The 144,179-nt window shown below is 40.4% G+C and overlaps 1 protein-coding gene across 2 annotated transcripts; it reads left to right on the top strand.

Annotated features, from left to right (window-relative positions):
* Positions 1-53,248: 53,248 nt before the first annotated feature.
* On the top strand, positions 53,249-143,051 carry LTK (leukocyte receptor tyrosine kinase). Of its 2 annotated transcripts, XM_030950305.1 has the most exons (29): positions 53,249-53,393; positions 91,520-91,633; positions 95,541-95,696; positions 96,313-96,535; positions 103,336-103,475; positions 105,204-105,338; positions 106,210-106,362; positions 107,247-107,347; positions 108,763-108,929; positions 114,205-114,299; positions 119,031-119,132; positions 120,756-120,933; positions 121,434-121,584; positions 123,698-123,829; positions 124,367-124,523; positions 125,408-125,590; positions 126,100-126,198; positions 126,702-126,854; positions 127,599-127,709; positions 128,365-128,551; positions 129,258-129,348; positions 130,601-130,665; positions 133,130-133,259; positions 134,475-134,572; positions 136,856-136,948; positions 137,548-137,649; positions 139,573-139,707; positions 140,043-140,133; positions 140,767-143,051. In XM_030950305.1, exons 1-29 carry the CDS (start codon positions 53,351-53,353, stop codon positions 141,538-141,540), a joined length of 4,359 nt encoding a protein of 1,452 aa, XP_030806165.1. In that variant the 5' UTR covers positions 53,249-53,350; the 3' UTR covers positions 141,541-143,051. The 2 variants fall into 2 exon arrangements, with proteins under 2 accessions (XP_030806165.1, XP_030806167.1); XM_030950307.1 differs by lacking the exon at positions 95,541-95,696.
* The last annotated feature ends 1,128 nt before the right edge of the window (positions 143,052-144,179 follow it).

The raw sequence follows: 144,179 nt of genomic DNA, 5'->3' as shown, positions 1-144,179 counted from the left end.
GCAGGTGCCCACCTGCATTTTGCAGAGCTCCTCTAGAGTTAGTATATTATTGCCAACATTGCTTTAGGGAAAGCAAATTTTCTTCTTGTACAAGTATCTTCTGCCACCAAGATGTGATTATGCAACCTCTCAATTTTGCAACTTAACTTTCCCTTCAAAAAAACAACTTTTGCTTACTGCTTTCTGTAGCTACTTATTTTAGTGATTCCTATGCTTGCTGCAAATGGAAGAAAGAAGCAATAAGTCTACAGCTAGCATGGGATTCTTGGCCTCTATTTAAACAGAAAATGTGATTTTATAGTCAGACTAAACCCTTGCCATGAACAGGTCCTCCTGGGAACAATGTTAAGGTGCATGGGATGTAAGTAGATGGTGTCTGATGAATTTGGAGGTCTACCATGGAGTTATGGCATTGGTGGATTAAAAGAAGAACACTGACATAACCCACTTGGGCTTGTGCAAAGCATTTGACACTGTCGCAGACGACATCCTTGTGTCTAAACTGGAGAGACATGGATTTGGTGGATAAGGAATTGCCTGGATGGTCACGGAGAAAATATGATACACTCCAGAAAGACAAATAGCCTGAGGTTAAGGTAATTTTTCATTATCTGGGAGACCCCAATCACTGTGTTAACAGATCTAATGTGAAAGCTTTTCCAGATTTTCTGAAGTTTCCACTTTTCATGTCACTGACAAAATTGTATCCAAAATGGAATTCTTATTTTCTGGTTCATCCTCACCAGACTGTTTATGAAAAATTAATTGTTATAGGAAGAATGTTCTCAGAGTGTGATAAATGTATTTTGTGGCTTAGTTCAGGCTTCTTTTTTATTAACCACATACTCTTCCAACAAACTGTACTAAATCAGTAACTGGAGAATATTCCCACAGTCTCATTACAGCATGCTATAAGCTAAACTTTACCAGTGCCTTTTTGGCTTATGAGCCTTTTCCCAGGGTGAGAGGAACAAGAAAGAGTGAGCATGAGAGTCCTGTTGGGGTGGTGCTCTCTTGATTTTGGTGGGGTTGTGTTCTCTTGACTCCAGTGCACAACTGTTTTACCAGAAAAATATTGCATGCATTAAAAAAGCTGCTGTGTGCTCCTGTTCTGTAGGCTTATCAAAGAACCAAGTGTCACTGTGAGTAATGACTTGTTCTTGAATCCTTTTGCATAAATTGGGCTTGGCTTTTTGTTACATAGTCAGACTGCTGAGGAAAATAGATAGTGAAGATCAGGAAAATGGTAACCTAGTACACTTTTTTGGGGAGGAAACCTTAGATGTTTTTCTTTGACAAGATGGAGGTGAGAGCATCTCTGTAATCATCTGCATATAAGCCTTGATCTTTTTCCCAGGGAATCCAGTCTTAGTTCTTAGTGGGAGTGGAATCATGGCCTCTGTTTAGTAAACCAAAGGATTGTGCAAGGTACCTGCTGTAAGTTCAGGTAACTGTAATTGAGTGATGCTTTGATAACAAGCTTTCATTTTCATTTGCAAAATAATAACATAGTTGCCTTGACAGATAGGTGGGAACAGATAGCTCAATTCAAAATAAACCTTGACTGAGGCACCGTGACACAGGCACTCTTATGTGTGTGCAGGTGTGCTTGTGTTAAAACACCATGTCTCTCAAAGCTTAATCTTTCTGGTGACAGACGTCATTGTCCTCTTACATTTTTTATTACAGTAAAAATCCACACTATTTTACTACATCCATATTTCAAGTCTTCTGTAGCTTGAGCTGTGTGCCTTCAGGATTTTATTGCTGCTTTATTGCTCTAAGAGATAATTATTGACTGTTATGGCTAATTCCTTACTGAATAGCAGAGTTGATGTATGTGAGCTTGGTTTTGTCTGATCTCTCATTCACTCTTATGGATTTCCATATGGAATGCACCCTGAGAAGTTTGGGGCATCTTGTGGTGCTACTTGTAAAGGACTTTTGAGAACAGGGCATGTTATGAATCCTCCTGGGTGGAAGCTGAAAGCTCTACTTGGAAAGGACTTGTGTTTCCCTTAAATGCCTATCAAAGAGCCCTGTCTTTATGTTCTGAAAATTTAGTGGTTTGGACCTCCTATAGTTTTACCTGCTGCCCATTGATGTGTTCAGTGGCCATAATTGAGGCAATATCCAACTCTCTCAGTCTTGCCCCTTTGAATCTTATTGCACAGGCTTATTCATTGGCATAGGTATATAAACATTTGGGTCTTCTGCTTTTTTCTTTTATTTGTTTGCTCTCACAACTTGGGAACACCTAATTTCTGGCTACTCTAGTGTGAAAAGGGTTTCATGGAAACTGAATTGGGCTGAACATGGTAATAAATGCCTTTTCCATTTGTCGTGGTTTAGGAATGGTACTCCAACATTTAGTGCTCCCACTGAGACTCTCTCAAACCAGATGCTGCTTGTTCCCCTTCCTCCCCACTCTGATTGAAAGCACAAAAGGCAGAGATCATGGTTTGAGATAAGAGCAATGCTGGAAACAGCCATGAGATAAGAAAACAAACAGGAGCATCAGCAATATTAATTACAAGAGGTATAGGACAAAGAAATGACAAATACCAACTGGCTCTTCCCTGCTACTCAGAGTCCCTTTCTCCACCCCCACTAATGATGTAAGGTGGTATCAAATAATATTAGGGTCTGGCCACACCACGCTCCTGGCAACTGTAAAAAATTAACCCTGTTCTGGCTGAAACTAGGACACCAGGGCACTTTGCATGTCCAAGTTCCTTGACACATACTGGGGTTCATAACCCCCATGTAGGAGTGGCAGTGAGTGCATATAAAAATATCATTTTATCTAATGCTGAGATAGGGAGGACTCTTTTAGTATATTGAAGCACACAGAAATGCCACAAACTATTTTAGCCTGGAGAACAGAGTGCTGTATTTAGATAAATCTGTAAGATTGATTTAGGTAGTTACCTAAATTGGATTGTCTCCAGGCCAGTGGGATTAAGAACCCACTTGTTGCAGAAAGTGTTATGAGGCCTTTAATGATCATACAAGGCCAGGACCTGGTTTTATGTCTCATCTGAAAGACCATGAACTTAAAACTACTGATCTGTCACTGTCTGGTCTGACTATCTGTTCTAGAGACTGCTTTATTTTAGAAGAGATTTGTGTAGCCAGGAGTCTAAATGCCATCAAAGCTTTTAGTCTTTGCTCTGTTTCTTGCCTGAGGAGGTTTCTAACTAGTTTTTATTATGAAATATTGTCTTGGTTTGTTTTTCCTTTTCACGGCAGGCCAAAATGAGGCTGCAAATAATATTTTGCAGTTTGTATGTCTGTCGTTTGCTGTACTGTGCACAGAACTGCTTACTGATCTGTGCCTGAAAATTAGTTAATTTCTGGGTTGTTCAGGAGGGTATGCAGCTCTCAGTACTTTTTCTGGGTAAGTTCATCTTTCTGCCTACCTGGCCACCACTCTGTGAGGCCCCTCATTCCCCCTTACTATAAAACTGCAGCCACAGCAAACCACATAAATGTAGCAGGAATGTGTAGACTATGCCAGTCCTGCTTTCAGCATGTCACAGGTAACTGGATTCTGTATGTTTCTGTCCCATGTTAAAAAACCCTCTACTTATCATATAAGCAAAATCTTTCAGCACAGTAGCTGCACTCCGAAAAGGCATGTGTGAGCAGGTTAAAGAAGCTCTCCTTCCCCACTATGCTCATCATATTATATGTAACTTAACCAGTTTGTTCCTTTATGTCAGCACCCAGCTCATAACCTGATTGTTTATGTGGTGTGGCCATCTGATTCCCACCCTCTCCCATACACTTTTGCATGTGCCCATACAATTTCCATGTTGCCCTCAAAGGCACGCTCGCTGTAGTGCTTCTTGAGAGCACAGTGTGTGTTCCTGTGGTTCCTGTCAAGAGCCCGTTTGGCCTGCAGCAGGGAAATGTGTCTGTGCCAGATGTTATCTGAGATGGGAGAAAACGGACAGAAGAAAATGCTCTCCTCTTTCAGAGTGTCCAACGAATGAGCTGTGCCAAGTTTTTCCATCGATACATTACAAAGTTTTGCCTAGGCCAAAAAAGACATTGCTTCGCATCATCTTTGCTTTTAGCAGCTTCATTTTAGCAGCAGCAGAGGAGATGAAATTGAAATCAGAAGGTCTTAATTTCAGAGAGAAGTAAATCTGTTCAGAAACAAAAGGCTTTTCTCTCTTGAGTCACCAATATATTACAACTCTTGATTGGATTTGGAAGCTAATTAGGATACCTCAGTTATATGGCTGGTTGGCAGTCTGGGTAACCTCATCACTGATGTGCCCATGAATGGCAGACTGTGAGTTGGTCACACCATACTGTTTGACTCATGGATTCTGAAGGTCAAATGCAACAGCCTTGTTTGAGGGACTTGGTTGGCACCAGCAGTGAAAAGGAACACAGGAGTTCATAGTGAAATGTAGCAGCAAATCAGTCCTTTCTGAAGAGGTGGGTGGAGAAGGAAGCCAAGTACACAAAATGAAAATATAACTGGTGGTATTGTATATTAGTCAGAGTTTCTGAATCATCTGGGAAAGTTATGCCAGCCAAGCCTACTAGTCTAGAGGAAACTTCTTGTCTCAGAGCTGAGGTAGCAGAGCAAACCTGAAGGGCTTGTTCGAGCTTTTGTGACCTGTGCATTCTGCTCTTTAGAACAGAACAGAGTAATCAAATTTCCTGACCAATTCTGGGCTGACCAAAGTAAAGCAGTTTATTAAGGGCACTGTCCAAAGGCTTTTTGAACACTCTCAGGCTGTGGAATTGAACACCTCTCTAGGAAGCTTGTTCCAGGGGTTGACCAAATTCTCTTGGTAAATCAGTGTTTTCTAATGTCCAGTCTAGACCTCCTCTGGTGCAGTTTTGAGCCATTCCCACATGTCCCTGTCTCTGCATTGCAGGGAGAAGAGCTCAGCACCTCCCCCCTGTCCCTTCCTCAGGAAGCTGTAGAGAGCACTGCTGTCATCCTTTGGCCTCTTTTCTCCAAACCAGATAAACCCAAACTCCTCAGCTGCTCCTCAGGACACTCCAGCCCCTTCACCAACTTTGCTGCCATGCCCTGGACATGTTCAAGGACCTTCACTTTCTTCTTAAATTATGAAGCCTAAACTATGCACAGTATTTCAAGGTGAGGCTGCACCAGGGCTGAATACAGCAGGGTATTTATGTATATTCCCCTGCAAGGCCTCTTGTCCTTCAGGAGTCAACAGCATCTCTCAGTTTGGTACCATTAGCAAACTTTTTAATGGTGCATTCAACTCCTGAATCCACATTCTTGATAAATATATTGAGCAAAAGGGGGCCTGGAATGAACCCTGAGAAACACCTTTAAAGCTGATGCCTCAAAATTTGATCCTTGACTTGCCCACCCTCCCCAAGTTTTTGTTTCCCCTTGTGCACAGCATATCTTGAGGCAGACTATAAACACTAATGCACTGCAGTAACTTGTTACCTCTTTGGAATGGTTTGTTTCTTTCTCTTTTTTGACAGATGAGAAAATACAGCACAAACTGCAGGGACTGCTCTTGCTCAGTCTTTAGGATCCTGATGAGGTGCATCTGCTACCATGACTGACTCCCAAGTCACTGCTGCTGCAAGTGCACACAAGTGCATTCTAGCTCAAGTATGTTGATAGACTAGTTCCTTCAAGAAGGAGTTCTGGGGAATCCTGCAATCCAGTCAAATTGAAACTGTGTGACAGAACAGAAAGCAAATGAGAAAGCAAATGTATGGAGTGCTTGTGTGTTCCATGGGAACTGGGGAGTGAGTAGAAGAGAAGTGGACCTCTATTTATGTCTCTACTGAGACAATAGCTCTGCTATTTCTGCCATGTCTGCTCAGTCTGGTTGGAGCCAGCTGGCTAGTTACACATCCCTACTGGCCACAGAGCATCCTGCTCTTCTGGTGCGCCCCTCCATAAAACAGGGAAAGGCATGGGAGCCTGAAATTGACAGGTGGGGGATGTCTGTGTAGGGAAATGGTAAATAGCAGCAATGAGGCTGAGTAGCAGAGTCCTGGACAGGCACAAGTGTTGCTGAAGGGCTTGTTCTGCGCAAGGCCTTGACTAATGACTGGGGAAACAACGAATAGCCCATTAGTTCACTGATGCTGCTAATGTGGAAAGTGGTGTTGAATACCACATAAATACAAAGGCAACTAAAATGTTGAGGTCTGGACAGAAGTCAATACAACAGGATCCAAACAGGGGAGATCATATGAAACATGGCTTAACTAAAACAAACTGTTCCAAAGGGCGTTGATAGTGGTCAGCCTGGTCTCCTTAGGAACAAAGTGCCAGCTGAAGCCATTGGGCTTGGGTGTGCACGCTGGCCTCTTCCCAGGGATTGAGGTAACAATAAGATGTGTTATTTTACGCAATTTGGAGCTGCCATCCAAATGACATTCCATGACAAAACTCCCCTGAGCAAAATTGCTCTCTGAATGAGTAGAGAGAGTTTCAAGTACAGAGTCCAGTGCAATATTTCAAATGCGATGATGTGGTCTTTTGGGTAGAGTTCAGAAAAGAGTCAGAGAGACTGTAAAACAGTGAGGATCAATTTTGGAATGCTGAAAGGAACAAAGTAGGTAAGTGCTAGGCTGTACACAAAAAATGAAAATAAAATGAGCAATTTTATAATAGCTTGTAGCCAAAAGAAGAGGAGAAATAATAAAGACAAACTGTTTAGATAGAAGTGTTCCCAGAAGAGTAGTGGGGATTAGTGGGAGCAAAATTTGCACAGAAATCATCCCTACTGTTTGTTGTTTTGTTTTGAATAAAGGACTTGTACAGACAAGGCCTAAGGCATCTTATGCTACAGTAGTCAAAGTTCCAGAAATTCTCTGATTGGCTAGAGAGACTAGAAGTAAAAGTGAAGAGGCAATTTCCTTGTGTGGAATGTGCTTGGAGGCATTCTTCTCTTCTGCTTGAGAATAAAAAACTCTTAAAGAGCAGTGACTCCTCTTGGATCCTTCCCATTTCCACTTTGATTATATTGGTTTTCAAACTTTTTTGGCTGGAATGATACCTCCCCTTCAGTGTATATTTTGATGAGGTGTTCATGTACAAATGTATTTTCTCAGAAAATCTCAGGCAGGTCAAGCTGCAGCAAAGGGACATGTTGTGGTACCAGACTGTGTGGCACTGCGAATCCTCTCTGGACTGAAGTGCACATTTCATGCTGATTTGCCTGAGTGGTTCCTGGAGGCAGTCCATACACTTCAGAGGCTGTGCTGGTAAATAACACCACTTCATCTCTTCAAAGGATCATGGACATATTTGTTTTCTTAACAAGTTATTTTCTCTGACTAGGAAGGGCAATGCTTTCTTTCCTTTCAAATGTCCCTGAGCTTTTGGTTGATTTTTTGGCCATCTGTTTTTCCAGAGGTGATCTTATAGCACTTGGCCTCTCCCATTTTTCTCTGTTCTCTGTAACCTGCTCTGTGGAGTGCCAGGGTGGAGGGGTTGTGTCCTTGTGCCCCAAACACCTTTATGTCAGTCTATTCCACCTAATTGGTGCAGTTGGTTTTGTTTGATGGAATAATTGCAAACTCACTTACTATGCCTAGGGCAGGGGCAGGAAGAAATCCATCTTTTATGTCATTAGAAGTACAGACAAAAAAAAACCCAATCCAAACCAGATTCCCTTGAGGGTATCTGTGGCTTTTAATGTCATTTACATGTAGCTTGATTTTTGCTAATCAACAAACTGTTTGTTTAGGGCTCTTAAATGAACCTTCAGCTTCAAAGGCTGCTGCTGAAAGAAGGGAGAAAGGAAAAGGGCAGAAGAAGAATGTGTAATGCCATGAGGATATTCATGTGAATTGTTCTTTTTCTTTTTTAGCTAGAGGAGCTGCTCTACTTTGTAATCCCCAAGCAGCTCCTCTGTCATTTGCAAGGTCATGATTTTCTGGCTCACTTGGAGAGGATGCTCTCTGACCAATGAGGCATGAAATAGCAGTTGGAGAAGGGCTTGATAAATATTGATTCAGAAATTGCCATGGCTGCTGACTTTGCAATTGGCTTGTTTACCCAGCAAAAGGAAGAGGAATGGAAAGAAGTTGTCCGTTTCTCAGTGATGGTGGCACATGCATTTTTAACACCACCCTAGATATTTGAGGGGAAATGGTTTGAAAGCTCAGCCCAGTAAGTTTTTTAGGACGGCATTAATCCATCACAGCAGATTAGACTTTGGAATCCTTCCTGCTGCCAGGAGCCTTCCCTTCTTAGTTTCATTAGACTCTGTGTAGATGGCTATGCTGTCCCTCCAGGAGGAGGAAAGTTTTCCAATGCAAGCAGGATAGGTATTTTGCTGCTTTGGGGAATGTCTGTACAGTGTTCAGACCAAAATGAGTACACACTATCTGTACTCCAAGAAGAATGAATTATGTCTCTCTTGGCCAGCTCTGAGCCTGAATCTGCGGTTCCCCTTCGAGTGGTTTATGTCTCTTACCCTGCTGGGTCTCAGCAGTATGAAATGTGAACCAACAGAGTGTTATCAGTCCATTTCAGTATTCTGCATTTTGCTGTTGTGCCACTGCTAACCTGGTATGAGGGACCCAATATTCAGGTTTCCTGTATGGCCAACCAAAACCTGAACTGAAAGCCAGAATTATGATAATTAATTCAAGCTCAGTGCTATGCCAATGCTGTTGCCAGGTTGTTGGAATGTCTCAGAGTACAGGTGAATATGAACTCAACATCTGATAGCTGTACTCAGCTGAGGCATCCCCAGGGTGAGCTGTTTCTAAATGCCACCTGAGCTTATGGCAGCCCTGGCCAGTGTTACTGGGTAGCCCCTTTCCCACACACTTGAAAGGAATCCTATGCTTCTGCAGTGCTTCCTATCCATACTTTTCCCGTTAAATATTAAACTCATACACAAATTGTAAGAGGCTATCACTGAGTCTCTTCTGCCATAGGAATTTTAACAGCTTCTGCCATAGGAATTTTAACAGCCTCTTATCCCTCTGGTCTATACTTTCGGTGTGTTCAAACCTCTGCAAGATTAATGGGTATGACTTTGTTTCCATTTAATTTCTGCCTCTTGATAAAGATGCTTCTATTAGAGAGGTGTCTGGGGACTTTTGTCAGAATCAGGAGTTCCCCAGATTAAGTGTGTTGAATGCATGTAGTGGTACAGAGAAGGCTGGAAAAAGAAAACTTTTGTTCTGAGGTGCTTGTGGTCTAGGCAAACAAAAATGAAAAGGAATGGGAGAAACCAAGCACTGAGTTCAACTGTGTGGAATCTTTTTGTGAATAATGAGCCAATCGAAAAAAAAAAGAAAGCATTTTTTGTAATATTTTCATTAGTCAGTTTGAATTTTCTGATGTGTTTTGACTAGATGAATTGTTTGAAAGTCCTAAATTCACAAATAACTTACAGTGATGAGATGGAGATCTTGTTCCTCAGCACTTTCCTGTCTGGTAGCTCAGTTGTCCTATGGCAGCATTAGGTTCTGCTTCCCAGCTCTTCATATTTGTGTTCTCAACACCAGAGCTCAGGACCCAGAGGAAAAGCTCATCACTAGGATCTGTGTAGCCTGTCCTATGACAACTCCCAGGCCCAGAATCACCATCCTTTGACACACCAATCCACTAGTGTCCTCCTAAGCCAGCCCTGCCCCTTCCCACTGGGACAGCCCTGCCCCACAGGGACAGAACTGAGGTCAGTTCCTTTCAGCACGGGGATATCTCAGTGGTCTGGTCCCAGAGCTCTCTTTGCTTAGCCCCTCTCACCTGGCACACATGTGTTCCCTACTGCTCCTGTATCCTTGATGTTGTCAGCAAGGGCTGTCAGTCTTTCTGGCCATGCACCTTGCCTTTTGCTGCCTGTGGGGAATTAACCCTTTTGTACCCTGCTGCTGTGTGCTGGGGGACACCCCTCACAGGCCAGGAGGTAACTGCATCCTGGCCCTCTGGAGAAGGAAGGGAATTGAGGAACAAAAGTATATGAAAGCTGGTATAGGCTGCATAGTGACAGGGCTCTGCTCTGCCACAGGCACCTCCTCATGCACTCGCTCCTCATGACTGCTTTTCTTGGATTAATAACCTTCACAGGTCGCTGTGCAGCAATACCTAAATCCTGATAACCTCCTTCAACCTGCTTGGGTAGTGAGCTGCTTCTAGAGAGGGACTCCTTTTTATTAACATCCAGCTATAAAGAAATATGGCTGTAGGTTGGAGCAGGGCTGAGAGGGAGTGGGGCAATGGCGTATGGTGAAAACATTTCGGAGGTTCATGGATGTATCTTTAAAGAAGGACAGGGCATACAATATTATCACTGGAATAAATGACACTGATACATTTTTGGAAACTTAAGCTGTTAAAACATTGATACAGTGACACTGCCTGTCTTTTTCTTGCTAAGAGAATTGGTTTAGAAAAAAAAAGTCTATTTAGCATTGCCCAGAGGTCAGAGCATGAAGATTTTCAAACTGAGTTATCAGTTTTATTTGAGCTTCATATTTAAGAAGGAATGATTCTAGCCAACATATTGTACTCAGCTGTGAGAAAAATGCATACAATACTGTCCTCTAACATGACTTGTCAGTGCAGTCTGAGTTTTCAGGTAGTTTGAAAATACTTTGTGTTTTTAAAAAGAGAAAGTCTAATGTAAAAACAAAACTTACTTTCAGTGAAGCAGCAATAATGTAGTGGTGTATTGCTTTTGAAATTGCATAGCTGCTTTTTTTTTTTTTTTTTAATAGTTGCATTAATGCAGGTTTTCCACAGTTGGTGGGTTTTGTACACCAGCCTGTTATTACAGGAGAGACATCTCTTTACTGGATATTTCTGCAAACCAGCCTGGTGCTGGTTTACAGCTTTGTAACATTGCTTATCAGATACTGTAATATTAAGAAACCACTTCTTATCCAAAAACTAATTCTCTGAAATTGAAAAGAGGGGTTTGTCAGGCTGGCTGATACGATGTTATGATCATGCAAGAGTGATAGGAATGGATTAGTCTATTTAAGACTTTCTGTTGCAAGGCTTTGAAACTACAGACTAAGCAGTAAAAAACTGAAGAAATGGCCTCTGTCAGAAAGATGGTATGGGTGAAATGTAAGACTGTAAGATAAATATGGTAACACAAGAAGTGAGAGAACTTTTCTAATATTTTAAAACAGGGGACTAGGTGGTTCTTGTCTTCATAGCTCTGACATTGACAGATTTGTTCTCAGAATCTTCATTTTTTCCCATAGAAATCCCTGTCCCTTAGGCTAAAGATTCACTGGAGTTAGGAAGTCCTGGCTACTGCCTTTCATTCCCATCTTTGGAGTTGTTAGTTCATTATGAACAATGTGCTGCTGTTTCCTTGGTAGATGAGAAGTGGCCACAAGCTGGTTTGTCCCAGAGGACTCTCAGTATTGGGACCTTGCTCAGGTTTCTGGTATTAGCAAAGATCAGCAATGCAAGGCTGAAATGGTCACCTCCAAGCAAGACATGCTACAGGAGAGTGAGTGGGTCTCTCTTCTCTCAGTTCTGGCTCAAAATCTCATAAACAATCAAGGCACTTGATTGTTCCACATTTTGAGCTCATTTAAAACCTGGTATTGCTTGTCTGGCCTTAGGGCAGTTTGAAATACCAGGTTTCCCACCACTTCCAAAGCAGCACCGCTGTGGTGTATGCTCAGTGCCAGTTTTGCATCCACAGTGAGTGCTGTATGAAGTGTCTCAGCAACTGCACTGGCTCTGAATGCATAATGTGCTGAGTGGATGCAGCTACTGTGTGATCCTCATTTGCTGCTGTGCATACCTGAACACTACCTACCTTACACCTTTAGTATAAACACATGAAGAACACTATACATCTGAAGGGAGACTGTCCTGGATGTATTTCCCAGGAGTACTGTTATTGGCCCTTTATTATAAAATACTGGTTTTGAATGTAATTCAAAGCATTTTACAGAGAAGGTCAGTTTCATCATCTTTCTTTTACAAATGTCAATTTCCAAAGGTAGGTGTAGGAAAAAGACCTACCTATGGTTACAGAGGTAGAGGCCTAGATTTCCAGTTTTCCACATGCAAGAATGCCACTTGATCCAGCAGGCCTTGCTGCAATGGATGGTGTTTCTATAGATCAGCTTTTTGGGGATCATTTGATTGTTGTGATGAAGATGTTACATTAGAAGGAAATTCTTATTAGTACAGATCCAAGTTCTAGAGGTTGTTCTCATCAATGTTGTTCACATAATGTTGTCCACATGCCAAAATTTCTGATGCAGCTGTGACATGTGCCTGCACAGTCCTTCTGTCTGTACTTTGAGAGACTAAAAAAACAAGGCAGGGAATAACCAAGTGACTTCCAGAAGTCAGGTGTGGAGGAAGTAACAAGTCAGTGGATTTGTTGGGAATGGTTTGTAGGTGTAGCACGATGATGTGCTTTTTCAAGCCCTGAATACACACACATCTCTATGCACCAGAGAGCTAAAAGTGGCAGATAGTAATGGAGAACACATGGTTCCAGGCTGTGAGGGTGTTTCCCAATTGTTCTTAACACATAGTGAAGAGGAAGTGGTGGAAGGACAATGAGAACAAAGGCAAAAGACCTGACCCATGTGTGTATCAAAATAACCCTCTCCACGTGTCCAGTGGGATGCTGACTGCTTGTGGCTGTAGTTTGGGACAAGATGGGGTGGAGGTTCCTAGTGCTCATCAATAGTGTGCAGCAGCTGGTTCAATTTGGATCTTTGATTGCCTGGAGCCCTGGAGCCCTTCAAGCATGTGTATGTTTGCATGCAGCCTAATTAGCGCCATTATCGTTGTCATTAATGGTTTTTAATGAAGAACAGATGGTCCTGTCAAGGTTTCAAGCTGTGAAGTTCACTGACCCATTTGTGCTAAAAGGAGAGGAAAGAAAACAAAAAATCCCTCTGGTTCCAAACTGATGGTGGTAGACTGAAAATGAAGATCGCCCAAACATAAACCTTATGTTTTCCTATACAGCACGATTTGAAGGCATATGCAGATACTGACCAAAGCCCTGCTTTCTCTGGGGAAAACAGGATTTCCTGGGACCTATCTTCATAAGGCTCTGACACATCAGTTATCTTTGTAATGTTTGAACTGAGACTTCTGCATAAAAAAATGGAAGAAGGAAAGGATTGAAATTATACACTCAGGCCTTGGAAAGGGTCATTGGGCTAGGTCAGTACTATGGAGTTAAGGAAACAGAGAAAGGGAACATAAATTTGGGATGATTCTCACTAGTGTTCAAGTAACCTAAGTGAAGATTCCTAAAGAATTTTCACTTACCCTCTTATTCTCTTTCACTTTTTCTAAGGCTTGATTATCACTGTCTGTGAATGACATTTCTCTTCAGGGCTATAGTTAGAAGGTTTTCTTCCAGAAGATGGAATGCTACTGTTCTTCATTAGGAACTCAGATGGTCAGCAGTAAGTAGGGGATCTTGGTGGAGAAAAATTGGAAAAGATGAATCCCAAGTGCAGATCATTTGCTAGGATGTAACTGTCTACCCAGGTAGTAGCTTTTCTTGTCTTCTAATTTGCTTAATAATTATTGAGCAGAAGGGGATGTGCAAATTATAAGCTCCTATTGATCAGTGCAAGGTCTGGCCTAATGAAAAGAAACTCCTTTTCTCTTTTAATTGTGAAGGAAGTTTTTAGTCTGCCTATGATTCAGGATTAGCTATCTGCTTTTGGCCTGGTGCTCTCCATCTGAATGAACAACATACAGATAATATGGAGTATGCTCTTGGTGTTCACTTTTGTCTTCTGTTACTGGATCCACCCCATTTATATGGATCATTCAAGAGTATCTGCAGAGCATAGGAAGGGCCTGATCAAAAATCTAATCATTATCCTGATCATGTTCAAAATCTTTCCTATCATAATTCCAGTTAGAATTGCCAATGTGTTGAGTGCAAGTTGTGTTATCACTTTGTAAAGGAGTTTCACACAGGACCAGGTGTTTATCACTTCAGATCCATGTAGGTCCTACTCTTCAGTGTGGACAGGTGAGATTTGGAGCTTGAAATAATTATTGTCTCAATTGCAATGTCCTCAAGTTGAACTTTCAATGAGCCCGTTTCTTAAAAAAATTAGAAGAATTTAAAGACATTGGTGAAAAGTATTGTAAGTAAGAGTAATAAATAATTTTATCCTGGTGTTGGAGGAACACACCAGAGGAGTAAACAGTAGATGTAAATTCATCTTCTCCCCTGCCATCCCTTTCTTCTTTCCCTTCCCCTGGCTTCTTGTTTTTACTTCATACTTTCATTTGGAAAAAGGAAGACATTAAATCCATTAGCACTGATCCAGTGCCATATTTAATTAGCTGCACTATGGGGCACTTCTGTAATCTTGTATACTGAGATCTGTGAGTTAAGAAGTTTTGTTTAGTTTGGGTTTTTTTTTCTCTTTCCCCTGCACTAGCATCTATTAAGGATTAAGTAGTGATATATCTGATTAATTTACATTGCCTTTATCGGGCTGCGTAAATAATTATCTCTCACTGTGAGAGTTTTCAAACAAACACAGTCATATCCATGAAGTAATTTCCCAAGGAGTCTGTCTGGAGCTGCAAAAGGAGACTTAGAGCATTAACAATCAAAATTTCTACTGTTCTTCCATGAGTCCTCCCCAGCTGTTTTACAAAGCTTCACCTGCCTTCCTGCCTGGTTCGTGCCTATCAGGAAGAGGTTAGGCTCATAGAAATGAAGACCCCTTATTTCATGAGATAATTTCAAGAGCTGTCTTGCCACAATCCCTTAAGCTGTGTTTCAGATGTGTGCTTGGGAGTAATGCACTCTTTGTTATACTCTGTCCTCTGGAAGTTTAGAGAGAAGGGATTGGGAAGGCCTATGGAAACGGCTCCAGCAGAGCATCCATATGCAATGGCTTTAGGTGCTTAAGCTTTCCTACATAACCTGCAGAGGATAGGTTTTTTTATTAGCTCCAATACCAGGCAGCAGCTGAAGACCAAGGGTGAAGAGGAAACATGGCAAGCTTGATTAGATTGAGTGGAAACATTTTCACAGGGATTTATGGGGAGTGAGAATGTCACACTGGCAATCAGTAGAAAGTTTAAAAGCTGCAAATGTCTGCCCTCATTCCATCTCAAGCCAGGCTGGAGGATCCTTTCTTTCCTTCCTTTTCTTTAGTTAATACTTCATTACTTACATATACAGCAAAGCTCTTTAAGGCTTCTTTTTAGTGTTTCTTTTATCTTAATTTCAGTTTTCCTGGGTTTTGAGGTGGTCAGGTGTGTGTGTGATTTTTTTTTCAAGGTGTCTAACCCATATGGGAAAGTGAGACATTTTCCAGGTAGTAGCCTGCAGGAGAGACAGGGATGAGGAGAGCTTGACTGGCTGTTGCAGCATCCAGCTGTTGAAAACAGCACTGTCTGCCAATAGCAGGTAGAAGCCTGGCAGAAGGAAGGGTGCAAGTCCAAAGAGAAGGTCTTGTCTATGCAGACAGGAAAATACTCCAGAGGCTGGTAAGAGACAAAGTAGAAAAACACTCAGGTATGTGCCAGTTTTGAGAATCATCTACTTGAATGCTTTGGACAGCTCAAAGAGATGAAAAGAAGGAGCAATCTCTGAGTAAGACAGCAAAAGGTGTGGAGGCTTTGGAAAGCACAAGAGGGTGGCTTGGAAAGCACAAGAGTGAGAGAGAGATATGGCTGAAAAGGAAATTTAAGGAAGGGAAATTTACATCCCTGAAAAGGGATTTAAGGAAAGAAATTTGGGGAGAGTCAGGACAGGGAAGGCTCTTGCATGGGGCAGTCTAGTGCTTGGAAACCAAAGTGTTTCCTGAACAGGTTTGGATGTATCAGGGTAGGACTCTGAACACTTTTATTTTGAGAAATAGGGTAGCTGTATTCACTGGCATCGATGTGCTTCTTTATTTCCATCTTGGATGTTTCTGCCAGGCCTTTTAATGTATGAACAACTTTCTTTTGGAAGGCTTTCTCACTCCTGATTAATACCTGTATAAAAAAAGCACAGTTTTAGTACACTCAGATTTGGTTGAAAATGTGATTTTCAGGTTTAATGTTAATTAGTGCATCAACACCTGTTGCAGTCTTAATTGGTTTCTATCTGTCCTTTAGTACATAAACATTTAGACAAGGGTGTAAATACAGGATCTTCACAACTTGCTCTTCCAAGAATTAGTCATTTTCCATTGCTGGCAAATAGCTGTTCCAAAGTATATCCTGGGGCAACATTTGTCAGTTAAGATCTAGCTAAGTTAAGCAATTTATTATTTTAGATCTTTGATTTCTTTCAAAACTACTGTTTTCCACACTTCAAAAAGTATTCAAATACATAATTGCCTGAATGAAATCTCTCACTTGTATTTTTCTCCTGTTCTGAAATGCACCACACCATTAATTTTAAAGGGGAAAAAAATTGATGAAAAATTTGTGGCTTTATAGCAGTTTCCATGGGAACCAAGCGTGAGATACAAAGGCTGGGCACATGGCTCATCCGCAAGTACTGCCCAGGGAACCTGTGCAGGTGACAATGAACAGCCAATGTCACATGACTGTCCTCACATCATGATTTAAGTTATAACAGGACGCGTGCAATATTTACAGAGAAATTTGAACCCTGCACCGGTTTAGCTGGCTTTGTATTCCGTTACAATTTAAATTACCAGTTTAAACTAGCCAGTGCAAAAATGTCAGGTTACAGCCATGTTTGCAGAATTGCACTAGGAAATGGCACAAATAGAGCAGACACTGAGGGTGTGTAAATGCAAATATTACTTGATATGTTTAAGACACTTGACATTTTTTTAAGCCATCTGTAAAGTGCATCTGAATGTTCACTTAAATTTCAGTAATCTCTGGAGAGTCCTAGACTCAGTTTTCAATGCAGTCCTATTTTAGGGTGTTGTACCATAATTTACATGCAAATAGTATCCGCATACTATTTTGAAGCAAAACCCAGGGAGAATCTGGTAGAGGTCAGAAAGGTTGAGCATATGGCTTGTATTTAGAAATCACTGAAGTTCCATTTAGCTGTACTTGGTGCCTTATATGACTGTGAAGTGGGTAAATACAAATGTATATGTAAAAGTGATACTTAAGGTTATGATTTTAAGGGTATTCCACAGTGAGGTACATGGTGTACAATGAAAGAAATTTCCTTTTTTTCTCTTTCAAGAGAGAATATATTTATGTGTGTGGAGAGTCTTGTTTGCCAACCCCCTAAATATCCTTGTTTTCAGCTGCTCTTCTTTGGAGTGCTGTGAGTATTTGTTGAAAATCACCTGCAAGGCAGGTGATATTCAGCAACCCTACAGCAAACAAGCTTTGTGGGCACCTAACTCCAAATTCCCATGTTTCAAAGTGGGAGCCTAGAGTTTGCCCATTACTAGAAAATTGAAGTATGGTTTCCCCAACAACTAGTGAGTGTCCAGCATAGGGAGGAGGAAAACAGGTCTGAGGCAGGATTCCTCCCTGCTGGGCACAGGCTGAAATTATGGCAGAAATGTTGCAGGGCGTTATGTTGAGCAGCTGAACTCATGGGTACCTGTGTGACTGATGATTTCTGATCAACTTGATATTCAAACTGATTTCTGTTACAACTTAATTACTACCAAAGCTTTGAACCAGCAGTGTTCATGCTGTCAGCCTACAGGACAAGTAGACATGACAGCTGTTATGTCCTGATTTTAAGTAAGGCTTGGCACAGTGCTGCGTGGCACTCTTGTACGCAAACTCAGGAAGCAAAACCCACACAAGATTGGCACAACCAGTGGAAAAACTAGACTGAGTAATCTATCAATAGTTCCTTGTCAAACTGAGAGAACATTCAAGTGTGGTCATCAGAAATCTGTCCTGAGTCCAGAACTATTCAATATTTTAATTTATTATTTTGACAATGGGAGGACAAGCATGCTTATGGGATTTGCACATAATATGAAGCCAAAAAGGATTGTCAGCCTTTTGGAGGACAGAATTAAAATTCATAATGACCTTTGTAGGCTGAAGAAACTATGTAATATTCAATGAGATTAAATTCAATAAAGACAAGTGGTTAGAAAAAGGAAAAATCAAATATACAAATACAGAATTATCCAGTTTTGGCACCATGCTTTGAGAGTGATAGACAAATGTGAGAGAGATCAGAGATCAGCAGAAAATATAGAAAGATGAAAGGAAACTGTGTGAAAAAGAAAGGAATATGATATATGTGTATATATATACACATAGCATTTAATATATTTAATATAATAAATAACACATAATAATGTATTATCTAATAATATAGTAATAAATATAATTAATAGATATATATTATTATGATTGTTGATATATGCCAGGTAGTTGCAGTGAAGATTAGATATTCTCAGTATCTAACAAGTAAGAATATGATGGGCTTTATTTGCAAGGAGAGTTTAGGATTAGATTTTAAGCTAAAGCTGTTTGTACCTTTAGGAAGATAGCAGTGTAAGAAGAGTTGCCTTGAGAGGTTGTGAAATCTGAAGTTTTCAAGTATTGGTGAGATGAAAATCTGTTTATGGCAGTTTTTGCATACCAGTTCTACCTCATGTGAGGGAATGTATTAGGTGGAAGCTCTTCAATGAATCTGTGCTAGACAAGGATGTAAAGGAGAATAATGTGTAGGCATGAATGTGTGAAAAATTGAAATATCCGTCTTTTTGTTCTGTAGTATAGCTTCACCTTTGCATTCTTGCTGGTCCTCATGGGAGACTGTCTTATGTCTGTGGTCTTCAAATAATATGGGCAAAATCCTGTGCAATTTTATTTAGCTTCAGAGTTATTTCTGCTTTGAGAAGACTGGCAGAGTTGACTCCAGAATTGTCTTTCACCTTCAGTTAATCTGTGAATCTGTTTTATATGGCCCAAGATTATCAAAGCTCTTGCTGCAAAAATTTTAAGGAAAAAGGTTGGACAATTTCTACTGCCAAATAGATAGGAACTTCTGAAAATGTTGGTCTTTCTTGGGGTTGATAGAACAGCAAAAGAGAGATTAATAGATGCTTAGTGTTTATCTCCTTTGTTTTGTATGCTAAATTGATACATTTTAAAATATGTAACTAACTCCATTAGGAAATGATAACAAACATTCTCTAAATATCATGATCCAGAAGCTGTATACAATATTTGCATAAAAATGGGCAGGTTCAAATTGATTCAAAGACCTTTAAAATATTTGGTAACTTTACCAGTATAGAGAGAGCATGGCAGTGGAAACTATGAATAAAGCATGTCTATTTGCAGGTGTAAGAAATGTGATGGCATTCACTTGCTTTTATGTGCAGCAGGTCAGGCAACTATGACAACTCTATGATAATCATTGTACTCTGCAGCAACTTTTTCCATTTAATTACTTGAAGGTGATCCCAGAACAAGAGGATGTATATTGCTGTGTTGGTGGACAGCTAAGTGCCTCCCATTCAAATGTAAATACAGAGATTAAATTTATAGCAGGATATGGCACAGTAGACTGTGTCATGAGTCAGAGTGAGATAATGTATGAATAGGTGCAAGGTCAAGAGACAAAATGTGATGGGCTGATCTTCGTGTTTAGCTTATAGATAGAGAAACTTGAAACATTTGTGAAAATGACTTTTGTTTCTAAAAAGCTGTTTCATGGAGCTGGTTGAATGCCGGCTTTGCTTGTTGCTTCAGAAAGAGAATTGAATTGCCTGGTGACCTGTGTGTTGTGCATTCTTGCACTGGTTTTCTGGCCTGTCTCTGGTGTGGCAACTGGCGGATTCCTGGACAGCCTCATGACTTCTGTGATTGTCTGGTTCCTTCTTACCAAAGTACAGCCACTGAAGGTTTACTAGCATGTTGATCTAGTTGCTTAAGATTTTGAAGTTCTGAACAACGACCAACTGAGTGATTGTCTCGCAGTACAGAATGGCCGCCTTCTTATGCTTCCATTGGGGAAGCTCCACTGTAGTTTCCTGGGGAAGTTCAGATATTGGATAACAATATGATCCTTATGAAGGCTGGAATGAACACATCAGTTAGTGGACTACACACCCAGGTGCATAGGCTGGGCAAAGGAGACACTTCATGAATTCTGTTGTCTCCAGCATTTGCACACTGGTAGACAGCACAGCCTGAAAGAGCAGTGGAGCTGGAAATGCAAGGCAGACTGTGAGGTAGAGAGAACATGGACCACAGGAGCACTGAAAAGCTATGTTTGCCTTATCATATACAACCACACACTAGTTTCCTCTCCCCACCCCTCCTCTCTTTTTTCCTTCAAGGCAGATTGTAGGTTCTCAAAGACCTTTTCAAGCAGGATATGACTGAACTTCAAATCTTTTCTTTATTGTGCATTGTGAGAAGGGAAACTGATGGTAACCTCCCTACATGTGTTTGTTCAAGCAATACTTTTCTCTGGCTCTGTGTGATATTTCCTGCTCTAGTTCTCTATATGAGCTTTAATTAAGCTGTAGCAAGTGGGACAAGGCATGGGTCCTTTATTTTCTTGAATGAATGACTGGCCTCTAAGACAGTCTTCACTGCCCTTTAGCTGTGCTGGTGTATATGTCTGTTAAATGTGGAAGAGGCATGCACAGTGTACATTGAAGTTAATTTATTAAAAAGGTAAGAGGACTGTATTTATTTAGTCTGCTGGTCCACTTTCAAAAACTTGCAGTGGTTCCTTCACCCTGACATACGCATGCATCTCACATGAGCATTAGGACTGTTAATCAGTCCAGACTGACTTTTTGAAGTTACAGACAGCTTCTTTGCATTGTTTTTGCAGGCAGTGACAAGCATCTCTTTATTGATGTCACAAATACTATGTACAGTATCCAACATAAAGACAAGAATAAATTGGTGAGGGATTTGCCCCAGCTTAAGGGCTCAAAGTTATGAGGAGGACATTGCCTTGACAGTCTGCCCTACGCATGCTGTGGTCTACTGCCTGCTAGTAAGTTTGCCAAATCTCTGTATCCCAGTTACCATTGCTATTGTTTTCCTGTGGGAAGTTGGTGATTTCAATGGCTGACCTGTGAACTGCGGTGATTAGAATCATAAAAATATAGAATGGCCTGGATGGAAAGGGACCTTATATAGATCATCTAGTTCTAACTGCCCTGCCCTGGGCAGGGACACCTTTCATTAGGCCAGATTGCTCGGAGCCCCATCCAGTTTGGCCTTAAACACCTCCAGGATTGAGGCATCTCCAACTTCTCTGGGCAACCTGTTCCAGTGCCTCACCACCCTCAAAGTAAAAAATTCCATTCTAATATCTAATCTAAACACACCCTTCAGTTTAAAGCCATTCCCCCTCATCCTGTCACTATATGCTCTTGTAAAAGTCTCTCACCATCTTTCTTGTAGATTCCTTTCAGGCACTGGAAGGCTGCAATATGGATAGCTTGAGGTCTTGTCTTCTCCGGGATGAACAATTCAATTTCTCTTCACCTTTTCTTGTAGGAGAGCTGCTCTGCCCCTCTAAACACCTTAGTGGCTCTCCTTTGGACCCACTCCAACAGCTCCCTATCCTTCTTGTGCTGAGGACCCCAGATCTGGATGCAGCACTGCAGGTGGGGTCTCATGAGGGAGGATTAGAGAGGTGGAATCCCCTCCCTCGCCCTGCTGGCCATGCGGCCTTCAATGCAGCCCAGAACATGGTTGGCTTTCTGGGCTGCAAGTGTAAGTTACCAGATCATTGCAAGGTAAATTGTTCAGCCCCTCATACCTCAGAACCCCCAAGTATTTCTTATAGCATTGCACTTGATCTGCTCACAAGTGAGAACAGAAGGATACACTAAACATTTTGTGGACTCTTGTGTGGGAAAGGTAATCTGGGTAGGAACCCAAGAACTGCTGTCTTTGTCCTCACAAGTGATCTCTAGATCAGTGAATCTTTGTGAATCAAAGCCCTATGCTACCTTAAAGGCAGTTCAGTTTTCTCACGTAGCAGAATCGGTAGGATTGCTTGCTTAAAGGCACTCATGACAGCTTTCAGTGGAAGGTGTTCATTGCAGGAAACTGAATCCACTCTTGGATTTGCTAATTCAGTGCTATTTACATGCCAGTCAGTCAGTCCAGCCTAAGTAATTCTCTACTACACAGCCTTAAGCCTGTGGGATACTTCAACTCATGAACTGTCTGTCCACTCTATACAGAACACATTATGTAGTGCTGATGGCATTCACTTGTTTGCATTGCTGTAATAAGACAATATGACTTCTCTCCAAGACTGTAGGTAAAGACATGCATTGTTAACAGCTCTGGAAATCAGCTAAAATAGGTTTGGTGGGGGGGTTTCCTTTTAATTCTTTTCATGTCTACCAAAGCTGAGATGTAATACTGCCCCTGTGTAACAGAATGAACTTGAGGGCACAGATTCCCGCTATGGCTTCTCTTGCATTTGCTATGTCAGATTTGAAACCCAGTTTCTGTGGGAAAGGTAAAAAGTGCTGAGGTGATATGCTGTCAGGATGCTGAGACTGGTACAGATACACAAATTCCCAGCCTTGCTGCTGCCTGTGCAGTCTCTGACATGTCATGCAAACTCCGTGTCTACTTCGTAAAGCTGCGCAACAAAGCTACTGTTTCCATGCCCCCCGTTGTGTGCTTGTTCTGCTTGTTTAGCTGTTGCCTTTTAAGATTTTTTCAGTTCAGCTGAAATGCAGTTCAACTTACTGTGTTCTTTCTGACTTTGCATCTCACTGACGTTGATTGGTCATCTTCTTTCCTCCTTTGCACGTCAATATGTATGTAGTATCGTATCACAAGAGGATTGGCTGCTCAAGGTAACAGCAAATGTTTTTCAAAATATGTAGCTAGGTAACAATTTTTTAATGCATCTCTGCTTCTATTATGCTTCACAAAGCAAGCTGAATTTCAAAATATGCATGCAGTTACTCTGATATTTTCTCGTGATAGTGAAAAGAAGTTTTTCTATCCTTCTGAGAGCAAGTGCTTCAATTTGTCAAATACTATATCATGGATAGACAAGTTGGGTGCTCAGCTTCTCCCAGGAAGAAACTAGTCTGGAAGAGGTTAATAGTTGTTGCCATAGATATCCCCCTCAGTGATTCCTCGCAATTGAACAGAGGTGTGTTTTTCCTTTGAAGCTCAGGTGAGGGTACATTTTACAAGTAAGGAAACAAAAGGACAAAGAGGGTTTTCTTTCAAAGATCACGTTACGATCAGGAAATGAAATTAAATCAGAAACCTGAAAGCAAGTAAAACTCCCAAACTCTCAGAGGTTTCAATTGATGCTAATTATAAACAATTTTTTTTTTATGTCTAAGGATATTTTAGGGATTAAAAGTTAAGACTTGGGGTCAGGAGGTAGGAGTTCTGCTCCTGCTTTGATCATCATTGAAGAAAGGGTTTTTGCATAACTCTGTCTAGAATTTGCATTAGAAATACTACTTGGGTTCTTCATGTGGAGAAAAGAACTGCCACTCATCCCATGTCTCAATTCCATGTAGAGGCCTTACATGTAACTACATATTTCTGTGGTTTTTCAGCATTGCTTTGTGATTGTCTTTGGGAAGTATTTTGAGATCATTGAAAGAAGAGAGACACCAAAGGGAGAAAGATGCAAAGCTGTGCATTTTAACTTTCACAAGGGTCAGGTTTTGTTTTGTCACTCTCCAGGGATGGCTGGATAGAACTCCTGTTGGGTTTAGTTCATAACAATCCACCTGAATCAGTAGTATGATGTTTCAGCACCTTTCCTTCCTCTGTCTCCAGAACAACATGGATGTGCCACTCAATTTAGTAGACTTATGCTTGTACCGGCTGGAGGATGGGACTGACCCAGGAGCAAAACATGGTTAGACAGAGGTTACAAAAGTTATTTTGAACAACTCTTAGTAATGTGTCTTGGTTGTAGGGGAAAATACACACATCACCATTGCTTGCTATTCAGGACAGCAGAAGTGAACCTTTTATTTAGGTTAGTTCAATGTGCAACTCTGAATGGGCTCTCTCATTAGAAATGAGTAACTCAGTAATGGCATTCTACAAATTAGGAAGAAGGATGGATCACAGGAGCTGGAGGCCAAGGCTGCTAGGAAGTGAGGGAGTGTGATTGGTGTGGAAAAGGTCAGGCTGTCAGCATCCTGGTGTCTGGCTTAATACCTTGCCTAACAGTAATTTCTGGCAGGCTGTCAGGTTTCAGTGAAAAGGAACATCAAGTTGGTGACTCATAGCCAGTGCCTTTCAAAGAGCCTGTTTGCTTCCAGATGGAGTATGAGTTGTGGTTTGTCCATGCTTCCCTACCTTGCTTGCAGTCATTCCTTCCTAACTTCTCTCTGCTGGTGCCCACTGACAGTGCAGTACTTCAGTCCCAGTTCTTTAAACTATTTACTGCCCCCTCTCTTCCTCTGCTCCTTCCTTAGCCAGCTCCCAAGCTGCAGGCAGTGCTTCCTGCAGAGATCTTGCTCTTTGAGTCCTGTGGCACCTCCAGGGTTCAGGTTCTGACTGTTTTTAACTTGTTTTGGAGAGGGACTCCCCAACTGGACAACACTTATCTTTCTTTCCTGCTCAGTTGGGGTGAGACGTGTTGTCTGGCAATGGACCAACAGATTACTAAGGGATGCATCCATCACACAGACAGAGAGAAAAGCTGCAGGTTTTCTTACAGGGCTGAAGATTTCAAAGGATGCTGAATGCGTCAATGCTAATTGTGCACAGGGCAGAATGCCAGAGTCTGCCTAATGCCTTTGCTGGTCTGACATTTGAGCCTCCATCCTAATGGATGCCAAAGCAGATCCCTCCACCTCATAGAGCCATTAATTAGAGCTTAATGACTTTCTGAGAGAAAGGCCTCGGAAATGAGATTCAGAGAATTTCCTACTGATAATGTGTGGCGTAAGTTCCAGGTTGGCCTGCTTTGGTCAGACTCAGGTCTTTTAAGTCGAATGGTCTGTGCTTCTGTTTACAGTATCCACCCTTTCTTTGTGTCACTGTCACACAAAACACAAAATCTACTCTGTGTAGATTCTTTTACTTCTGAAGCCACTTTAGGTCTTCTCTGGGCATTAAATGTGTTTTAAGCTCTGCTGATACTGACATGGCTCTTGGAATGACAACTCTGTTTACACCCAAAACTCTTTTCAGTCCCAGGTTCCTGCAATTGTGGTTTCTATGAATTTTTGCTTTATCTGAAGTTGGGTCTAATTGTAGAAAGATCCCATTTTTTATTTGTATTTATTTTTCTTTTTTTTAAGATAACATTACTGCTTTTTTTTCCCCTAGACATTGAATTCAGTGTCCATTTTCCATCAGTTTAACTTTGAAACTGCCATTTTCTTAACAGAACTAAAATGTGAGCCCTCCAAGCATAGAGAGCAGTTTCCCTTCCTAAATATTAATGCATTGAGGTTTTTTATGTCTATTCTAAGTTTCTTAGCTTTAACCTCTGGCTGTGAACTGTACTTGTGTGTTGATGGTGGAGTATATGAATATGAGGTGTCTGTTTTTTGAGAAGTCTGGTCACAATTATGAGGGTTGGACGTATCAATATTTTCTATCTGTCTCTTTGTAAGGTGACTGGAAGTTCTGAGAAGTTCAATTCATACCATATATTCCAGCAATCAAATATATTTTCCCAATAATTTTCTTAGAAGTAGTTGTGTAGTCTGTGCAATCTACACAATGCTTTTGTCAGATACTCATTTGGTGTTGCTACTGTGGGATTGTTGTGCAAGTATTGGCTTGCACAAGAGTTGGAAGAAAAAAGCTCTCTGAATTTTGACTTGAAGGCACAATCATGTAATTTTTCCAGTGTTACCGGCAGCTACCCTGACTTCAAAATGGCTTTCCAGGAATTTGGATTCAGTTAATGCAATCAAGTTTTAACAGAGGCTTGGTTCCGAAGGCAAGCCTCTTCCATTTTGTTTTTCTCTGTTGGATACATGTATCTAAGAGCTGGGACCCCTTCTAGAAGGTTATTTAGGATATATTACATGTCAACTGCTATACTTCCTATATAAGCCTTATACAAGAATTTTGAAGTATAAGGCTTTTTTTTTAGTATACTTCAGTGCTTCTACCTGTGTTATTTTTGCCAAGTCAGGATCTTCAATTTCATTATAAAGTGAACCAAAGCTGAAGAATATTTAAATGAGTATGGCTTTTTATTTCTTCATCATCGTATTTTTTAATGTGTAAATTAACTGTTTTCAGATTTTCGAACATATACTGAGAGTAAAATGTATATTTAGCTATATTTAAAATCCTAATATAATCTTACAGTTGAAAATGTTTGTAGGAGAAAAGAAAACCCAGAAAATATTGCCTTTCTACTGTGCACTTTACATTACAGGGGGGTGCTAAACTTCAACTCATAAAAAGGAGCAAAGCTGTGTGGGAGCCATGGGATGTGCATGTAGGTACCTGTGCAAGCATGAGGCAGGGGGCTGATTTAGCTAGGAGAAGGATGGGAGATATTAACTATGGATGGAAAAAGAGAGGGGTTCTGTGATGTTTCTGAGGAGATCTGCACACCAAATCCTCGTGGAAGGATATGGGATTTGTGCCTTCTGTAGCTGAATGGTTCACAGTGTGTAGTGCCAGGAGCACCCTTCTGTCCCAGCACTGCTTCATGATCACAAGGCTCAGTTTTACTGTCATCTTTGTTTCTCTCACCCATTTATTTCCTCTTTTTGCATGAATTACCTTTTCTCTTTTGAGATCAGGATGTCATAAATTTACCAGTGTGACTCACAGAATTAATGTCCCTCTCAATGCTCTAAGGAAGAGATTGGCACCCCCAGCTCCAAGGCAAAAGTCCAGTTGGACATGACTTCATGGTTTGACAGGACATTGTGACCAACCCACTGTGTGATGGCCCAGCACATGACGGGCTGGGTCAGAGAGGCCTTTGGCTCAGGCTTGGGAAGGAACATGGGATGTCCAGGCTGTGCTGGGATGTCCAGGCCGTGCTCGCTGGCTGCTTTAACCTTTTTGTTGGCTGCCACATTTGGTAGTGGTTGCATTCACTGTTTCTTTGGGTTCGGATAGCTTGGTGCTGGAACAAGAACACTGTTTGCTTTTTGGAGCCTGAACTGATCTCTAGGATGGGGAACTGTAAATTGTATTTTGATGTGTGCATTTGATAAGGACAGGGGACTGATTATTTGAGAGGGATGGTAGATTACCTCTTACTGTAGTACCTACAGACCTTTCAGATATGTAAGCATATCATACATAACAGTCTGAGTTCTCATCAGAATCTAAGAAATCACCAGGCTCACTTTTACTGTGTCTATCCAAAATGCAATCATAAGCTGTGTCTGACCTGTGGACTTTGAATTTCTCAGCCACACAGTGTGAAAGCAGGGAAACATTCAATTTTGATTTTTGAGGTCTCAGATCTATTTTGCTCCAGTGATATCAGTAGTGGCTGTTGCTGTGCAACATTTTGTTTGGACAGTCAGAAGTCAAAATCTTTAAATTATATCTTCTGGCAGAGGAGAGGGAAGAAGGAAGAACAGATTGCTTAAATGTATGATTTTAATCATGTAGGAAAGTGGCAGGAGAGGAGGTTTTGTAAAACCCCTAACTTTCACATGGCTTAATTTAAAGATTGTAGATTTGACCAGACTTCTCTTTCTTCTTTTTCTCTTATGTTCTGAAAAAAAAAAATTGCCTCCTTTTCATAGCTAATTTTATGAGGATTTCCCAGCAAGCTTTGAAAAATGCTCAGGTTTTGTTTAAAAATAATTGCCTAATATTTTCACTTTGCTGCATGATTACAAAACCACAGACAATGATCTAAGTCATATCTCTTGCAGGGATTGATGTCAGAGTGGAATTGTCTAGTACCTTGGATACAGCTGGGAGCCTGGGTCTGGCCTCAAAGCTGGTGCCTTGTAGGACTATGGCTGCAGCACAAAGGCTTTCTTTGGGTAACATAAAATTATTAGAACATGAATGAAATACATAGAACACATGTGTGTTTCTTTGGTGTGGGGTGGGAATGATGATAACAAATAACTACATACATACAAGGCCCTAATTCTTGGACTTCCAGATCCCTTAACCTTGGGGAAGCTAGGGTAGATATATTTTTGGAGGAGCATATAAGGGAGCATTCACCAAGGACAGCTTATACAAAAAATTCAAAGGAGACAGGTTGCTGGCTCCTCTTTTAACAGGAGGGGCTGGGGACAGAGAGAAAAGTTGAGAGTAGAGAATGACATGAGAATAAGGTGAAAGAGGGCAATTCAGCAGTCAGCACTTTCCCATCTCCGGAGGCTTGGATTTAAGCACATCCATCCAGTGCAGCTGCAGCTTCATTTTAGGAATCAGGAAATAAGCTGAGTGGCTAAGAAAGATAGGAGCTGACAGCTCTCAGCGTTCAGGCTCTCCCCTTCGCACTGGGAGAGCAAGTAGAGAAGAGCTTTTCTCCTGCGGAAGCGTGTACCATTCAGCAGCGGGATCATTGCTTAGTGGAGAAAATGGGATAGAGAGAGAAGGACTTGGGAAGTGTATGGTCCCAGCTGCCTGGGTGAATTAAGCACGGTGCCTGTGTGGGTTTTGCTGACTCTGTGCCTCCACGGGATCGGGATGGGGAGAAATGGGATGGGAGAGCAAATGACAGGCATGATTGTGCTGACATTTTGTTTCCAGTGGCTTCACCATTAACAGCTAAGCTCATGCTCTGTGCTTTAACAAAACCCTTTTAGAGCCCCATTAGCGCTGTCTTTGTTTCTTCTAGCCTGTTTCATATATAATTGTATCTTGTTTATGGAAAATCCTGAGGTGAAGTGGAAGCAATTTCTCTTCATTCCAGGTGGCAGCAGAGTGGAAGCCAAATCCTGCTGATGCCAAAGACCAGTGCATTCCTGAGCCTTAATGCTTCTTCCCTCCACCCCCCATTATATTTTTTCCAGGACCAAAAACCACCAGCTTGGTGAGCTGTTTTTCTTGGAATTATTGAAGATGGCCTATGGGCTTTTTCACACCATTTCGAATTTCACTGCCTTTTGTGGAGCCTGGGGTGAGAGGAGACACCTGTATGCAGGCAGATTGTGTCCTTGTCTGTATCACAGCAGGGTGCTTCCATCACATCTCTTATGGTAGTGCTTTTGGCAACTGTACTTTCCAATAACAGTGTCTCTCCCAGCAGCTTCTGGTGTTTCATGATTGTCTGCCAGAGGCTTTTAAAAAGTGCTTCTCCTATCAGAAACCAAGACTAATTATGAATTATGTCCCCGGTGGGTAGCAAGTAGAAGTTAGCAGTCAGTGGTATCTGCAAATGTGGTGGGTAGCACTAACTACCCATCCAGCTGTCAACTAGTCCATAAATAATACACATGAATGGGGCACTGAATGAGTGAGAGACTGAATAAGGAAGCTGTCTGAAGCGTAACCCCTGCCCTAAAAATGCTTGGTTACAGCAGTAGCAGAAGAAATACTATATTGAACATATTTTTTTCCTTGTGATACTTTTGATCACTTAGTTGGCTTCTTTTCAGGGGTGCCTGCATAACTTGCGAGTTAAAAGATCACAAGAGGCCAAAGTAGTGTAGCCTGCTCATCATTTCTGCAGTGCAGTGGGCTGTATGGGGTACTTTAACAACAAACCTACGTGAACTTGTAGTTTCTAAGTGGTATATAGAAATTGGCCTATTGATTTACACTTTTTCCAAATCCTAGGTCTCATTAAGCAAAACATTGGATTGAAATAGCTTTTATTTTTGGTTCTCTCCCTTCCCCCAAACTAGAACTAGAAAAAGTTTTAATTTAACGTTGGTTTAATGTTTCATTTAGAATGAAGTACTTTCATTTCCAGGTAAATTACAGTAAAAGCCAGTGAAAAGTAAACTAAACATGTCAAAGAATTGCCTGATACCCAATTATTTTATGTTTGGTACCTGAATTGTTCAGGTATTTTCAGAATATGAGAAAAAGAGAGAAGTTCAGCTTGCCCTTCTGGATCAAGACCTGGACTCTAGATTACATTCTCTCACTCTGTCACCAGTACCTGTTTTTAAGTTTGCTTGAATTACTATTGCAGTATTTTGTTTGTAAGTCTCATCTTCATTCAAATGTGATGTGTTCTGTGAAGAGGCTTGCTGAGCCCATCCTAGTGGCTGGTAAAAGCCACAGTACTCTGCCTTGCTTTTGTGCTGCTGTTCTTCTTTCTTATAGATAGTCAATCAAGAACATTTTCTCTTGTGACTTCAGTGAAGGTAAAATCAGAGGAATGATAATGGAAAGTGATTGAGGAAGAGTGATGGAATATGCTGCAGTTGTTAATCTACTTAAAAAAAATAGTCCTTCCATACAGCCTCACTGCAACTATACCAATATCTACTTATCACCAATTCTCTGCAGTTCCTTCAGTCCTGTTTGTTTCTTATTCTCTTAGACTTTAGGAGCACCTAAAGTCAAAGAAAATATCCTGGAAGGTGTGCCTTCTTTTTTTGCATCATTTACTCATACCTTGCCACCTCCTGTTGCTAATTGACTTAATACCTTCGCAGTAGATTTTGTTGGGGGGCAGCTTACCTTGAAAGGTGGTCTGATACCACATATCAAGTTGTTAAAACTACTTGAATGAGAAACAAGGAACCTTTCCTGTCTTCAAAGGAGAGCTCTGCAGGTGCTTCAAAGCGTGAACTGAATAAAAAACAATTTCCAGAGAGAAACCGTGTGTAAAGACTTAAACATTTTGACATATTGTGGAGGCTGCAATTCATAAAAAACTGTACATAGGATGCATAAATACATATGCAAGTATATGTAATTGCAGAGTACTTGAATAAGAGAAGAATTAACTTCCTTAGTCCAGGTGAAGCACTGGTGTGTGGGCAAGAGCACATTCCCACGTTCCTCACCAGAGACAGTAGCAGAAGAAAGCTGTCATGCAAGGATTTTAAATTTCTTTGTGTGGGAAAACTGTCTAAATTATTGATGTTTCACCTTGTCACCAGCAGCTTGTGTTATGGAGATGTAATAACAGCTTCTGCTATAGGTCACAGAGATCAAGTAACTTCATCCTCGAGAGATGACTTTACTGGTTCTTTCCTTTCCATGTTATGTATAGATTATTCAGTTAATGTGGATATCTGTTGTGTCCCTTTGATTGTGTGTCTGATTTTTGAGGGCTATCTTTACCTGAATTTTTTTTTTTTGAGGCACATACAAGAGTGTATGAATGAGAGTTGTGACTTTGCAATTGTGGATTTTCCTGGGCTGGTTTTCCAGTGCGTATATGTGCCTCTTTCTATAGCTTACAACTACATTGCTGTTTGGCTTGCAAATTTCTTTTACTGAGCTTTTCTTCAGTTTTACGTTTTTCATGTAACTTCTGGAGTAGTCCTTTCCTTGACCTCTCATCCCAGTTTGTATTCTTCCATGCCTATACCTGCTTTGCACAGTCTCCCATCAGTTTCATCTCCCATCACAGATTTCCCTACTCTTGAAAGATACAATTTCTAGCTCACATGTTTGCTCTTGTCCACTGATTTTAACTTAAAATTACTCTTCCCCCTCTGCCAATAATTTTTGTCCTGATTTATTGATTAGTATTTTTTATGACTTTACTTTGGATTTATGTTGTGCTTGCTTGGACTGTTTATTTTCAGTCTGTAATTGTATTTAAGGCAGAAAATACGTCTGCATTTAAACCCAATGTGTAAATCCATGGTGCAATGTATATATGACTTTGAGTTATACAAAATAATCCATAGTGTCAATAAAGGGAGGCAGCACAACCAGTGGGGTAAAGGTTGCAAAAGAAATATTCTACTTCCAAGGCATATGGGCCTAGGAAAGGGACAAACTCAGTACCTCTGTGCTTCTTTTTAATTTTAATTTATGTTCCTTAAAAGTTGTTCAGATTCATGGTACAGCTGGGTAAGAGAAGGATTCAGATATTAATATTGGTGGTAGAAAGGCAAAAGGTGGTTCTTGGAGACTTCTTTTGCTGTCTTCTTACCTTTACTAATTCATCATGTAGCATCCTGCAGATGGCAGCTAAGACCCTGCACATATACCCTGTGCATTGGGTAAACCTAGAGACAGACCTGTGCTTTGTTAGCGAGCAGAAATTTCTTCCTATCTAAGTTGAAGAGTACTGAGGTCAGCATGTACAAGGGGCAAATCAGACACCATCACAGGGCCAGACCACTTGATCTCATTTGGTGACTGATCCTCCTGCAATTGTAGTCCCTAGACTCCCTAAGAATCTCCTACAACTGGCAGTAAACAATTCATGACACAGGTTTTCATAGCTGAAAGTCTGGAGCGTGAGCTGGCTTATTTAGTATTTCGATTCTACTGCAGTTCCCATTTAAAGTGTCTTTTTTGTGTTGTGGCTCTTTGTACTTTGGGTAACTCATCAGCGCTGTTCCCCCAAGGCCAGATAGAGAGGGCTTTCGATTGTCATTAACCTATCCTAGATGTCAACTCAAAATGAAAAGTGAAAGTCTGATAGCCTGTTAATGGTCCCCTGGGATGTCCATTTATTCCATGTGTCATTTTCTAGTCCTTAAACACTTGGAGTATCACAGAACAAGTCTTGAATGTGTCACTGGCACCACTCAGAGAGGATGCAGCAAGAGAGGATTCTGACAAGAACTGTGGCATTTACAGCCCTGCTATTGTGACCTAATCCTGTGATAACATGAATCACTTTAATGGAGATGCCATCTGCAATTTGAGCCCTCACAATCCAATCTGACCCATCATTACATCCACCAAATACAGCAACACAACTCAAGGATGCTGCTCAATTTATACCAACAAAAAATGCAAGCATTCATCCTGCAGAACACACAGTTACAGGCAGAAGTGTTTAATTAAGACCTGATATTAAAAAGTTGAAAACTATTTAACACACCTTGTTTTGATCATCTTGGAATGAATTAAAGCTTCTGTCCCTGCATGCACCTTTTCTGGTTTATTTTCCTCATTGCAAATAAATCACTGGTTCTCTTAAATGCGTGGTCAGGAATGTCAGAAAAATATTTTCATGGCATTAAAGTAAAAAAAGAAGGCTTTTTCTAAAGCCTGCTTTCCTTTAGGGCAGCCATGTGTGAAGTCTTAAACAGCTATTTTATTACCATTAGCTGTTTTTTCTGTATGTTTAGCATAGAATAGCCTAAAAGTTATCTATTCAAAGGCAAAGCATGTGGCTTTTTGTTGAGGTGTTTTGCCTATACTAGTTTGTGTTGATAATGGAATTCATGTTTCTTTCCATTATCTTGAAATAAAATTCCCTCATTAATTCCAATAACCTAAAAGAGCAGACCGGGACTGCGTGGATGCTGTGCACTGGCACTGGTATTGCGTGAAGCATGGCTTTAGGCTGAGTTGGAGCTGGTGTAGGTCCCTCAGATGTCATTTTGGCCACTCTAACTTAATGCTAACTTGTATCCCAACTGTAGAAGAAACTGTTCTGTATCCTAAAGCAAAATCCACTTCAGGGTTCTGACAATGGCCTGAAATTTAGAGACGTTCTTTTCTTTGAATCAGGTTATTCTTATTTTGTGTCCTCAACTGCTGGTGAACTAAAGCATGGAAAACTTGAATCCTAGAGATCTTTGTGAAATGGGGTAACTTACTTTAATTTCTTCTAAATTCTTCTCCAACAGCTTGAAGGCAAGTATAACTGAGAGAGTATATTAGAGGGCTTTCAATTGTATTTGTGTTTTCCTTCTATTTGATGCAGTGTCAACAAAGAGGAAAGTAATAGAATTTGTTAATGTAAGTATTAAATTATTAGGAGATGTCCTTCAGTTTTCAGGAGTTAACTGTGCTCAGGTTGTTTCATTTATGTCAATGGGATTATTTAAATCAGTAATAGTTTCAGATTTAGATAAAGTCTTAGAAGGATAAAAAGAAGATGTTAGGAATAGAAGAGAGTGGTCTCACACTGTGATTAGCAGTGAATGGGCCAATCATCCTGAAATGTCGATGTAAAAGATCTGTTTCTTAGAATGTAGAAGAGAGGGCTTTTAGCACTCACACACAGACACACACAGGCAGGGAAGAAAGAATAATAAATACAGTGGAAGCAGCAGAAATGTGAGACAAAAAGTGAGAAAGGCAAGCTGGCTGTTCTGTATACTCCTTATGGCTCCTCCTGTCTGTGGATAGCCACGAGAGAATTGAACAAGTAGTGTAGCTGAAGACTTGGGGGAGCTGCCTGAGCATTGCAATGTGCAGTGCTTTGTAGGATTTACCTCTCCTTATGTATCCTTACCTGTTCATGCAGGACACTACTATGAGCTCTGGAGTCCTTTGGAGCAGTAGTGTGTTGAAAATGTCCCATTGTTAAATGTCATCTCTAAATCAGGGAAGATGGTTGATTTAACCCAAACTTCTTTGCCTGTGTGTTGCTTATTAGTGAACCTTTTAATGGAGATGTTAAGGAAAAATTAGGATCTTGAAATATGCTATTGAATTTTTAGATGACCTCTCTTTTTATGGCCCCTCTCTGGGGAGAGTAAGAGGATGAGAAGTTTTCATCAGTCTTAGTTTCTTTCTGTGATAAGAGGGTAAAATTCCGATGCTAACAGAGACAGAAACCTTTAGCTGACAATGAGGTTTATATTTACCTGTAGTCTTCCTCAGGTTCCTAAGGTATCTATCCTGAAGGCTATAGATGTTTGGCATACCTATTACTGAGTGCAGCCATGGTTTCAGATCTTACTGGAAAATGACAGATCAGTTTTAGCATCATAAAACTAAGGAGGAAAAAAAAGCTATCAATGTCTTTAGCTGTACCACTATCATCGTCCAGAAGGTGGCAAAAAGGTAATTTGGTTCAGCCCCTACAGGAGCTGACACTGGTATTTAAGCATTTCTGCACTTCTGTCTCTTGATACAAAGCTAGGTCTTGAGCAGCTTCTGTACAAACAAGATCATAAATTCAGCTCTAATACTGCTGGTGTAAATTAATTGAGACTGTGAGACTGTGCCAGCTATGGCTCAGGTACTGCTGGCATTGAAGTGGCTGTGTGGATGGATAGAATTTGAGGTTGATGTGCAGACTGCGTGCCTGAGTACATCCTGGACTTCCTGGACACAAGAAGGACCACCCAGGTTATCAGGGTGCATCGATTCACAGGCATTTTGGTCCTGTCTAGCCATATTTCTACAGTGATGCGCTCAGGACATGCATCTTTTCTTCCCATAGGCTGCCATGTGGACAATGCTGCACAAAAAGTCCAGCAATAAATGGGGTCTAACTTCCATTGATGCTGATAACAAAAGCTGATCAGGCAAGATTAGAGTCACTATAATAATATGAGGCAGTGTGGGACCATCCATCTCAGTTTAGGCTGAGAAGCTCTCTTTCATTAAACTCAAAGGCTGGCTCTGATCCTGATAATTTTTTTTCAAAACATTTATTATGAGCAAGCTTTCTCACAGATGTTTTCACTTGCATGGTAGGGAAAACAAGACAAAACAGGATGGTATTCTGCAAAAAAGAAAACGTCAGGAAGAGTAGCTCCCTATTATCTTTGCTAATTTACATGCTTATCAACATCCAGTTTGGGCTAACTTCTCAAACCAACCTAGTGAGAAGTGACACAGCATGTGGGAAGGCACAGCTGTTCACCTCAGCTGCTGGCTCCAATTTCTCTGTCAGCTGTTGTTATAGCTTGGATTAGGTGCTAAATATTTACCTTGACAGCCTGTCTGTTTTTCGTTCACTGAGCCTCTTGTTCTTGAGAATGAGTAGCAAGTGATGCTTGTGGTACTTGTGTGATTCAAGGCCAGTAGAAGAATTGCTCTTTACAAGATAAGATCCAACAACACAGGAAATACAGAAGCAGTGGAAGAGAGAGTGGAAACCATTCTCTATTTCCTGGATACATTAATCTCAGGGAAAGGAATCAAGAGAATAGCTGTTTCTACGTCTGTAGAAAATGGTCCACTGATTGCAGTGATGTTCTTTCAGCTGTCTGCTTCCTGCCTTGGACCTCTGGTGTCAGCAGAGTGGTCATGTTCTCTGCACTCCCACTTCAGCTCACAGATGGAGAAGAATCTGCCTCTGCTGTTACTGAGGCCATGTTTGGGCTGAGAGAGAGATTTGTACCTCCTACACCAGGAGCATGCTCTGCCTGGTCTAATGCACTGCTGCTTAGAAGATCTTGCTACTGGTTGTCATGCTTAACTTTGTTACTGGTACCATTGGAGGGATATTTGGAAAGCATTCCTGCCTTAATTACTTCGGATGTATGCAATTGGACAATTGCATCAAACACTAATATTCTTAAAATTATGTATATGCTAAATGCTAAAATCTGTAAGAGATACAAACATTGACTTTAGCATCAACATTGCTGTAATGTGATCATCAGAAACATTGCATGGTAAAAAAATCTCTCACAAAGTTTCACAGAGGTCACATCAGTTTTAATTTTTGTTTGATTTTTTGGAGGTCTTTAGATGCTCTGATTTCCTTCTAATTCACTAAGCTCAGCTGTGATTATTTGTGTGATTTAGCTTAATTGCTTTTTGCAGAGGGTGTCTATATTGACAGAATGCGGGTCAGTATGTAGTGTGAGCTGAGACTTGCTTCAGTATTTACATTTTCCACATTTCAGTTTCCTAATATTGTTCAGTTGCCAAGAAAACAAAGGAAACTGGGTTGTGCCTGAATGAAAAAAAAAATTAGTAATTGATGTGTGGTTTGGGCTCTTATTTAATGGGTTAAAGATCTCCATGAAGGATTTAACAATTGATATAGCCAGTATTAAATAAACCCTATGTTTGAAGAAAGCTCCATTACTTATAATGGAATAAAACCACTGAGAAATGTCACTGCTCACTTCTATTTGTCATAAAGATGCCTCTAGGGATTTGGACAAATAGCAGAAATGTCTTTTAAAGGGTGAAGTCATATACATGCCAAAGAGAAAGTGCCTCTCTGAAGGCAATTTTAACTGCAATGTGTAGTAACTGGTTAATTTTAAACCTTGCTAAAGAGTAACTTTGAAATGAGTATATAAAAGAAATAATGTTTTGATATTTGCTGGAAAGAGTTGACATTTCAAACCCACAGGACACAGTCTTTTATGATTAAGAGCTAAAGTAACAGCATGCACAGCCTTTCAGGTAACAAGCTAATTGAGCACAGCATCAGCTTACACATACATTTTTTAAGGAGAACCCTATTTGAAAGAGAACTTTCTTAGGGAGTCTTTCATGATAGCTTTTGTCTTTTTTTATGTGTGCAGCTCTGCTGTCAAACTCAGGGTACAAGATAATATACTGGTTTTAGCCAGTCCTGCAGCAGAAACAAACAGAGCTGTTTTAGACTCAAAATGATAAACAAATCAGAGATAGAAAAATTCTCCTTCACTGAATGTAGGGGTGGGAGAATTTTGTTTCCTGGAAGTGCATTTGAGATATGCACTCCTCATGGCAAATCTCTGCTATATATAACAAGTACTTTTATCAGAGTTTTTTGGGGTTTTTTCCCTCAAGGCCCACAAAACTACCCTGTACTTAAACTGTGCAAAAGATGCAATAGTCAGCATGACAAGAAGCTTAAAAAGTAGCTGTCTGGAAAATCCATGTTTTATATGAGTAGACGAGGATCCTGTGATTGATTGTTAGGTTATGGACATCCAAGGGTAAATATCAACAGGTTAGACTGTGCAGCAGCTTAGAAGATGGAAGACCTAATTTATTTGTGTTCTGGACACCAATTTTCCATGTGCCTTTGGGACAAATGTCAAAATGTGTTGCCTGAATGTGTCCATTGCTCTGAGTCAAACTTCACTTTGTACCAGCTAAAGCATTTCCAATTCAGAAATTGATATTACTGAGCACAGGGGAAATATCAGAGTTGAAGTGTAACTTTCTGCAGGCAGTTTTCCATTGCTGGAACACCCTTAAGAGGTTTGGGTTTTTTGAGGACTGGTTATTGTATTTGTTCAATTTGTGTGGTGTACTTTATTTGATGTCTGCAAGCTATTGAGCTGTCTGGAGTTTCAGCCTCTTCTACAGACACACCTGCCACTGGAAAAATAATTGTAGTGGAACTCCCTCTTCTGTTGTTTGTATTTTGAACTATGACTGGTTTCTGGTATTGGAATAGCAGTGCTGCGCTCACTGCTCTGTTGTGTATCAGAGAATTATTTTTCCATAACCGCTTTAACTGTAGTTGGCTTTGGAAGTTGGTAGCTTGTGGAAAGCCTTAGACTTTGTGGATTATATATAGACATTTCTTTGTTTGTTAATTTTACTTGAGTGATAGGAACTTTCATTTTTGATGCGTCTTTTAAAAAAAGTTGATACAGACATAATGTTAAAAATTAATTAGACCTGGTCACAAATGTTTACGAAGAAAACAGAATCAAGGCCACAATTTCAAAATTGGATGGCCTTTGTTGTTGTGTTGTTGTTGTAAAGAAAGAAGGATAGACTGTATCTCACTTCGATTAATTGTGGTTAACTGGATTTTTGAATGTTAGCAGTGAAGTTGTATTGATTTTCAAGCTTCACCAAGTGAACATGTTGGCCAGTATTAACAGTTGTCCTGAAGATAACAATAGATTTTAAATTAAAGAGATTTTTAAGTCGTAATTCCCTATAGTTGTTTAAATGAAAGCATCTTATTTCATTAGGACTGCTTTTGTCAGTGCAGATTTACGATTGCGTCTAAGATACCTGTGGCTGAAAAATGTGTCCTCAGGTAGAAACATTGTTTTCAGCTCACAAACTTGGTTTGCAACTTAGTTTGGTGTTGAACATCCGTAGTCTCAGAATTCTCCTGAAAACCACGCGTCTCTGGAGCACAGACTTTCTGCAAAGTATTCCCCTGAGAGTTTTGTTGTACGGATGTGTTAATAACTTAAATGAATAATGGATGAAGTTTTTGGAACTACCACTTAATGCAGATTGATACTGGGGTGAAAAAGGAGAATTTATTTGCTTGAGAAACCATGTCAGTATATTGTTAAAGCTCCATAAATTTCCATTAAGTTTTTTTTTCAGAGTAATGACATAACTGAAACGGCATAATTTCTGCTTTAGAGATGAATCTCAAGTAAAAGGAGGACCTGTGAGATAGCAATAACTAAAGCTGTGCAAATTCTTTGTGATTTAACAGAGTTTTAAAGAACTGCAAAAATTTGTCAAGTTTGATGACAAAAATAATTCTTTAATGTGTTGAATAATCTGGACATACTTTATATGAGGACATGTATTTTTGAGAGCTATGCTTTCATGTAATTGTCACAAAGTTAAGTAGGTGACTTCATTTGTCTCTTTTGAGCTCATAATTGCACATTTCACATGCAAATACTACCCTACAGCAGAAGTCACTGGAAAAGGTATGCATTAAAAGAAAAACGTTGGAGGATTGTTTAGAATGATCGATTAAATGTTTTGCTTATCTCCTGCTTATTATGAATGATAGTGCTTGTCCTATGCTTTTCACCTGCAGGTGTCTACACCTCTGTAAAGCTCATTTAAATGGAAGAGATACCTTAAGTTGCAGGCACAATAAAGTCAAACCTTCAAACTTGGACCCCAAAGATTGATTCAAGCGCCTAACAGTTATAGTTCTCTTGTATACATGGCCGTAAAATGGATTTTGCAGCCAGTGAGGGCTCTGTTGGCTTCTTCTCTCAGAATGATGCTATTTTATTTCTTTTTCCCCAAACCTGGCACTGGCTGTACACATGCGCTCGGCAGAGGGTCTGTCTGGAGGTGTATGAAGCACCTGGCAATTCCACCTGTTCCCAGAGGCTTACATAGCCTCTTGTAAGTTCCATTGCAGTCTTACAGCCCTTTGACCCCAGCAGTTTTCCCTCCTGCCACCCCTAGAACTCTGCCACTTAGGACTGCTCTGCCGTGTTTGCCGGCACTGCCAGGAGAACACACAGCACCCATGGCTGTGATTTCTGTCTCTCAGGGCTGATGAACGCAGTGCTTCTTTTACCTCAGCCTCCTTCCTTGGATGGTTGATTTCAGCAGTGTTTGTGTGCAGCCTGCACTGCTCTGCTGGGGTTCGTGACAGGCTGCTGGGGAGCCTGGGCTTTCAGTGGCCACAAGTCCATTCCATCTTTCTCAATTTCTCAGGCAAATCAACAAGGTCTGACTTGGGAAACTCTACAGCCTCCAGTGCATGCGACCCATGAATATTTGCATGCTCTAGATTTCTAGGCCCCTTCCCATGGATTCAGGATCTTCCTTTTTGGACATGGTTATGTGAGCCCAGACTTGAAGTTTTTGGGGATTCCGTTCTAACTGCAGGTCCCAGGGCCATAAATGAGGTCTTGGCTCGAAATGTGATTTGAAATTAAGAAAGATGTTAGGAAAACAGTTGTAGGGTTGGTAATGTTTTTCATATCTATAAAATGAAGGATTTTAAGTCCACGAAGATGGAAGATTGTTTTGTGTTTCTAATATATTTTTCAGTGCCTATTGATGCTAAAGTGATCTGTGAAATCCTTCATCACCTGTACTAGCCACAGCCCTCCTTTTCAGGTTCATCTTTGAGATTGTTATCATACATCATTTCAGGGTAGTGTTAGATGGTTCTAGTCGCTCACCCTGTGTTTGCTGCAGAACTTCATTTAAAGGAATGGTCCTAAATTTGATTCTGTGTTCTGGGATTGCACTGTGGGTGTCAGGAAAAGTTACAGGCTCCAGTGCCTATGTCATGGGGTCAAAGCTGTCAGTGTAGCTCTCTTTGCAAACAGGTGTGTTTGCAAATCTGAGACCTGAGAAAATAAACAAGTTAAGGCTCTCTAGAGAGATTTCCCCAGTCTTTTCCTTTATTCTGCTATTTTTGATGCCTATTTTCAGTGCAATTAAAAGTGAAAAAATTTTCTGGGAAACTGAGGCACAAGCACACTTCTCTGTGTCTTGAACTTCCCAGAGGGGAAATCTGGAGGGGAGAAGGGAGATGTTATCAAGGGACCCTTCCCAGCCATAGCCATATTGATTGGCTCTAACACCAACCCTTTCAGAATGTCTTCACCCTCCGTGAGAAGAATACTGTATACATTTAAAAGCTTTTTTTTTCTTTTAATTTTCTTGACAGTGTCTGCACTATCGTGTTTTACTTTCTCTGTGGACTATTAAAACCATACAAAACTGGGCACTAGAATGTTAATTACTTCTTAATTAGGTTGATTAATAATGTATTGAATGATGAAAGCTTTCCATATTCCTTCTCAGGCCTGTTTCCCACTTACCCATTCTTTTTTAATTGGCTATGGTTAATTTTCTCTCTTTTCATTAGCTAGAGTGATTTTATTTTTAGCAAGTATTTTGTTCAACTGGGAATATGTCTTAGGTTTCCATAAATAGCTGCTTAGCGCCCGAATTATCTTTAGTCTATAAGGAGAGATTAAAAAACAAAGGTTGAACCAGTCATAAAAAATTAAGTCAGGCAGTCTGGAGGAAGAAATAGATGCTAGAGGTGGTAGTATTGCCTCTCCCATTTGAGACATTGGAGACCCAAGTCCAAACCCTGTCTTTGCCTTTGAAAGTGTGACTCTGTTTCCCACACGATTGTTTTGACAACCAGACTACAAAATATTTGGCTTTGTTTCTCTCATTGTTTCTCTGATACTGCTGGTATCTAGAGGAGGACAGAAGTTGTTGCCTCCTCAGAGATTCTGTGGCTATTATGGAAGATAACACGAAGTACACACAGGGTTAAGGGAGGCCTAAAATCAGAGCAAAATGCTTTTGGAGCTAGTTGTGCAAAATGTTTTACTCTTCATAAAACAAAAATGCTTAAGTTCGCTGCTCTCCAGCACTGATGTTTTCTTTGATGGTCAGAAATGGGGGGGGCGGGGGGGGGGGGGATATTCTTTCAAACAAAGGTTATTCAATATGATCCACTCTTAGAAACACCATGCTGTGTATTTTTATATTACTGCAACCCACTAACTTCTGGAACCATGGTGATGCTCTGGTTTGTCCCTCAGTGCTGTCTGGAGAAGCTTGGCATTAGACTGGAACCTCAGAGCTGCAGTCCTTCCCCCTGGATGATTAGCCCTAGGCACCAAACCCAGATATTTCTACAGTCTGGGAAAACACAGATAGCCGCATCTGAATGCTGTAGCAATGAAAAGAGCCCTGGTATGCCAGAAGGGTGCATTTGTGGACTTGTTACACTTGAGAATCCAGCTGAAAGAGAAACAATATTTGCCAAGAAAGTTGTCTCACACGCTGCTGGTCTGTTCCTACCCAATGGTATTGGAAGCAAATCTGTCACACGGGAACCTCTTTGATGAAAAGTTGACAGACCTGATCCAGGTTTTCCAGGAAGCTAGCCACTACTTCTTGGTGCAGGAAAAATCACAAGTCAAACATTTCTGACAGGTGTTTGGCATTTTTTTCTTCTTAATGCAAAAGTATGTAGAAGTAAAATTAGCTCATTTGCAGAGATTAATGGAATTCATCAAAACTGCTACAAATTGTTTATTTAGGATCTGAGCAAATAAACAGCCTAAGTTCCTACTACTGAGGATATAGAAGACAGTACTATACTTGCTTCTTAATGCACATGTTTTCTCATCTGGTTACCTACACCAGATATTTTTTTGAGGTAAAGTTATTGTTTGTGGTTCTTCTGTATGAATTGATGGTCTGTTGCTTCCTGCTAATCAGATGGTCACCTTTAACAACTATTTTTAATGTGCACCTAAATCCAGTGTAACTACACTTGCAATATCAGAACCCTGTAATGGCTGTGAGTATGCAGAAACTTGCTTTTTAAAAATTGGAGTTGGAGCAGGCTTTCCTTTGTGAGAGAATTCCAAGGAGGCCGTGGGGTGGTGGTGTATGGTCCTCTAAAGAGAACACACAGTAACCCTATTATAAAATCAGGGTTATGCAAATTTGAAAAATAATTTTTGTTTGCTATAGCCAGAATCTGTGCCAAAGCATTTCTTATGCAAGGCATCTTGCTCTTTGAGGAGAAAGACCTGTTGAGCATTTGACGCTTGGCCAAATGATTTCTTGCTTTATATTCACAGCTTTTGGGAAGGACTCTGGCTGATTATTCTGTGCAAAGTACCAACCAGCTTTAGCACTCATTTTCTACAATATATCTGAAAATGAAGTTGAATAGAAAATCATGAAAAAACAGACGTTATAACAGAAGTTGGCCTTATGGCCAGCTACATTTTCTTTTTGACACTTAAGTCTTTTCCTGGTGTGATAGAAAATTCTGGAATTTATTTAATGAGCTTGAGAATCTCATTTTGGTAAAATAAGTATGTAGAATACAAATGTATGTCATTATGTTCACCAGGCTTCTGAAATCTAACAGTAATTACTGGTGTCTCTTGCAATTCAGGAGAGATGGCAGGTTGCTGTAATGATTTACCTTAAGAATATGTTACAATAATCTACACTAATAGCTGATTTTCCATGCATTTCCTGGTTTTTCCTCTGGTTTACGAGAGATATGACAGAAAATGTCATTATCTCTGGAAACCGGAGGCTACAATGGAGAACAACAGTCACCACTGTTTGCAGCCCACTTGGAGGGTGGTGGTAATTAGCTTTTGACAAACTGGAATGTTGCTGAAGAAAAGAGAGTAATCATAGAGAAGAAAGTAGATCCCTGAAACTTGCCACTATATGATTTGTGTGTATAAATAGTGACAGATGCATCAACTGTCAGTTGTTTATATTGCATTTCAATATCTATTTTTGTTGTCAAGAACATCTATATTGTGCTATGCACACTTGAACTCGAGAATTGGAATCCATAGGTAATGTGCTCCTATGTGTGCTCACATAGGGTTATTTCTTCCAATGAGAGTAACAGGGCCATGAGGAGATCTCTAACACAGCACAAAGCTTTGGGAGAGCTTTGACAATGCTGAAGTAGGGATCAACTGAGAAAAGATGTAGAAATTCAGTCTGGAAATAGAATATCTTGTTCTTTCTTGACAAAATATTCAGCATGGAGTAATGTGATGCAGCCTGCAGTTTACTAGCTCTGTATCCTGAGAGTACTGCTATAAAGTTTCTCCTCATCAAAGGGAAAAACAGAGTCCTCAGCAGCTATGAAAACATCTACTGTACATCAGACTGAATTTCTGCATGTTTCAGTGTAACATTATTGAAACATTGACAGCTCTGTAACAACAAACCAGCAGAAATGCAGTGCAACTCAGGGTGATGGAGGCATAAATGACAAGCTGTAGTGTAACCTTCAGGCCTTTGTTTATGTAGCCTAAATATTTTTGCCCCTTTCTTGCCTACCCTTTCACCATCCTGATTTATCACAGCATTGCTTGGTGGTGGCTTTCCCATTTGCACCTCTATAAACCAAAGTGTTTCAGCATACCTGTGTGCTGCATAGAACATGGACAGATGGAGTGATAGCAGCTGTTGTTGCTTTGTGATGCCTTCCTTAGCTTGATTTTATCCTGCTGCCCTACATAATTTCATTCTGTGGGAAGTTTTTTTAATCCATTTCTCTAGATGCGCTTTCATGCTGGTATATCACAGTATTCAAAATGGGGTTGTCTCTGTGTTATGTTTCTTTCTGCAGTTCTTAAAAGACTTCACACTTCAACCAAAAGTATTCTGTCTAATTTGCTTTTTGAATCCTGTTCAGGGTTGCAGGTGCCGCTGTATTGAGATGGGAACATCAAAGGCTCTGTGTAAGACATTATGATTGCATTCATGATGATCACGGTGCTTATGTTCATGGTATTTGGATTAATCTTGATCAGTGGTATTTTGAGATCTAATGCTTCTATGCATTGTTGTTTACCTGCTCACAAAGCCTAGATATGTAGCTGGGCCTAAAGAGGTCTTGTGAAGCCAAGGCCACAGGCACCAAGATCCAAGACCATTTCTGCAGGGATTAATTCTGAGTGTAGATGAGAGCATTTCCATAACCACACCAAGCTGTGAAGTTCACCAGGAACCTCTACAGTCCTTCTAAGCCCCCATGTGATTGTTGTACTTGTAGCAGATGCTTTAGAAATAAAAGGTGACTCAGTGCTACAAGGGGCAAGTGAGAGTGTACACTAAAAAATCAGTAGTTTTAAAGGCAACATTGCCAGAATCAACTGTAAAGCTGCACTCACAGGCTGCAAAAATAGCCCTGTGTCTAGAATACCATCTTATGGAAATTCTGTAGGAAATGAGATGTATTCTCTGTAGTGGTGTCCCTCAGAAGTAACACAAACAACTTAAAGGAAGATGTACAGAAGATGGCTTTGAACTGACTTGAGGACTGACTGAAATCTATTGGCATCTGATGTCTGCTCAGTGCAAACAGACTCACACTTTTCTATCCTTTACCGTGAACCAGAAGATGAACTGGACACGTCATGTAATGGCATGGCTAGGTAGGATTTTATTCCTCACCCCTAAATGTGCATATTTCCCTGTATTTAATTGCAGGTTGCAGAGTTTCAGGTGCCTTACATTTAAGATGGAAAGTATAAAACATATCTATGGCTGATTAAAAACAACACAAACAACTCAATATGATATTAAAGACAACAAATTTACAGAGCGGGCAGAGAGAGAGAGACCAGTGGCTGGATGGACATAGAGACTACCAGTCACTCTTAACAGCTGTGCCTTATTGTCACAAAAATTGTAAGATGCTAGTGTTGTTCAAGTATGTCTAGGAGGCTAAATCCTTTTTCAGGATTTCCAGAGCTACTCTCTCTTAGGCTATCAATCCACCATCCTTCAGTTCAAGATCTGGCAGAAGCTGGAAGAAATCTAGAAGTCCTTCCCTTAACTGATAATAGCAATATCTGAAGGCACCACTTTCATTGCTTGCCTTTTCTAAGGCCTAAATCCTTTTGATATTAGAGGGACTAGTCATGTATCTGTCTGCCTAGGTATCTAAATGCCTTTAAGACTTGCTTGTTCATATCTTTGTGCTTCAAGTCTCTATTTCTTCTAAGCAAGAAAAATAAGCCTTTTCCTACCACACATATAAAAACCAAAGTTCTTGAGGACTATGAATATTTCTTCTCATTGGTGGTATGAGGGGAAAAAGGAACAAGGGAGAAAACAAAAGATTTTGAAGGAATCTGCAGAGATAGTAAATCTCTGCCTATGCAGATACTAGGTTTATGATATCATTAGGAGGTGACTAATGAGCAATCTGAGGTAGAAACTGTTATGATGGAAGCTTAATATAATAATAGATGCATTAATAGCCTCTAGAGGAAAAAGGTTGTAAGGCCTGAGATATTTGTGTGTAACCACACACACATTACCAAAGCTGCTGAAGGAACTTGTATGAGACAGGATGTTCTAGAGATCTCCAGGAGTCACCTGAAATGCATCCTTGAAAGTCTCAGTAGTAACAGGCAGGCATCACTGTTAGACATGTGGCCCTAGCTCAAGAGGTGGGAGTGACAAGGAGCAGGCAAGGGCATAACTAATCCTTGCCCTCACTGCTTTCTGCTGGGCTTTGTGTCTATCCTCAGCAAAGCAAACTGTGAATGCTGATCATCTGCAACATCTGTCTCTTGGCACGATCATACACATAATGATGATGCAGCAGATTGAGTGCTAATGACTCAACTAATTGAGCCACATACCTAAGAATGAAGCAGCTAGTTGCCTCCTCATAACCCAGAAATGAAATATTAGAAGAATTTCTGGAGCAATTCAGATATGACAGAAATTTATAATGATTCTTCAAGAAAACTTTGGTCTTGATTCCTTAGAATGGTGCACAATTACACACCACTTAGCCACATGATCAGTTCAGAATGGCAAGTATATAAAATCCTTTCTCTCTTCCTGCCCTTTTTCCTACCATCTTTTGAAAGTCTTTTTCTATCTTTCAGTCCCCAATTACCAGATGCAAGTGAGAAGAGCTTTTCCTTAAACTCCAATGTGTAAATGTTGGTCACACTCATAGTTTTATTTTTCAACCAGGAGAGGCAGACAGACAGGTGAACTCGTAATCAAATGGGCAAGAGGGCAAAGACTTTTTCTGCCTCCAAGCTGGGCTTGTACAATTCATTCTTCCATGGCACTCTGAATTCAGGCACAGCTACTGCATGTCTGCATTAATTCTGATACTTTGTTATAGATATTCTCACCGAGAAAGTCAGAACTGGTGAAATTTTGTTTGATCAACTGCTTGGACGTTGCCAGCGCTATCCACCTGTAATGCCTAATTTTGTGGGCTTTTCAGTACAGAAGCTGAATCTTGTATGTGTTGTTAGACCTAAAGGAATGTATTGAGATTAAAACCATGGGCATTAATAAGACATTAAAGGGACCTGGAAGGCCACACATTGAATACTGTGCTTGGTTTTGGTCCCTGCCATGCAAAAAAGATGTGGACAGGCTGGAGAGGGTCCATAGAAGGTCCAAAAAGATTATCAAAGGACTGAGAAGCCTGCTGCGTGAGGAAAGGCTAAGAAATATGGGTTTGTTCAACCTTGAAGAAAGAAGTCTTAAGGGAGACCTTATCAGCATATTCCAGTATTTAAAGGGTGGCTAAAAAAAGAGACCCTTTTTACAAGGCAGCGCACAGAGAAGATGAGGGGTAATTGGTACAAGTTACTCCAAGAGCGAGTCTCATTAGACACTAGAGTAAAATTTTTCACAAGAACAGTCAGCCATTGGAAAGTGGTGTATTCCCCAACATTGGAAACTTTTTAGATTTGTCTGGACAGGGTGTTGGTCCATCTTGTCTACACAGTGCATTTTCCAATAAAGTTTGGGCCACATGATCCTTAAGGTCCCTTCCATTTGGTGTTCCATGATTCACTTACCTGCATAAGTAGTAACATATGGAATCAACTCAAGAGTATCCAAAGCTGGAACAATAGAAAAGCATGCTGGAATGTTGGAAATCTGCATGAAACACAAATAAATTATTATCTTAGGAGGGTGATGGCACCACATCATCTGAAACTGTCAAAAAATGTATTACTTGGACAGTAATATGGCTGATTATAGAAATGACTGACTCTGAATTTGAATAAAATTTTGTGGCTATATTATAGAAAATAAAAATGCAACACACATTCCCTTTGAACTCATTTAACCTGCCTAATCCACACTATCAATCAACAAAACCACTTGAATAATGTTTCTATTAAAATGCCAGTGTTGTTTATAGTCACTATCTTCTTATTTAAATGTTTTACAGCACATCTTGACAGTTGCTTTAAAAAAACCTAAGGCAGGTAGTGAAAACATCAGGTGAAGTTGTCTCTTGGTTTAAGGTTGCATATTGATTCCCATGCCACTCTTTGAATCCCCTTACAGATCAATGGAGTGTTGCTGTGTGGCTGGGCTTGTAGTACTTTACTGAGATCCATCTGTCCCTCATACCTGGTTTCTGTACTAGATAACATCAGGCCCTTCTAGGAAACACTAAGTGCCTTCTGTGATGTTGCTGCAAGAGCAGATGGTTCAGCCATTGCTGTGGAGAATGACTTGTGATTTAAACTCAGGGTCTCAGTAAGAAATTGTGAGTCATTCAGGTATCTATGAGCTTAAGGTGCTATTGAAAGAAGAATGGTTTTGCATCCATAGGTTCTTAGGAAGTTCTGGTCATGTGTTCCCAGATGGCATCAGTAATTCTAAATGTATGTAGCAGGCTCTTCAGAAAATGCAATTTCTGGGGAATGTTACACAGCAACTGATTCGCAGGATGGCCTTCCTTGTGTGACACACTCCTGTGACTTTTGAACTGTCTTGGCATCCATTCTGTTGTTTTGCCTGTTTTGCTTTTGCAGGTGTAAGTTTGCTGTCTTGGGCAAATGGCATGGGCTCCAGGTACTTAAAGTAATTTTTTTTGATTGCTGTTTTTCCTCATCTGTCTTCCTAGATAGCTACAAGTGCTCAGGGGCTCTTGACATCCATTCCTATTTGCACAGGCTCTCTTGTTTTCAATTTTCCATTGAGTGAAATGTCAGCAAATGACATGCCATGTTTTGCTGGTGCCATGCTCTGATTTAACAGGGCTGAATATGGCCTCTATCATCTTTCATTAGTAGGTGCTTTCTTATTTTGACACTGCTTTCTACTGACTTGTTGTGCTGGAAATAATGGGGACTTATAGAGACATGCCTCATATGTACTTCACCGTAAACTGCTAAATCTCATGTTCATTAAAGGTGTCTTGTTGTCAGACATTACTAGCACAGGTACTGTAAAATGCAGCAAGGATAGTACTTTGTCCATGACATTTGTCATGGACAAATGACTTAGCTTTTCTTCTATGTAGGAATGAATTTGACACTTGAGGATGCAAATAAGTTTGTTTTCTCCCTGCAGCAGTGAAAAATCTATGCTGCCTTTGCTCTAGGGCATCAGGATATTTTTGCCTTCTTCCACAACCTACATCTTTACCTCTCTTTCTGTCCCAGGCAACAAGCATAACAACAATATCTTCAAATTTGCTGTTCATCTGAGGCTGGTGTAAAATATCATTGGTCCTATTTTTAGATTTTAAATCAATAAATGGCTCTGTGTATGTCCTTTTAAAAACTTTTTTTTGCCTGATGTCTGAGGATTTAATTTGCATTGAAATAAAATCACACTTAACAGTTAAATTTAATCCTTTTTGGCCTATTATAATTTTAAGGGGTAAAGCCTGACTTTTAGCTACTATGCACCACTTGGAGCACTAGTGTTATCTGTGGCACTAGCCCAAATCACTTTTTGTAGGGATGTGCCCCCAGCGATGTCTGTAGCAATCAAAGTTCACATTTTTTCTGACCCCAGATACATATTTTTTCTTTAAGAGCTTGTGTGTGCAACAGATATAAAATCTGTTTCTGGATATATTTTCTTCATAGTTCCTTTGTAAAGTACTCCAGAGATCATGTGTCTAACCATCACCAGATCTTGCTTAGTTTTTATGGAACACTGAAATCATATATTTGAAACCAAAATACTTTTGTAGGTTTTTTGCTTGTGGGAAAGGTTAGGCTGAGAATTTCCAGGTCCCTTAGGCTGTAAAGAGTTTTATGATCAGTTTCAGCTCACAAAGTTCTTCCATGCATGAAGACATGAAGCTTTAAAGGCTGTGGAGCAAAGCCAAATCTTGTTTTATTTATTCATTTACACTAACACCAAGTTTATTTTATGGATAAGTGACTGGTCTCAATGTCTGAATGTGCGACTTAAAAAAAAAAATTATCAATATTCTCAGTAGAAGAATACAAGGACAAATTAGTCTTGCTCTTAGGTACTATCTCTGTAGCTTTGGTCTTCAGGTTTTCAGATGTTTTTGTAGAAGTCAAATCCTATGTCTGTTAAAGAGTTTTGTGGACCAGTATTCAGGATGCTAAGGCACGCTGACTGAGCACAAATTTCTTTACATACTTTGTGTTTGTTTCAAACAAATCTGTACCCTTCATTTTAGTATGCCCAGTCTGTACCATCTCACCCCATTCACCTTGCTCTGCTGGATATTATTTCCATCATAAGGAATATTTTTTAGCTTTTGCCCTACAGCTTGTTTCTCATACAAGGTTTATGAAATCTCTGACTGCTTTTTTCTCGTATTTTTCTCAGATTAATTTATCATTATAGAGACTTTTGTCCTGGCTATGCTATCAAAAACATGCTGTATATTTCTATGCACCATGCAGCCCAAGAGGGAACAGTATCTTTCAAAGGTGGTGTTGGAGCTACATGAACATTTGTCTTGCTTGGTGTCCCACGTAGAAATGCATTTTGGAGCAATCACCAATCAATGCTTTTCTGTTCTATGGGAATTATTTCCCACTGTTTATAATTTTTGTCCCCTGAGTGTACAGGTAAGTGAAAACCTTTTTTATGGCACTGACCAGACCTCCATTGCTGAAGCTCCACTTGCTTAGCAGCTAAGTGCTTCATCTCCCTTCAGTTCTGAGGCATTTTCTTGGCAGCATGCTTGGAACTTATCTTGCAACCCTATTCCAAATGTTTTTGAGATGGGTTAGATTTCTGTGTTGTGTTTGCAGCAGTGGATGCCCTCAGATGAATGTAAGAATAGCATAAGCATGCCTTCTTCCCTCTCCTGGGCTCCAGTAGGTTGTTCCTGTGTGGCTGAGCCAAAGAAGGTATCATTATTTAAGACTAGTGTGTTTTTCAGTTGCTGGTGTCCAGATTCTGGCAGTGCTCTAATGCATAAGTGCCCAATTTAAAAGCTTGTAATTGTCCCAGTTCCTTCCAGACTGGCAGTTCAGCTCTCTGATGATGCAGCATTGTCCACTGCTCCCAATTACTTCTACAGAGGTTTCCTCTGCATTAGTTGTGTTGCTGCCACTCTCTTGTTGGTGTTATTGGGCTTTTCCCCTTTCGATGCATGCTCTTTTATCACTTGAGCACTCTTGATGAGTGGCACTTGCTTCTAATTCCTATCCCACTTCCAAATGCTGGGCTTTTTTTTTTTGTTCTGACTCCTATTGTTTTCATACTCAGTATATCTTGTAATACTTTTCATTGTGAAACATCAGTTTTTCTGTGTTCTGTCCTTTATAATTAAAATCTTTGATTCTCTAAAATATCAGTTTTTGTCTGGTCTGGGTGAATCCTTTGCTTGACAGATGTGGGTTATATTGCTGAGGATTAATTATGGACCTTCCAGTAGACCAAGGTCTACTTTGCTTACCCAGGGCTCAACCTCTCAAAAGTGTCTAATGAGGCAGTTGGTCAGAGATTAGTCACCTTATCTTCTGCTTTTGCCCTCTGCTTAAAAGCATCATGTGCATCTATCTATTTTTTATAGAATGCCTCACATTTCTGTAATGAGCCTCAGAATTCATCTGTTTTTGCCAAAATTAAATGAAAACCAGTTCCATAACCATAGAAAATACAAATATCCTTAAAAGAGTATTAACAAAAACAGTGTCTGCTGCTGCTATGAGTTCCTTGAAGATGCAGACTGTTTACATTTCTGTTCATGGGAGGGTTTAGGTAAGTATGGAAATTTCCTGAGGTGCCCCTACATTTTACCAATTGGGAGTAAAAAATTACCTGCTTTGTAATCCCAGAGCTTCAGCCAAGATATTTATTTATGAAGAGATGGAAAGCTGGCAGCTTTTCTCTCTCTCTCTCTCTCTCTCTCTCTTTTTTCTTTGTTTTTTTTTTAATATTTCTGGTCTTGGTCTGTTACTTTGCTTAGGAGATATTTTATATAAATTTAGCTAGTAAGCAACTAATAATGTCTATCCTTCTTGCTACCATACTCTTGTAATTGATGTGGCCACAGAGGAAAGCCTCAGAATGATGTTTACTTCCAAATCATCCAGGTTGTGTTAAAAATATGCTTCTCTAAATCTGTTGAAAGTAGCAATATGTTACTGAACAAAAAGCAATTTTCTAGATCCAGATAACTTATTAAGATACAAAAAAAATCTACCCTTCGGTGTTGCATAGATATTGGTAGGAAGACACAGAGAAGGTTAAGTAAATTAATTAAATTTTTAGTCTATTCTGTGAACCAGAATTAAACATGGAATGCAGGCTTCTGCCTTGAAAGTGCCAGCCCCACCAGACATATAAGGACTTTAATTCAGGTCAGCACCAAATCTCTCCAGTTCCTGCATTTTGAATGGTATTTTACTCAAGACTCAGGTACTACCTGTTAAATTCACAACAACCACAATGAATTATGCTAATTTGGACTAAAGCACCCCTAATTCAGAGTAAAAGTATCCACCTGGAGAATTAGTCATAAAGAATGCATTCTGATTATAGAAAGAACATCAATTTTAGAATAAACTCCCCATGAAGGAAAGACACATCTGCAAAGAGATTGAAGGTGGAGTAAACTAGTGCAGTTGAAATGCTGATGGCCCCAATGAAAACGGAGTTTGGAGCGAAGTGTTTAAAGAGCAAATGCCCAAGCTCGCAGGGGAGAGCCCACACTTGGTTGTGCTGTGGGTCCTCACTGTGTATCTCCAACAGAGGCTGTCTAGCTCGGGAGCTAAGTGGTTATAAGTGACCCTAGGGGAGGAAAGGTGGGAATCTACGTTGTGTACATAGGTCCAATTTCTCTTTCAGGGCAGTCGGTGACTGCATTTCCAGGCCGTGGGAATCCTCTCTATCATCTTAAATATGAGCTGAGCTTAGTCCGGGGGTGCATGAGTCTCGTGTGTGTCATTGGGCCAGCTGCAAGGGAAGATGGAGAGAGGGGAACGACCCAGTTAGATTATGAATTCATCTTGTCCTGATGAATACTAATGCCTCAGAATTTATAGATGGATGTGCTCGTATCTGAAGCAACTGCCTTGTGAATTTGCTGATCGTGCAGGAGCAGTATGCAAAACGGGAGGAGGAGGAGGCAAGGAAGGGAGGGTGGCTCTAGGACCCATACGAGCCTTCCCGAGCAGGAGGTGGGAATTTTCCTCCAAGGCAGCAGGAGCCCGAGCCCGGTCTCAGAGCTCCAGCGGAGCCCGCAGGAAGAGCCTGGCACGTCCCCTCCACAGCCGCGCACCCGGGTGGGACCAGCCCGCACCCCGCAGAGCCATGAACCGGCTACCACAGCTGCTGCTGTGGGTCACCGCAGTGGGTAAGGAACTTATTTTTCATCCCTCTCATCTCCTTATTTTGCAAAGTCCCTCTTCTACCCAGAGGCTCAGACTTATTTTATTGCCCCTTCCCTTTTACCTTTAAAACCAGAAAATTATTATTTTCAGAGCAGTAGTGAAAAAAGGAGGGTTGGGGTTTGAAAGTGCTGGCATGAAACATACGTGAAGCGGGCGACATGGAGGAAAATAAATCTTGATTGTAAGTAAATTTTGTTCACTGAAATGAATAGGCAATCTGTAGTTTTAGAAAAACTGCTGCTGTCGAGGCTCTGAGGCTGGATGCAGACAGTAGCTGTACAAGGATTTGGCATGAAACTTACAGCTATACCCTAGGACCATTTTGCTTCTCTGGTTGCTGGATTGTTTTCTTAGGGGCTGTTTTGGAGAGGGGGATAAGAGTAATGCTCCAGGAGCAGTGGAGGTTGCTTACAGGAAAAGGTGTAGTTTGGAGAGGATGCTTTGTCTAAGCAGAGAGATGAGGGACACGGATAAAGAGAGGAGTAAGTACTGGGACTATGAAAGGGGGGCTCCCACCTAGAAAGTGGTTCTCAGGCTAAGTTTTGAAAGGAATCTTTGTGCTGCTCTGTTTGTCACTGTCAGCTTTGGTTCTGAAGAACAACAAAAGAAAAGAAGTGACAGTAGGAGAGAAGAAGAGGGATATTAGGAGGAAAGCTGTAGGCATAGGAGAGAAGTTGGGAGGTGGCAGCATGCATGCAACCAATGACGGGAGAAAAAGGTAGGAGTGGGACACGTACTAGATGTGTACAGTGGCAAGCAAATTTGTTATGAATATTAGGAAAGAAATGCCTCTATCAGGACACACTGAACTTCTCAGGGAGCTGTAGTTACAGTAGTACCGCCAGTGTAGATACAGTGACTACAATGTGACCCTTGGACAGGACCAGGAGACACTTTGTATTTCTCAGTGTAGCAGAGAGATGTAACTCGCGTAACTTGCAGGCAGGAAAGGAGGAAAGGCAAACAGGTTGTCGGGCGCTGCAGCTAGCTCTTGCTAGAGCAGTGCACTTCTACTCTCTGGCTAAATGATGAACTTGTATATATTTACTTTTATATGCAGACACACTGGGACGTCAGTTTCTAAGCAGGTTTTATAATTTATTTCTATTTACAATTGCATGCCAAGGCATAGCACAGAGTTTTTGAGCTCAGGCTTTTTCTGGCCTTTTATTTCTGTTGGGAGGAAGGATGTTGTTTTACTGTCGAAGGGTCCCAGGACAACTGTACCTCATGCAAGCAGAGCTGTATATCCCTACCTCAGCTTTCATGGCATGTGGTCTCATCAAGAATTGCTAGCTATCTTTCCAGTGTTTTTGGTGGAGTGGCTTTCAACATGCAAGTAACATTAATGTAAGGAATAATAATTATATTTGCTGTATATCCAAGTCTGTGATATGAAGCATGTCTGTATTAGGAAAGAGATTTTAAAAAGGGTGTGTTACAGAGAGAGTAAGTAAAGAGCTAAATGAAAATAAGCGTACATTTTACAATCTCTGTCCAATCTTCTGCCAAAAATAATCTCAATCACTGGAGGAGATTTCAATGCATGAGCATTTAACTATGTAACTGCTGTCATAATCTTCACATGGAGGTTGCTTGCCTCACTATGAGGGCTATTGTGGTCAGCTCTCAGACTCTATTAGTTTAAAAACCACTTGTATTTTGCTGTACAATTTTTACTGGAGCATATTCTTGGAGTGGCTTTACATCTCCTTCTTTATTTGGAAAGTCCAAGATCTAAGTGATGAAGGATTTTGCAGGTCTTCTTCTCACTCTTTTATTTTCCTAACTGGCATACATATTTCTAATGAGCTCTATCATAAAACGATGATTTCAGAGTTCCCATCCACTGGCAATTTTTTGCACATGGAAACACTGAAGGATGTTGCAAGTCCTCTTGGTGCAAAAATTAAGACACTATGAGAAAATTCAGAAGGTTGTAGAGAACAATAGCAGGAAAAAACCCTCAGAAAAAGAACCACCAAACCAAAGGTAACAAAAACAGGAAAAAACTTAATCCACAGGTATACATTGTTCAGTGCCAAAGCAACTTCACAGTCTTTTTGAGGCTGAGGTTGCACACTAGCCTCAGGTCTCAGGAGGTGGTTGGGAAGAAGGTGAAAAAAGCCACTACATGAATGTCTGGAAGAATTTTCTTTTTATTTTAAGCACCAGTATTACTTTGAACCTTCATATTGGATTGTATTCTTTTGATTACTTGAACTTGGTAAGGAGTAGGTAGGTCAGTCCTTTTCTGTGAGAAACCAGGCTGTTCTTGGCTAGATGTCATACTCCTGCCTTGGAATGTGGAGAGCCAACTATCTGCAAAATTACAGCACAGCACATCCTGAGCAAACCTCAAACACCTTTCCAAATGTTTGGTCATGTTTATGTCGTTGCTCAGAGCGTAGCTATTGAGTATAACCACAGTCCATGAGATAATATTGGTAGAGGCACTTTGTCAGGATTTCTTTACAGTCCCTTCCAATGCTTGCAGTGCAGCCATCACAGAACAGGGTAACTTAGGTTTAATTTCAGCCCAGTGAATAGTTATGGTTTTGGGTTTTGTTGAATCCTTTCTGAGGCAGAGAAGCATAGGAAGGTTGATGGCAGGTTTAGGAGTAAGACGTTGTGGAATGGTACATCAGCATGGCAATGATGGACATCCCATTCTTGGGTGCTTGCATTTGTCTAACTAACAGTTTTCAGAAGCCCCAGACATTTGGTTTCTCTCCCTGGATTTATATACCTCTCAGGACTGAGTTGGCTTGTTTTGTAGAAGGAATATAAAATGTCTTAAGTTTAGCCAGTCCATGCATGCAGGAAGATACAGGAGTACCTTAATTTGTTGTTAGCCAACTTAAAATAAACCAGCGCATCTATTTCACTTAGACAAACTTTTAGTGCTTTGTGTATCCCTTTGTTGGAGGAGAGCATGCCAAGTGTGGAAGGGATGGGACCCTGTGTTCTCTTTTGTCTCTTCATTGAAGAACGTTTTTCTTATTTTCTTCTTCTTGTGCCTATCTCTGCTCAGTTAAAGTAGCACACAGGTACAGTAGTGATTTCACTTAAATGATTCCAACCAGAAGAACATTGAATGATCCTTGAAACTTGTCTTAGGAGTTGTATCCACAGTTCTTTATTGTGCAAATGACAGCATGTCTCCATTTACTGTGCCTAGTCTGAATATCCAGTTCAAGGCACTATGGCTGTCACTGAAAGTCAAATATGGGGTGGATGCCTTGAAAGGAAAACAAGACAGTTCTTTTTAAGTTACAGACATTACAAAGCTGAGGGCTCTTTGAAATACAGTGGAGAAGGATATGATAAATTTATGGGAATCCCAGTAAGGGAGCACATGCAGAGAAAAAACAGTGATTTCTAAACTGTATCAGGAGGGAGGACTAAGTTGGAGGAGGTAGGAATCAGATAGTTGTGGAAGGATAGAATGTAAGAAAATAAAGATAGTGCAGAAGGCAGTCTCACACCTGAGGAGCTGCAGCTGTACCAATCACCAAAGATTAGGAACAGGCCTGCCCTTAATAGGCTACAGCTGTGTCCAGTAAGAAGATGAGTGCTACAAAAGAGTGGGTTAGCTGGGTGAGGGGGGAGTTGGAGCTTGCTGGTTGTGCTGTGAGGGGGGCTGGAATTTGTTGGCTGTGCTGTGAAGAAGAAGGAGTCAGTGCTGTGAGGAACTGCCCATGAGAAATCACCCAGAAGGTTATGGAGCTTTTGCAATAAGATGACAACAGATAGTGAGTCATGTGTAGTGTGACTTTAGAGCTGAAGTCAATGTCTTATAAGCAGCCACAGAATAAATCCATCTTTCTATCCATGCTACATAGTCGCGTAAATTCTAATTAGTCTATAAGATCAAAGTTAGAGAAAAGGATGCCTTGCTACAGTGAAGATCAAAAGCATTCTTCTCCTACTCCCTGGAGTCCCAAACAGTCCACAGGAGGGTCCCTGTCTTCAGCCTGCTTGTATATATGAAGGAGCTCATGCTGGCTGTGCTGCTGTGTAGAAGTGCATCAGTGATGTCTGTGACAAGAGCAGAGAGAAATTTTCACCTTGAATTAATTCTATGAAGATTGCTGGTGTTTGACACTAAGGTGCTTCATAAAGTGCTCTAGGCTTTGAACTGTTACATTTGGTCATTTGTTTTGTGTGTGCGCCAGTTCATACTGAGACATTCAAACAAATCTACATGTTTAAATTTTTTTATTTCAAACTTTTGCTCAGAAAAGCCTTGCATTCAGAAATCTGAAATATTTATTTAAAAAGTGTAAAACATGATTTAATATCACAAGTTTAGTTTTTACATGAACTGTTCTAGTCCATCACTCCCTGAAATGTGTTGGTCTTTGCAATTTTATAAAACTTTTGATTCAGAGGATCTTTAGGTTAACCTGTGGCGGGTTTTTGTTTGTTTTGATTTTTTAAAATTTCTTCGGGCTTGCCAATGACTTGGAAAATCCTGTATTAAAACTTCCCAGTTATCTTATAATACCACATTGGAGTTTGTACTAAGATTTGTGCATGCAGGTGGTTGTCCTTATGCTGATGCTCATTACTCTACATGCAGACAGTGACCGGTACTGTTTGGAGCTTGGTATTGGATCAAAATACTCAGAAATAGAGAAAATTTCTAAGAAACAAAAGAAACAAAAATAACTTTTTGCAAACCTTTAGTAAAAGAAGAAACAGAGAGCAGCTGCTGAGAGGAGAGGCAGATGAGTTCCTTCCAGAAATAAATGGAGAGGAAGGGACCCACAGGGTTCATAGTTAACATAAAATGATGGATGTCTATGGGAATACATTTACAGCCATGCAACATCTTGTCTTCTGTATCTGGAGACTTTTATCTGAGACTCCTACAAGTAAGCATGATTCCTGTATTGAATCCTTAAATCAGAGGAGGAAAATAATGACATTAATTATGTTAATTAATTGGATCAGGCTTATAGTCTTTTCCTGTCTCTCAGCATCAGTCCTTCCTCTTACAATTCCTCTTCCTCCCATTCCATTATAATTGCTCCTCTGCTTCTGTCCTCTACCAGCATGTAACAAACCCAGTGCTTTGATGTAGCCTGCTAATACCATGCACAAAGGTGAAACCCATGGCAGGCAGGAAAGCAGGCCAGCTTGGAAAAGGGGTGAATTGTAGTGTTTGGTGAGAGGTGAATTGTAGCTGACAGATGTGCTCTGAGTGTGTAGGGACAGCAGGTCCCTCAGGTCAGTGGTGATAGGTCACACTGGTGGGCAGGAGGAACATGTAGAGCCTTTGTTTCAGATTGTGACTCGTTCAGCACCACTAAGTTATGGAGGGCTTGTGCCTGGGGAATGTCAGGTTTCTGCCTTTTTGTGGTGCATGCACATGAGGGAAGTCAAGGTGTAGAACCTTTACAATTCAGCAAATGCCATGTCAGGACCTCTCCAGACCTCTGCAGTGCTTAGAGGATTACAGCTCCCAGACAAGTGGCAGGGTATCTCTGAAGCATTCTGCTTCCCTCAGGTGTGCTCTTCCCAAAAGCTTTCCTCAAGGTGCTGTACCTCCGTGTTGTTCTTTCTCCCACTTGTGTCATACCAACACAGCTGGACCCATAAGGAGAAATGGAAACAGAGGGAAATGGCATAAAAGGAAACAGAGGTGACATTCCAGTCTTCTTCACCTAGAAAAAGTAACTCTGCCATATATACTGAGTAAATAGAGAGCTCAGAATTTCAGTGACATGTACAGTCATGGGCCAAATGTTATCTTAGGAGAATTTCAGGTTGTTTTTCTGTATGTTCTCTTTAACACAAAACTAGCTGTAAAACCATGAAACTTTACACAGTTCTCCGATTGTTGGTGAAAAACTTCTTAAGCTTTCCAGCTGGTTTTACGTTTATTTTAAGCATTTTGACTGTATGATTGTTACAGATCCCTTCCAATTGAACTATTCTATTCTCCGCGAAGGTATAAACATCCCTGGCATCGGCACTGATTGAATTAAAAAATCTATTGTACAGCAGCCTCATCAGAGTTAGTCAAGAATGAGAATGAAACATAGAATTATAATATAGGATTATAGAATTAAATGCTGAAGTCTTTTCAAAAAGCACAGATTTATCCTTGCAATTCAGATGAACTTTTGCCCTGTCTAATGGGAGAACTGTATCTTTTAATAAGGCATCACAGATTTTCAGCTAATTGGTATCTGAAATCCCGTAAGATTTGTCTTATCAGCCAAGAATGATGCATTTATTCATGTATTTCAGTTGCTCAGTTAGTTGGTTTTTTTTTCCCAGTTTGTAGCACAGCATGTGTTTGAGGGCATAAACAGCCAAACTTTCTGGAGTTAGAGCATCCACAATTCTCCTCTGTGTCTATGTTTGTGGTGATACATATTTATATATTAAAAATATAGAAATGATAAAGTAACTGAGTGTGACAGTAGGAAGTGACATGGAAGGATGTGATGGTGTTCTGTTGCACAGAATTAAGTACAGGAGATAAGAAGAATCTATTCCTATGTTGTTCTGGTGAAGAGTTTTTGTGTTCTTCAGGAGCCAGTAGAAAACCCAAACTGCAAGTTTTTCCTGCCTTGAAGGAGAACTGACCATCACATTGGAACTTCAATGAGAATGGAAACAGACAGGTTATTGGTTGAGTCACAGTTTGTTGGAATCACAATGTTCACATCAGAGGTGCTGTTGGAAGCACCTGCTTCCCTGCAGTGGTGCAGGGCTGTTTTGAGTGGCTCTGCAGCTGGGACCAAGCCCTTTTTTTATATGCTGAGGGTGAACTCAGCCCTTGCACTTTCCCTTGTAGCTCTGCCTTACAGTATCTGCTCTGCTCTCCTGGCCTTAGGGAGGCAGGAGGAAACTGTGGGGATGCACGGAGAGGATAGGAGGTGGCCAAGGCTGGGTGGTGAAGCAGGGATGGAGGAATTCTGTGCCAATGGAGATGAGGAGCCCAGCAAATGTATTTTGGATTACCAAAAGAAGGGTTAGCAGCTGTCAGCCTGAACTTGAGCAACCTCAGGCAAAGCTAAATTCACTTTGGAACAGAACTGAAAAATGGCTTTTCATCTCTCAATAATTAATTTGGTGGTTTTGCAAACCCATGTGCCTTGACTAATATTTTAGACAATGTAAGGAGGATGGATGATTATGCTTAATAACTTGGATGTCTTGATTTTTTTTTAATTTTCTGTTTCTGTTGTTATATTTAACTGCAGTTTAGATTTTCCAAGTATTTTCTGTTTATATTTTTTTTCCTACCAAGCTCTGAGTGATTAAAGACCTATTTATTACTTTGACTTCAGTAAAAAGAAACACAGAAAAACATAGCTGCTTAAAATTTCCATGGTTTTTAGCATGTTTTCAGAGTTTTCTCTGTGGAATTTTGAAGTGTACTGTGTGGAGTTCAGATCTGTTCACATGAGTAACACTTTTAAAGTATGTAGTTCACAACAGGAGTGTTTCCTGTGTTTATAGTCACAGCAGGAACCCAAATAGTATTTAAAACCTCTGAAGGAAGCTTTCTTTAACCCCATGCAGGCAAACACTTCAGCCTGGAGCTTAGTGGGACAATGGACTTTATGAATCTTTTAAACCCTGATATCACAGTCATCACTATCGCTGACATTTTTTAGCTTTCCTGACCACATACCTCCTGGCCCTTCAAGATCTATCAGGTTCTTAGAAGAGTTTAAACTTTCCCAGAGTTTGACATTGTGTTTGTCAGTCTGTTGCAGACCTAGAGACAAAAGTCAGTAAAATTTGCAAAAATAAACTTGTGAATTAATCATAAGAAAAACAAGGTGAGTAAACCAAGCTGGGTTTTATTTAGCTGTGTTAAAAGGGCTTGTGCTCCAGCTATTCAGAGAGACATAAAACTGGGAAATATATGCAGATCTAGCTCTTTTCACCTCATTTAGGGCTGTGCTAGGTTAGTCTGATGAGACTCAAGCATTTAGCTTCCCTTCCAAAAGCTATTTTCATTTTTTATTTGCAAAATTTTGGACAGGGCATTGTTTTTTTATTTCTTACCTTCATATTTTGATTCCCACAGAATTTTTTTCCTTTCTTATGTGCCTTTCTGCATATATATGTATGTATGTGTGAAAATTAATGAAAGGAAAAATATATGGAAAACCCCTTTGCTTTAAACATATTGTCTTCCCTCAGTGGATGCAGTTATCCAAAACTGTACACTATTCAGGGGTTGCTTGTGATTTTCTGTGATAATATTTTAATTACCTATTTTATATAGAGATTACCAGGAATTTGTACTGCATGTGTGTGCATGAGTTATCAGCTTTGGTAAATCTAACCAATAGTTATTTTTAAATTAAATTTCAAAAGAAATCAGTCACTTTTGTACTAAGGAATACATAGAGTAAGCTGGAGAAATTATTTTGTTATTGGTAGGAATTGCTTTCTGGCTGCAAAAAAAAGGATTCATGAGAAGCAACATCCCAATTAATACTGTTATTGATATTCTTCCACTGAGAAAGGTGAGGAGAAACTTATATCAAGTAATTGTTGTTTAATCCCACCCAGCAAAAAAGCTCCATGCAGCCATTCACTCACTCCCCCACCAGTCAGAGTGGAGGGAGAATCAGAAGGGTGAAAGTCAGAAAACTCATGGGTGGGATAAATACAGATTGACAGGCAAACAAAAGCTGTGCACACAAACAAAACAAAACAAGTAATTTGTGCACTACTTCCCATAGGCAGAGAGGTGCTTACCCATATCCAGGAGACCAGGACCCCTTCACATGTAAGGTTTACTTGGGAAGAAAAACATCATCACTCCAAACATCTTCCACTTACTTTTTCTTCCTCCGACTTTATATGCTGAGCATGATGCCATATGGTCTGAAATACCCCTTTGGTCAGCTGGGGTCGCCTCTCCTGGCTGTGTCTCCTTCAACCTCCCATGCACTCCCAGTCCCCTCACCTCTGTGGCAGCATGGAAAGCAGAAAAGGCTTCTACTCTGTAAGTCCTGATCAGCAAAAACCAAACCATCTCTATATTATCAACCCTGCATTCAGTACCTACCCAAAATACAGCCACGTTCCAGCTGCTGTGAAGAAAACTAACTCTGCCCCAGCCAAAACCAGCGCACATGTGCAGAATTTCAGAGATAGAAGTGCTGATTCTTCTGCTGGGTTCTTAGGGCTCTTGAGACTAAGTGAACACGGAGGTCAACATCTGGGTGATGTTTAGCTTGTGTCTCCAGCTTGCATGCCCCTCTCAACCTCTCTGGGGAACCTCCAAGTGGTAGCATGGTCTCATCTCAGCTGTCAGTCGTACTGCAGGGATGCTTTGGAATGATCTAGAATAAAAGCTAGCTTTCTTGGTTTGTACATAATTTTAATGTTTCAGTTATGATGTGACCCTTTACAGCTTGTGTTCACTACAACTGAGGATATGGTGATTGCTGCACAAGGACAAGAAGGGGATCAGTCTCAGAAAGGGGTTAAAAGGAAGACCAGGTGGGGCAGAAGGAATTGTTCTGGGAAACTCGTAGTCTGCTGGGTTTTTTTTCTAAATCTCTCCCAACAGACACTGAAACAAGTATCTTGTGAAACCAGCCTGTAGGATTAGACACCTGAATTCAGACTATGTGAATACACCCTGATCTAGCTTAGGGATGCCTGCTTTCCAGTCTCTGCAAGGGAGCAAGTGCTCAATGCCAGCCTTGTCAGCTTGGAGTCAGTGAGCTGGCAACTGCCTTATGAATTTGTACTACCGTGAGAACACGTACAACCTCATTGTACTAACTAAAAAAATATTTGGTTTAGCTGTCATTTAATTCTGGTTTTGACAGTATCTTATTTTTGGAATGTATCAGTATTTTTGCATATAATTAAGAGAACTTGTAACAGTTTTAGAGGACAAATTTGGGCTGATATTCTGAATCCTATCATTGATGCTGTGGTGCTGAGGAATAAGAGATATGATGTTGTATGGTGTTCAAGTCTCCCCTTTAGCCCTTCAGACAAAATAGTTTGTTTTCAACTTTGACCCCTACCATGTACAGAGTGTTATTAAGAGGAGATGCTCTTAAACATTTATGGATAGGACTGAATCTGTTCTGAAGGTGGAGAGTGGGGGTTTACATTTATCATCTTAAAGGTAGACACTAAAAAAGTTTTGAACCCAGGCTAAAATTTTATGCATAAAATGTTTCATACTCTCTGATATACACAGAAGCGCTTCCATGAGCTTTTAAAGAAACATCAACTACATATAAGAATATTCTTCAGTGTGTCTTTTCATTCTTTGTGACACAAATACACAAAGGGGTAAGAAATAGAGCTGGCCAAAGTACCTTTGCATAGTGTTTCTGAGATTTGCAAAAGGAAAAAGTATAGCAAGCTCAATTTTCCTGGTTTTTAAATTCTCCAAGCTCAGGTTTCACAGATAGGGTTAAAAATCATCAAATTAAACATATTTATGAGCCATCTGGTTTCTGAGTCTTTCCAGTTTGTGTTTGCTATCCTGGGTAACTATTAAGTCATTTTTGTTGCTGTAATTTTCATGTCATTACATGGCTCCAGAAACTGCACGTTTAAGAAAAACACTGTAGAGAACTGAATTCAGAGTAGAATTATAAGCACTGGCAGCACTGGAGACGTTTGTCATTCTTTCAGTCAACCTAACATACTACCAAAAGTAAATGTACAAAATAAATTTTTTCTTTTAACGTTTATCTAAGGCAAATGCAATCTTTCAGCTCTCTTTGCCTACCTTTCTTACAATATGGTAATGAGAGTCAGATTTTCTAGGGCTAGTTTTCAGCCACAAGTTTTCCCTATGATTTGAGGAAGATTCCTGAGCCTTGGTGCTGTAATCCTTATCCTAATTTACCTATTTTATCTCCCTTATTCAGATGTGGTGAGATATAAAGCAGTATATGTGCTAGTTCCTTCAATTAGATCCAGTGCACAGAATTACAGATTTAGATTTTTTTCCCCTTTTTATAGTAAAATACAATTAAGAAGAATCTATAACTCCATTTTAGTGGAAATTTGCTTTCAAAAAAAATTACTCTTTCACATTGAATGTTGGGTTACCGATTAAGTTTTCTAACAGCATTGGCTTCTCCATTGGTAAAGGGACAGAAGTGTTTTCTTTAAAGGTGTGCATTGGTGTTATTCCTCCATAAAGTATCCTTATCTGCTCCTGAGAGGCACAGCACTGATGCATAGATGTAAAATGCCTTCTTTTTTGTCTGGTGACCCGGTTGATATTCTTTATGCCAGCTCTATCATTTGTGACACTGAGTCAATTTTCAGAATATGGTTTCATCTTACCAAGAAAGAGAAGGGAGGAGATGCCTGTAATTGCTGGTGTTTGTTTTCTATGTGCAACCAAATGCTTATGCTATTTGAAGGAAATTTTGTGAATGCTACTAAAATACGCTAACCAGTTCTCTTTCTCTCTCTGCCTTATCATTTTGACAGAGCTGTGTTCTGTTATCAGTTTTCCAAGGTCAAATTCAGTTTTATGGGTTTTGGAACCTTTCTGGCTATTTTGTGTGCTGTGCAAAGCCATTCCCAATTCCCTGCACTTTATTATCCCTGCTGCTTGTCTTGCTCTTTTGCATGTGTCTTGGTAACGCTTAGGCGCAAGGGATAGGAGTACCTGGCATGCTGATCTCAGTGAAGGATGCACTGGCACCTTTAGGTCTTGTAAGAAGTACACAGCTTATTTATCTCCTTTTCTTATTTGCACCTGGCCTGAGCTTTAAAAAAATGCAAAACAATCACCTCATGACTCTATGCTTTTACTTTCAAAGCCCAGATTCCCAGATGCACAAAGAGGAAGGAATAAGTGTATGCAAAATAGAGCACACATTACTCTGGCTATGTGTGCTTTGGAGCCAGGAGTTGCCATGATGCAGGGGAGGCATTTGAAATCTTGGCTGACCAACTGTTTAATACACTGCCTAAACTTGTGCTCAGTTTTATATTCCACCTTCTTAGCCTCCTCTGAGTGTTTGTTTGACTGCTTTCCTCTTCTGGCGTCCAGCTGGCATTGAGAGGCTCAGGTACTAGGAAGCACATTTAGGAGTCTCAGCTGGCACTGGCAGACTCTACACGCTGCTGGAGTACTTGCTGGCAAAGCTGTGGTCCCTACCTTGGAAGCTGGCAACAATTTCTAGCTGAGGCTGTGAGAGAGATGTCTGAAAGGTGTTTGACTCTAGAGCTGCAAGGCTGGGGAGCTAATAGGAGGGGAAGGTGCTTGTCCGCCTTCACCAGCGCAATAACAGCAGTCTTTTCAGACACACAAGCCTGGGCACTGCACTGTGTACCCTCAACATGTTGGTGTGCAGATACAGCAGTGTCCATGACTACCTTCAAAGCCAGGTACAGGCCTCCCTGTGCCCTGCATGCTTCAGCCTGCTCCTTCACAAGGTTGTAGCAATGAGGCCTGTCTTTGTAGTGTTCTGGGAATGGAGCTGGCTTCCCATCATCCCTGAGAATAACTTCAAAAGCTAGTCTTCTCTGAGAAGGCTCTGAGTGTAGAAGACAGTGAAGTAGATATTCAATGTCCCAACAAAAACTACTTCTACCCAGGCATACAAAAATATTGAGATATAGGAGGATAAGGTAACAGATTCTAGCTTGGATTTTTCAGATGTGGTTATGACATAGGGCAGGGTATGTAGCAGTTTTTTCTAACATGAGACGGAATTACTTCCTTTGCGGAGGAACACATGTAGATATAGATGTATACATTTCTTTGCCTGTGTCCATGTGTGTGCCTTGATTATGTATGAATGTTGTTAATGTAAACCTATAATTAAGTCACTGTTACAATTATTGTAGACCCTATTGAATTACTTTATAATTGTTAAATCAGTTAATGATTAAGTGCTGCTAAACTCTTCTGCACCCTTATCTTTCTTGTTTATAAGTTTGATTTTATTTTCCTTTTTTTTTTTGTTTCATTCATTTGGTAAGTAATAGAGTAAAGCTTGTCACTGAACTCTGTTAAAAGTTACAAATTCATATGCAAACTTGCTTTTTGCCAAAAGGCAAAAACCAGTACTACTCAAATCTGTATTTGGTCTTTTCCTATGGATTATAATCTGCCAATTACAGCTACAATTTCAGGCTGTTTAGAACTGAAAAGTTAAAATTATACTACACATAGTCTAAATGTACAGGAACTGACAGGTGTGCTGCATTTGGTGGGCGTAAATCAAGAAAACCATCTTTGGTCTGGTAGTGCCCTTCTGGATAGCAGAAGAGCATGCACTGGAAATGTAGGAATTGTGTGGAATTAAAGAGCCTTTCAGACAGTGTCTGTGTTAACTGTTGTAAACTATGTGCCGCTGTGAGTAAAGGACTTAAGGCTTTTATTAAGGACTCCATGTTGATATACTGCATTGCGGGCAGATTAACTTTAGGATTTGTGATTCAGGCTTTTAATGAGGATGAACAGAGAAGAAAACTGCACAAACTCTTGACCTCATGTTGTTTGTTTTCCTCATTGTGCTGGCTGGTGTCCTGGGAGCAAAGAACGAAGGCTGTCTGTGGTTCTTATGTTGTTCATTTGAGGACTGAAGAATAGAAATCTCATTTTTCTCCCTTGCATGGACAGCTCTGGACTAATCCTTTGCCAGTGAAGAAACTGTAGCCCTAGGCCAGTAGTAGTCAGACATAGATCTTTAGGGACACTCTACTGGAATATATAATATCCTTCATAATTCTCTGATAAAAGCCTGGCTAAAGCTGAAAGGAGATGATGATCTCCTACCTTTTCCTCTCCTATCACCTCTGGAGACCGAGTGCTCTTCTCGTGATTCCAAAAGAACATAGTAGATCACAAGGTAAGTGGTGGTGAAAGTGGCCTGACCTCCAGCAGTGTTTCATGGATTCACTCTAATAGAATATAGTTTTATTTTCTCTTGCACAAACCTAAGAGCTTGATATGAGATATCCAGAGAATTCAATATTTATGTGTTCTGTTTGTATCTAGTAGGTTTTATGTTCTTGTTTCTCATGCAAATAGGCACTTTCTAGATATATCCAGAAATGCATCCAATTATGTTTCCTTACTGCCTGTAAATCAAATAGCTCAGGACTGTCCCCAATCATTTTCTTTCAGACACTACTTTTTTCATTAGTGTTTAATCAAATTACCCATGGTCTGAAAGGAAGTCAGAAATTTTTCCAAGAATCTTTGTTTCTTTGCAGACACCCATTCTGGTTTCTCTTGTTTTGATATTCTTGCACTGATTTCTCACTGAGGTGGTGGGTTTTTGTGACATTCTCATCTCCATCATGAAGCTTGAGATAAACTGAAACATCTTTGAAAGGAATGAAGGACAGAGACCCCCCTTGTCTTAAAACAGATCAGACCAGTGCTGGTGTGGTCTATGACCTATCAGCCATTTGGATTTTCTACTACTCATTCCCTTCCATGAAACCATCTGAACGTAAGAACTGGAGGATATTTTCAAAGAAGTTCATGGGTGTTAAAAGTATCAGAATTGCCACAATATTGTTGGCTGCGCCACCCTCTTGAGTAATTCATAAAGTTGTCAAACCCTTAACCTCACCCTTGCAGTAATGAGAGGCCTTATTCCTTGGCAGGTTAGACATTCCCAACTTCACTGGATTTGTTTTGGGACTGATTCTGGAGGGCTCCTTTAAAGGAAAGGAGGAGCTCGTTATATTCAAGGACTTTGTGTCAGAAATAAAATAAAAGTCTTTTTAGGAAAAATCCCCACTTAGCTGCATTCCAGTCAGAAGTGTGATATTGTAGCCCAAAGATTTCATCTCTAAATCACACTTCACTCTCTAAACCACACCTTACTCTCTTGGAAGCCAAAAATAAAATAAAATTAAATGTAAAGATAAGGATGCTTTCAGTCCTAGTCATTATTTACAACACAACTGTCTGTCTTCTGTTTTGTATGTTCTGAGAGCACAGGAAACATCTGACTTATCATCCCCACTGCCTTCTACATTTCTTTAGTAGGGGAAAACAAATGATAAAACTGAAACAAAGGTGATTGCTTTTCTGTTTGCAAAGTCAGTTTGCTACCAAAAACAGAGTGGTACAATCCATGCATATTGGTTATTTTGTTTTAGGCCATGAGCAAAAGCTGTAATTTTTCCAACACGAGGGTGATTTTTTTGGATCAAAAAATAAAGTTCGGGTCTTGGCACAAATTACAGAAGTGTCTTTCAAAATAAGGAAATAGTTTGCCAAAAAACAATAAGGTAGTCTAGAGTCATCCCTGACTTTTAGTCCTTTCAGGAAGTTCTGAATTCCAGGGTGGGTGGCTGTCCCACCCACTTGAATTCTGTTACACAGAGTTCATTGCTCACAGCAGTAATTCCAATTGAAGTTTGAGAAAAGTTTCTGCACCTCTTTCATTGTACAGGCTGTGGGTGAAGATATTCATACTGGAGAGACATCTTTCAGATGGTAAATGCTTTGAATGGTGCGAATGAGCTTTGTCCTAATATTTTCCATAAGACAGCTGTACAGATCTTAGGAGACTGCCAAGACACACCTTCCTCAGGCTTGGCTCTCTGAAGCAGTGGACAATGAAACCATCACTCTTTTTAATGTTCAGCATACCATCAGGACTCCATGCTTATTAAACTGTCTCACTGTTAAGAAGACTGTTTATATTGGTGCTGAGACTCACATTAACATCCCAGTCCTGTCTAGCCTAGCGCAGATTGATTTCCTGATGGCTACTCCAAGTCTTACCTTTTTTTCTCCAGGTCCCTGCTAGTTCACAGTTTTTCTTCCCAAAAGAGGTTTCACCAACTTCATATGTACTACACCCTATGGCCTGCCAGGCCTCTCACTGGCAAAGGCCATCTAACCCATTTCCATACTTCTTGTCCTGTTGTTGTTGAGGAGGGCCTTCTTGGTCTCTGATGTCCTTCCTTGACATATTTGTCCTTCCTTTCTTTTACCTTCTTAATTTTTTTACCTCCTTGGACTGGAACTGGTGTCTGCCTGCCTCAGCATGTCCTTGTCCTCGGCTTTGCCTGTGCTGCTGAGTCTGAGGTTACCTGTAACTTGGTTTTCCCGTAGTTGCCACCTTTTGCCACTGATTTCTGTAGCTGTGCACGGGCCTGCTCCTCTGCATTCAGTGCACTTGTGTCCAAGGCCACAGCAGCGTGGCCTTGGGCAGCTTGTGTACCCTGACACTTCCCTTTGTTACACTCTGCTCAGCTCATCTTTTTCCCCTCTGGGCTGTGGCACACCATGATCATGTGGAGCTGTCTAAATACTTTGGGTGCACTGATTTCTGCTCTCTACTTCTGAAAGCATATATTGTGATGATACGAAACTGCCAACTAATAGTTCATCCTCATATCTCTTTTTGCCCTATGGTCATTGCTTCTTGGTGTTTTTAGTTATTTGTTGCCTTTCAAGTATCTTTTTCTAGGTCTCTCTTGCAGTTAAATCTGTGGCACTAAAGACAAATATAACATGGTCTGTATATTTATCTGTGGTGCTTTTTTCATTAGTTGGGCTGGACTGTGCAAAATATTCCTCCAGTTTCTTAATTATAATTCACGTAAACGTGTCCACTTCTGGAGAATGGCTGAAGTAGCAGGCCATGGTGCTAAGATAATTTCTGCCATTAAAAAAAAATCCATTCTTACCTTGCCAAGCATTGGGTTGGGATTTAAAAATTGTTATCTGTCCTCTTGTTTGACAGGTATATTTTTTGCATGTCTTACATTGTTTCATTTGCACCTCTAATTAAATACATGCTTTTATGTACAAATAAAATTGGAAAATTAGTAATTCTTGTTGAACTTCAAACAGCTTCTCTCACTCTTCTTTCATTGTATCTTTACACCCTCCTTCTCAATTCACATATTTTGGTTTAGTCATAGCCTACCTTGCAGTGTTCCTTCAGAAATCAATATAAGTCTGATGCATGGAGTCTTTATTCTGACTCTATTCTGATTTTCAGCTTACGCACATGTGCTTAAGAATTGCTTTTTTATGTTTCTTTGTTAATTGTCATGACTGGGTCTCATGATACAGGTTTGTCTCCTCCTTGACATGATTTCTGTCCACTCATTTCCATTCAATAAGCAGGAATGTCCTCGGCATTAGGTGGTTAGGGGTCAGTGCAGATTAAGTGGAAACACTTTTCACTGCAGTTAGCCTAGTCACAGTTGAGTGGACATTATGAGAGCTCTTTTTCTTCCACATTTGCTAATTTCTTTGCTGGGGACTGTGCCAGTGCTGATAAAATTCTGCATTTCCCTGGGCTGCATGTAGAAATCTTTTTTTAACTTCAAATTACTCCCTAGAGATCCATTTCTTTGTAAACCATTCTTTTTATGCCATGTGACTGCTGGACTGGTTCTAGTCCTTCATCTGTATCTTTTATCTTCAGGATTATTCTTCAAAGTTACTAGTTGATGCCAAAGTTCTTCACAGCATAATATAAACATCCTCTCCCTTCTCGACGTCCTGACTTTTTGTGGGGGAGGGGAATACAAGGAGTAAAAGAATAGGATGTGACCCTGAAGAACTTACAGGAGACATCAAAGGATGAACAGGATTAAAAGTTCTTCTACCCTCTTCTTACAGTAGTCTGGGCACTAACAAATAAAACCCCAGTTAACAACAAGTGTTGGGAATTTAATGTGAGGTCTTGATCATGAAGAATGCAAGGGATATTGACAGAAGATTCAGTTTTTAGTCTTGTACTTTCCTGCAACCTAGTTTAGCCACCGAGGGGCTGTTTCAGGCATCAGTCTTTTAGTGTCATGTCAGAGGTTCTTAACACATATCAAGAGGTATGCAGTGAACGTGTGACAAATCCATTCACTGCATGGCACTGACAACAGAGGTCCTTTGGGCCAACTTGAGCCATTCAGAAGTGAGAAGTTTAAGTCAGTCTTCTCTGTGAACTAGCTTAGAGTTAACACCCAAGTAGTAGGTGCTTGAAGTTATAAATCCCACTCTCATATATTTGCTGGATAATTTATGGTAAGACATAGTTTAATCTCTTACCAGTATTCTTGTGCATCCTACATTTTAACAATTTATGCCTATGAAAACTAAGTTTTGGCATGGAGCAGTTGGAGCCCCTCCTTCTGGAAAGGAATTTGGCAGATACTGAGAGGAGACTTGTGGCAGTACTTCCATATTTTCCTGGCGGTATTGCAGGGAAATTATGGAGGATGGAATCTTCCATGCTGCTCCACATAGCTGCTGCCAGGGTACTGGTGGTAGGCATACTGCTAGATGAAGTTTAGCAAAAAAATCCTGTATTCATAGCCTCATATAAAAATATAATTTGAGAAATACAGTGCTTTCTGATGAAGGAAAACCACAAGACTACAAGCTCTTATACAGCTGCATAAATCAGATATGTTAACTGGAAAGTTAAGCTGAAAGTTGAAATACTTGTGTTGAAAGGGAAAAGTAGGATGAAGCAAGTTACTGGGGAAAATATATTGGGCACCGGTAGGAAATTAGTTGTTTGTAAGGTTATACAAACAGCATTTCCCTGGTGTTAGAATCCATTGCACAGTTATTAGTAACCTGTGTCTGGCATAGAGTGTAAACAAGAGTACATAAATGTCAGTGGTCAGATCAAATTGTTTCTGATATGATGATAAAGAATTCTCTTATAAAAATAGGCAACAGAAAATGCAAAGTCTGTATGCTTCTGAAACCCACTGTCCATGAAGAGAGTTGGAAGGTCCCTATCAAAGGACATAAGTTTACTATTTGTTTCTATTGCATGAAGAGCTTCTGAATATCACTGTGAAAGGCAGGAGTTGCTACCTTAACACTTTCTGATCTATTCCCTGGAGACCTAACATGTTCTTTAATATCTGTACCAGACAATGGATCATAAAGAATGCAATACCAACAAGTAAACTAATAAATGCCGTTAAAAAGAAAAATCACAAAGTAATCAAGAATGTGTTTTCATATAGGTTTAGCCCAAAAGATCTCAGAAGTAATTTCTTTGCCATATTTTGGAAAGCTGGTGGAATATGTCCCTAAAATCACCAACTGCAGGTGTGGTTTTAAATTGGTGGTTTGTTGCAACTTTAGGGGATGGGAAGACTGCAAAGAGTCTAGGATCTGTAGGATACGTTCATGTGGACAGCACCATTATAGTCTCCAAAGATTAAGGTGGGTTTAAAACAAATTTTTATTCCATGAAACATTGTGTTTTTATCCATATTTCTGTTGTTAATTAGTCAAACATAATACAATATTCCCATTATTTTCTTCAAGATTGTAATCAGGATCTGGCATATCATTTGGCTCCCCTTTTACCCTTTTTTAAAGGTCAAGCAAATATTCCCTTTCTTTGCATACTGTGATACTTTCAGCATTTTGAGACTTTCTAAAATGAGTGTTATGACAGAAGCACCACTAGCCAGTTTGTTAAGAACTTTTGAGTTCAAGCTCTGCATTTTTAATCTTTTTATGCCTGAGGAAGTAGTGTTCTTACATATGGCATTTATGTACTGTGGGTTTTTATCCCCTTTTATACAGAATCTTCTGTTAATAGAACATTTGCCTTTTCAGCATGATTATTGAGAATTTTATAATTTCTGTTTAGTAAATATTCATGTCTTTACTTCCTCTTGTGCTCTGTGCTACCTAATACTAAGCCAAGTGCATTCAAGTCTCCCAGATCTGAGGCACCAGTGATGTTATACAGCATGTCACTGACTCATTTCTTCTCTGATAGAACCTTTCCTTCCTATGCAGGTTTATAATCTCACAGCAGCTTCCCTAATATCTCAGGGGTTCTGGAAAGATGTGTACCCAGGAGCTAATTACAGAGACAGATACACTAGTTGCTGGTTCACTGGATATCTGTTAATAATTTGATACTTCTAACCTTGTTGAATGACCTCAGATTCTCTTTCTCCTCTGCATTGGAGAACATGTACTCACTTCTTTTATTTCTGTATACTGTGGTTATTTTACTGCTCCTCTATATCCTTGTGGTTATCTGATATATATCACTGTCATATGAGTATAAAAGCATCAACCATGACTTCTTAAAATCAGTCAAGGAAGTTTTGTGCATGCATCAGCAAAGAAAAGGGAATAGAAAAAATGTTAGTAGATATGTCAGATAGCACTTACAGCTGTTGTATATGTGATTACACAGATCTTGGAGTTGTGTCAGTCACTAATGTGCATAAAACACCAAGTGTCTGATCACTACAAACTATGCAACACAGAAATGAATGTTAATTTTTGACTGGGAAGAACGATGGGAAGAGGATGAATGTTGAATTCTGTGCTGCAACATGTCACCAAAAAAGCTTGAAAGTGACCAGGTATGGTTAGACATCATCTGCTATGTTTTGTGGCAGAAATATTGCAAAAAAATACACAGTTTATGTGGAAGCAGGTGAATCAGCAGTAAATGGAAAAGATAACAATACAGAGCATGTTAACATCTAAGCATATTAATTTTTAGGTTAACATAATCAAAATTGTATAGAAAGAAGTTCTGGTAGTCCAACAGGGCTTTGATGTGCCTGATGAAAGAATAAATTAAGCAAGGTTTGAAATTATTTTTCACAAAACCTGTGGAATTGGGGTAATTTTGAAATTAATGGAAAGCATTGAGTGGAACATAGAGTATTATCTGCTGGATTCATGAGGATAGATTCATTAACATTGAGGACAGCAAAATAGAATTGTGACCAGATTGAGGAAAGAAAACTTTAGAGACTAAGTGATACGTGTTTGTTTATGGGTAGAAATCACTGAATACTCTGAGCCTGTGTTACAGATACTGTAACAGCATCGATGTTTCAGGAAACAAACATAATGTTGCAAAAGTAATTGCTGCGAATAGAGGTCGCAGGCTGTCTTAGAGGGGTGCTTGGAAACAGACAAGCTATTACATAATGGAAGGGTTAACATGAGTTTAAAGTTTGGCATTGATTAGGGTGATGTCTAGTTCCAGGAGCATCATGTAACGAGGAGTGCCCCATCCTGTCCTTCTCAACCCCTAGGCCTGCCTCTCCCTCCCAAAATAAATCTGTGTCTGAAAGACGGGAACAAGTTTAAATATAAGACTTAGAAAGAAGACTATTTCCAGCAGTACCCATTTCTGGAGAAAATGGCAGCATTAAGAAAACCAAATGATCTAATATATACATTTAAGAGAGTATTTTATGCAACTGGCCATACTTCCAAGCATAAAAATGTACTGTGTATAATCGCATGAAGTTGCTGAATATTTAATGACAGTATACATATGATTCTATGAAAACATAATATAGCATGCAATCAGACATTTCATATCTTAGCTTCAGCACACAACTTACTACTGAGAAAAAGAAAGAAACTTCTAAATTTTGTCAGTGTCTGTTCTGTTGATGTTACAAGTAAATATCAAGGTTAAGAAATATGTAGCCAATTCAGGAAGCAACAATAAATTCCTAGAAGTGTTAATCCATGGCTGGTGTTAGTCTACTCAGAAGAAACAGTAAAAGTTTCCTTTTATTAGCTGTTACTCCAGTTTATTTTCAACTGAGTTGGAATAATTCCTACCCAAATGCATCTGGATAAACTTTAATTTACATAAATTAAATGATATACTGAAAAAGTTGAGAGCAAAATTTATTCTCTCTTAATTCAGATGAGGCTGTCTCTACTGCCCTCATTTTATCAGGTGCAGTGATGGGGTCGTGCTTAAAAAGTGTGTGAATATGCATATGAGATTTTTGGAAGGTTGTTTTATTTATTTTCAGAGCTGCTAGTAGGCTGTATGAATTTAGGTAAGGAACGGAAAGCAATGGTTCAGCTGTGAGTTTTAGCTATGAACACTCTGGGATCCTTTTAAATCCAGTTCATGCTGTCTGTACTGTGCAACTGTTACTCCAAAGAAAGAAGAAAAGGAGCATATTTGATATTGTTTTCTGTTCACCCTAGCTGAATATGCTTTAGTCACATTCATGGCACTGTGGGCTCTTTTGACAGTGTCATTGGGGTTCTCTGTGGAGAGACAGGCCAAGCTTTGACAGGCAAGTGCCAAGGTACCATGGGTTTGTTTGTTTTAGATGTGTTTTAAAACTCCAGCTAATGTAGCCAAAAGCAGGCATCTTACAAGAGAATTAGATCACACCAGGTATTTCTAGGGTGCAGAAGTCACTTAGCTGTCCCTGGATTTGATATAACAAGGTTCCTAAATCCCCTAGCAAGAGGAAGTCCGTCTCAGTATTGATAATTGTTTATTCTTCAAAGAAAAATTATGTTTATTAGGCAGAGGGGTCATTCTCATGATTGACCACTTGTATCAGCAGAAAAATATCTCCAGTTCACTTTTGTTGGCTGGGAGGTTAAGACACTTGTCCTTGGCTATACCAGTGAAACATTTCAGTCCTGAAACACTTCATCCCACCTAACCTGTCCAGAGAGAATTCAATTCTGTCACTAATTGCATGTCTGCCACAGCTGGCAGACATGCAATGAACTGCTTTTTTAGAGAGACTGTTCTCTGCCCAATATGTGTACAGGGGGCCTCTAGACAGACCAGGTGATTTGGACACTTCTCTGTCTATAGAAAAGAAATCTCATTTTATTTCTAGTTCTTTTTCATCACAAGCTGCTGTACTGTTTGCTGTAGTCATCTGCATCTAAGCTTCCAAGGCAAAGAAAAACCCTCCAAAGTCTCATTCTCCCTTTCTTTAACCTTGAAGGATAGAAACTTCCTTGTTCATTACCCTACAGAAATTTGTGGAGTGTCAGGATGGTTGAAGTGGTGGGAAACAGTGCTGTTAATAGTTCCCTGCATGTAAATGAGAACTGGGTAGGACTTTTGGAACACATGAGGAGGTGAAGAATTGCTATTTAGAGTTAGTACTGTGAGCTAATGGCCTGTTTCAATAGTGACTTCCATTAAAAGTTCAGAGTTTTGTATACAACATCAGAAGTAAGACCAGAGAAGTAAGTCTGTGTAACAACAATGTGATACAAGAAAAAAGCTTGCTGCTCTCTCTTAAACTTGTTTGACAGTTTAAATTCATCCTGGAATGTTGTGTTCCACAGCAGCTGCACTATGACCACTGTGCTAGAACAGAACCAAGGTGCAGCTTCAGACCAAAGGAAAACAGCCATCACTTTCAATCTGCTTTTCAATCTGCTGTGTGTGTTAACATTGTGATTTGATTTGATTAGCTGATGCATTCATTTGGTGATTTCAGGATTTGATTATCTAAGACACTACCATTAACCTATTTGATTTATTGATCCATATTCTTTGTGACATGGCTATAGTTAGATTTTAATTTAGAAAATTTAAACTAGTTTTGGCCTAGTAATATCTTTGTTCTTAATATTTCCTTACTAATTTTTAGAGAGAAAATATCTGCAGAGTGCATAGATCTCTGTTTTGTGTATTATTTGTTCTTTAAAACCCAGAAGCCTTCAGGGAAAAAATGTAATTTAGTTCTGGTGTTTGAAAGATATGGCTTTCTTTAAATTAAATTCTTTGTTCCCACATATTGCACAATATTTCAAGCAGCAGGGAAGCAATACCCTGTAAGTTGCAGTTTGCTCATTATAAAATCTGAAATTAACTAATAGCAGGTAATTATCCACAAACTGTCAGTCATTCATTTCAGTAAGTCTCTTAAATACATCAGTTCATACGCATAAACCCCAATCCTTACTGTACTGTGAACTGACTTAGCAGAAATATAATTAGCTAAAGAAAATAGCATCTAAAATCCCAGCATTTAGTTCCACGGAAATATCATAATGATGCTCAAAATGAATCATCGAATTCACTTATTTGGAGACCTGGTTGGAGGTCAAAAGCTTTTATGTTTAACAGGCTTCTTTAGCAAAAGTCAGTTAATCCTGAGATGGTTGTGAGTGCATGCAGTGTGCAAAGGAGCCAGAACAGAGAGAGAAAGCTACAAAAATGTCATCTGTGGGTGGGAATTGAGACTAGATTTCAGTGGAGAGGTGAAAGGCTCCTACAGATGACGGCTGGCTCTGTAGGAAGTGGGAATATGTTCTATGTCTAGGAGGGCACCTTGACTGTCTATTGCTTGGAAATATGAAGAATTGCAAAGTGTAGCTGTGTCACTAATGCTGAAGCAACCTTACAGCCTGATTTCTTCATGGCTCTGTCTGGTTTGGTGTTCACGCCAGACTACATGGACTTATGTAATGGTGCTGTAGCCTGCCGAGGCAAGGAGCCCTCAAGTGCGTGACTTACTGAGAGCAGATTTACTTGAGCAACCAAGCCTGCTGCAAAAAAAAACAGAGGACTACAGGACCCACTGAGTTCCTTGGGTTACTGAGTACAAAGTGCCACAGATCCAGGCAGTCCTGTCATGAGAATTTAGATGAGAAAGGACACAAAACATTCCACCTATGCCAGGAGTGCTGGAAATGCAAAAAAAAAAAAAAAGGGCAAGAGCTGGCTGAGACACTAAACTCAAATCTGAGGCAGTAGAGCAGAGCTGCCTGATGGGTTTTCTGACCCAGGCCAAGCGTCAGAGCCAAAGATTAAATCTGAGTTCATTTTCATGTGCCAATTGCAGCATTCCACCTGAAAAAGATAGTTGCTTCATTAAATAGTGATTTGAATTGTGTCAGAAAGACTGCTGTAGTATTGCAGCAGTGTCAAATTAGGTAACAGGACATGCTCTGATTGTGGGAGCAAGAAAAAGTAATTATAATAGAATGAGTTCTTTTCACTAGCTTGATTTTGCTAGACATCTGAAAACAATTTTGGGAAGCTTAAGTAAGAGTATCCCACAAGCTAAAATTCTTCTTGTTTAATGGAATATGCTGAAAGGAGATTTCTTTACTTAATTTCTAAAATTCTGGTTTAAAACTTCTCAAGCAAATTGTTCTATATACCAGTCCTACCAGAAAGGAAACTAAGTACTAACTGTGCAGCAAGCCTGCTGCCTTGGTTTTTAAGATAATAAAGAAATTAGGGTCATCCTTCTTTGTTCCTCTGTAACTCAGTTATTAGACTGATTTCTAAAGAAAGAGGAGGCTTAGGATCTAATACCAGTAGTAATATTTTCCAATAATGTCTCTGCTAATGGCATAATACAATGAAAAAGATGAGCTTTTTTTGCTGATCCCCATCCTATGAGCTGCAAGTTCAATTGGATGTTCACTGACCTGCCTCTTTCCTTCCCAGGGTCAAATAGCCATATTACAGGAAATGGCAGAAGCAGCATGAGCAGAAGAACCTTTATTCAGTCTTGGTTTATATGCTGAATGCAAAAACCATCAAGACAGGTTAGAGAAAATTGAGCACATGAATAAAATTAGCCTCTGCCTAACTACATGTTTTCATTACTTTCTGTTTTGCAAAAAGCAGAAGTGATAGGATCTCAGTCACTAGTAGTGCAGACCCACACATAGGCATATTTACAGGTGTGCTCAGTGATACCTCTAAGTGAAGGCTAGGAAATGGGTGAGCTGCACGTAACAGTACATTCTCAGATACTGCCTTCTTGTGTGGAAGCTCACCATAATTACAGCGTGGTGTATTTTTCTCCTCACCAGTGGGTTAAATAAAGAGTGGTGAGTAGGGCTTCTGAGACAAAGAATTCTGAGGAACTCAGTATGGCAAAAAGCAGATGCTGCTGTTCTAAAAAGGCAGAGATCTTGTACTCCTTAACATGGTTCCCAAGGTCTAGCAGGTACAGCCTTTGGCTGCCTGAAAATGAGATCCTGACGAGTGCCTGCTTGTGAATGAGAACATAGCTTTGCTACCATACAGCAGTTTTACTAAGAACACTTTGCCACTAACACTCCTGGTATGTTCTGTAATTTCCAGCAGGTATCGTATCTTCTGCTTGGCAAAACAGGATGGCACAGCTTGTGACAGTTGGAGACTATTCACTTTGGGACTCCAGTGATGTATGCTTAAAACAATGGGCATTACCTGAGGCTCATTGCTCCAAGTTCTTAAAATCAAAACAAAACAACTCCAAACAAACACCACAACAACAACAAAACAACGCACAAAAACAAACAAACCCCAAAACCAAAAACCAAAACAAACAAAAAAAACCAACCAACTCCCCCCACAAACCAAAAGATAAACAATTTTTTAAATATTTGAATGCAATTCAGTTGTGTATGCCTCTTTTCTCACATGAGTTTATTCTTCTTCTCTCCATGCAACTTTATTTGCAGTGCTATTTCTTCATTGTTACTTATCTGAGAATATGAGGTGTGATCTGGGAAGCTGGCTTCCTCTACATTAGGTAGAACCTGATTTTAATTATCTGTGTTATCTCTGTGGAGTATATTATTGATCAGAGCTTCTGCCTATGCCTAGACTGTCAATAATCCATGGAAGAGCTGAGACTGGGACCCAGTCCTTCAGGTCTTAAAGGTTTCTCTTCCCATCCTGAATTTCATAACAGATGTTTCATACAGCTCTAAGAAACCACAGTCTCATATAGCACAAAAAGAGGTGGCCAGCAGCCAACTTCCAAATAAACAACCTCTGCTCTTTCATTAAAAAAAAACATTATCATAATATTAAATTACATGTCAAATGGTGAAGGTATCTTTCCTTGTGTACAAGATGTTATCCTTTGAAGTCACAGAGCCCAGAGTGATTTTCACATGAGGGTGACCAAATAGGAAAGAAGGAAAAAATAAATAAAACAGTAACACTGGTTGCTTTTCACATTCCTCTGCTGGTTATAGAAACACATGTGTTTGCATAACAAGTTTCTTGTTACCCACATCTTCTTCTTCCCCTGAACTTTAATGCCCTATATTCTTTATTTTTTTTATCTAGGATGTGTTACCTTTCTGGTATGCTTCTCCTTATTGACAGAAAAAGTTAACTTTGCAGCTGTACCTTGGTGATATATTTGAAGTCAAGTATTCTGTCTAAACTCTAGTTGATGCTGTTCGGGGAAAGAGTAGGAAGCTTGCCAATGAAACTAGCTGAGATAAAGGAGAAATTTCATGAAAGAGCTGATGAGAGGCCAATTTTTATCCTGGCACTAGGTAGCAAGCTTTTAGATGAAAGAGATGACTAGCAGCTAATCCTACTGACTATTACTATTTTTCTTTCTTTTCAAACGATGCAAATGAAACTTCTGACTCATAACACACCAGTCCTTTGTAGAATACAGGAAAGTCAAGAAAGTGACCTGGCAAAGCAGTGTGAGAATCTGCCTCATTCTTCCTTTGCACCAATAACTTATTTGAACTTTGGTTTCACACAGTTTCTTGTCCCCTGACCCCTTCCAGCTCAGTTGGGGGCTATTTCTGGGGCTGACAAGTGTTTTTGTTGGCAGCTACTGATTGACAGTCTGGATCACAAAGTATCACAATGTATTTAGCATTCTAGATGCTACAAGAAAAATAAATCTGATTGTCCTTGAGTTTATTTTGTCTTTTCTGGTGCCGAATGATCTCTTAAAAATTCTGGACACCTTCTTTTAATCCAAATTATGCAGTTGCAGCCCTTTAAAATTTGCTACTGACTGTCTCTTGAGAATTCTGATATTCACTTCTGCTAACTGGGGAACTGAGTGACATTCTTAGTGAAGTCTTGCTGTTCTGGTTTCCCAGCATATTAATATTTTAACTACCTCCCAGTATATTTTTCTTTAGAGGTAAAGATATGAAGTATAGGCAGTAACAACTGCATTCTCCTTTCTTTTGTGAGTTTGAATTAGTAAGTCATGAATGATACATTGCAATAACTGTCATGTCAAAATACTTGTTATTTGTTCAACCAACCTTGGTACATTTGAAATTCTAGTTCAAATTAATTAACTAAAATGAGACTGTAGATATAACTATAGTAATCAAAATGCAGTTTACAGTGTTTTGCTCTCTTAATAATTTGAAACCTCACTACAGAAAACAAATTAATCAGACTAGCTCAATAATAATAGGTACCATTTCTTAACAGATCTCTATTTGAATCAGACCAAATGCAACCAATAATGTCATGGTTCTAGCACATCTCTCATTCTACACCCCATGGTCTGTACATACTGCTGACTCCTCCTGTGGATGGTTTTTTCCTCAAAGGTATTTGTGTTATTGTTATGGTAAGAGTTTTGAGCCTCATTCTTACGCTTTCATACTCAGATCAGTACTTTAAATCACACATCGTGCTTCTGATACCAGACTACATTTCAGTACTGTCAGGAGGATTGTAACTGGGAGCTTTACCTGTTGCAAGACTTTCTGCCTTCTTTGCAGAAGTTCATGTACCAGCACAACATCAGGTGTAACCATTTAAGTATTGTTAGAAAATTGATAGTTTAACAGCATTTTCCACAGTCTCCTAGGAAAAAAATCAAGTACCTGGCAGCTTTGCATCTCCTCCCCATTTATTAACCACTCTGCCCAAGTTGAGTGTGGATGGGTGGGCTGTTGGCTTATTTTTTGTTTTAAAGTTGCTTTTGGGGAGGGAAGGGGTTTCCTGGTTTGATTAATTTATTTGTTTAATGTTGAATTGCGATACCTATGAGTTATGCTTTTGCTAGGTTTATTTAGATCCTTCATAATCAGTTGTTCCTCCTTGGATTGAGATGAATATCATCTCTGGGGCAGTCTCTGGAGTGCTTAAATAAAGATGAGTAGAAGCAAATTATTAGCAGGCTCTTTCGGTCTTTGGTCTTTCTATAGGGGTGGTATAACTCTTTCTTCTTCTTCCCTCTTTGTTTCTTCAGCAGTGAGTGGATTTTACTAAATTTTAATGAAACTACGAAATGATGTTGTTTCTGATACAAAATGGATAGACTTATCTGCTATATACAAATTAGTTTCTGATCCTTCAGTAATCTCCGAACAGATTCATCAGAAATTGAACGTTGGAGAAAAGCTTGTAGGTTTTATTGACCAAAAGACCTGGAGAAGGAAATTAGTGTTGGCTGTGCTAGTTGCTTCCTTGTCCAGGTGAACCAGGAGAGCTGACAGGACATCAGCAACCAAGTCTTTGCTTCACACTTTTCCTTTTTTTTGCTAAAAGCACCTTACCCAAGAGCTTGATCCCATTATCTGTATCATTGCACACAGTGGCTCAGAGCATTAATAGCAGGATGGGAATGGGGACCCTTCTCTTGACTAGTGTCTGCTCAACAATGCTGTACCTTGAGAGTCTCTGTTCCTGTCTGGGAAGAGTTACCAGATAAAGGAATGTACCACAAAAAAAATCTTTTAATGATATATGGGCATCCTTGTAGCTGTCCTGCACTGCTGTGCAAGGGTTAAGTACTCAAAAGGGAATCCTTAGATGATGAAGAGCTGTTGACAGTCATCCTTGTGTCAAAAGTAGATCAAGGAAAAAAGAAGAGCAGGAAATGTGCCTTTATGCTTGGACAGCCTCTGTGAGCAAAGCAGCCCCTGAGGGATTCTTAAAGCAGTGCATGCATTTTGAGCATTCCTGAGGTTCTTACTAGTAAAACAAGGATGAAAAGGGACATTAAGTAACCCTGAAGATCAATGGAGCTCAAGGACAGATTAAAGTCACTTTTGTCCTCTCCACTTATGTTGTGTGAAATCAAGTAATTGAAAATAATTTTATTTTTACTAAACTTAATTCTGCAGGATCAATTTCATATTCATTGCAATAATTTAATCAAGACCTGGATCTGAAAATCATATTTCATTCACTTTCTTGCTGGCACACAATTCTTTTTCTGTGAAATGTTGCAGTGCCGTTACATGGAAGTTGAAGGGTAGGGAGACAGAGCTCCTGCACATACACACTACAAAGTGCAGAGGCATCCTGAAGCTGGAAGCTGAGCATCTCCTGAAGGACAGATCTCTAGCAATTAGGTATCCCATTTCCCTCTCACCTATTTTTGCTGGTTGCTCTGGGCAACTTAGAGAAATATTTTTTTTTGCATCTTAGCATATGAGGTTGTTAAAAACTAGATATTCTGCCATGGGGAAACTGATTTTAGAAATCTTTTTTCATTCTAATGATGATGAAGACTCATAATCTTAACATTTTTCACAAAGCAAATTGTTCCAAATTGATGCATTGACTTTATCAAAAGTAGTCATTCAGTATGACAGTCTGTTTTGAGAACATTTTCCTTTAGCTAGATATATCATTTTACTGTATTAATGTTAACTCTAAACTCAGAGCATATTACAGAGTGAAGATGACATGTTTCAACCTTAACAAAATGATGTAATATTTTCCACTTGATTATTTGGAAGATAGCAGTGTTTCCTATTAAGTAATGGAACTGGCATTTCTATATAAAAACATACCATGAGAAAATGGTCACTCAGCATTTTGCTGCCATCAGCAGAGAGTGAGGCTTCAGGTAACCTTTTGAGGGATCCCATCCCTTCTGCTTTTGTCTCTGCATCCACAGGCTTCATATCTTCCTTCATCTTCTCTTGTGACTATGCCTGTCAGCCCTGCATGTGTGAATTCACACATACCTCCTTTTAAGCTGCAATTGAAAAACCCTATAAGTGCTGTTCTAAAGGAATAAACCTATTATATTTCTTCCTCTACATTTATGTGCAAGAACATATCAGTTTGGAAATGCTGTTCCCTTGGAAGGCAAAACATATTTCAATTGTGTATTCTTGGGTCTTTGTAGCTGCTTGAATTGCTTCATTAGGAATTGGACACATTCCCCTACATTTTATTCATTTCAGAATAATACATAATGTAAGTCAGTCATCTAAGTTGCATTCCCTCTGGGAGGATGGGTCTTTGGCAATTTGCTGTAAAACAGGTGTCTTAGGGTGCAATTTCTTATCTCTTTTTTCAAATGACAAAGCCAGATTGAAAGGCTTGAGTCCTTCCTCTCTCCTCATCTTGTCATCCTTCTGATTTTGGCAACAGCCAGTGTGGCCTGATGTGAACAAGACTGAAAATATTGAAAGTTAATCTAAAACATTTAACCAATGAGAAAGGAAAATTTTCCTTAGGAATGGATAGTATTTTTATTGCAGAAAAATGAAAAAGTATTTTGGGGTTTGGAAAGGAAAGAAATGTTCTTGAAGAATCAAAGAATTTCATGGTTTTGGTTCATTTAACATTTTTAATTTTTTTCTTTTTACTTTTCTTCTTTTTCCCATTTCTGTTTTTGGTCAGTTTTCAAGAACCCAAGAAGATCCATATTCCTTCTAGGGAAGTCTGTAGTAATGGCAATGGAAACCTGACAAGAAGAACAGAAGTTGATTGACAGTGAAGCTGTAGTTGATATGGAGAAATCCCTATTTTCAGAACTGACATTGATACAACATGTGATAGCTGTCAGGATCAAATCTGGACACAGGTAGCAAGAGGGCAGTAGGTGCTTCTTCTACCACTCACCCCAGCCTGAACAGAGGAGAGAAAATAAGTGGAGCAGAATGTAGTTCCAAACACTACATCTCAAATGTCCTTGGAAAATCTTTGCGTTATTGTGCAGCACATGATTGACTCTGAGCAGCCTAAAAAGAGGTGAGACACAGTGCAAAACCCAGCCCTCACTACCTGCAGTGGTATTGAGTAGTGAACAGTTAGTGTTATAAAAATAGACATTCGAGTATTAGCAGCTTAGCTATAAAACGAGAAATCTTTCCAAGTTAATGCGGCAATATGTGCACACATAAGTGTGTGCATGTGTACAACACATAGCCAGCAGGATGAAGTAGATGCCTTATTTCTGGATTTCAAGAAGTGGTTTTGGCATCCTATTTCTCAATATTAATTAAAATAGTAATTCAGATCGATTTCAGGAGATGTAGATATACACTGAAAACTGAGTAAGAAATCACAATTAGCAAGTTGCTATTCAAAGGCAATATGCCAAGTTAGGTAAGTACTGAGAGGAGGACCCAGGAATTTCACCTTGCATCCTATTCAATAGGTGAGGTTTGTGAGAAGAATGCAGATGGAATGGGCAAAACTTTTTCTGGGTGAGTTCTGTCTAGTAGCTGTAGCACAGGGGTGGAAACCTGCAATGTACTGTGCTTAGTGCCAGAGCTTCACAAATCTTTGCTTTTGAAGGGAGATACAGTGATTTTGTTAGAAACAAGTATTGGATGCACGAAGGGATGAGGATGCACTCTACAAAGTGTTGGGGAGAATAAAGAGTGGTTGCACAAAATGATTCAGGAAACACCACTATCCAGGGAAGGAACTGGCCACTGAGTGACCGAATAAAGAAAGTGAGGAAATGTGAGACAAAGCAGCATTTTATGTATCCAGGGGCAGCCAGGAAGCAGCTTGCTGTGAGCAGCGGGAGAGGGGACTGGAGGAATTTCGTACAACCCTAAGTGTCTAGTCGTTCAGTGTGTCATGGAAACTGCAGATGATCTTTGGCAATCCAAGTAAAAATTATAACAGAGACTTATTGGTTGTGAAAATCCCTTTGGATAGATCCACTTACCACCCCTCATGGAAGATTCTAGTCAGCAGTCAGCAGGTGTGCAAGGAGGTGGTGTTCTGTCTCTTGCGATTGCAACATCTGAGAAAGTTCTCTGAAGAAAAGATCTACCAAGACAGCTACCAAGTATAGTCCATATAATAAGTGACTGGGTTTAGTTTTGCAGAATATAACTAACTTTTAGAAATTTTGTAATGGTGCCAAAGAAGGATGGACAATGTATGTTCTTAGATACCATTCACCTTCTGCATATAAAGCGGGAAGAAAGTTAAACACAGACTAAACAAATAAAGACCTTTAAATATTCTTCCAGTCAGATAAGTTGTATAAGACTTGGGTCAATGAAATGCACGTCTATATTCTCCAGTGAGAAGAGACTATGCAGTTTGACTGGCCTGCAGCTCACTGGAGAGGAAGCAAACTTCCAGACTTGTTAGGACAGACTTTTTCACATGGTTAAATTAATAGCCAAGGGAAATGCTAGAAAAGCAGAATATAAAAACCCTTGCTTAACAGAGAGGCAAGGTATTAAGAATAAAATTAAACAAGGCCCTAAGGACTAAAAGAGGAGTTCTCCAACTGTCTGTGACCAACGTGATGAGGCTGGCAAGTAAACAAGTAGCAATGAAATGCAATTAATAACTTCTAAACGTACAGTGATGATAAACTGGAATTTCTCAGACTAGGAGGAAGAATTCAAAGGACAGAAGTAAGATTGGAACAGTGTTGTATGTAAAATGGCATTGCCTCTTTCCCCAGCCATTGAACAAAATTATCTTGAAGGTCAATTAATACCTAAAATAAATGTCAGTGGGGTTGCTGATGATTGCTATACACTGTCAAACCCAACTAAAGACTTGGATAAGATAATGACTAGTCTGTTGTGCATAGGGGGAGGGAAGAAAGTATTTTTTCCCCTTGTGCGTGTATGTGTGTGCGAAGCCGTCAACAAAAGTGGCATATTGGTGGTTTCATTCTGCTAGCATGGGAGCAGATTTGCAGATGTTGAATAAATGACACTATCAGAATGAATTCCCCTGTCACTTGTTTGGATAATATCTTACAACCATTCTAAGCAGACAAAGAATTGAGATAAGAGTTTATTTCAGAACCAAACTCAGATGTTCAGCAAGTGGAAGTGGTTGTGGCTTGAGTACACCTTTCTTGGAAATAGAATAAAATCTTAAGTGGTCTGATATGTACCTCAGCTGAGGTATTCAAATAAAGGGACTTCTTTGCCTAAATAATATCTGAAAGTGGTATATCTTGATAGTTCCAGAAGAGGTAAATCTCTCAGAATTTAAAACAGTGCCAAAGGAGCTCAGTTGAAAGAAAGTTTGTGGACAGAAAGATTCAGATAATTGAGTTGTTTGTTTAAACAGCTAGAAAGCTACAAGCCTATAGCTGACAGGGGAGGCTATGCTGTTATAAAAAATAAGGAAAATACTACATTGCTTGCACTAAAAGGAAGTTGAAAAGTTGAAAGTTTAGCTATAGATGAAAAAAAGCAACACAAATTAAGAAGAAAGCAGCAGGAAGTCTAAGGAAATTTTCCAAGTGCATTAGTAGCAACAGTATTTTAGCAATTATACGAATCTGTCATAAATGTGTGTGGTAGGTTTGTCAATAATAGAGACAAAAAGAAAAATTATTCAGTAAACATTAGTATTCTAGGAAAAAATAAAACAATTGACTTGTCACATAGAAATTGTGCAATGGCTTTCTGAACAACGAAAAAATATTGTGAAAAAAACTGTTATTAAAATGCCTACTTTGTAAAACAAGTGGTTGAGACAGCTTGTGTTCAAGAATTTTGAAAGAACTAGTTAAGGAACTTTTAAACACATCCATGTGTTGATATTTGCAGTAAGTGTGTCAGGATATTGATGAAATTCTGCAGAACTGGAAGAAAATCAATGCTGCATTAGTATTTTAAAAGGATAAATGGAATAAGCTTGATGACAATACTTAATTACATCTGCTCTACTCCTGCAAAGTAGGACTGCTTGGTAATATGAAGATTGCTGCCTTAACATCAGTTTGAGTAAAAATACCAGAATATTATATATAGGGTCAAAGAGCTAGAAGAGGTTTATAAACACCTGTCAATCTAAAGGGCTTATTTGAAGAGACATCTTGTTGCAGCATCAGTTTGTCAAATGCGTTTACCAGTGTGACAAAAGTCCTGTAGGACATTCTACTTTCAGTCACATTCTTAAATCGATAACTCCACATGTGTACTTAAGTGAGTGCCTGGTGCAAATTGCTGCATCACATTTTGGTTTAAAATACAAGTATCAACCAGAATTATTGTCAATTAACTCTACCTATAAGTTTCCTGTAAATGTAAGTTCTGGGTTATGCTTTATTTAGGAGTTTAGGAATAAGTCAGAAGACAACATTAAAACTGTACTGCTGATCTGCTGATAACTTACAGATTAAGGCAGGAAAAAAAAAGGCAGTGTTCATTGGAACTCACCCATGGAATTCGGTATCTCAAAGAGAACTACAGTGGGGGGTGGGAATACATGTCCAAGAAGGAAATATGTCACAGGACACTTGATGCCATGGTAGACAATCGACTACAATAATTTATTTTGGCCAAAATGTCTTATGAGATTGGTGCATGGATTAACAGGGAGATCTCAGGAGAGAGAGAATGGCCATTCTGCATAGCATGACATTAGTGTGCACTTATGTCTGCCTTTCTGCCTTTTTCCCTGAAAAACTGGAGAGGCCTCTAGAAGATACTGAAGTAGCACCTTGTAAGCCTTGGGAAAATTGTATTTTGTTATGTTGCTCCTTTTTGACCATTACCTGCAATCTGTCCAGACAGAGTACAACAAGAGTGATGAAGTAAGTAAGGGACTTGGGGTAGAACCAACTAATGAGCAAAGAATAAGAGATTAATAGCAAGCAGTAGGAGAGCCCAGTGATATTTTCAAAGAGCAAAGTTAATAACTTAAGGCTGTAAATGATCATGAACAAGAGAGACTATTTATTGAGCTGAAATTGGAAGTTTTAGGATCATTGAAAAATGCTTGAATAGGTAGCAAACAAAGAGTCTTCTACAGGTTTAGTGTGACTTCCTGACAGAGCTATTAGTCTGTATATTAGTTTATCTTAGAGAAACCATGAGAAACATTGAGTGGCTATTTTGATATTAGATGGAGAATACAACTAGAAAGTGCTCTAAAGGAAATTCCTGTTTAGTCAGAAAGATGCCTTGGCTGATCTAGAATTGATTTCCCATCCGGAGTTCTGTAAGTATTTTCTGTAATTTTCTTATCTTCTGCAAGGTAACAGCAGGATGCAGGATAAAAATCACCCCTGCAGGTATCTCATTGCTTTTTTTCCTTGTAAGATAGTGAAAGAAATGGAATTACCTTCTCACGGCTGGAGGTTTCTTATTTTACTGAAAAAGAGATGGACTTGTGCTGTGCTGTTAAAAGATCCCATCTTTTTCCTGTGGCAGTTGAATATGTTACACTATTTCTTCCTGATCACTTTATGTTCCTTAATTACAGACTTAGCTTAAAATCATTAATCTCCTTCCTCTCCATCTTATATTTCTTTTCACTTAAACAATTGACTTTTGCTGATCAAGATAGAGAAATCATAGAGGTGAAAAATAATAGTCATTATTTTTTTCAGACTGAAATTTATGTAATACAAAAATTACATGCAAATATGTGTGAGAGGACATGATGTGGGATTATCAGAACCACTTTAGAGACTATGTATGCTAGATTTTTCAATTCAATGGGAGAAGTTGAAAAAATGAGAAAGAAAAATAACTGGGAGATAAAGTAAGAGCATATGCTGGACTAGAGGCTGCTAAGCTGCTACTGTGAGTCTTCTTCTGCTCAGCCATAGTAAGAAATTCTTTGCTCTGATGAAATGAATCAACGGGGACCTATTTCTGTGGGTGCATTGTCTATCACTGAGTCTAGGGTCTTCTGTCCAAGTATACTTTCCAGTGAATTTGGCTGTAATGACTGCCCTTCCTTCCTCTCAGATGTCCAGTTAGGTAAGTGGCATCTTCCCGGGACAGGTAAATATGGTTGTTACATGCATTAGAATGAACTCTTGCAGTTTTTTGCCAAATTGAGTAGGGTGTTACCATTGTTTTATATCTTATTTGTCTCAACTACCACCAATAGCAATGGAGGTATTTTCCACACTGAGGGAGTAAATTCATGTTTCAAGTAGCTTAGGGCTCATTTGCTGGTAATATGCCACTGGATCTCGTGCTTGTTAATGAAAAACAAGAGCAACAACCCAAAGGTGTTTCTAGGGGAGAGGGGTGGGGGTGTGACTGCGTCAAATATTTTGTGTAAGTTTTAGTTGTATCAGGAAAAATGTCTCTAGCAGAACTTCTGCTATGACTGTACTATGTTTGTGGGTCCCATGATACTCAGGATATTTCCAAAGTATACAAGCAGATTGGAGTGTGTGAGGAGATGAGTGGGTGGAACAGACTTTACAGAAAACCCTGAGGGAAGTAAATACTGAAGCTATAGCAGTGCTGAGTGAAGATTGGGAGATACAAAACAGCAATATCTCTAAAGACACAGAACATAAGTTGGGAGAAGCAGACTTCAGTTGTCAAAAGCCCTTTACATAGCAGAATTTCTTTTCATATAATGAGATAGATTTGTTTGCAATATATGATTGTTTATTAGCATGGATTTTTCATAAGGCTGGCTAAACTCTGGCCGCATAATTCCCATTCTTTTTGAGGATTTCATCCTGTTATCAAAGATACCTTGCTTATCAGGGCAGTGTCTGTGTCATATATGCAGTGCAAAATCAACTTTTTCTATTTGAATGTCCCCAAATATTTGGAAACAGGAAAAAAATATAGTGTTTGACAATTGATCTGCGGAGACCCCAAATCTGTCACCAGTAGAGCATGTGTCTGATGCAGCATAGTGCTGTTCTGTTCTAAAATTGCTCTTCCTTGGAACCCCTTGAATTACTGTCTTTAGTAACATAGTAAAAGATGGAAGGATGCAGCATTTTCATGCTATGAAACATTTCACAGCATTTTACTCACTGTATAATGCATTGTCATATGTAGTAAAATTAAAATTGTTACAGCAATTCAAAATCAGAGCAGATATTGCTGAAAACATATATGCAATAGTGAGTGAACATATGAACATATGTTCAAGTTTGAGGGGTTTTTATAGATATTGATGCAAGTTTTCATAGTATTATTGGTCAAATTATCTCTGCTGAAAATATCTTAAATGTTATAAATGACATGTCTGTACATTCTTGTGTCAACTGCAATTCATGTGAATAAGATTCCTGTCCCCTCTGACATGATTTGACATTTTTATATTGCTGAACTCATAACCCAAATGGCCAAGGTTTGAAAGAAATTCATTTTGCTTTCTGCCTGTGAACACCTTTTGGCAACAAATATGTTTGTTTTTGCCAACTTGTTTATGACTTCTAGAAAAGACCAGAGATAATCTTAGATACAAACTACTGCATGCTTAGCTCAGGACTTGTGTATTTTCACATACACAGGTTAAATAAATAAAAGAGCTGTTGTTGGTGAATTGTTCTGGAGACATCAGGATGGTACTGCCCCAATGCACTGCAACGAAGGGGAGAGTGATGTAGCAGGGCTTTGTTATAGATATGCACATGCTTTATAATATGGGAGCAGAGTTTTGTAAACACATCCCTTCCTCTTTTTATTTTGTTATAGCTGTTGTCTCCTGCTCTGGATCACATGAAGAAAACTCTTCTTCACCAAATCCAACTCAGAAGCTCTCCCTGATAAAAAATAGGATGGTTTCATTGCATCAGCCTTCTACACCAGGTACTGCACATCGTCTTCCTTACATCCTCCTTATTTCTCCTTCAGAATCTAGATGTAAATTTCTCCTTCAGAATCTAGGTGTAAGATAGGTGCTGGCAGTCACAAGCACCTCTTACCAGAAAGCTATGGCACTGTATTTCTGACTGGAACTAGAGCAATGACTCAGAAAGGCCAGTGTAAACTGAAAGGAATTCCTTATATCTGTATTAAAGAAAAGCAAAAACCGCCACCAAACCCAAAACATAGCAAGCAAACCAAACCACAAAGAACCCGAAACAACCCTCCACAGAAGAAACTTACTGCCTCCCCCTTCAATAACCCAAAAAACATCCCCAACACAGCAGGAAAGGGGAAAAGAAATAAAAAGGAAAGAAAAATAAAACCATTTCCATCAGCACACTGAAATCCACCAAATTTGAGATTGGGAGTTCTTGAAATAAAAGCTAATTAGTGGAGCTGCTTTCCCACTACTATAGAACAAATTAATTTTTTTTTAACTGAATGAAGCTTTTTTCCAAATGGACTTTTATTTTCAAGGCATTGTGAAAACCAAGTGAGCTGTGAGGTTTTTCTAACATGTATTCACTGCCTCTTGTCCTGTCAGTGGACACTACTGAGAATGCCTAGCTTCTGCTTCATATCCTGTCATCAAAGTGTTTGTACACACTGATAAAATCCCCCTGACTATACCTTTCTACAGACTTAACAATCTCAGCTGTGCCAGCCTCTCCTCTTATGCAAGATGCTCCAGTCCCTCAGTCAGGACCTGTGCTGGACTTGTTCCTGTAGGTCAGTATGTCTCTTGCATTAAGGAGCCCAGAGCTGAGCACGGAACCCCTGCTGTGGTCTCACCAGTGCTGAATAGAGAGGAAGGATCACCTCTCTTGATCTACTGGCAGTGCTCTTCCTGATGCTGCCCAGACAGCTGTTGGCTGCCTTTGTTGCAGGGGTGTGCTGCTTGCTCACAGAGAGCTTGCTGTTCACCACGCTCTCCAAGCCCTTCTCTTTGGCTGCTGTCCAGCCACTCAGCCCCCAGCACGTACTGCTGCACGGGGTTATCCCTCCGAGGTGCAGCACTGGGCTTTTCCTTCAAGGGGCTCCTGCCAGCCCATTGAGATCCCCAGCCTGCTGAGGCTGCTCTGCGTGGCAGCACAGCCCTGTGGTATGTCAGCTGCTCCTCTTTTGCAACCTCTGTGAACTTGCTGATGGTGCACTCTGTCTCCTTGTTCAGGTTGTTAATGAAGATGCTAAACAATAAAGAAAGGCCTCTGGGTGTCAGAAAAGCCACACATCCCTCCCAAGGGATGGCAAGGAGACCTAGCCTTGCCAGAGGAATGTTCCTTACAGTAACCAATTCCAGATGGTATCTAATCCTTTAAAGTCCTTTCTGACAAACCCTGGGCTGTCCATGAGCTTTTTTCAATCCAATCTTTGGAGCATTTTTGTAATATCTTAAAATATGTCCTTTGCTGATTGTAGTAATACAGATCTATTTCTCTATTATACCTTTTTCTTTTCCTTTTAATTTGTCATGTTCTTCCTTTTTGCTGACTTGTACTTGAGGTTCACCAAGTTCATAAGCAAAGCTGGATATCAAACACCTGTAAGGTGGTACATAGTAGTGTTAGAGGTTTCAGTTTTCAGTGTTTCTTTCACTGTAACCATGAGTGTACCCAGTTTTCTTACTCTGTGATTTGTGCTAAAAACCAGCTTATTGTTGATCCAGCACAATGCAATGCATATAATCTCTTCCCAGAGAAAACAGTTTTTTTCTACTGGATGTCAAAAACTTTCCAGATCAGTTTCAGACTCTTGCAGGTATTCAGATTTCTTCAGTGTCAGGTTGTGGCAGACAGACATTATAAAGCTCAGAGAGCTGGGAATTAGGTGCTTTTCAAGGGAAAAGTTGTGTTCACCTATCTCAGCTGGGAATCACCTTGTCATGTGAGACACACTCAAAGGACTAAGTCTGCATTGGTACAGTCCTTGCCACTGCAAGCTGAGGTATTAGTAAGGTTTGATGAAATGATTTTGTCATAAACAATAGTTTCAAGTAACTGTCTACTTGAAAAAGGAAATTTTTCTTTCCTGAGCTTTCACTTTGGTCTCTTTCACTGTTATGCTCTTGTGAGGAAATTGCTTTCTGGGTTTTACCACCAACTAAAAAAAATTATCTGATAAAGATATTATGTCTACTAACAATAAGTCTGTAGGTACTGAGTTAACCTGTCAAACCTCAATAAATTTGAAACAGCACAGCAGGTTTGGGTCAGGACTGTGTTTTGTCTCACATATCTATGGAGTTTCTGAGCTATTGAGATCCCTAAAGTTTTTTTATTGGATCATCAAACCATAGCCCAGAGCTGTGCACAGACATTTCTCCCTAGATCCAACAGAGCCAGGACAGTGGCTGGAGTCCTCATTCCTGTGTGCTGTTGGTATCTAGCATTGCATACACACACACATGCACAGTCTGCCAGTTCATCTGCTTGTGGCTTCCATGTAAAAATGATGGGCTGAAGAGTGTCCAGGCCTTTCCTAAGCTGTATGCATTCCATGGATTGGGCTAAGAAGGTATTTGGGTGGTTGGCCCAGGTGTCAGCTTGAGAGAGGCAGCAAACTCCAGTATAAGCAGGCCAGAAAGAGTTGGGGAGTATCCAAAGCAAGGGAGGAGAAGTGTTTGGGTGGGAGACCATATTCTATGCCAACCTAAAGTTATGTACAACTCTGTAACATCTCTGTTTATTTTTCCCCTGATCACTGGATGTTGTTTTATAAACATAAAACTAGAATTAACTCAATAATTAAGAGAGAGTTAGTCTGCTTTTGTTGTCACACTCAAAAGAAGCTTCCTTTTCTCCTTAGTCTGAAAGTTTAGTTGAAATATAGGCAATCTTTTGGAGGCTTTTATGTTTTTATTTTTGCCATACCTGTGCAGCCACACCTCCTTGTTATATCCCTCACCTTAATTCTGTCCTTCCTACCTGCCTGTTCTCCTCCACAGGAGTACGACTACAAAAGGCATATCTTTGTGTCATTTGTGTTTGCAAGGTTTGAATACCCTCTGGACATCAGGTTCCTCAATATGAATGTTTAGTCTATTAATATTTCTTACTTGGCCTGGGGACACTCCAGTTATTATTGTAATATTATTATTACTACTGAAAATAAAATATCATGCAAATTAATATCAGCTCTATTCAGCTCCACTCTGTGTGGGGGAACTTTGTGCAGCTAACATCCCTTCAGGGAGTTTATATTAGATTGATGAGAGAACAGTGAATTACTTCTTGTCTGGTTTATAATATGCTGATTATGAAAAATTCTGGCCAAGATGATCTAGTGGTTCTAGTGCTGCGAGCAAACTCTGGAGTTTGTTAAGAAGGTATTCTTATCTATCCTGCTAGAGGAAAATAAAACTATGTTCAAAAGACAAAAATAAAAAAATGTGTAAATCTTGCATTGCTCATCTATTTTTCTTGAGACCCTGTCGAGCCCTTTCTGTTGCAGGGAGAGGGTTGCCCTTAGAGTATCAGTTCTTTCTTTCTGCCAAAATGCTAAATCCATACAGTTTCAATATCCTTATTGATATTATTGGTATTATTCTCATTTGGGACTTTGAATACTTGTGGTCTAGACCTTCAGCTGATATAAATTCATTGTTGATACCAGTGGGAGGAATTACTTATATTCTGCCAAGAATTTGCAGGTTAGTTTTTCATTCTTATATGTTCCTTGACCTGCTCTGGGAGAGATTCCGTTAGTATAGCTCAGGACAAAATTTTCTTTTTCTCTACAATTCTTCTATTTCTTGGGAGATATAGCCCACATACACTGTACATTCAGTTACTCATGTGCCCCTTGAGCTGGGATAGGCCTCAGTGAAACCTTTGGTTTCTCATACCAGAAATCTCTTGTGTCATCGGCTCAAGCTGTTCATGGGTGACGTCCACAGACAGTTTTGGAAAGCCAGACTGGGTGTTATCTTCCATTGGTGTCCTGGCATCCCAGGAGAGGCAGCAGATGCTTCTGGAAAACAGTTCCTCCCATGGAGATGTTGAAGGTAGGCAGAGCTATAGCTCCCCTTGAATGGATGCCTGCTTTGGCCCAGCCCTGGATGTAGCAGGAGTCAGCAGGCTGAGGGCTCAGGCCCATGTCACCAGAAGTGCCACCATGCACTGCTTCGGGTGCAGGGCTACCAAAGGCACAGTCAGTGCCCAAGAGTCAATAAGAAATGTCCATGTAATGCATGTGTGCTGCCTCGGTTGTGTACGGATGTACCCTCTAAGGAGCCAGCCCCTTTATGCACTTATTTCCTATCTCCCCATTTTGGGATAAGCTGCTTTTATTTACAGGGTCTGCATTTTTCTTTGGAAATTCAATCCTATACAAGCCGGAGCTGGCTTCATTTGTCTGCTGTCTGACTGGCAAAGTCTTTGGGTTTTGTTCTGTTGGACATGTCTTTGAGCTTTTCTTGGTTTCTTCTTTTCTCATTTCTTCTATCATTTCTTTACTGAAATCCTTAATTTTTACTTTATTCTCTCTCTTTTTTTTTGTGCATAGTTTTTCCTTTATTCTCATTACTCCTTTCTTCAAACTCTTTCTCCATTTTCCTCTTATGTCTCTTCCATCCATGCTGTGTGTCTCTTGTTTTGTTCTGTTTTTTTTTCTCTTCACAGGGGCCATTTTCCTCCTGAACACCAGTAGACTCCCAGACAGATGTGAGTTCAGCCTGCAAAGCCCCATCCTGCCTGGGAGCTTGGATTCTTGCTTGCTGGAGCTGTCCATAGGTTCACAGGATGCTGTTCCTCTTCTCCAGAGATTCACAGTTGAAATCAAATATGCAGAGACAAACAAAAACACAGTAACTTCTCTGAGAGCTGGCCGCGAGGAAAATGCCGGGTAAGACAATCAGCTTTCAACTGCTGAGCCTTTGAATTCCGAGGTAGAGTGGAGTTCCTCCAGGCTGCTGTTTATCAGTGTCTTTTGCCTTCTTGAGATCATTACTGCTATTACAACAGAAAATAAAGTTATGACTTTCAGGACTAGAGCACACAGCCTCCTGACAGGATGCCTGTAATAGAAATAGGTTTTGTGTGTCCCCTTTGCAAAAAACACACTAGCTTAGATCTTACTCTGCTTCTCTCACATTTGGAAGGGTGAAGAGTGATTAATTTTTTCACTGATTCTAGGACTGCAGCTGTAAAATGCATTCAGTCCAAAAACTGCCTTGGTAACATGACTGATATCTCTATGGATTCAGTAGGTCCTACAAATGCTACAAGGGTCCCAATTCTCATTTTGAGGCGCGGTTAATTTTACCTCTTTAATAATTTCCTCCCTTCTAGTAGGTTCAGGAGTATCCACTTCTGCTCCAATTGTAGTGTTCAGGGAGAGAAAAAACTGAGGTAAGAAGAGGTGAAGGAAAACAAAAGAAAGTGTAAACCACAGATCTTGTTCTGTATTCCCTTTGATCCTGCCAATGTTTTACTTCTTTATTCCTGTGTGTAGCAGAATACAGTAAGGAAGAGAAATGGGTAAAGGGAACAAATCACAACAGGAAAAGAAAGAGAAAAGTCCACGTGTCATCTAATTTTTCCATTTTCCATGTGCTTGTTTTTCCTTTGCTGCAGTCCAGCTTGTAAGAACCTGGGTCAGACACATAACAGAGTTTTTTATTTCCATCACCTGACTGACTCCCAGGGAGAACTTAAGCAAGGGATCCCAGTTCTTGTTTTCTTTGAATTCTTTGGCACTCCCCAGGCTGCTATGGAGATCTGTAGCGAAGAGGCCCTGTCAGCCAAAGATAGCAGAGTTTGACTAAAAAACCTTTTTTTTTTTTCCAGATCTCTCTCTCCCTCTTTCTCTCTCATTTTCAGCTGTTGCTCAGCTCCTTCCTGGCTATTCCTTTCCCATCTTCTTGCCAATTTCACTGGGAATCTGTTGTGTTTTCTGGGATTAATTTCTAATATCCTTTTTTTACCTACTCAAAGCTGCCCTTGCTGTTTTCTGAGTATTTGACAGGCCTCTGCAGCTGCAGCTCCATTCCACAATATAAACTCATAAAATACCCTTTCGCTACACCTTACTGGTCAGACCAGGCTTTGCTGGTAATCACTGCAGCGTCTCTGGAACAGATCATAGATGTTGTTTAGCAGATTATTTGAGCACTGCAAAACAATTCTATGTGAAGTCAAGATTATCATCTCTCTAAAAGTGATGGCATTTAGATTTATTAAAATGAAACTAGCTTCACTGGAAGTTGGCACAGACACCGGTGTTACTTTTTCTTACTGAATGAAGTGAAGCACTGGTAAGCTCAGAGAATTTACTCTTAAGATTTTAAACAGGGGAGGAGACCAAGTCCTGTTTGAAATCAAGATAGAAAGGAGGATAGAAAAGAGATAAAACAAAGTTAGGAACTATCAAATATCCTTCATTTCCTCCCTCATTACAGGGGAACTTTAAAATCTTGGTACAATTTAAAAAACCTGACCATGCAGGCAAAAGAGAATTTATTTCTAATACAGTGATTGACTTGCTTCTTGCTAGGCAGGTAGTCTGAAATGAGCATTCTCTCCACGATTTAGATTTTAACAACATGAGATGTTAAGGAGAGATTATCTTGGAGGGTTCCCACCTTACAGGGACTTTCCACAGGGAGTAGGAGTTCTACAAGCTCTTCTGTCTTAACCAAACCCAGCTGCACAATTTAGAGCAGAACACAGGGGGACAAGGAGCAGATGACCTTGAGATAGATGCCTATGTGTAGTACCTAGTGTAACCAGTGAAAATTACTACCAAGGGTTTACCTTCAGATCAGAATAGAAACCCGGACATAGAAAAAAGTCTAGGTAAGACTTTTTTCAGATAATCAGACACACCAGGAAATCCTGCTTCAGTCCCTTTTGTCACCTCTCAATTCCATGACCAAGCTATACTTCATCACAAATTCCAGCTGCACCAGATACTTCAGTGAATTCTGTTTCTGGACCTAGAAATATTCTTCTGATGGTGTTTTCTCCTTCAGGATCCATCAGCTACACTGTTACCAAAAGCTTAGCTATATGTCACATGTAAGAGAAAGTTTCCTGTTCACCTCACCAACTAGTAGGACTTATAATTAAATTGGTGATATTGAAGCTTTTTCACACATAAGCCTTAATGAAAGAGGAAGAAGAAGAAGCAGATGGACTTTTGGTACCATGTTCTCTGAACAAGTAGGGCAAGGTCACGAAGTTGCGTTGTTTACTTTTAAATACCAGGCCTATAGATCATGAGTGTTCTGAGCTATTACTATTAGAAGAACTGCTGAGGCAGTGAGGTGTTTGAGATGTATTTACAAAAAATATATAACATTTAATTTCTCATTATGTCAGTAAAGCTCAAACATCAGGGCCCTGTAGCCTTGCTTGCAAGGCCAAGCCTTCTTTGTCTGGCACTTAACTCACAAAACTATTTTCACTTCCTCAGGGTTATGGTTATGGTGCTTCTTCAGGTCACATCTGTGTTTTTTAATTTTTTTAAAAACTTTTTTTCTTAAATGTTTTTACTATTTTGCTTATCCCATCTTTTCATCTTTACCACACAGACCCAGAATCAGCCACAGCTGAAAATTCTTGAGTCCTGCGTGGTTTTGAGTGTTTTCACATGCTTGTGTTTGCTGTGGACCACAATTATTTCAGTGTTCTTAGCCAAAACTGTTTCAGTAAGAAGATAGTTTCTTTCAACTCTAAGTACTCACACTTCATTTAAAATAAAAAAAGCATAATTTGGGGCAGGGATAATATTTTCACTTTCTGTAGTCGATAAGCCTAGCTGATTTTGTTCTGTTTTCAGTCTGGAATGACCACAGAAGTCTCAGTAGATCAGAAAACAAAAAGTTCATGGCCATGTGCACACATGGGTTTTCAGTTAGCTAACCTCACAAAACTGTTCATTGCTTAGTTTTTTGTGTCTTCCCCCTTTTTCTTGAAGGGATGGTGATAAAATGCTCCACCATCTTCTGAGACACTTGAAAAAACTTGCCGTCTTTGACACTTCTACTAATGTGGTTGTTTTTTTCCACAAAAGTTATTTAACTTCTCCTACTGTACAGATGACAAGGGAGTAGCCTGGTAGGTGTTCTCAGGTAATGTCTAAATGTGTGCTGACAACAATGAGCAGAGGCCTTTTGACTAAAAAATATATCTGGAAAGGATGAGGCTGTCCAGCTGCTATACATGACTATGAATTTTGAACACAAAGCTGAGAGTGTGATTCAGTTAGTGCCTTTCGTGCCTCTCTTGAATTTGTACCCAAAAATATACTGTGTCAAAGAATAACCCTCTAAGAGTTTGGTGAAGGCTGGAGTGGAAGGCATGTGTTTTGCACCCTCTATTTCCTTTTAAGTCCAGTGGTTAGCACCGGATGTATGGGAGGACTTGCAGACACCAGCTTCCTGTGTGTATAAAAGTACAACTTCTAATCTTTATGTTCACTGATTGAGTCTAGAAGAAACTAGCATACACAGCTTTGTGCAAAAACCCATGCAGTGGGACCCCCTAATTTAGAAAATATTTCAGCTTTCATGTTCTGCTTTATTGCATTTTTCAGCCCTAATGAAGAAATATTCTTTACATAAAATGTTTCCAAAAATTAATCCATTTCCTTTGTTGGATATAAAAAAATCACATCATAGAAAGGATTGGTAGGAAGAGGGTGGAAAACATCTGTTCAACAGAGAAGATTTAGAGGCTAATGCAAACCTAAAGTAAACCCTACAAAAGAAGATTTGGAATTAAAACTTTTCAGAGTGAATCTTGAATTTTCTTGCATTAAGCATTAGATAGCTTGCAACACCAAACTTTCTATCCATGCAAATTTCTCTAAATTATATCAGACCCTAATAGTTCTTCCATGCATACAGATGAATTTCAACATCTCTTTTTAGAAGAAGAGTAATATTGCCTCAATACTTAAGATCTGGTTTGACATAAAATCAATAGTAAAGTTATTGCCAAATCTGGTTTATCTGGAAGCCTGCTGCAATGATCCATCTTCTGCTGCATCAACACTGGGCTTCGTTCCTGATTCCATTAAGAAAATTACATTGGCTCTGACGAGCTTCCATTTCAATGGTGGGAACCAAGCAAAGAGGTGTAATTATTTACAACATTAGAAATCTTGCTGCAGTTGGATCTAGTGGAGGAGGCTTTCTCTGAAGGGGAATACCTTGATGATGAAGAGACTTTATACACAAAAGCACTCTATGTAATGCAAAGCCACTTGTCATTTTTGCAGCCTTTGGATGCTAGACAGCTTCTTCTGCCATGTTATAAATGGAGAAAATTTCAGTAGCAGAGATATTTCAGTTCAGAACTGGGATGTTTCGTGGGAACTCAGTGCTCTGGCTCAGAAGAGCTGCCAATTCACAGAAGTAGTGGCTTGAGATGGTGGCCTTGTTCTTCCATCAGATACCACATCTCTCCCAGCAGAGACGGCAGAATGGACAATCTGTCTTCCTAAGTCATGGCATTTCAGACCTTGGTTTATTGACTTAGATGACTAGTTTTATTTTGATGTACCAGTCTATAAACAGCAAGTTCCAAAGTGTCTGGCTCATAAACCAGATAGGATTAAGGTGCAGCAGCTGAAATAGTCATTGTTTTCAGCTGTGGGGCTCTTCAGTTGCTGTTGCTAAATGTACCACTGGCTCTGAATCAGAGGCTGTGTACCACAGGTTCTGCACTCGGTGTTGTGTTAACGCTGGCAATACTGTGGTGTCTCAGCTGGAGAGTGGTTGTAACTCGGTAGAGGTACTAGAACTGTGCCTAATAGTTAAATTTGAAGGATTGTCCTTACCTTTATTGGCTTATTGCACCAATTTGATTACGGCTCGTTCATTCTTGTAGTCAACAGGATGCAATGGAGTGACGAACAAAGCTGTGTCATGTAGCAGAAGTGACTCAGTTCTGGGTCAGTGCTGGATGATCTTGGATGTTGTCCCACAGTGTGGCAGGGGGGATATTTATAAGAATATTTATGAGATATATTTATAGGTGCTGGATGTTCCTGAAGCTGCACTGCAATACAAATTGAAAGCAAAGCAGTTGTTCTTCCGTGTTGGGAAATAGAGTTTGTGCTGTTGCAATTCAGGGCTGTACCTTTCTGAAGATTAATTAAATTATAATGAGGTATTGAATATATTGTGATGGGACAGGGAATAGAGGGAATAGGGTCATCTTCATGTAGAAAGAGCTCAGTTTCATATGAGTTCAGGATATCTGTGGGTATTTATGTGTGTGTACAATTGTGAAAATGAGAGGTGGGTGGATGCCACAGAAGGGATAGTAAAAAATTATCCAGACAAAGTTATATAATTATGAAGGGAAAATGCAAGAGAGGGTGATAAAAATTAAAGTCGCTCTGGATTTTTTGCAAGTGGCAAATATGGTTCTGTGATTTTTATACTGAGTCCAGAAGAGATGTGTTTATAATCTGGTGTTGCCTTCTAAGGTGTTTCTGGTGCAGGACAAGGGCTACATGACCACTTCAAGCCAGCTGAAGGCATTTCCTACATGAAAATAATTCTGGGAGCAGAGCTGATCAACATGTCTTAACACTGTGGCCTGGCTGTCTTATTACTCAATTGGCAACCACTTTGGTCACTTGTCCAGAGTGGACAAGTAACATCAGCAATGCGTAGAATGTGGGTAAAATTATCTCTGTCTGATACTATTTTCAGAAAAAGAGTTCAGAGCAAGGATTCCTTTCTCACCAGCCTTGCTCCAATCTTTTTACAAAATAATAACATACATTTAACTGTGCTTTGCTGTCTTGCTAACATAAGATATAGGAACAGATTTGGAAACAAAAATAAAGTAAAAATATTTTTAAGAATTCTGCTGTAGTTTTTTAATGATACCTGGATACCCTGACTTCCATCAGACTTAATTTGAGTGAGGTACTTCAAAAATCCCCTTTTGGTATCTCTAGGTTGTGATGTCTGACAATCATCTTTAAAATTAGGGTACAGAGGATCATTTGTTTTTCTCCAAACTGCCACAACTGCTGCACAATTGAGAAATCTTTGCAGTCTAGATTTGCAGGTTATGGAATTTTCTCTGTAGTGAAATGTAAATGGCACAAGTAGTCTGCATTTCCTGGAACAGTGCTTCTATCCCTTGCATTGTGAGTGCACTGTGGTGTGCTAAGGTGGAAATTCAGACAGGCAACACACAGATAAAGGTTTTCTTTCTTGACACAACCAAGAAACATTCAGGGTCAGACGTTTGCTTCCAGAACACACGATATCAGTGTTGGCTTGAGGAGATCCACAGTCTTGCGCAGCTGCTTGGTTGATCTGTACTTTAAAGAGCAAAGAGAACACAAAAATGTATGTGGGAAGCACATACTGGGGTAGTGTGTCACCAAAATTGGTGATAATTTAAGATCCATTTAAGAATCATTGGGAATGGTTGGATCTCTTCATCATTAGCAATAGGCTCTGCAGCAAAGATAACCTTACATGAACTTGCTAGGCTGAACATCACTTGTTTTATATTAACACCCATTTGTTACCTTGTTATTTGCATTCATTGATCCATTTCCCACATGGATACTATTACTTCTCTTTGGTACAGTGCAGAATCATTATGCTGGAGACTCCATGGAATCCGATGTGCTGTGTGTATGTCTGATAACATTCTGTTGTCCTCTAGGATGAAATGGAAACACCTGGTGGCCCAGATTGGACGAATAGAAAGACCTTTCAAAATCACCCTGGTGTATTCAAACTGTGGAGTACAGGAGGCTGGAGTACTGGCAGTGCGCTCCTTGCAACTCAGGAACTGCTTTCATGGTATGCTGCAACACAGACAGGTTTGGAATAACCAAACATATTCTCACCAAAATTGGGGACAGGAGAGGATTTAGAAGAAAGATGAGTAACTCAGAATTATAGAACTAATTCTAGTGATCCTCTCTGCTTTTGAGCTTTGCTTTGTTTGATCTTTATATGGGAAAAAAACCAAAAACAACTGGACTTATGCTGAATCCAAAAACAAGGATGAAAAAAGTCTTTACCTAGATTATTTTAGCATTTAGTATTATTCTCTTTTAAATAATCAATAACAACAGTCTACCCTGTGTAACCAAAGCCTTTTCCATACTTGGGTTTTATCTAACTAATCTATGAAGAAAATAAACATTTTTCTGTCTCCGATGGCATCTGTTTGTTACTGCCAGGCTGAGAACTTCTATCTAAAATGAAAATAATCGGAATGTGATTATTTTCCTTAAAGTACTTAGTGCTCAGCTAAGACTTACAGTTTTGTTCTGAATGTCATGCAAATGATCTTCAGCAGCAGTGCAGAACCTTGCTAATGTCATTTAGGCTTCTTGGAAGTGCAGGAGTCTGTCAGCACAGGCAGTCTCAGGTTGGGGACATAATCATCTTCAGTTCCTGAATTTCATGAATTAATATAATGTTATTGTTTCCATTTTGCAGACTCTGTAGAAATAGCCTGGAATGTAATGTAAAAAGAAAACACTATTGTGAGCATGGTTTTGATCATATTAGAGATTTCATTCTAGTCATTATTCTTTTAATTTAACATGCTATATTTTTAATGTGATTTTTTTGACAGTCCTAGAGTTTTAAGGGGATGCATACAGCCTGAAGCACTGTGCTCTCAGTCTCTAAATAACTTGGTGCATGTATCTGGCATAAAACAGTGTAACAAGAAATTATTATTTCAGAGTGTGTACCTGGATTGCTGCAGAGGTGTTCTTTTCTCTTTCTCTTGCAATTGGTTCCCAAACTTTTGCATTTTTTCCAGGATAGTCAGTCCCAACGTAACTTCTGTGCAGAGCTCTGCTAAAGGATAGCAGGTCCATAACAGGTCTGGGCACATATGCATCCGCAGAACAGGCTGGGTGCATTGAGAGTTATGTTTTTGGGAAATATAAGACTTAAAAATCATGTTCAGCCTGGCTGATGGGTACCTGTGAAGTCAGTCAAATGCTCCCAGACTAGAACTGGCTAGACTAGTTAGGGTGCATTAATAAAATGTATGTACAGCAGGCCTGCTTGCTGGGGAAGCAGCTACCTCATAGGCTGGATGCCACAGCTGGAAGCTGGCACAAAAATGAGTCAGCAGCCCCAGTGCTGGTTAAACTTGAGCCTCAGCAGGGCATAGCAATGTGTCTGTCAGGGCTGGAGATAAATGGGTGCCCCTGCTTCCAGCAGCAGGGTGCCATGCAGCATGTCACAGCTGCCTGGCAGGTGCACAGTCATGTGTGCAGAACTGAGGAGCACATCACAGTAGGAAACTGCAAGACCCTTCATTAAAAAAACCCAAAAATTATCTAAAGATAGAACAAACACAGCAAAAGCAATACATCAGAAAGAGAAGGGCAAAAAATTTGATCCACGAATCTCACGCTGGATAGAAACCTACATGAAAATAGCAGAGATTTATCGTACAAAGGGGCAAGGTCATACGTGTGAAAACTAGTACACAAAAAGGATCATACACATTCAGTCAACTCATGTCTGAATTTAGTTCTCTTTTTTTTTCCCCATTAGATAAAGAAAATCAAGACCTTTTTGTATATGACAAAGGCTCAAACTTCCCCTGCTTTCATGGAGGCTGTGTCAGCCACCTACAGATCTGTGAGTTCATCAGTGATTGCCCTACCAAAGAGGAAGGAGTGAGGTGTGGTGAGTATGTGGCATGACACTTCATGGGAACCTTCATTCCATTAGAAGAAATAATTTAGAATACAAAATAAGTTAAATTGATTCCATCTTTAGATTAATTCAGTATTTCACCTCCTGAATTAATTTGTCCCATTTACATTAATTGGATACCAACATTCTCTTTGAAAATTCACCCTATAAAGAAGATGGATTTTTTTTTAATTGGTTTGGTTTCTTAAGTATTGCAGTAAGGAGCTCAATGGCCTTCCCTTCACAGTTACTGCTACTTCAGAGAAAGGCAAAACTTTACTTACATGTCTGCAGCTGGGTGAGAATTTCCTTCTGGACCCAAGATCTAAGCCTTCCCTTCAGGGAAAGGTATTAATCATCTTTCCATTCTTAGTTACCTAGAGTGTCATAAATCTGTCCTTCCAAGATCCCAGTTCAGAAGTTCTTGCACATCAGGACAGAAAAATCCCCTAGCAGTATATGAGGTGCTAAGAAGTAATTTTAGCTTTAGCAAGTACAGTGGTGATTTAAAATAATCTGTTGATTTGCCTTCCGTTAAGTGGACACAAAACTTTGTGATGCCTGCAATTTCATATGTAGCAAGACCTTTACAAATATGTGGCTGTGATTTGTGGTTACAGGGGCTGCAGTTTTGACCAGAATTTAGAGTAGGACAGCACAAAAAAGTCTCAAATGTTTACAGAAGCAAAGTGTTGGCTTTCTAATGGTGACTCTGGAAATAAAAAAATGAGACCTATTTTGATAGTGTAACATAGGTTGGATAACTTGGACAACAATGGATTTTCACTTTTTTTTTTTTGTTTGTGTTCTTCCATAATCAAGTTGCTCCTATTTTCCTACTCTTTCTTGTTCTCAATTGTAGACAGTCTCCCAGAAGGTTCACATTGCTCATTTGAAGAAGGTCTGTGTGGCTGGACGCTGAATGAAACTGCAGCGTCTCCTTGGTCTATTCGGGGCTTTTCCAAAATGATTCAAGAGGACTCATTTATAGGGTCTACTTTGCAAGCCACTGGTGGTAGGTTCTTCATTGTTCTCTCTCCCACTCTGTGCATGCATGTACTCAATAGCCTTGAACTTAAGTTTATTTAAATAGGTTGAAAAATTTTGGCATCATTGCCAAATGAACTTCAGCATCAGTATTATCTGTAACAACTTCAAATGTAGCTAAAATTAACTTTTGAACATGACTCAAAACTTTATAATAAACAAGTTCTGCAAAAAAGTTAACTCAAAACTCTCAAGGATTCTCCTTCACCTTTAAAAAATTGTATAAAGCATATTCTTCCCTCCTCCTTCCTCTTATGAGCTGTGCAGTTGCAGAGTACTTCAGCAGCAATATGATAACTGCTGCATCACAAGGTAAAAATTGCCCAACAGAACTGCAAAACTGTCAACTTGCTAAATAAGAAGGGGGGAGGCCAGACCCTCACCTGTTCAGGCTGAAAGTCAGAAGTGTTAACACATAGGAGTCTTGCCTCACAGTTCCCTGCTAAAATGAAGGGTTTCTGTACAAGTATCCTGTTTGTCTCCTGAGAGCTTATATGTAAGCTCTCCCTGGAAGTAAAGACTGCAAACATACTCTTCCAGCAAGAGTCATTGATGCTAATGGTGTAGGAATTAGGAGTGTAGATTGGTGTGCATCTCTGTATGGGAAGAACTTGAGTGGTCTCTGAGGTTTATCCACTCACATTCCAATAAGGGGTTTGGGATGTTGACTTTTGTGCTGCTGAAATCTACCTGAGTGTTTACTACAACCTCACCAACAGACTTGCTGTCAAGCCCTGCTTACACCTACATATGCTTACATACCTACAGAAACATTAATAATGTTAAATTGTTTCAAGTGATTACACAAAAAATCAAGAGATCATTTTGTCTTTTCCACTTTTGTGTTGACAGGACACTTCCTCTACTTGCGAGCAGACAGCACTCAGACAAGCGGTATGGCTAAAGCTTACAGTACCAGCTTGCCAGCCAGTCTTGCCACTGAACACTACCAGGTGCGTCACTGTCCAAGTACCTTTGTGGAGTAAATCATCAGGCTGTACCTGACTGTACCACATAGGAAGAGTTACTAAGAGATAACTCTGAGAGGTGCCAACAGCTAAATTGTATGGGGCAGCCAGTGTTTGCAGAAAAGGGAGCTGTCTGGCTGGGCCATTCAGTCTTTTAGTATATCTGCTGCTGAGATTTTTCTTCATAAATTCTGCAATACTTGTGCAGGAGTTAATAAACTTGATAGTTTCACTGAGAATGGGAGTGTGAAGTTAGAATGCATTGGATTTTCCAGAAATAGATGAATATAATAAACTTCTGATCACATTCTTCAGGAATTTCATAAGGTTAATGCAACCTGGCCTTGATAAAATCACGTAACTTGCCTTGCAGCTCTGAGATGCTGGAATTGAAAATATTAAATAATATTATAGTCATAACACTTAGGAAAATTAAGCTGCAAGTTTGAGCTGTAGTCCAGTCTTGCTAGAGGAAAAAGAGGAAGCTTTGATGCCTCCTAATTAGAGCTGGGAAAATAAATACAGTGCAGCTCCCAGAAATGTAACTTTGGCATTTATATTTATTTATAAATCCAGGTAAAATATGCTGGGTAGAACATAAACAACAAAATAAAATGTGATTGGAGATAGGTTTACAAAACTAGGAGAGGAGAAGCAGTAGCTGTTGGTTATTGTGCAGAAGCCACAGGGGATTTGGATCCATTCTTTCCTCCACTGGCAAGGATTTGAGGCCACACTGAAAGAGCAAGGAACTTCTGTGGTTATTCTTCACAGAACATGTGTGTGCTCCGTTTCCTGCTGGTACTGGCGCTCTCTGTAACATTAAGAACAGCTGAATATTCACAGCAGTGGTAGAAATGACAACTTTCTCTTGCTCTGTGGCAAAATGGAAGTGGTTGCTTCAAAGAAAGAGGAACAAGTCCTGTTTCAAAACATTCTTTGGCCTGCTGATTTTGCTTTTCACTTGTCTTAGGGGTGCTACAATTCAGGTGGAGCCTATGAATTGGAGCAGGTAGATGGACTGAGGTTTCCTGCCTCTAGAGACAGTCCTTGTTTCAAAGGTATTCGAGGCAGGACAGCTCTCCCCTCAGAGAAGGCAATAACAAGGAAACCAGTCATCTCACCCAGATGGTGTCAGAGGCTGTGGATATTGTCATCAGTGGTTGAAGAACAGCTGCCCAACAGGAGTGTCAGCTCGGGTCTTCCCTGAGAGAATTCTGTGCTAGTAACAGTGCTGAGTCAAACACAATCAGTGAGTGGGGGCTTAGTGATTTCTGTCATTAAAGAATTTGACCCAGACTCAGAGGTTTGGTGTCTCAAATTCCCAGGGAGGGGAGAAGTGACTACCTTTCCTTTTTGTCACAGGTTACCATTCTTTCCCTCTTCTTCCTCTGTTACAGATTCAATTTTCAGTGCATGTTTTTGGAAGCTACAATGGTACAGTATCCTTCTCTCTCAGGGAAGAGATAAAGGGAGCTCCAATCACCTTGCCAATGTGGGAAAGGGCAGGGAGCTGGAGTGACTACTGGTTTCTTATCACCTTACCAATGCCAGTGCTTCAGAACCGGTAAGAGCTCCACTGTCAGCAGCCAGGGTTATCCCTATAGATTTAGTAAATTGTTCCTATCTTTGTTGTGAAGTGTCACTTTCATTCCTGCCTTCTTTCAGAGCTGTTTTTAAGTGACTCTGCTTGCTCAGGAAGTATTCTGCCATAAGTGCGTATCTTTGTGCACATGCACAGCTTAGCTCAACACAAGCCCACGCCATGTGACTGCACTCCTGTGCAGCCTCAAACAGTACTTAGGTTTTGGGAACAGCAAGCATCTGTACTAAAAACCTTTCAGCAATCTCAGCAAGCCAGTGTACTTACAGGGGCAAAGTGCTCCCAGCAGGGAAACAGCTGCATTAGAATAGCTGCACTTCATACTCCCACAGTAGAAAACACTCACATGAGTCAAAGGGATGATAATCCCACAGTTCAGCAATAGAGCTGTCCAGTTTAGGCAGTCTGGGCAGCTGGAAATCCTTCATTGCCACATTACTGACGCAATGATTTCAGAAAAAGACTGTTGCCCAAATGAGCTTTACACTAAAGTTTTCATGGGTTTAGATGTAGAAATACAGTGCAACATTGGTTTTCAGATTATTCAGGTTTGAAGATTTAAAGAATTTCAATGCAATCAAATTTAATTCAGGCATTTCTTCTCGCTCACCTAGTGTCACTCAATCTCAAGCCATGTAGCTGGTGTTGGTAGCTGGTTATTTTGCACAACATAAACTTTTATTTTTTCAATTTCTCAAATCTGTTTTGTTATTTATTATTAAATAAAATAATATAATTTTTTTTTTGGGGGGGGGGGCGGTTGTTTGGTTTTGGTTTTTTTTGTATATTCCTGACATGAAACTTAAGGGAAAAACCCCTCCAAAGTTATACAGTGAATATTATAAATGTTGCTCTACCCTCTTTCTGGTTTAATTTCCTGATTACCTTTGGTATCAGTATTATCACGTGTTCACCATACACACATTTGCCATGAATGATTCCTTTAGGGTAGGATTGGTCTGCCTGCTAGCACTGTATTTAAAATTCTTGTCTGACACAATCTGAAGCCCTGTGGATTAGTATCTGTTAGTTATGAATATGTAAAGTATGGTCAATATGTAAAGAATTAGTGCAGAATAGCTCATTTGTCTGGGCACTCCACTGTGGACAAGTCTGCAGCAGAGACGAAGGGGCTCTTCAGAGCTATTTAAGACCTTCTGCCTCCTCTGATATACAGTCCCTTATGCTTGTTCCCTGAAGCCTCCAATTTCTGTATTGGCCCTAAATTCCAAAGCAAAATGGATCTTATGTGGCAGAAGGGAATGGACAGCAAGACACTTTTTTTGAGCATTAGCCAGAATGGCATGAAAAACAAATTGATACTCAAATGTTCAAATACCATAATGTTTGAAAAAGTTGAGCACTTAGGCAAAATGAAAGATGTAGTTAGGTTATGCATGCATTAATTATTACAGTCTGTTTCAAGTAGTTCTGTCTTGTTTTACTTCATGTAACCTTTCTGCATGACATTTTCAAATCTAAAACTGAGTGGCATAACAGTGATGATCACAGTGAGTAAGAATGGAACTGTTCAGTCCAGAAGGCAAATCTGTACCAGCTGTGATATCCAGGTGCTGCAGTGTGATGTAATACCCTGTTTCAGCTATGCCAGTTCCTTTCCCAGGTGTGCCAATACTCTCTCCCTTCCCCTCCCCTTGCCTCCTGCTGAGAGCTGTCCATCAATCTCGATATGCTGGATTTTATTCCAATAGCCAGGTGACAGGCAGAAGTAATAAGTTGCCATTTGCTGCAATGATCTGTAACAGACACAGAACAAGCACACACTGAGTTGAAGGTGCTGAAGCTATTTCCCCAAGGGAGGAAACCCTGGTCTTTGTGCTCCCAGGACATGGGCTCCATTCCAGTCCTCTTGTCTTGCTGTTTCCATGCTGTACTCCTGTCCTGTTTTATCTGCTACTGTGGGCACTTGTTGCCTTTCTTCCTTGTTTTCATATACTTGGTCTCTCTTTCTTTCGCTTCAGCCTCCCATTTGGGAAACCATTTTATCTCTCTTATGCCTCTGGTTGTAATTTCCTTTCTAAAATCCTCCCTGCTTCTTGTTTCCGTCTCTCTTCTAGCAGCTGCTGCCTCTGTGTGTTGTTTAGTTTTGGGTTTTTTTATTAAGAAGTCTGAATCCCTTCCCTGCACTTCCCTTCTCCTCCTAGCTATCTCTTGTGTGCTTTCATTTCAATGCTCCCAGACTTACAGTAAAGGTTTATTCCCAGTACTCCTGTTTGATTAGCTGTTTAATCCTCTTTGTAGATCTTGGGCCTAAATCCCCTGCACACCAAGTCCAAGCCCCTCTGCTGTGAAATTCCCAGTGAACTCCCAGCCTCTCCCGAGGATAACACCTTGTTAACTCTGGATTCAGTTTAGGCAGCTTTTTTTTTTTTTCTCCTGTTTGGCCAGAATCGGCAACAGAAAGAAAGGATGGGGAAGAAAATGTTCATCCGTTAATTTGGGAGGGTAATTCTCGCTTTGTGTAGCTGAAGCAGGACCTGACATGGTTCATAATAGCACTGCGTGGAAAGTACCATTTTGCCTGAGACTTTCTAGATATCCAGGGAAGAAGAAACTGCAGGATTATGAAAAAATACCAGGCATGGAAATGTCAGGGATTTAAAAATTTCAAAGATGTTTTCTTAAAATTTTAATTGATTCTAATTCACATGAAAAAAAACACCTCATGCCTGCCATGTGACTCTCTTCCTCCCAAATTTCAGATCCCACTTCCAATACCTAGTAGCACAGAGTGCTTAAAAAGTTACCAGCATTTTTGATCAGGGTCAGAATCATGAATACCTGCATTGCCTCATCCTCAGCACTCACAAAATGCTTTGACTGCTAAAAAAGCCATACCAAGTCACCCAAAATAGAAAAGTTCAACCTAAATGACTTTAATGTTAGTGAAGTTGAAAACAATTGCAAACAGAGGAGTGTGATAAACATTGCTGGACAATTTTACTACAATTTGGTATAAAACTTCTTGAATGACTATTCTGTGTATTTATGGATGTTGTCAGATTTCCTTGGTAATGCAGCCCTAGCAAAGCTGAGCTTGGGTTAATTTTTAGTGCAGATTTTGAGCTGGCATGTTGTTTTTCGGTATCCCAAATCTTTGGGAAACTCCTGTTCTTCTCTTGCTATAGGAAAGTGGTGTACTTTTCCCTGGTTCCTTAAAGGGATGGTTGGTAAAGTGGGCAGGAAGGGGACAGACCACACAGGGGGAAGAGTAGGCATGAATTGAGACATAACAATTTGCAGGCCATGAGCCGCTTCATGGGGCCAGAAGTAGAGAAACCTTAGCAAAAAGAACAAGAAGGACACAAAAGCTCTATTTAGGTAGTTTTAAGCAACACCTTCATCCAATGAATTTATTTCTTAGGAGAGAAGGAAGACAGGTTGCTGATCAGCCTCCCAGCTGGGCATCTAGCTACTTTGAAAAAATTCTTCTGGTGATTGGCTGGCAAATTCACTTACTTGGTTCACACACACAAGGAGAAATAATGCTACCAGAAGAAAACCAAACAGGCAGAAGACCAGACAACAGAGAGGTGGAGAACATGATTTGTTGGAGTCAGCAAAATGAGATCAATGAACAGATCTGGAAACCCCTCAGGCTGAGACAGCACTGAGTTCAAAAGACAAATTCCTCCCCTTTTTCTGAAGTTAAGAGGAAGGGGAGGCACACAGAGCCTAGAGGTTATGAAATGTCAATTCTCATGCACTGGAGGGGGTGCTGTTGTTCCTCAAGGTCCCCCTTGTACTGTTCTGCTCCCGCTTGTGGAGCAGAAACCTACCTTGCAGTACAGTGCCAGGGACCCTTGTCCGCTCTGTCTCCATGGTTTTCTGCTCTGTCTCCATGGACCAGACACAGCAGATTGACCTGACCAAGGGTATAATGCCATATGAGTGCTGTAAGTAAGGGGTAGGATGTGGTGCTGTGCCCATGCCTGTGGGTCCTGCAAGTGCCCTGGTTCTGGGCTCAGAGTGCTCTGACTCTCTTCCATCAGACAAATGGGGGAATTATTGTCATTTGTCAGTGAACTTATATACGAGGTTTGAAAATGCTCTTGCTAAGCCTGCTATTGAAGAGGAGGGTTTCTGTAGGAAAGGGATCTAATGAAAAATTCCTCCACTAACACCACAGCTAAGAGGTCTTTCAAGAGACCCTTGAATTGCATTTGCTGCACTTACTCTCAGAGTGCTCAGATCCTGAAGGTGTGGATGCTTTCTTTTAAGCACAAGGGGTCATTCTTGAGTTGGGGTAAAAGCAGTTTATCCCTAAAGATTTTTATGCAGCCATGCTACTAACTGCGGATATCAAACAACATTTGGTTGGTGGGTGGAATGCACACACATATTTTATTGCCACTAATTTGGGACAAGTGTGTTTCTAGGCTGAATGATTAATGTGTTAGGCAGGTCAGTGCTTGATCTCTCATAAATCATCATTGAGCTTTACCAGAGACAGCAATAAAGGTCCTGCACATATGCTTTTAATAAGCTCTAAATGGACTGGACATCAGACATCTGTTTATTTCTGAAATGCAATGAAAAACAATTCAGTCCTATCCATTAGAAGGAGATCCTTCAGCTCATTTTCTTTCTTCCTTGGGAATTCAGAAGGTAGCAATACATATGGACATGACTGAGCTCCTAGATAAGGAACACCTGGTCATAATGGAAAAAGATGAGACTGCCCAGGGTGCTAAATCTTCAAGGAATTATGGCTGAAATTTATAATGTCCTACCCTTCTGAAATAAACTCATATCACCTTCTGAGTTACACTGGCAGAGGAACAGGCCCAAGACATTTGGATATTCTGCTCAGTGTTTACTCTATCTCTTTGGGGGTGGAAAGGAGATATTTTTTTCCCCCAGTCTAATTCCCTGATATGGATGGTTGTTTGTGTATAAACATTAGTGGGGGCCAGTTGCTTGTACGTATGTGCAGATAGCAGGGGAAGTAGGGCTCTCATTCTTGTTCCCCATGAAATGTGGAATTGTGTGGATGTTGTGGCACTTACAAGGGGTTTATATGTGTCTAAGACTTAGAGCAAGCCCTTTTGGCTGCTCAGCTGGACTTGTCTGGAGGAAAAATTCTAAATAGCGATGATGTTTTTTCCATCATAAGGGAACATTGTATTTTTTGGGAGGTTGTTTGTTTGTTTGGTTTGTTTTTCCCTCTCCTTAGTCCTTTGTCAGTCTTCTCTAAAACATCTGTCTTATTGCAAAGGTTTCAACTGGAACTCCTGGCAACCTGGGGCTGGAATTCCCAAGCTGACCTTGCTATCGACAACATTACGTTTGGCCTGGACTGCTTCACTGATGGTGAGCCACAAATGTCGCAGAATCCCCCAAAAATTTTGGTAGTGTAATCAGCATCCCACAGGTCCAGGACATATGTTCTGTTCTCCCCACAGAGTGTGTATGGATTATTTGTGTCACCTTTGTCAGCACAATGCCATTTTATTTCAGATCTACTGAAGATTGCAAGTAGAGGCAATTTTACTCTGTGTCAGAGTCTCCCAGTGCTCTTTCTTTTTTCTCTAAGCTGGGATATTCTGTATCACATAGTTGAGACCTGTCTGTGTGTCTTGACAAGAAACACTAAACTTATTCCTTAGCCCTAAATGGAGGGATTACATCACACTCTATTTCCACAGTCCCTGCTGATCTATGCACCCTGGTAATTAATACCTGAAACAAATTTGTTGAAGTTCAAAGGCAAAAGTCACCATATTTTTGTGCAGAAAATGAAGAAAATAAAGGAGTAAATTGACTCTCTGACAATAAAATTTAGATTACTCCAACAAGTTTGTTTTAGTCTGTAAGGAGTGTGTTAGCTATCGCTGCTGGATATATAACAGCTTTCCTTTGCTTTGTTACTGTGAACGTGACTGACAACTATTCCAGAGAAAAATGGAGCCAGTGCTACCCTTTGAAACATGTTAGCAAGAACTGTAGTGGATTTTCTTAGCAGAAAAGGGGAAAGAATTTAGGTACTTGTATTACTTGCAAATATTAGAAACTGCCTTCTTTTGTCCCTGGGGAAAAGATGCTCGGTTGCAAAGGGACTGGAAGATATGCAACACTTGAATGGTGAATTCTGTTGCAGACAAAATGTGGATCGGTGATACTGTGCCACTCTATGTGTCACCACACTCAATATGTCAGCATTTAGGGTCATAGCATGTTCCTGCAGTGGCTCCCTGTAGCCTAACTTAACATGTGGGAAGGGTTATGTCAAAACAGATGTGTTAAAAGCTCATCAACAGAAGCCACTATTCCTTCCCATCTTTTTCTGATTCAGTGTCCTGTTCTCTGTCCCTTTGCTCTGTGGGCACTGAAACCATTCTTCTATAAAATGCTGAGTATGCACAATTCCACTTGAAATTAAGAGGAAAAGCTGATCCTTTATGGTAATTTCATTTTTTTCACTCCAGCTCTTTACAGTCCTCTTCCCAACCTCCATGCTAACAGCTAGTTTTGGAATCTTGAGAAAGATGGAGTGACTCCAGATGCACTTGGGCCAGCTGATGTGCACCCAGCTGCTGGAGTTTACCGCTCTCAGATAGACCCTCCAGTTTACTCACAGACATTTTGCTGGGAGTGGTGTAGGTATGCATCCTTTGGCAAACAGGTGGGGTGTAAATGCCCCTGCAGCAATGTTATCAGAGCTTGTCCATTAGACCACCCAGGCTACTCTTTATTTTCAATTGGGATGAATTGCGCTGACGTCCAGGAGCAACCGCACTTACCCCATCTGAAGGCACGACCCAGGGATGTGTGAGTCATGCAGATGAAAAACAGCACAAAGGAAACATTTCTCAGAAGCCTTGCACTTGCTCCTGGTCCTTGAATCCTCTTTGCAAATTGATGTTTTCTCGCCTCTGAGAGCAGCCCCCCTGTATTTGTCTTCTCATGACTTTAATTCAGTTAGGTTACAGAGAAGCCCAGCAGCTCTGCTGTGTTTTCAGTAATGAAATTACTTCTCCCTGGCAAGGACAGGTTTCAGATGTCAGAGACAGAGCCAATTAAAATCCAAGCAGTGAATTCTTTTCATGAGGGCAGCAGGAAGGATGTATGGCAGGAAGGAAGGATTTGCTGCTTGCTAGGATGTAAATATTATTTTCTTCATCTATTTCAATTTTGTAGTTCAACTCTCTACAAAACCCAGTGCTGAATGAAAGCACTGTTTCTGCATGCAAGATGGGAAAGAAGGTGAGGTTTTCCACAGACCTTAAAATTGAGAGGAAAGGTTCAGTAAGATTTAAGTGAACAACTAAGTAGTGAGGGCAGCTCAAGAAACATCAATAAGGACAAAACCCAAACAGACCATTCTTTGGATGGCAGCCCCTGGGCATTGACAGATGTTTTTCCCTGTGGAAAGGGTGAGGTGAAACCACATTTTGGCTTATACCATCACCTCGTGTAAGACAGTGTCGCAGACTGGATGGCATGTCTAATTCATTGTGAGAACTTCAGGCAGACAGGCATAAAGATACTTCATAGTTTCAGTGAAATAGTGCTTATATAGGAAGAGGTCTGAATTTTGAGTGTTTTAACATGAAAATGTGGGCTAGCATAGCAAATAGAATGCTGATAGCTGAGTTGCCCTTCTCACTGCCTTTACTATTATGTTGTGGTGCTCTAAGCATTGTATTGTTCCAATTAAGATCAGAGGTCTGTGGTCTATCAAACTCTATTGCCCTGGCCTAGAAATTTCAGTCTGTGCATCATTTTTGATTTCCCAGAAGATTGCTTTATAAATGGCAAGACTGTCCAAAGAGAGCTTTTGTACAGATTACCTCTGCTCCTTGATTTTAGAGTCCCTGATCCAGCAAAGTCTGATTTTCAGATGTATTGCAATCATCATTAGTGAGGTGGGATCTCTGAGGAGACCATTCACACCTTGAGGATCCTGTGAGGCATCTTTGATTAGTCTCAGCCACCAGGTCTCTATCTCCATTTTCATTTCAGTCACAGAGATATTAAAGCAGTGAATGAGTGAATTACTTTATGTCTCTGCTTGCAGAAGATGCCTCTTTCTCCTTTACACTTCCCTCTGTCTTATTTCAGTGGGGAAATCAGTGTTAGCTAAAACCTGTAGAGAGGAAGTCTGTGCTTTTTGCATTTTTTTTATATAGATACACCTTAATATGGATTAATTCTTGTTCCCTTCCATTCACTCTACTGTCAACATGTTGGCTGTTAGAAGAGGAAATGAAAACTAAAACAGACTGAAGCACCAGCCCCTGGGTCCCAGGCTACACTAAGTTTGCAGAAAACGCCACCTTACAAGTTTGTGTCTGACAGTGCATAAATCTGTCTTTAAAGTGTTAGCAGCTGGTGTGGACAGGGCCATGCTCAGCCTGTGATGCAGCTGATCTGCTGCTTAGCATGGAAGAGACAGAAAGTTTCTTCTGGAGAGCAAGGGTTTGAGACTGTTTGGAAAAGGAGGAAAGACTGTTTGGAAATGAGGCATTGCCTTAGGATACTCATTGGGATGGGGTGCCACAAAAAACTCCATGCAGACACAAAGATCAACTCTCTGTTTCAGAGAGTGATTTACATTCCTTTGCTCTGGCAAACGTAACCAGGCTTCTGGTACATCGCTAAGTGCCTGAAGCTGTTGTGACCTTTGGAATTTGTAATTCAGTGCAGGCCTTGGGGAGCATCTTTTCTGGCCACGCATTGTATTTTTCATTCTGTTTTCCTCCTTGCATTTGATTAATTTCATTTGTTTTGGGTTAATTTCATTTTTCACTGGCTTGACAACTTCATCCATTGAAGTTCTCCCTCTCAGTATGAGCAGAATGTGTCAATAAAAAGCTTTCTTTTGTTTGCATGCATCAATGTGCTTTCAGTCAGACCTGGGGGGAATATTCTCAGGAGTAAAAGCTCAGCAAGGTCTCCATGCTTCAATTAGTTATTTGGCCTTTCTGACACAGCTAACAAGGGTGTTAATTATTGCTATTTAGAGCAGTGGCTTTGTGGCAGAGATAATTGTCCATCTGGAACTGAGTCTCTTTTCAGTAGAGCATCAGACAGCTGTTAGAGTCTCACAACTGGAACAAATGGAAATATTTGTAATGTTTTTCCACTGATAAAAAATGTTCAGTATTAAATTAACTGAGGGCTCACAAAATAGAAAGAAGCCTTCCCTTTTTCTTAGAGATTTTTCTTATCAAAAATCTGCATAAAAACGGGTAATTTAACTATTGAAACAGGATGCTTGCAGATTATGAGGCAAGGGTTCATTATTACTTTTTCCTGCTGTAAGGCAGCATTGGTGTTGTGGTGTTCTCAATGCATTCAGATGATTTGGATCAGCAATTGATTTTAAATTCCTCCTCTCTGAGAAAGGACTGGTTTTCAAAGGCCTGTCTCAGTGGTCAGAAGTGTATGGTTTTGCTCTGTGATTTTCAAAAATGTTTGTCCAAAGCTTAACAGTTTGTGACAAGGGTATGTTTCTGTTACTTAACTGTGTATGTTAGTGAGGCACGTAATTTTATTTAGTTATTTATTCTCTAAGTGAGCGCTCAGGTGCTCAGAGTTGGTTGCTGAGGTGGGACTGGTCTGTTAAGCTGGGTTACTTGCCATTACTCTATTCAGAAGCAAAGACAATGATTTTTGTCACCACTTTCCTTTACGCCTCCAATCATTTGATTGTCCAGAATTGTCACCTGCCTGTTTGACCAGCAGAACATCAATACCTGGTATCTGTTCTCCCACACTACTTTTTTCCTAAAATCTCCTGTAATCACAACTATGGGAAATTGCAGACCAAGGAGCTTATCCTGCATAGAATTACATGGAAGGTTTGTGTTCATGTGAAGACACACTGCCTTCAGAACAGATACAAGTAGCTTACCTAAGACATGGGCGCAAAAGAGTAATATAAAATTATGATTGTTCAAAACACCTTTTCTACCCAAGGTAATATTTACTTATCTTAACCATACAGATGTATTTAATTAATTCATGTAATCTTTGAATTTTCCATCGCTCTTTTCTACCACCTTCCCATCTCTTTCTCTGTTCTACAAACTATTACAGGGAGACAACTGAATCATTTTGGTGGGAAACGCCAGTACCCACGTGAGATTAGTATCCTGGATGAACATCTTCTGAACCCCCTGGAAGAGCCCTCCCTCCCAGGTACCTGATTCAGTACTGAAAACCTGTCTCTTGGCCATAAAAGGTGGCTCCCTTCCTGTCTCCTGTGTGTGATCTGCCTGCCTACAGCAATGAAGTAACTACATATAATCTAAAGTGCCAAAGATGTGGAGACTGTGTCAGGTGGTCCCTGTTTGGCTATAGACAAGCAGTTTGCTGGAGCCCAGCTCACCAGCCCTGAGATGGCAGGTCCTCTTTAAAGAAAAGCAGAATCTCTTCAAGTGAAAACTGCATGAAGTTTGTATGAAGCTGCATGACTCAGATTTGGAGTGCATTGAAAGGCAGCTTAGGAACAAAAGGCATAGACATGTACAGAAAGTTGGGAATAGAAAGAGTGCTGAGCACTGAAGCTGAATAAAATGAGTGTAGAAAAGTGGTGTAAAGAAGAAAATCCAGGGACAAGTAAGTAAGGATGAGGAAATACATTGAGGAAGGAAAACTGGATGAAAAAGTAGGAGAACAAGAGAACACTGGGGACTAATTTACTGGTAGTGATAGAGATTGCCACTCTGGAGGACAGATAAGAACTGTGTAGGTGAGAAGAGCTGTCTAAAGGAGAAGGTCAGGAGGAGAGGTTTTCTTGAGGCTGTTTTGTCAGCCAACAAATACCAGTGTGTGACTGTCCCAGCTCCTGAAGGCTGTGTCCACCTGGAATGTGACAATCTGTACTGCTGTCTGTTCCCATTAGCTCAGGGGAGTGCTGTAATACAGCTGAAACTCACACTGCATTGATTCATCTGTGTATTCACAGGATGATGTCTGTTGGGGATAGTTTTGCTTGCCTTTTCCTTTAAACAAGATCAAAATTTTTATTTTGAAAGTTTGTAATTTTTACCTCTATTTTAATCATTAGTCTCTTAAACAGTTCTACTTTTGACCCTGGCTTTTGTGCACAAACTCTATCACACAGTTTTGATATTTGTGTTTTTAATCATGTATTTTTTCAATACATTACTGAAAAGTTTTATTCTTAGGCCTCACATAATTCAGTGGAGCAGATGGATTTGTTTGGGTCTTAGAAAATGGTTGTGAAATAGAAAACATCCTTATCTGCTGCGCTGTAGTAGAAACAAAAGAAAAATGCTTAATGAGAACCAGGATAGAAATTTCCTGGGGAAAAAGGGTCCCTACAGAAGGAAGCAAGAGGCTGCTCCCTGGCAGTTTCTGTGCAAGCCTGAGACAAGTCTCTTCAAACTTTCACTGTGTTTCATAAATGGTCACTAGCTGTAATGGCAGATGTTTTCAACCCTTGTCTCTGTGTACATGGTTTAGTTCTCATTTGGAAAGTTGAACATCTTCTTGCTTCAGACTGGCACTAAGAAGAGGAATTTGATCATATCTGTGAGACCCTTGGATAAAACCCTTCTTAGAAGTTCAGTCCCTCTTCCCTTTTCCATTCCCCCCTCACAACCAATTGGTAAAGTTTATCTTCAGCCCATGATTTATCAAGTGATGTGCAGAAAATAAGATGAGAGAGGAGAAAAGTAAACAGTAACCACAACAAAGCAGTAGTTGTGCTATGACTAGAAGAAAGTGGGTATAATATAAGTACTAGAAATGCAGAGAAGCTCACATCTGACTCAGCTCTTGCTGTTTTGCTCACAGGGGACACAACTGTTGTTCTGTGGTGGTTCTCAACATGTGGTGCCAGTGGTCCCCATGGGCCAACTCAAGCTCAGTGTGACAGTGCCTACAAGAACAGCAATGTGTCAGTGACTGTGGAGAAAGAGGGCAGGCTCCGGGGAGTGCAAGTCTGGAGAGTGCCAGCCACAAACAGATACAGGTGAGGATCAGTGTGTGCTGGGGGGGGCAGCCACCTCTAACTGCTTTTTGTTTGTGGAGTTCCAACAAGCACAAGTGTGGGACCACCTCTACTGAGTAGTGAAGAAATAGGAGCAGTAGATATAAGGATATATATCTGAGCTACTGTGAAGCATGGAAGGGTGAGCAGAGATGTAGAAGAGGAGTGAGGGTGGGCGTGCAACCAAGGAGTGCTGCCATCATCTCATTCCTGTTGCCTTAGACTTTGGGAGTGGGCTATACCAGCTCACACTATTTGTTCCTGCAGTCTCTGTTTCCAGCACTTGGGTGAGGGTCTGCCCTCTTGTACAGCCTACCTGCATGAGACTCAGACAAAGAATAGTCACAAGCTGCTACAGCAGGGGAGCCTGCTCTGGAGAAATGTCTGTTTGGAAGTGAAGGCTGGGAGACCTTGCAGATGGATTTATTTTGGGGATGAGAATTGTGAGAGCTGTTTCTTCATTTATTTACTTTGTTTTGCAGGATTTCTGCCTATGGAGCAGCCGGGGGAAAGGGAGCCAAAAACCACAATAAGAGGTCCCATGGAGTCTTCATCTCAGCCACCTTCCACCTGGAGAAAGATGAGCTGCTGTACATCTTAGTGGGGCAGCAGGGGGAGGATGCCTGTCCTGGGGTGAGGGCCACGAAGCACATGTGGGCAGAGACCTTGCAGATACTGTTCAGTGGGTGGCTTGGGGTTTGGTGATAAAAGATAGAAATCCCAGAATCCAGCAATGAAATCCAGTCAGGAGACAGGAAAGACCCAATAAAAGAAGTTAGAATCTCAAAACAGATATAAAGAACACTGAAAAGAAAAACAATCCCAAAATACACAAACAAATATGAAACCCACAGAAACTTTGCTTTAAGCTCCTGGTGTTTGAAATAAGTTCTTCATCAGCTCTCTTGCGCTTATTTTAAGCAGGAAGCTCATAGACAAGTGATGTGCTCAATCTCTTGTTTTTCCACAGTCCGGGGTTTTTGCTGTCTGCCAGGATTTTCAGAAAACTTACTGTTACTTATGGAATCATCCAGCAGTGTTGTGGTTGCACTGTGTTACATACTCTCTAGGCTTAGAGACTAAACCCTGAGTCCAAAGCCTACCAAAACCAGTGAGAATCTTCCCACTAACTCCAGTGACCCCTGAATTAGGTTTTTGTGATGATAAAAAAACACTCAAGAGAAATGGAAATTGGTGACATGAACACGTGTGTGTCCTCAAAATGCTATACCAAATGATCTGAAAGTCCTTTTGTCCCTTAGGCTCAAAAACTATCTCTTTTTGGCATCAATTTTTGATACTGCCTTGTTCCAGAGATGTTGTTAACTCCTCCCCAGGAACAAACCTATTTTTTCCTGACAGACTGGTGTGTTTGGGGATGCATAAACTATTCCTGTAGGCATTTGAAGTTACTATTTACTTTCCCAAAGGAGATGATGTCTTACCCAGATGCTCCAATAGACTCCAAACCCACCCATTCTTCACTTTATATAATAAAAGAATCGTGTATATTTAAATAAAAGATACATTTGTGTATCTGCAGTTCCCTTTTCAGTGCACTCTCTAGTCTTAGGTCATAATCTGAAAAGCTGTCCATTAATCCCTTGCATTTCATCATTTGTTCTCCAAATTGTAAATTACAACCCTGCACTACCTCCCTTTGGCAGGTGCTACTGGAAAAAGTTGCAGTTAATTTTTCCCACTTCCAAAGCTCACCTTTCTTTGGCTTTGAAAATCGTGATGAATCTGTACATTGGGTGGCTAATGTTTGTTTTTCTTTCTCTGGAGAAGTTCTGCAGCTCCAAACCTTGATTCTCTCTCCTCAGATTTACCCCAGTTGCTTTTCCCTGGTCTTTATCTACCTTGCCATCCTTTGTTCTCCTAATTAAATTAACCAGACAAATTGCTCCACCAACTAAGAAAGGCCATGCACCACCACTAACAGAATTGAGAAAGAGCTCTCCCTCTGTCAATTTTCAATCAACCTCAGACTCAGTCTTGGGATGAGATGCAATGGGCAGAAAATGAAATGTGTTCCACCTGAATGTGATGAAGAGCTTCTTTGCTGTGAGGGTGGCTGAGAACTGGAACAAGTTTCCCAGGGGGATTGTAGAGTCTCCTTCTGTGGAGATGGTCAAAAACCATCTGGACACAATCCTGAGTTACATGCCCCAGAGAAGTCTGCTTGAGCAGGGAGGTTGGGCTGACTAGATGACCTCCAGTGGTCACTTCCAGCCTTCCCCATTCTGTGATTCTGCATGAATGAGAGAACACAGGCAGTAAGACTGGTGCAGGAATAGGAAACTGGGTCTCCAAATTACTCTTCTAAGATATATCAATAGATAATTCCAACTATGTGTGGGTCACCTTTGGTTTATGCATTTATCTCCTTCAGAAATAAACAGTAAATGTGTCAGTAAGAAAGTTCTTAGAATTAATCCAGAATCCAAAATATTTAAATGTTTTGGTTATAAGAAGTTCCAAATATACAAAATATTAGTTATTTAATTAATGTGAAATTAACAATGAGTTATTACATTTTTGCAAATCAGAAGTTACAGAGATCTATCCCTCAGCTGTCAGTCCTAGTAGAAAAGGTCACTTTCTACAAAGATAATCTACATACGGGTTTATCTATGTCTAATATGCATGACAAGCATTATCACATAATTATACTGAAATACACAGACAAGTCTCAAGAGTTGGACTTTGCTGATATCTGACTCCATTTCTTGTCTCCTTTCAGGGCAATCCTGAAACTCAGAAGATCTGCTTAGGGGAGTCATCTCTCATTGAAGAAGATTACAAAAAAAAAAGGGACCTGAAGGAATGGGCTGGAGGAGGTGGGGGTGGAGGAGGAGCAACCTACATCTTTAGAGTAAGTATTTCCTCTTTGCATCCTGCCTAAGCAGTGTCCAGCAGAGCAACTAGCTCTCACTGTCAGTCATGGCATATGATAAACAGTTCTTTTAAAAAAGATTATGAAAAATGAATTTTTCTCTTCTGCCTCTCTCTCCCTCTCCTCTTTCTGTCTCTCTACGGGTTTTGTCTTTTTAGTTGTTGATCCCTTTTTATATACTTGCTTGTATATATCACCTTCATTAGGCTAGCTGAACTGGTTCCTCAGTCCTTAACAGCTCAGATGTGAGAATTACACCACGATCCCACTTTAATGCTGGCAGCAGTCTTTAAAAAATGAATCACAGAACCTTGACATTCAGTTAAACAGTTACTTTTGTACTCAGGAACATGATGTGAAATATTTTTGTAATGGTTCTATGAGACAAGCAGTAGCATTACTCTGGCCTTAGGCCACTCTTCTTGGGGATGTTGTCATCGTCTTTGATAAGTTTGTATGAGTTGGCATATCCAAGGGATGTGAAGTTTTTCTGATATTTGATGGGGGGTTTTCCAGCAGAAGGATGGAATTTTCGAACCTTTGCTCATCGCAGCAGGAGGAGGAGGAAAAGCCTACCTGAAGGCTCAGGACAACTCCCTGGATGATGTACCCCTGGAGCAATTTGAGAACAGCACCGCAGTACCTGGACTCAGTGGGAGGACTGGGGCAGCAGGTGAGACACTAAAACCACACCAGGTCTGAGTCAGGTGGCTGAATACACCCATTGTCCTGTAGGTATGAAGTGAAGGGCTTCTTTTTCAGTCTTTTGGTATTTTTCTGTGGCAGTAGTTTTTAGACATACACTGCTAGTCTGTAAGGGATATCTTCTATATGTTGTGTCACCAGATAAAAAGAGAATGCACAGGACAGCTGATGAGTGCTCCAGTAGAGGCCATTCCATAGAAGAGAGGAGAACCCCTCTCTTCCATGAGCTGAATTGGGGAAAATTATGTTTGTGGAATGGAGCCTGCTCCTTCACACTGTAACAATGGCCTTTGAAGAGAAGACATTTTCACTTTACTCCCCTCAAACCCTAACAACAACAATTATATTATGAGAATTATACCAGAAATGGAACCTTATTTATAATCTTGTGATGGCTGTGCCTAGAATCCATTCCTAAGAGACAAAAACCATCTGGTGGTTGTCCGTCTCCTGCTTACTAGTAGGCTTACAGAGGGGCCAGTAAAGTGAGATGTAGAAATCCAATTTATTTTTATTTCCCTCAGGAACACAGCATATTGCATGGATGACTGCCCTAACCAGTTATCCTGAAGGGGAATGGTAGGCTCCTTATTTTCTTAACGCCACAAGAAATTGGTGCTGAGGTATTGGTTTATTCTGCACATACCACAGGCTGTGTATTAGATTTCCTGTTTGTTATTACCCATGGCAGCAAGGAGCTTGTCTGTATATTCTTTTTAACTTAAAGAAAAGTTTATCTTGAAGTAGGCACTTAAGAAATTAATATGGACTCATCTCAGTCTCTCTGCAAAGCATCTCTCCTTATGCTTCTGTCACCTGTTCTTGTTTTCTTTTCTCACTCTCTGATTGAAGGTGGAGGTGGTGGCTGGCAAGATGAGAGTCTGCTTCCTCAGGCTGGGAAGTCCCTTCTGGAAGGTGGAGAAGGAGGTCAAGCTTGTCCCCAAGCACTAGCCAAGCTCCAGTGGACCACCTCTGGTGGTTTTGGTGGAGGAGGAGGAGCTTGTACTTCCGGGGGAGGAGGCGGAGGGTACAGAGGTAAGCCTGCTGGTGCAATAGTCATGGTGATTAATTTTGTGCCCTCCAGAGAACTTGCAGGTCTCTTAGTGCAGAGGTGCACAACTGCAGGAGGTGAGGCACGGATTCTTCAAGCTGAACAGTATGAAACCCACCCTGCTCTCCACCATCTCTCCATAACTGGAGAAATCAAGGATAAAAGTGTTCCTATGTGATTTAATATTTGGAAGGTGTGATGAATCACCCCTTCACCCATTCCCAAGTTATCTATGGAAAATATTCCATTTCTTTTTTCTGTTCGAAACAAATACATTTTTACCTTGCTGAACTGAGAAACCTACATTAGATGAAGTCACTTTACTAACCTTGGTACTGGCTGGGTCAAGTGAGGTTTGATATTATACTATCCAATATCGCTGGAAGGTTGCAGAGTGACCCCAGGTGATAATGGGAATGAATGCAACCCTTCAGAGACATCATTTTTTGCAGTATGCAGCACTGATCAGCTAGCCATACTCTTCTCTCCCCAGGGGGACATGCCTCTGATAGTGATGATATCACAGCTGGTGGGCAGGATGGCATCTCTTTTGTGAACCCCATAGGAGAGATCTTCTTGCATCCCTTGGCAGGTACAATATGGTTCTTACTCTCATTTCTTTTCTTCCTCCTCTTTCCTCCTTCCTCTCTATTTCCTCTTTCCTCCTCCCTCTTCTCCGGTCTTTGCTTTTCTGTTCATTTCATTAAAGATTATTTCATGCTGCAGGTCAGATCTTTAGCTGTGGTCATTTCTTTAAGTATTTCCATAGTGCTCTGGGACCTTTTTTCTCTCAATCTCTAAGCCAGGAGAGACACCAGCCATCAGGTTCAACCACACATCCTCAGTCCCTGACTTTTCCAGGTCAATTCACTTCAAGGCCTTTCTGTTTGCTCAAGGGACCAAATATCTTCTTCCCTACTGATCCCCATCAGGCTTCTGACATGTCCACACTGCGTTAGACTATCTGCTCTCCTACAGAAAAGGAGAGAAGTTGTAGGTACCTGCTGGGTTTTGTTCTGTTGGCTTTTTTACCTTACTGGAACAAGACAGGAAAACCTGAACTAAGCCCACTGTTGTGTCTGATTCCTTGTTCAGCCATGGAGAGTCATGGTGAGGTGGAGGTTCAGATCTATCTTAACTGCAGCCACTGCCACTCAGACAACTGCAAGAGGGACCCTGACACCAACCTGCCAGTGTGCCAGTGTGAGATGGGGGCTGTGCTGGCCAATGACAATGTCACTTGCACTGGTAAGTTAAGAAGTTTTAGCCTCACTGGATAATATCTCTATTCTTTATATCATATCTCCTTCTGGCTTTCTTGATGTTCAGTTCCTGAGTTACAGCTAGTGGATCCCGTGGACAAGGTGGTGTGACAAATGTCAGTCAAACATAGGACTGAAAATTCCTGCTGACCTTTGCTTACATGCTGAGCTGCATCTCTGCCACCATCTCCAAAATTCACATTTGGATTAGGCAGGAGGTAAAATATCTATAAAGAGACATGGTGTGAATTTCCTGAATGGGCTCAGTGTATCAGATATTTAAGCATAAATGCCTCTCCAGGATAACGTAGCACCTACTGCTGAGTTATTTAAGCCACAAATTGCTTCCTTCCACAGCAGTTTCCTGCTGTGCCTGTCAGCTGATGCCTTGTACTCACAGTTATTTCCTTTCATAGTCTCTTGGAGCTCCAAAACATCAAGACTGTAGACACTTTCAGCTTATGAGTACTGATGTTACCCATTTATAGAAAACTGAAGAATGGATAAGAAATCTGTGTTTTATTAGTTTGTGTTCTATCTTCACAATGATTTAAAAATTATTTAAGTACTTTTTCAAACTTCAAGATTATAGAGGGATTTGCTGTAATTTTTATAAAATGCTCTGACCATGATCTCTGTACTGTTTTCTGGAATATAAGCAACATTCAGAGGGATGCTTTACAGTAGCTCTTGTTTTCTGATTCATGCAGCTCTGTTTTTATTCTTCCAGTGCCCCAGGGTCCTATACCAGAGGGACAGCTGTCTCTCCCCCTCCTCTTAGCTGTGGTGTCTGTGATTGTGGTGCTTGGAATGATCCTCACCTGTGGCAGCCTGTCCATCAGTAAGATACACTTACTTCTTATCACCCTTTGACCTGGCTTTTTCCAGCTAAATTAGACAAAAGGAGACCACCTGGCCACGTGCCACTGCTTTCAATACTTGGAGCCAAAGTGTTGCGGTCTCCCAAGTGGATTGGAGGAACAGGGAAAAAGAAGTGATAGGAAACATCACCACCCACAGTTAGGCACAACCATAGTCCCAAAGGGCAAGGACTACTCTTCCCCACTAATTGCCACAGAACAAAAGAGCTAGGGAAGCCTTCTTAGCAGGTGTTTCTGTAGCAGCCACTGCAATACTAGATGAAATCACAATCTGTAATTAAATATATAATTCATTCAAGGAGATGTTTTGCTTTTTTGGATTTGATGTCCGCAAGATGTCTTGTGGAGCACTCTTCCTCAGCCAATGCACAAAGCTGCATAGGAAACTTAAGTTGTTCCCAGGTGATTAGGTGTTTGCAGGAATAACAATTTTTACATATCCACTACTAAATCACTGAAGACTGTGAAGAAGAGCATGATACAGCAAGCCAGAGATGTTTCTGGACCATTTATAATTCTGGGATTGGTGTCATTCTGTTTTGTGTGGCTAGCATTAGCTCTTCTGTCCATGTGTCGATCTTGTTTATGCATTTTTATTCATCTGTCTGCCCTCAGTTTATCACCTGAAGAAGCAGCAGCTGGAGGGATCCAGAGCACGACTGCAGAGCCCAGAGTATAAACTGAGCAAAATCCGCACATCTGTCATCATGACCGATTACAACCCCAACTACTGCTTTGCAGGGAAGGCTGCCACTCTGAGCGAGCTCAAGGAGATCCCACGGAAGAACATCTCTCTGCTTCGGTGAGAAAACAAGGCCCACCTCTCTTGCTAACTGCAAAGCACCCAGTCCAAGTCAGCCAAAATACAACAGATGTGATACTAGCTATGTTCTCTAAGTTAATTTGATTCCATGAAGTTCTCAAGCAGAAGCGTAAGATTGTGAGTCTCCTGTTCCATGTTCCCACACATAGGTATTTCACCTCTGCTGTGATTGCGGTTTTATTGCACTTGCCTCCTGGCAGCAGCTCCCTCCCAAATCTATAGCAGTATGTCTATTCAGCATTTCCTATCACAAGGAAATTTCCTGTCACAAAGAGATACATGCTAAGTTGCCCTTCATCGTCCAGATGATACTGATCAAAGTTATATAAGCTTTAGAAGGAACAATTAGATCATTCTTACGTCTTATACAGTCTCCTGAAGACATCAGTCTGCAGCTGATGTCTTCCTTTATTCTGTTGCTCTCCATTTTTCTTGTCTTTCTTTTGCCACAGTTGGTGATAGACCCTAGGATTGAGCAGGCCTATTTTTTGTTCAGAACCATCGAGGTACCAACCTCCCTTTTTTAGTGATAGTGGCAGAAAATACTGATAAGCTATTTTCAGAAGTTTTGAGTTGAAATCAAACTCTCTTTTTGATTTGTATTGGACTGGGTGAAAAGAAGAGCTTGGCCAGCTCTTGGATCCAAGGACATATAACTTCTGTTACCCCTCTTCTTTTCTTGCAGGGCACTAGGACACGGTGCATTTGGTGAGGTTTATGAGGGAACTGTGGTAGGCATTGCAGGGGACCCCAACCCTCTACAAGTGGCTATCAAGGTCAGTACCCACAAATTTCTCCTACAGCAATAATTACCCATAAGAACCATGTTATCCCTATTCCAGCTGGAAATGCATGTGTATCACATGCATACTGGCATATGCATATGTGTGATGCAGGCTTGGACACATTGCTGCATCCAGGCATTATCAGCTTTGACAAGTGCTTTCTCAGAAGTTTTTCCACATGATGTATTTAAAAATCTGTGTTGTTTCTCGATTACTTCCCTTTCTATTGAGAGTAGGGCTTTTCTACTCTATGTGAAATTTTCCAGTAGTTTTTTGATATTACGCAATGTTAAGGATGCTGTTGTGAATATATATTGCAACTTCACAATAATTTCTCTGTCATTAATGGCAAGAGACAATAGGCTGGTTTTCTCTGAAATGACTGCTGTTGCATCAGGATTTGTCAATTACTCAGCTCTGAAGTTAACGATGCTCATATTCTGCTTCTGTTATTTTATAAGCCTGTGACTCAGAGAAACAAATCTACTTCTATGAGTTCAGCTCAAGAACATAGCCGTCATTAATTATAAAAAGTTCTCCTGTTATTTATCCTGTCTTTCATGTCATGAACTTCCCTGTGTCGCTGTACAAATGTGGGTGAAAACCCAGGACACTAATAAGCAGTTGGAACTGCCCAACTCAGTTTCACTGTCCAGGCTGGAAGATGCACCAGAGCACAGTGGCAAGCAGAAGGAGATCAGCATGTCATTCATTTGTGGTAATCCAGTTCATCTGTATCAGCAGAAGATGTCCAGATCTGCTGGCAGGAAAGAAAGCTACAGGGGCACGTGACACAAGTATTTCAATCAAGTGGCTGTGTGTGTCATATGGCATGCAAGCATGTGCTGCAACGTGGACACAAAGAAAAGGGAGAATAAATAACAGCTGTCATTTAAAAAACCTTCCTAGGTCTGTATGTCCCCATCTAATATTTTTCTTGATGTGTACCTGAAGATATTTTTGCTCCAGAATTGTGCATAGAGTTCAATTCACATACACACACACGCACACATAAAATTTTCAAGTAGGTCACTGTTTCCTATCCTGACTTTAACTAGCAAACGGGTCACATGCAGTGCAATAAACTCGGCACTGAAAGGATGAGCCCCTGCTCTTAGGCGCCTGAGGTGATTTATATGTTACATGCTCATTCTTTTATTTTCTTTTTTTTTTTCCTTTTATCTCTGGTGGCCACACAAATATTCTCAATTCTTTGGTGGAATGGCCCTCACTGCCTCAACAGACCCTACCAGAAGTCTGCTCTGAGCAGGATGAGATGGATTTCCTGATGGAAGCATTGATTATCAGGTATAGTTTAAGGGGCTTTTTTACTGATAGTGGGCAGGGGGAAAAAGAGTAATGCAGATAATCATAGAATCCTTTATTCCCTTGCCTGTATTCAGAAAATAAATTGTCTTATTTTTCACCAGATGGCACTTTAGTAGCATATAAGGTACTAAGTGTTTATCTCAAAAAAGATAACTGAGGTTCTTTTGTTGCCTGTTTCTGGTGCTTTAATGCCAGTAGGCAACTTGGCTGCACACAGCAGAGGGATGGAGAAGAGAATCAGAAGGACAAGAAAGTTCATGGATGAGATAAAAGCAGTTTAATAGGTAAAGCAAAATCTGTGTGAGCAAGCCAAGCAGCGCTGAAGAATTCCTTCCCTACTTCCCGTGAGCAGGCATGTGTTCAGCCACCCCAGGAAAGCAGGACTCCATCATGCACAGCAGCTACTTGGGAAGACAAATGCCAAATTTTTGATTGACCCTCCTCCTCCTCCTCCTTTCCTCCATCATACACAGCAGCTACTTGGGAAGACAAATGCCAAACTCTGATTGACCCTTTCCCCCCCCCTGCTCCTCCTCCTCCTTTCCTCAGCTTGTGTAGCTGAGCATGACACCATACAGTATGGGATGTACTTTTGGTCAGTTGGAGCCAGCTGTCCTGGCTGTGTCCTCCCACAACCTCTTGTCCTCACAGCCTTCTCGCTGCGGGGGAGGTGTGTGTGTGTGAAAAACCTTAATGCTGTGTAAGCACTGCTCAGCAGTGGCTAAAATATCAATCTGTTATCAGCACTGTTTTGATCACAAATACAAAATGTAGCACCATATGAACTACTGTGAGGAAAATTAACTCTATCTCACCCAAAAATCATTACAATTTAACAAAAATTTTGGTTGATTGGTTCTGCTGATCCTGTTCAAAAGAGTAAGAAAGTGCAACATTTTTGTACAAACGTTCTGCATTTGATTTGATGTCTTTGCAAGCTTGACAGAACCTTTATAAGGTCGTATGTGCATGACCCTCTGACAGTGAATTATAAGATGTTGACGGTGGTCACAAGGGTTTTGGGGTGAAGGAAGAGATGAGATGGGCTCTATGATCAGAAGGCTTGATTTATTAAGTTATGATATATACATCTATTATAACTATACTAAAAAGAAAAAGAAGAGGAGTTTCCAGAAGCTGCTAGCTACCTAAGAAAAGTAAAGAATGAATAACAAACCAGCTCTCTCAGACTGTGTCCGAGAGATCTCAGTTCTGGATTGGTCACTAACTCCAAACATCTAAACTGGGCTAATCTAGGCAGACCTGCCACATTCTACAGCAGCAGATAACCTATTGTTTATGTCTGGTTGCTGAACTTCTCAGCTTCAGCAGGAAAATCCTAAGAGAGGATTTTTCATAAAAGAAATGTCTGTGACAATAAGATCTATAAAATCTTCTTGGAAAATATAACAGACAAAATATAACTCCTCTTATCACCTGTACTTTAGGTATTCCAGCCTTAGAATTTACTTCATTAACAGAAATCCATAATCTGAAAACAATAGTAGGATCATGGATGACTTTAAAATAGTAGCATAGTCAAGGTTAATTGTAAGTACTTGGAATTTATATATTTTGAATTTGTGCAATGTGAAGTTCCTCTTCTCATTGTCTGGCCCAGCTTATACTTAGATGCTGGTTTTCTACTATTAAAGCATGAATCTCATGAAATAGTGCCACTCCCTACAGTCTGCAAGAAATGTGGTAGCTGAACAGGAGGTAACACTGATGTATGTTTTTTTAAAGAGCAATTTTAATCAATTAAGGAGTGCCTTGATTCACTTAGTAGCACGACTCTTTCTCTTCCCCAACTTCCTTTCTATTTTTAGTTCCTTTTTTTAGTTCCTTTATTATCCAGGTAATCATTATCTAAGGGAAGATGCTGCTGTCTAATGACTGAGTCTTACTGTGCTTCGTGACAAGCTCAGCTTCCTTTTATAAAAAGCAGAATCACATAAGCAGCTGCTGCAGTAGGTATTAGCTGAGTCCCTCTGGCAGACTAAACACTGAGTCCCTAGTCCCAAACTAGACAGCACTATGTCTAAAATAACCAACACTGAATTAAAATTCCTACTAGCCAGGACTTTGTATCACAAATACCAATGAAACTTGCATGCTTAACTTTCTTATCCCTCTCATGTCACTCATCTTTCAGTCAGTGTGCCCATTAAATTCTGTCTTCACAGACAGAAGACTCTGCTTTGCTTTTAGCTTTTCATACCTTCTGTTGAAGACTTTTCATGGGCAAAGCCAGGTATAACCCTTTCTTGGGGCTGTCATAACCAGAGAGGCATTTTGATATGGCTGAAGATTTTTTTTAAAACTGCATCAGGATTTGCTTCAGTCCAGATTGTCAAATATGAAGGCAGAAGGAGAATGGATGGATGTTGGCCAGGTACTAATGCTGTGTTTCTCTTCCATGTGCTGTAACCTTGGCTTTCAGTAAGTTCAATCACCAAAATATTGTGCAGTGCATCGGTGTCAGCCTACAGACACTGCCTCGCTTCATTCTGCTGGAGCTCATGGCTGGAGGAGACATGAAGAGCTTCCTTCGGCAGAACCGACCCAGGATGGTGAGAGAGCTTGCATGTGAGGCTGTGGTTGATTTTAGTACGACTGCTTTTATGTTTTTATCAACTGGATAAAGGCGCTGAAGCCAAGCTAGGCTGTGTGTGTGTCCCAGCTCCCACAGACTTCTGGATACTTGTGTTGGTTTGCTGGATGCAAGCAGGTGTCAGTGAGACAAAAACCAAGCAGGGCAAGAAACTCCAATAATTGAGGAGGTAAAATCCTGTCCTGCCATTGTAGACTTCACTGACAATTAGACTATAAATAATTGGTCTTCTTTTTTTCAATACGTGCTTTGTTTTCCATGTACTGTGATGGCAAGTGAGGAGCTGAAGTTATAATCAGAATTCATAGCACTAAGTCCTCAGCAGGTGTGCGTCGGCACCATATGGAGAAGTACAAATTTATACCAGTTGAAGAGCTGAGCCTAATTTATTTGATATATCTCAGATTTTGATTAGCAGCGTAGTAATTTCTCTACACCCTTCCTAAGAACAATAAAGAAGTTCCTAGAGAAAAACTGACAAAAATTTCCCTATGGAGAATGATGTAAAGGGGGTGAAAATAAGCAGGGCTCCTGGAAAAAGTTTTCTTTATTGTTCTTAGGGAAGTGCAGATGGTGAAGGGTTAGTACCAGTCCCGGAGTCCTGTAGTAAAGCATTCCTTTTTTGCATACTGCTTCTGAGGGTAATCACTGTTCTTCTACCAGGTACAGATAAGCTGATGAATGCTGATGTTGGTGTAAAGATGTGCACTTGTGCATTTTTACTCTCTCTCACTGTGTCTTGTTCGTGCACTAATTTCTGTTGATAATTTATTTACTCACTTTTTAAGAGTGCTTTTATATTCTCTTCTGTCTCACCTTTTAAACCTGCTTGTCTTTTGACTTCACATAACACAACAGGGAGTAGTTCTCTCCCACCCCCTTTAACTGGCTATTCACACCAGGCCATAAGTCTCTTGCCAGATTGCACTCATGTATGGTGCTCAAGAGGGGGGAAATCTCCGGAAAGTTTTTGGGATTAAACAAGAGTTTACTCATTTTCTAATTCTTTGACCTACTTTATGTTCCTCTTTGCTCCTGACTCATTTAACTCTTCCCTCATCCTGGATGTATATCTCTCCCTTTCCCTTCTTCTGTGCTTCTCTGACTATACTCTGCCTGAATGATATTCTTCTACTTCACTCTCCTTCCGTTACCATTTTGTGTCCTTTTCCAGAATCAGCCATCCACACTAACAATGCAGGACCTGCTGAATATAGCCAGGGATATTGCCTGTGGCTGTAAATATCTGGAAGAGAATCATTTCATCCACAGGTGAGGAGAAACAGTCTCTTCTGATCCGTCTCAAGGTGCATCAGGCTCATACACTTTCTATTGGCAGTGGATTAGACGTGACTAATCTCCACAGGGAGACAGATTATTTCCTCTAGCACTGCAGGCTTGTGTGTAGATGACCAAGTGGATCTCCCTGAGCTTTTTAGGAGTTAGGCTCTGCACTGCTCTTTGCAGTCCTGGAGGGAGGGCAGTGTTCTGTTCCAAGTGAGAGGGTTTAAGTACTAGTTTATGGGTGTCTGCAACGTAGAGACAGTTGAGGTTAGCCCTGTAGTCCACTAGATGGTAGTGTCACTCTGTGTTGGCTGATGAGACAATAAGGTATTTATTTCCTTTCTCATCTCTATCTTGACTTAAATGCTTTCCCTATCCCACCAGCACAGGACAGTCCATAATATTTGAGCCAAAGGGTAGAGAAGGGTAGGGCAAGGGTGACAGGACATAAAAACACATTTCAGGCTTTCTTCCCAGCTCAGTGTCTGACCTGCTTGCATGGTTTTAGGAAGCCCATACTTGTTTCTTCAAATTCCTTTTTGCTCATTTGTTGAGCAAAAAATGTTGATCCAGCATGCTTCAAATAAGACCAAATTATTATAGAAGGGATAAAGGTTGTAGTTACCCTTTTAAAAATTCTGGTTGGCTATTGAAATTCTTAATTTTTTATTTAGAATTATTTCAGCTCATAATGTTCCTAGGCATAGTGGGCAGCTGGCTTCCTTATTGTGAATTGCATGCTGTGTTCAGTGCTTGTGTGTAAAGGAGAGGAGAGCCCTTGCACACCAGAGGGTCACAGAGGCTCTAACCAAACCAAGGCATAGCCTGGAGATGTGTAAGGCAGGCAATTGGGCTCACCCACATGTGCAGCACATGTGGGGCTGCACAGCATAGAGATAGGAAACAGTGGGCAGGGGCTGGAGCAATCCGGGGAAATAATGGCAAGCAGCCGTTGGAGCAAAAAGCCGGGAGGTTGAGATATGGAAATATGTTATATGGCTTTATGATTAGAACATCTGAAACAGATTTCTACTGTTTATATTGCAACAATAAGGAAGTTCTGGTGGAAAAGGGTTAGAGATTTCTGTCATTAAAAAAGAGCAGTAAGAACATGCAACAGGTTGTGGCTCTTAGATCTCTTAAATCAGTATTCTAATTGGAAACCTCTGAGTTAATCACTACAGCATTCTGTTTTAGAATCCTTATTGTAATAGTAACAGCAGTGTGTGACTTTAAAAAAACAAACCTCTGAGTCAATCTTTGCACTGTTAGATCTGTAATATAAGCAACCTGGGAATGGATTCATTTTGTCTTAGCCAACAATCCAATAAATCTGAACACAAGGAATTTCCCTCAGGTTTTGTATTAGTATTTGTTAGTGATGTCAGCATTGCTTAGAGTGGGTTGGGAAATGAAGAAGGCTTTCATTACAGATATTAGAAATCCTAGGGGTAGTGTAGTGGGGTTGTAGAGAGGCTTCTACAGGGCAGGAATTGTCATCTAGGAGTCACAGGTGATAATAGAAGAGAAAGCTGAACCTGACTTCCAAATCCTCAGAGATTTTTCAAGGTTGGCAATGGAAATAAACATATGAGTTGTTCAAGGAACTTATTTTTCTTGGCAGTTAACAGGACCCCCACAGTGCTATGATTCTAATGACTTTCTTTTCAGAATTCATATTTAAAATGAGCAGAAATATTTTAGCCTTGGCCATGAAGGCATCACTTCCATTTCTCACAAGCTAAACTTGCACCCAGCTAACAGCTGCTTCCACGTGGAGCTTTGACTGATTCCATGGCAGATATCCAGAAGTAACAAAGCAACAGATTACCAAATCTGGTTCTACATAACTTTTCAAGCAGTTTACTAAGACTGTCTAATAGCACCACATCTGTAACTGATGAGGATGCTGGTGAGATGTCCCTCTTTTAAAAAAATAGAGCAAGAAAGAAATCTGTCATAATGTGGTTGAAGCAAAAGAGGTTAGGTCTGTTCCTCTTCTGATACAGATGTTGTTTTCTGCCTTAGTGAAAGAAGGTGTGAATGGGGAAAGTTTGGCAGATGCTGGGTAGAAGATATAATTCAAATACAGTTTAAGAATTGTGGTTAACAAAAACGATAATGTAACTGGAATTCTTTCATATTTTAACAGGGCTCTTCACATTTGTTTAAAGATTACTCAAGTAAGATTTGCAGGACTGGGTCTAATACTTTTTTTATTCCTTTAACTACTTAAGAATTTAGAATTATAATTAATTTTAATTTTTTAAGAGATATAGCTGCAAGGAATTGCCTTTTGACCTGTACTGGAGCAGGACGAATAGCCAAAATTGGTGACTTTGGAATGGCCAGGGATATTTACAGGTAAGTGAAGGGCAATTTCAGTTCTGTGAGTAACTCAGTAATCTGTATAATTTTGACAGTTTTGAACTGTTTCATGATATGTGAAGCAGTGGATTCATCCATTAGGGGTCTGAATTTGATGAGCAGTTAACTAACTTGTGTTAACAGACTGTAAATTAACAGATCTACACTTATGAGCCAATCCACTTCAACTGTGGTCCCAGGAAACTACAAACACTTGTGGACACTAAACCAAGCATAGGCAAATTTATTAGCTATTTGATCATAAATAATCTTAAATTAAAATTAAAAACCCCCAGTAACCATACTTATCACTTCATGATGTCAAGAAGACTTCTGTACCAACACCCTGTGCAAAGCATTGGCAAGTTTGATGCCTTCAGCTGTGCACAAGAGCATCCTCTGTTTCCATCTCAGTTGCAAAGAGGATATAAAATCCTGCTTCAATGCACTGTTGTGTTGATGACTTTTCCTTTTTCTCACTTGGCCCCCACTGTTACTTGCAATCCCCAGCTGCTGTTACTGTGGTGATAAGATCTTTTCTGTATCGAAGCCAGTTCAGGCTGTGTGACACTCTCTGTGTATTTCATCTTTCCCAGAGCAAGTTACTACCGCAAGGGAGGAAGAGCCATGCTTCCTGTCAAGTGGATGCCACCAGAAGCTTTTCTAGAGGGCATTTTCACCTCCAAGACTGATACCTGGTAATAAATGTCTTTTAATCACTTCTGCTACTCACTGAAAAACATCAAGAAATGTACTGCTCAAGGAACAAAAGTGTGCTCAGCAGTAACCTTAAAATCAGAATTTCCCAGAAAAATATGAGAAGTCTTCCCACTGCATTCAGTAGAAGTATGGCTAAAGAATCCAGAATAAGAATTTAAATGTTGAATGTAAATAGAGGTCATAAAAATTTGCTGTTCATAAAAGTAGAATATTACAAAAAGCCAATCAAGAAGTAAAAGGCAAAAGCAGATTAGATTCTCAGGAAGTTTCAGCTAAAAATCCAGACAAATATCATCAAAATCTTCCCTCAGCCTTCAGAAACTTCCAGTTTCCATCAGTGACAGAGTCTGCTTATATCTTTTGTAAATTACTCTCTCTGTACCACCCAGGATTACTTTTTTGGATATTTTTTCTTGTTGCCTATAAAATGCCAGCAGGTTTAATCAGAAGTCCTTGCTGGTTGCTGAGGAAACAATATTTATATACTGATTTCTCATACGTCTTGATCTTTCTTTAAAATAAGCGCCCCCTCAACAGTAGCACATTCATGCACAGGTGCTGGGGTATGGATGCTTTCCAGTTGCTTAAGAACACTTTCTCTGTACAGCAGATCCTTCAATATGCTGTACTGAGGCATTCCCTCAAATGCCACACTGACCCAGTTTCCTGAAGTTGTTAGCGATGCCGGAAGACAAGGATTGCTTATCAGCGCCTAGTTGTGAGCAGCCAGCACTTAATATTTTGAAGGAAAGTGCTACAGTTCCTGTAATAGGCTATTATAAGTAACATGCATATACTGGAAATTTGACCTTTGTAGCAAAAAGTGACTGAAAATTCTGACCCTGTTGAAGTCTTGGCAGAATTCTCTTGACTTCAACGAGTCTAAGTCATACATAATTCCTAGTGGCACTAACTATCTGACCTGTGGATATAAAAAAAGCACAACCATATCAGAAATGCTGCTGCTTTGCAATTTCACTGGATGTCTCTCCCTTGATTTTATACTTGAGCATTTTGTTCTGAAACACTGATTCAGATATTTAGGAAACATTTGAAGGTCCCTGTCTGACCATCTAGGAGCCATTCTAGAAGTCACACTTGCACCTCGAGCTGAGTAGAGGTTCCTTCACAGCTACACCCCCCCACATTCACAGTCAGACCAGGTTTCCCTACCAGCTTGGCCCCAGGTTTCCCATAGCAGGGCCTCAGAGGTCGGGATACTTAAAATAATTTAATCAAGACGCAGTAACAAAAGAATGACTTGAGCTCCTTCCTCTGAAGAGGGACCCCAAACAAAGGAAGTTCTTGGCTTTTATACCCTCACAGTCTAAATGTGCTAAAGTCTGGAGTCATTGGATCCTGCTGTGTCTCTGGGTGTCCGGTCACCTGGCCATGCCACAGGTCCTTGTCCCTTGTTTTGCGGAGGGTCGGTGCCAGGTCACAGCCTCTTGCCTTGGGCTTCTGCCACCCAGAGCTCAACCTGCAGCCAAATTACCAGCACCAAGTGTATTCCTCAACACAAAAATCTCAAGTTTTCCCAACTAAGGCAAAAAATATCCATGCCAGGTCTAACAGTTCTTTTTAGTTAGACCATACACAGCCAAGGGTGCTTTGGCATTTCCTGCTGTACTAATAATGAATGCAGCAGAAAGAACACCTTCAGAGTTACTAAATATTTTGAAACCTCTGCAAAACTTGTTTTGGAGCTTGAGCAAAGGTTTTGATTGATTGGGGTGTCTTCTTATGTAAACATTGACTCATTATCACACTAATTGTATATTACAGTAATTGGACTGCAGCTTTGAAAGGTCATTGCTGTGGTGTTGCCTACACAGCTACAAGCTAGGTTTGTGGAGCACAAATGAAATCTGACTGGTATTTTTGGCTGGTTTCTGACACAGGTCCTTTGGAGTGCTGCTTTGGGAGATTTTCTCTCTAGGCTACATGCCCTACCCTTGCAAAACCAATCAGGAAGTGCTGGAATTTGTCACCAGTGGAGGAAGAATGGATCCACCAAAAAACTGTCCGGGGCCAGTGTAAGTATTTCCTTACTCTCACAAGCCAAGGTGTAGTATCTGTCAAAAATGTGGTTAAAGACACCTCTACTCCAGGAAAGGTGATTGCCCTCTGTGTTAGGTGGGTATTGCTAAATATGTCTTGAGCTACTGCCTCTTGCATACAGGTTAGAGCAATACAGGATTTCCTTTAAATAGCAGCTCCCCAGTCAGGCAGGATCCAGGGATGTAGAAATGATAGATCCACTTTTGCACTCCTCCTTTGAGCCATGTACCAAGTGTGATCCCTTGGACTCTTGATCACTTTATACTGAATAATCTTGAATAATTTCTTTTTTTTTTTTTTTAACTTTAAGGTACCGGATCATGACACAGTGCTGGCAGCACAGTCCAGAGTATCGGCCAAACTTCTCTACCATCCTGGAGAGGATCAAATATTGCACCCAGGTACTCGTCTTTGGTATTCAGGTGGATGATAATCCGTTCAATGCCAACTATTCAAAGACATTAGCTTTAGACCCTAAGGCAAGTGAAGGGTCCTGGCAGACTGACATAATTACATTACTGGTAACTTAATGAGTAATGTGGTGGTGCTGTTGGCTCTTTTCCAGTGTTCATCCTCACTCTCCCATCTTCCACCCAGCCATAATGAGCATATACTGTGCAAATGGATGCTTTTAGCTCTCAGCTTTTTCAATTGCAAAACATCCTTCATTTTGTGATAGAAAGGTATTTAGATCGCTCTCAAGGTCCATATTCTGACCTTGCCTAATGTTGCTCAAAAGCCACAGCTGAATAGTTATGGAGCAGAGAGGGGGAATGAAATGGCACAGTGAGTTCACTATCCAGTAACATTTAACAGCTCCTGGTCTGGATCCAACCTCTCAAATGAGAAATTTTATGCTACAGCTTAGTCACAGATTTCAATGAAGCACAGTCTCTTCTCAAAGGAGACATGTAAGTCTCAACAGCATGTGATGTCCAGATGGAACATAGCACCTTGTTTGATGTGCAGGAGTATTGCCCAAACCTGTGACAGTCACCCTGAAGATGTAACAGACTCTTGTCTCTCTTTTTCAGGACCCTGATGTGATCAACACTGAGCTGCCCATGGAGTGTAGCCCTGCACCAGAGGATGAAGGGAGTATGGTCATGCGCCCAAACATTTCCAGTGGGATAGTGCCGCTGCTGGTAAGCCCTTCTCTCACTCCTCAGACAACACCTAAGACACTGGAATCCCACCATGCTGGGCACAAACTTGTACAATGTCCACAAGAACTGCTGGTGGAGAACCTGAGCAACCGGACTGCCCGAGGGCCCAGCCTGCCATGCCTCAGTGATTTCAACGGTGGGTCGTGGTTTCAGCAGACCTCAAACCAGAGGCTGGAGCCCAGCAACCCATCCGCCCACAGACTTAAAAACAAAACAAAAAATCTTTGGAATCCAACATATGGATCATGGGTGCTAGAGAATATCTGTCACTTCAGCCCCACCTCCAAGCTCAAAGCAAATCCAGAGCAGGAAGATTCAGGCTTTGATGGGAATTGCAGTTCTCCTAGCTCTCGGGCATCTCCAGCATCTCCAAGTCAAAGTAACTGCCCTCACCTGGATATCAGTGGGATTGAACTGGTGAAGCTCCAGACTTTCCCCTGTGGCAATGTAAATTATGCTTATGATGACCTATGCTATAGTGCCAAGCACCAGCCATCAGCCTTGGCAGAGGTCAGAGCAGCTGTGCTAAGGAGCTCCAGTCTTCACAGAGATGAAAAGCCTTTTTGTAAAAAAGAGAAAACATCAAGAGAGAGAGACTCTGGTCTGTCTTTGTCAGATGACCTGAGTGTTACTCCAGTATAGAAATGGTTCTTCCAAAGATCAGGGAATGTGTGTGTCTGGAAGGACTGCTTCCTGTTTCACTAACTTCCTCCACTTTAGCTCGATCAGATGAGTGAAGTTTCAACATCAGCAATGTTCTGCTTCCTCTGTCTACCTGCTGGATCCCACATTGTTAAAGGCACTTGCATTTCTATCTCTGTCCTTCAAATGCATTCCACTGAACCAGCTTAGAAGTGGAGAACAATGGCATTGTTTGTTTGATTCAGAATGCGATTCCTATGGAAAGAACTCCTTTTCAATCTGCTCAGGTGAAAAGAAATGGACCTACCATCCAGCTGCAGTATTTGGCTGAAAATAATGGCCAACACAGGTTGTGCTTCTTTCTGAACCAAGAATCTAAAAACATGTGCTGTGCCAGCAGCAACCAACTTGCAAAGGCTACTACATTCCTGAGAGCTTTTTACAGTCCTGGTGAATTACTAATGCTTATGCACTATAAGGGAAGTAAAAAAAAGTAGCAGCCACATTTGCATCTGTTTTATTAGTAGACCTTGTGGAAGCTATTGCTCAAATTGGAAGCAGTAGGAAGAATGAAAAAAAAAAATCAGGCTCCTCTGAGCATGTGCTTTGTAAACAAGCAATGAAGAGGAAAACATTTACCATTAAAAAAGCAGTAGATGGTGGAGCTGATAATATTCCTTTGAGTAGTGAAGGAAATGTGCTGCTTGCCTCATGGTGTTGCTCTCCTCACAGCTCCTGGCATCGAAGGGGCAGGTGGTTTTTCAAAGAAGGGTGAGCTGCATGGTGTAATGAGAAATGGACTTATCTTTTAATGGACTTTACTTAAAATGAACTTCATTTTTGTAAGTACTTTGATATTCAGCATTCATTCTCTATGCTGTGTTGGTAAGAACTTAGCTGAGGTTCTTGGGTAACTATTTAGCATTTGGTATGATGGAGTTCTTGGTTTTAATACTCTGAGGTAGAAAGTAATGCAGAGAAGAATAGTGAAGGGAAATCTAATGCAAACCCCACTTAGGGTCTTCTTTTTACAGGAAAGTAGAATAGCTCAACCATTTGAGAAAGCTAAAGCCATGACTTGGCTTCACACAGCTGAGCAGGTAGCAATTGTTCCTTGCCTTGCAAGCGCAGACTTGTTTATAAAGGTAGTCATTTGTTTCCAAGACAGCTCATTTCTAAGGCTTTCTTCAGTTATTCAGAATCTAAATTCATGTTTAGGGTTTAAAGCTGCAAAATAAGGAGACTGAAAAGGCAAATAATTTGGATTAAGTCTGAACAGTCTTGGAAGCATTCTGTTCTTGTACCACTCCTGAATGCCACACCTACTGTGGCAAATTACATGCCGTCTTTGTGTGTAATCAAGCTGTGTAGTGAGATGCCAGTTGTAGACTTCTCCAGCTCCTTTCTGAGGCAAGAGTTTCTCTGGTATATGCTTTATGCTTAGTGATCAGCTGCATGTCAGTCTGAAGGTTCAGGCTAGCAGGCAATGGCTTGCTTAGACCACAGACTTCCTGTCCTTTACATCAGTCAGGGTGGACACTACTGAGCTGCGGTAAAGAAAATCACAGGGTGAAGAGTCTGAATCCATCCTCAGTGAAAGGCATCTTCAGCACAGGTTTATGCTTCACTGGTCTGACTTTCTATCTCTTCCACGCTTTGTATAGTTTTAGGCCTTTGACTTTAGAATGGACAGTTTTATAAAATGTCAATTCAGAGCATACAAATACCTTAAGAGCAGGTGTCAAGAGGATGGGAGCAGACTCATTCCAGGGGTACCCAGCAACAGGACGAGGGACAACAGGCACAAACTGAAACATAGGACATTCTTCCTGAGTATGAGAAAAAAACATGTGTTTACTTTGAGGATGACAGAGGTGAAAGAGGTAGCCCAGAGAGGCTGTGTAGTCTCCTGCTCTGGAGACACTCAAAACCCACCCAGACATGATCCTTTGCAACCTGCTGTAGGAGAACCTACTTGAGCAGGGAGGTTGGACTAGATGATCTGTGGAGGTCCCATTTCACACCAATCCTTCTATGATTTCCACACATAAATGATGATGATGCTCACCTTTCAGCAAAGACCCATATAGTGTGGAAATAATTCTAAATCCATGGTGTTGTAAAATGATTGATGGTCAGAAGAGAGGGGTCCCTCTGTGTGGGGCAAATTTCAGTAGAAGTGTGGGGACTGATGGGTTTAGTGACCAAGGAGATGAATGACTTTGTCTCATGCCCTTCCCATTTCACCTTTGCTTCAGCTCTCTAGTTTCTCTCACATTTAGTTCATCACCTGTCCTGTCTTATATCCAGGAGTTGCCACAGCCCAGTTAGATGAGGCAGAAGAGCCCATTTAGCAGGAAACTTTCTCATTCTCTCCTCTTGCAAAGGCTAACATTTTTGATCATATTTCAGACTGGCCACCCCTGGATCATGCTAGTCAAAAATAAATGCATTTACTTTTAACTAATGGAATTTAATCAGTTTGTCCTTATCTTTCAGATTGTATTGCTTTTATGGTTCATACATTAGTAGGTTTTTTCCTCCCAAAAGATGACCTATCAAATTTTCCAGTAGTTGTGGCTTGGTGCCAGCACCTTGGCCCCTTCCTCCCCAAATATGAGATAAGGCCACAGCAGAGT

Source organism: Camarhynchus parvulus, chromosome 5, assembly GCF_901933205.1.
Source record: "Camarhynchus parvulus chromosome 5, STF_HiC, whole genome shotgun sequence".
Lineage (NCBI taxonomy): Eukaryota > Metazoa > Chordata > Aves > Passeriformes > Thraupidae > Camarhynchus > Camarhynchus parvulus.
Note: the sequence above shows the minus strand (reverse complement) of the source record. Positions and strands in the feature narration are given on the sequence as shown.

What these genes read in the sequence shown, in the direction of transcription:
- LTK (XM_030950305.1), top strand. Translation starts at nt 53,351, where the DNA reads ATGAACCGGCTACCACAGCTGCTGCTGTGGGTCACCGCAGTGG. An exon ending in GCATCAGCCTTCTACACCAG is followed by an intron (nt 91,634 to 95,540) that starts GTACTGCACATC and finishes TTCTCATACCAG; the next exon opens with AAATCTCTTGTGTCATCGGC. An exon ending in GAGAATCATTTCATCCACAG is followed by an intron (nt 134,573 to 136,855) that starts GTGAGGAGAAAC and finishes TAATTTTTTAAG; the next exon opens with AGATATAGCTGCAAGGAATT.